This window comes from Phocoena sinus, chromosome 18 (assembly GCF_008692025.1).
Source record: "Phocoena sinus isolate mPhoSin1 chromosome 18, mPhoSin1.pri, whole genome shotgun sequence".
Taxonomy (NCBI): Eukaryota; Metazoa; Chordata; class Mammalia; order Artiodactyla; family Phocoenidae; genus Phocoena; species Phocoena sinus.
This window is the reverse complement of record NC_045780.1, coordinates 21115914-21260092: the sequence shown is the minus strand read 5'-3', so window position 1 is coordinate 21260092 and position 144179 is coordinate 21115914. Positions and strand designations below refer to the sequence as shown.

The following is a 144179-nucleotide window of genomic DNA, read 5'->3' as shown; positions in this document are numbered from 1 at the left end:
CGGTTCCCCCATGGCTGGGTCCCTTTCAGAGTTGTGCACTCGGAGCCTCCAGCGATTCATCAGTTACAGTGCAGAGCTTCCTGCCTCAGCGCTCGTTCCCACGGAAGCTTCTGCTCTAGTAAGTTGTGATTCTGTTCCCGTCTTCCTGTCTCTCCAATTTGGGGGGCAGTGATTTTCCCTGCGACCTCAGTTCTCTGACAGGTCTAAGAAGAGGTGTTGATTTTTAGGTTGTAAAAAGTTTTTCTTGTGAGGACGGACGGGAATGACAACTTCCAAGATCCTTGCGTGCTGACTGGAAAGCAGAGTGAGAGGCCCCCTTGATATGTCTTGAGCCGAGATTGGAATGAAGAGGAGGAGCTGCGGAGGGAGGAACGGGTGGGGGTGCTTTTCCGGGCAGGTGAGTGGCACGTTCAAAGGCCCTGAGGCAGCAGGAGCCTGCTGTGGAGGCCAGTGTGGCTGAATGAGCGTCAAGGCAGAAGGTGGCTATGGGTGACTCTGGAACTGCTTATCATGTAGAATCATCGTGGTCTGTGAGTTTACGATACTGCAGCCTGTGTTGTTTCATCTAATCCATTGTTTCATTAGTGTGTTGCTTTTCTCTGAATGATTATATTATGGTTAATATGTTAGCATGGCAATATTTCAGATAGCTTTGTTAGGAGCTTGGGGGGGGTTGGGGGGGACTGGGGATTTCTTTGAAGTTTTTGCATGAAATACCTTACTTTATGATGATAGAATTGCTTTTTCATTTGTCTTGTGATTGTTTTTAAAAAAAGATTTAACTTTTTGTGTGAGTAGTACTATTATGTCCATCTTGAGTGTCTTGTATCACATTCCATACCCTCATTTAATTCTTAATAAACTGATCACTTGTTTTAAAAAAAAAAAGGCAGGTGAGAGGAGGCAGGTTCAGGATGGAGGCAAGGGCTGGATCTCAGGGCATCTGTGGGGCCACGTGGGAAGACTGGAAGGTCTTAACATTTTATTTTTTAAAAAATATTCATTTATTTATTTGGCGGTGCCGGGTCTTAGTTGTGGCACGTGGGAGGTTCCTTGCGGCGTGTGGGAACTTTAGTTGCGGCACGCGGCATCTAGTTCCCTGACCAGGGATGGAACCCGGGCCCCCTGCACTGGGAGCATGGAGCCTTGGCCCTGGACCACCAGGGAAGTCCCAGGTTTTACCTTTTAAATGAAAACACTTATATTGGAGATATAAGCAAAAAAGATTAAATGGCACGCTCCTGATTACTTCTACACATACTATAGAGATAGAAAATTTACAGTAGAAATTGCCCACCTCACCTCCTTTTTGCATGCATCTCTTGGAACGCTAACACGCGACCCAAGCAAGCAGAATGGAAGAGGACACAGTGCTGATGGGAATCGCCCATTGCAGTAAAGGAGCTTGTGCAAAGCGTGGGTAAAAGCTGATTTTCGAGGAAGGCAGAGTACGTTCCTGGCTGAGCCTTATGGGGAAGGGTGACTGGGACTGAGTTCTGGGAGGACGGAGAGTGCCCCCTCCTGCCTCCGTCTACAGACGAGGTTGGTTAGGTGACCCCACAGGGATGGGGTCGTTCAAGCAGTGGCATCATGGCCCTCAGAGTAATCTGCCCTGTTGTGTGGATGAGGGGGATGGAGAAAGATGGTGGGGCTGCATGAGCCACAGGGCCTGCTCACAAACTCCCCCTGCATTTCACCTCTCAGAGCACCTAGGTGGAGACCTTTGGTTTCCAGAACTCTTGGAAGCTGTTGAAATTGTCTTTACGGTAATTTGATTGTCCTGCTGTCAGAGGATGTTTTCCTAACCTCAACTAGGTACTCCTAAGAAAGGTAAATGCATTTTAAAATCTGGGTGTATACAAAGAAGTAGACAAGCAATTGCCAGGTAAATTCAATCCCCATGAAGATAAAATGCAGATTTTTCAGACAAGAGAACTGTTTTAGTCCCAAAGAGCGTTTTTCTTTTTCTTCCTGAATCGTTTGAATAATAGCCTGAGTGATGCATCTCGCTTCTCCTGTGTGTATCCTGCAGACTGATTTAGCTTTAAATGTTCTGAGTGACAAGTCTTCCATCATCTACCTATAGAAATCATTTTGCACTCTAATTTTAGTTCTTTTTTTTTTTTTAATAGAGAAGAACAGTAGTCCTTGCTCTAACCTGGTTTTCCTCCTGTTTTCTTTCTTTCTTCCTTTCTTCCTGTCTTCCTTTCTCTCTCTCTCTCTTTCTCTCTCTCTCTCTCTCTCTTTTTCTTTTTCTCTCTCTCTCTCCCTCCCTTCCTTATTTTTGGCTGTGTTGGGTCTTTGTTGCTGCACATGGGCTTTCTCTAGTTGCAGCGAGCGGGGGCTACTCTTCGTTGCAGTGCGCGGGCTTCTCATTGCGGTGGCTTCTCTTGTTGTGGAGCACGGGCTCTAGGCGCACGGGCGTCAGTAGTTGTGGCCCGTGGGCTAGTAGTTGTGTCTCGTGGGCTCTAGAGCGCTGGCTCAGTAGTTGTGGCGCACGGGCTTAGTTGCTCTGCGGCATGTGGGATCTTCCCGGACCAGGGCTCGAACCCGTGTCCCCTGCATCGGCAGGCGGATTCTTAACCACTGCACCACCAGAGAAATGAACTTGTGAACTTGTCCAAGTATTTCTTTTCTCATTTTAATTCCATTATTTCTTTATCCCATCCATCCGCTTCGTTATATTAAACCTTTCTTCAATATCTTAGGAAATTGTGACTTTCTCTCTTAAGCATGTCCTGGTGCTACAGATTTTCCTCACGATCCACCCTCCTGATTTGGGGTCTTAAGACTGTTGACATTTGCTCCCCACCTTCTTCCCAGTGTAAGCATGTGGGTTGGTAGGGAAGAATGCCACGAAGAATACTGGGCTGCAACCTGGGAGACAGCTCTCCAAGAGCGTGTCTGAAGTCTGAAAGCTCAAGGGGGAGAATCCTTCCTTGCCTTTTCCAGCTTCTGGTAGCTCCAGGTGCTTCTTGGCTTGTGGCTGCATCACTCCAATCTCTGCCTCCATCTTTACATGGTGTTCTCCTCTGTGTCTGTGTCTCCTCTTCTGTTTCTTATAAGGACATGTTATTGGATGTAGGGTCCATCTGGGTAATCCAGGATGATTTCATCCTGAGATCCTAACTTAATTATATTTATAAAGACTCCTTTTCCAAATAAGGTCACCTTCACAATTTCCGGGGGTTAGAATATGGACATATATTTTGGGGGCCACCATCCAACCCACTACAGTGGTCATCTCTCCCCCCACCCCTTTCTCTCTCAACTTGTTGCCTTGGCCTGAAATTGCCACCATTTAGAAACACAACTGAAATTTAAGCGCTGTACCTCTAGAGAGCTCCTATTTAAAAGTAAAATATCTCTGCAAAAGGTCAACTGAACTTTTATTTTATTTTATTTTTTTTGCGGTACGCGGGCCTCCCACTGCTGTGGCCTCTCCCGTTGCGGAGCACAGGCTCCGGACGCGCAGGCTCAGCGGTCATGGCTCAGGGGCCCAGCCGCTCCGCGGCATGTGGGATCTTCCCGGACCGGGGCACGAACCCCTGTCCCGTGCATTGGCAGGCGGATTCCCAACCACTATGCCACCAGGGAAGTCCCCTGAGTTAGGCTTTCAGGAGTGAACAGGATGTCAATAGCCATTTATCCCATCATGGAACATAGGTCCACGAGCTGAGGGTTGCGTGCTTAGCGGGTGGAGGGATCAATAGACCCTCCTCCAGGTGTATGTTTCTCCTACCGCATTTGTTGTCGCTAATTAGCTCAGTGAATTTTAGGAATGTGTTTCATATATACGAACCTTTCTATTAGAGTTGAAGTTTATTTAGATAACCAGTTGACGTCACAAAACCCCAAATTTGTAGAGATTCCAGTGGTGTACGTTTCTTGCTCCCCATGGGGTATGATTTTGACCTCTCTGTTATATCTTAACTATAGCTTACAAGCCCTATTGTAATGAATAAATGAGTGAATGGATGAATAAGTAATTTACATCAACCTCTCCTTTAAGGATTTTTTTGTTTGCCCAACGTAAGAATCAAGGTTAGCAAATACAGCCCTGGGTTGTAGAAGTCTCATTTTAAGCCTCTTCTTATATTTCTATTAATATTTGGGAACCTCAGGTCTACTAGTAGAACTCTCCGTGTTGTTTGCTCTAGGAGACTGTGTAGAAACAGGGTGGGTAAGCACTTTGTATTATGGAGCCAGACAGACTGGGTTCAAACTCTGGTTACTCGATTTAATGCACTAGGGGGTTGGGGACTAATTACTTAACCCTTCTAGGACTCAGTTTTCTCATCTGTAAAGGGTGGTGGGCCAGTAATAATTGCTGTCTCCTAAGGCTGTCTGAAGGAATGAACAAAGCAAACTTAAAGAGCTTGAGTTTTGGGGCTTCCCTGGTGGCGCAGTGGTTGAGAGTCCGCCTGCCGATGCAGGGGACACGGGTTCGTGCCCCGGTCCGGGAGGGTCCCACATGCCGCGGAGCGGCTGGGCCCGTGAGCCATGGCCGCTGAGCCTGCGCGTCCGGAGCCTGTGCTCTGCAACGGGAGAGGCCGCGGCAGTGAGAGGCCCGCGTAAAGAGCTTGAGTTCTCAGGAAGAGTTCATTTGCTGTGACTTCTTACAGGAGCAATGCTGTTCACCAGGTTAAGATCAGATGCGTTGGAAGGACAGGAAGTATTTGGTCAACGCACTGCCCTCTGGGCGGGGGGTCGGGATAAGGAGATAACAGTTCCTTATTGAGGGTCCAGTTCTGTCAACCGGGCTCTCCCCTTGAGCATTTACTCCCTGTACCCCTGCAGGCTCTGAATGTGCCTTGCCTTTGATCAGCTCTCCCTGGAAACCAGCTTTATGTGCACAGGTATTAAAATGAAATTAATCATTAGGAAGATTTCCTCCAGGCTCCCCAAGCACATGGTGTGGTACGCTGGTAATTATGTGTGTTGTTTGGAATGTGAGGCATTAAAAAATTGAAATGCCATAAACTTTATAGAAGTGAGGGTGAGATTATCCATGACTGTAATGGTTTCCAAATGCAAATTGAACGTCTTTCTTTTGATCCCGAATGATGGCAGGAAGCGAACATGGATCTTTGATCCTTTGCCAGTGTCTAGAGAAATTATGAGGTCTCTAGGATGGGGTAGTAGATCCTCATCAAGACTTCTGGCTTTAGGAAGCTGTTTAATCTCCATTCTCAGTGGCTGTGGCTTTGAGGCAGCTGTGACTGAAGGGTCCCAAGAGCTATTGAAAACAGCTCATCAGTTCAGAACAAAGCTGATTATGTAAATTGTACATTAAGATGCAGCTCCAGTTTAATTGTACTCTGTAAATAAATATCCCATTAATATCCATCTGTTGAAAGTCAGGTAAGACATTCTCTAAGACTATATGGCTAGGACCTCAGTGAATGCCCCATAAATACTGATGGGAGTGATTGCCACATCCAGATTCACTATGTAGAACTTTATTATTATTATTTTTCTTTAAATGGCAAGTCAGCTCTAAAATCAATTTAGAGCAAGAAGAAGCTCTGATTGGCTGAGAGATTGGCATCTATTCCTGGTCCTGCTCTTTTGAGGGTACACGAAAGCTTTCTCTGATTGCTGTCCCAGAGATCAATAATAATTATGGCTCACCAATTCTCTCCAAAAATAAAAACATTTCAGCTGATGAGAAGTGAATACTAAATTAGCCCCAGCTCTTTCTGCTGCAGGGCAATTTTCCCAGCCAGAAATGCCATTTGTGAGAGATTGTCTTTACGGAATGGGCGCAGCTTCCCTCTCAGAGTGGGGGTGGCAGAAAATCCCATCTGGCCTCTGGAACCGGAACCGGAACCGGAAGTGGGATTGCAGGAGTCAGACAGCCTGCCTCCAGAGAGCTGCCCTCTTCTCTCAGCCGCATAACTACCCTAGGGCCTCGAGCTCTAGGAAAAGCTTTGCTACTTCCGTGGTAGCCTCTTAGTATCAGGGGCTCCCAGGGGCATAATGCTTGGTCATTATCTGCTAAGATTTTGGTGGGGATGAACTGCCAATCAGCTGCCGTAAGGAGAGGTAAGAACCTGTTGTGTGTCTGGATCCTGCTGCTAGTGGTGGTGATGGTGTGGGAAAGAGGTGCGGATTGAGATTAGCACGGGGCTGGAGAGATTGCAGCGATGACCCATCGTGGGCTACACACTCTAACCCCAAGGCACTGTGTTCCAAAGTGTTGGTCACTTTTGTAGGAAAAGTGAGCATTACTGCCGGCTGAGGGCATCCTTGGAGGGTGAGAAGCAGAGGCTCTTCAACTCAGGGTACTAGGTCCAAGTCTACCAGCATAAATAGTGCTTTTGTGCATATTACAAAAAGGAGACCCCTCCAAGCAAAAAAATTTCAAAAAGGTGACCAGCTGATAAAACCCTGAGTCATGGCCTGTGGATTTAGGAGAAAAAGGTACATCTCCCCCACACCCACCTTTCTAAAGTATGCCCCTTCTTCCCCAAGTGTGAGGCCTGGGCATCTGCCCTACCTTTTGTACCACAGGGTTGGGACTGAAGCTAGTTCCTCCCCTTTTCTTCTTCCCATCATGAAGGTAGATGTGATGCTGGAGCTAAAGCAGCCATCTTACAACCATGAGGCAATGTACCAACCTGCTTAGGAAGGTGAAAGGAAAGATGCATGGAGTCTGGGTCCTTAATGCCATTGTTGAATTGCTGCACTTGCCCTGGACTGACTATCCCTGAACTTCTTGTTATGTGAAAAAGAAATTTCCTCTTTTGAACCACTGTTAATTAAATATTCCGTTACAGCCATAAACACCTGTAATGGAAGCAGGGAATGAGGGCGGTAGCAGATAGGTGAATGGTAGGGGAATCTAGATTTCTGATTCTTGGCAAGCCCATTGTTGGAAACACCACTCACACCTCCTTTACGACAGGACTTTATGATCCCCCTTCCTCAGTGTTCACTGAAGACCAAATGTCTAAGTCCACCTTTTGGTATAGTACCCTTTTCAGAATTCATCCCAGGATTATTTCAGAATTCATCCCAGGATTATTTTTCCCTACACTATCACCATGGGTCCCGACTGAATCAAGGATGCAGGTTGAATGAGGCATTATGGTGATTGTCAGCCCTAGAAGTAAATTATCAGAGGTGGTTCCATGGACAGGAATGAGGTAAAAACAGGCGGGTGCTACACAGCCAAGCCCAAAACCCCAGCGTCAACCATTCTTCCAAGACAAGTTTTTCATAAGACCCATGCAGCCTTGTCTGCTACTGGTGGATTTGAAATGTCACTGGACGAAAAGAGTGTTTCATGTCCTGGCTCCTCTTCCATAGGACATAAACAGGTTGTATGTGTGTGTGTGTGTGTGTGTGTGTGTGTGTGTGTTCGCACACGTGCAGGGATGATTATAGGCAAGACAAGACATGAGAAACATCTCCTCTGTGTCCCTATCTTACTGTATGTCTTACCCCACCTGTATCCAGACTGGCTCCAAGTGTCTTCATCCTTCTTGCATCAGTTAGAATAGACTGCTGTGGTAATGAACCAACCCAGTCATAGTTGCTTGGATTAATAAAAGGTTGACTTCTTGCTTGTGCTGCATGTCCTTTGAGGGTAGCTGGAGGGCTCTCTCCACATCATTGTCATTCCCACCTCAGGACCCTGGTCACCAGGAGTAATCTTATCTGGCACATTCCCAGTCATGTAGAAGAGGAGAGAAAAGCTCTAGGGCAACGCTGTCCAATAGGAATATAACGTGAGCTGCATGTATAAGTTCAGATTTTCTAGTAGCCACGTTAAAAAGGCAAAATGGAGGTGATTAAGGTGAAATTAATTTTGATAATGTATTTTATCTAGCCCAGTGTTATAATTTCCACAAGAGTATTTTATGCTTAGAGCACATCTCAGTTGGGACCAGCCACATTTCAAGTGCTCAGTAACCACACGTGGCTGGTGGCTACCATATCGGGCAGTGCAGCTCCAGGGTTTCTCTTCAACCATTACACGCTTGGTCTACAAGTGACTAACACACATTCTTCTGCTTACAATTCATTGGGTAAAACTTGTCACATGGCTCCATCCAACCACAGGGGAGCCAGCAAGGACAAGCCTTCCCTACGCCTTAATGCAGAGAAATGGGAATATTTGATATACAGCAGTTATGACCAGCAAGCCCTCCTCTGCCACCACTGCCCTTCGCTAGGACATCCCACCGGGTGGTGCCTGCTCTGGTATGAATGTTTTCTGGGCCAGCAGTCTGTTTTGACTTGACTTCATTTCTTGCTTGGCCAAAGAATGGAAGGCAGATATGCCAAATCTTGCAGGCTGTGACCCAGAAGACATCACTAGGGCCACACTTTTTTTTTGAACAAGAAATTCCTGGAAGTTTGAGGTAAATACTAAAAACTGAGGTAACTGGGCAGGTCAAAGGCCAGATTTTCAGGAAGCAAGGGAAGGTATTCATGCAGCAGAAGGATCTTATTCATCTTTTACACCTGCCAGTACTTTAGCTTCCTTTCTGGCAGCGTTGTTGCTGGTGCCCCCAAGCTTCCCTCCCCTACCCCTCATGACACCACAACTAGGAGGCCAGGAGCACGTTGACTACTATATTCTATAGAATATGAGGTGATGTATGGGTACCATTTTTTTATATTAGAAGCTCTTGGAGGTCTGGACCACAACTTGTTATTGAATCTCTAGTACCACCAGATACATTATAGATGCTCAATACATATTTGAATGAATGAATTTCATGTTAACTTTTACCAAACCATTTCCTGAGCTGTTTATATTTTTAATGGCACTGTGACTGGGAGTCAGAATTGGCCCGTGTGTCAGCTGTGCAGGGGGTGTTGAAGGTCATCCAGGTGGTCATCGGCATGCCTCTCAGCGAGAGCCTTTCACACAGTCAGTTGAACATGTACTTTGTGAAATGTCTATAATATGCAGATGTGTATTGTTTTAAATGTAGATTTTATTACTGTTCAGGTATGGTGAGGCCCAAGCTAGGGGACAGTTACAATTGAAAAGGTAGCTTTTTCCTCACAGTTCCCGGGAGGAGGGGGTCATGCCATTCAGGACCCATGGGAAAGCACCAGGGTAGGTCAGGAGCAGAGGGGGTGAGGGGAAAATGTGGGCCAGAGCCTTTACTTGGGTTTTCACAGAAAATGCAAGGCAGGTTAAGCAGGTTAGGGTCGACCGGGGTTCCGGGGTGCAAGTGCTGTCTTTATTTGTCTGGTACCTGGTCCTGGGGGGTTAGGCTCGTTGTGTGACAGCCCAGTAGAGGAGATGATGGGGGTGTGGGCTGTGGGCTCTGCACTGGTTTGTTTGCATATAAAAGGCACACTTGCAGGCAAGTGTTTTACTATCTCTAGGAACCGGCTAGCCCTGGGAGGGGCAGTCCCTCTAGGGTCAGCAAGACCCCAGATGTCAAAGCATCAGAAATACAGAAAATAAAAAGGCATGATTAATACATATATAAATGACTCTGCCGAATTGGAAGGTGTCATTTCAGTCTCTTGGGGCCTAATAGAAAACTAGAGCTTATATGCCCTTTACTTGTAAGTTTTCAAAAATGATTCTTATCACTTGTCTGGGGGATTGAAGGGTGAGGTTGTAAGACCGGAAGTGAGAGACCAGAGCTGTATTTGTGGATCTGAGCTACTGAAGTGGATCCCCAGGAGGACCCTAGAGAAGAAGTTTCTGGATCTTTGGATTAAAAGCAACAGAGCTGTGTACCCCTAAAAAGGGTAAATGTTATTGGATACACATTTCACCTCAATCCATCTGACTTAAAAAAAAAAAAAGTAAGCAGAGTTCTCCAAACCTTCCAGGGACAAAATAAGTGTTAATTTATTTTCTTCCTTTTTCAGTGTAACGCATAGAACAGACTCACATTTGGGCAAGAGACCAAAACTGGAGGAGTTGAGTGGGACTGAGGGCTCAGGCATGATTATCTGCCGAAACTTCCTTGCACAGATCGGGCTGCCACGGGCTTCCCATTCTGAGTGCCGTGCGATGGGTCCCGAGCACCCCGGAGAGCACCTGGAGGGCCAGCAAGGGAAGCTTGATGTTGTGTAAGCGCTTGTGTTTGTGAGCACGCTGAGCTCTTGGAGTTCCTCCAAGTGTATTAGGTGCTTTGGCGATAGCTACTCAGAAAGTCAAGTGGGACTGAACGTTCCCTGAAAAATGTCGACGCACCATTTGGTTGTCCCTTGAGCTTCCTTCCCTACAACTCTTAAACCCATGATTATTCAACAAAATGGAGCACTGACTTCAATCAGAAGTTAAAAATGAAGCCTGGGCTTCCCAGGTGGCGCAGTGGTTGAGAGTCCGCCTGCCGATGCAGGGGACACGGGTTCATGCCCCGGTCCGGGAAGATCCCACATGCCGCGGAGTGGCTGGGCCCGTGAGCCGTGGCCGCTGAGCCTGCGCGTCCGGAGCCTGTGCTCCGCAACGGGAGAGGCCGCAACAGTGAGAGGCCCGCGTATCAGAAAAAAAAAAAAAAATTAAGCCTCCGTCTCAAAAGGTCCCAATATTCATGGGGACCTGTGAATACTATGCAGCAAGGAGAACTCTTAAAATGATGGTGTCTGGAGCCAAAAATAATAGCCACTTATGGCCAATAGCCCAATAACGAACACTGGCCTTGTGAATCATAGAAACCCCCGGGCCGGTGCATGTGTACTGTTGATGGCTGCACAGTGTTTACAGTGACGCCTGCCAAGGCATTGCCGTCTGAATGATCGCAGCAGAATGGCTAGCAAATTCTTAGGGACTGAAAAAAACATGCTTAAAATCTGTATTTTCACTTAAAAAATATTCTTTACGGCCAGGAAAAAGCTTTATATGCTTCCTCAGATTTACCTGTCTAATAAAAAAAAATTCACAGATGTTGGAAAAAATGGGCTAATGATAATATTAACAATAAATTGATAATATTAATTGTATATTAATATACAATTGTAATTGATAATATTAATTATATATATATATATATATATATATATATATATATATATATATATATAGTGCTTACTGTGTGCCAGGCATTCTTGCAAGCCCTTAACTTATACCGATTCATGAATTCCTTACAACAGCGCTATGAGTAGACAGTAGTATGATTTTCTCCCTGCAGATGAAAACAACTGAGATTAAGCAGTTTGCCCACAGCTAGTAAATGCTGGTGTTGGGATTTAAACTATTCAGTCCAAAGCGGTTCAGCCCGAGTGCATTTTTGCGATCCCGACACTGTGTTAAAGTGGGGGGCACAGATGCAAGGGCTGGTCCCATCTTTGCCCCAGCTTTTCAGTCTGTACGATGTCTATTGAGTATCTCTACAGGGAGTCGTGGTATATATCACGTATTGAAAGTCATACCCTCTAGAATCATGAGAGGGTTTATAAACTCAAATCGGCTTCAACAGGGCTTTAAGATCATCATATTGCAGCACCCCAGAAACAGAGGTTTTCTTGGAACACCAAAAATTTTAGGGAAACATAATTCCTCAAAGGTGATGCCAGCAAAGCCTTCCTACAATCTCAAAGCTCCCGGTTTCCTTGCTTGTTCCTGGTTCAAAAGCTTGGTTGCTGAATTAATCAAGATAAGCTAGAGTATGCTGCAGTAACAAAACTCCCAAATCTCAGTGACTTAAAACAATACAGGTTTATTTATTTATTTACTGAAACTCTTTATTTTATATTGGAGTATAGTCGATGAACAATGTCATGTTAGTTTCAGGCGTACAGCAAGGTGATTCAGTTATACATATACATGTATCTATTCTTTTTCAAATTCTTTTTCCATTTAGGTTGTTACATAATATTGAGCAAAGTTCCCTGTTCTATACAGTAGGTCCTTGTTGGTTATCCACTTTAAATATAGCAGTGTGTACATGTCAATCCCAAACTCCCAGTCTATCCCTCCCCCTAATCCTTCCCCGCTGGTAACCATAAGTTCGTTCTCTCAGTCTGAGTCTGTTTCTGTTTTGCAGGTAAGTTCATTTGTATCCAATAAAGGTTTACTTTTCATGCATGATACATGCCGTAGGTCATGGACATGTAGGAAGATACTCAAATGTTCCATGCCTAACCCAGGTTGCCAAGGGGTCTCTGCTCCTAGCGATTATTCAAGAACCCAGGATGACAGAGCAGCCACCATCTGCAAGTTGGTAGTTGCCATGCCAGAGGAAAAGAATGCCTGGGAAGTTCTCGCACCTGCAATTAAAGTTTCTGCCTGGAAGAAACACAATTCATGGGCCCAAACTGGTCTCACGGCCTCACCCAACCACAGGAGACCAGGAAGTGCAATTCCTATATGTGCTGAAAGGGGGGAGAGCAAGCAGTCATTGGCAAACAGCATTAACAACTTCTGTGAAGCTCAGTCTGAACCACCATGAGAAAGAGGATTTCAGAAAGCGCCCAATACACTAGTGGGAATCTGCTGAGATCGTGGTAGCACAGCGAACAGGGATCGGTGCCAAGCCTGACTGAGTCTGACTTAAATACATCAGAGTAGAAAGCACTCAATTTAGCCTGTTGTTTTCTTGACTTCAGTGACAGCTCCATCCATTTTTCTCTGCTTCCCTCCTCCCCCATCCACCTGCCAGGTTCCAAAATTGTACTAGCGATGCTGTTCCGTTGATTTTATTGATAGTGATTTAGAGGGTTGCATGAAACCATGCTTGCAAAGGGTGAAGAATAAGAATGTACTGGTAAACATTTTATGTACTATCCACTGATGGAGTGTTCCCCAGAGGGGGCTCTGTGGGACTCCTTCCCTCCCCCTCACGTGGTAGAGTCCTTTCATTTCGTCTGCACTATTTTTGGTGTGTGTAAGATAAGAGCTCTGCAGCACACAGAAACTTGCCATCAAATTGGATTCTGGATTGACCTAAGCGGAGGAGGTGAGAGAACTGTCACTGCTTCTCAGTTTGACTGATTGTGGGAAAAGGCTGGTTGCAGATGTGGTCGATCTGGGTGTGTCCTCCACAAGGAAAAAGGGAAAGGGGATTGATTTTGGAGTCGTACAGGCCTGGATTCAAATTTTAGTGGTGCCACTTTTTAGTGGGTCATCTTGGGCAGATCTTCATCCTTAACCAACTCAGTGTCAGCTGATCTCTTTAAACAGACATAAAATAAGGAAAGCAGTAGGCTGCCATGACCTTGTCCTTGATTCTGACATCTCAGGAACTGTAGGGTTATTACAGCAGTGAGCCCATAGGGCTCTGCTTCGGTGCAGTATGTGGAACCCAGGAGACATAGGTTTACATGAACTTGTCACCCCCCCCCCCCACCCCTTCAAAGGACCATAGTTAAAATATTTCAACGTGTGGTTCGTATTTAGGGGGTCAAAAAATAGAGCTCACTACTAAAAAGACCTTTCAAGGAGAGAGACATGAAAATAGTCTGGGCTGGGGTAGGATGTTGTCGGGTTACTGACTGTGGCAGCCTGATTTTAAAACTTACAACACCCGAATGCATCAAAAGTAGGAAAAGTCCAACCAAAGCGGTTGCTTTTATTCCTTCGTTATTGATGCAGTGCTGGGTGAGTATACTCCACTGCGTTTTGCAGAAAATGGATGTAAACCATGTTTGCTGTTTTCTGTTTCTTTAGAGTGAGAAGTGTAACAATACGTGGTTGAAACAGAACTCATGAGTTCTGAGTAAATCGGTGAATCACTAGTATCATAGATGACTATCGAAGCAAAGGCTTTCCCTTGACTTCTAGTGACTGCTCCCTCCCCAGGTCTAATCCTGGGGGACCTGGTAGCTTTCCTGCTCATTCCGATCTGTGGCTGCAGTGGTGAGTTGTTAGAGCCTGGGACTACCTGACTAAAGGTAACTTTAATGAATCAAAATCCCTGGAGGTGTGGTCCAGGACTGAAGTTTTATAAGTTCCCAAAACTCTGATGTTTGAAAACCATGGACGTGGAGTCCACATATGAAATCATTCCTAAACTCCATTATCGGCGTAGAGAAGCATCACACTTTTGAAGGCTTACGCAAACCAGAGGTGGGTTGTTCTAGAGCTTGACCATGGGCAGAGAGCTTCCTGAAATGCAAGCAGGTGCCCACTTCCTCCAGATTTATGCTCAGAACTCCAATAAGCATCTAGAATAAGAAGTCATTTACTAGGGATTTTCTACCTTTATTTTACATTAGTTCATTGACTTTTTTGTGACTTTTCGTAGATTTCGCCTTAAATTTTCAGAGGCTTATGTCTTTCCCCTCCAACTATGGATGACTCTCTTGGCTGTGTCTTGCTACTCCTTCGTGTTTCCTCCAGTGCCCAGCACATAATCTGTGCTCTGTGGAGATCTATGAATTCGTTGATTTGAGTGCAACTCAAGTGTCAGTTCGGCTAAGGGGTTAAAGATACCCTGAAGGAAATATCCGTGTCTGAGTTTCCCGCTCCATCCTTCCTGTGCCTGGAACAGTGCTGCCACAGGGCAGGTGGCCAGAATATGCCTGCTGATTGGTTGACTGACCTTAGACTTGCTATCTTATCTGGACCATTACCTTCATATCTTTAGGAAAAGCTGCCCCTGCTGGCAGCCACCTGTGAACATGCAGGCATTCCTTTAGAAATGGCTCCTTCCTGGGTGGTTCCTCCAAGAGTCAGTGTTAACACCATCTGACTGCCTACCTGACATCTCCTCTTGGATGTGCAGTGGACATCTCTAACCGAACATGCCCCAAACAGGGCTCCTCGTCTTCTCTCCATTCTGCTCCATTCCCATTCTCCCCGTCTTGGGTAGTGAAAACCCAATGCTTCCAGATGTTCAGGTCCAAAACTTTGGAGTCCTCTTCTGTGCCACTCTTCTTCTCGTATCCCGTCTCCATCTGCAGTAAATTCTGTTCACTGAACAAATGCATGCAGAATCTGACCACATCTCCGCACCTGCACGGATACCTCTCTGGTCTTGGCCACCATCATGTCTCTCGTGCATTTCTGCAGTGCCCTCATAAGTGGTCTCCTTGATTCTACCCTCACTCGCCTCTAGTCCGTTCTCAGTACAGCGGCCGAGGTAAACCTCTGAAAACTTAGATTATGTGACTCTGCTAAAACCCTACAATTCCTTGTTTTCCTACTTCCCCCAGAATAAAAGCCAGAATCCATAAATTGGGCCCTTCTATACCTCTGTGACTTTATTTTCAATGACTCCTTGCTCCATCTGTCCCACAATCATGCCAGCCCCCCGCCCCCACCACCCCGGAGGTGACTGTTGTCTCTGCCTAGAATGCTTTTGTGCCCCGTGGATACCTCCTTGCTTCCTTCACATTCTTGCTCTGATACCATCTTCACGGTGATTCCCTCCCCTACCACTCAGTTTAACACTTTAGCATCCCACCAACACTTGTTTGCAATCTTCTTAATTTTCCCATAGCGTTTACCGCATTTTAGCATCACGTATAAACTGTTTAGTGTTCTCTTTTAACTGTTCAGTCTTATCTTTTCCCAACCAGAATGAAGGCTGGGCAGGGATTTTTGTCTGTTTTGGTCACTGATCTTTTCCTAGTGCCTAGATTGTCTAGTAAATTGTTAAGGGAGGAAGGAGTGAAGGGAGGAAGGAAGGAAGGACAGACTCCATTTTGTTAGAAGCCCTAAATATTAGATCGAGGTTGTTAAGCCGAAAGCAATATAGGTCCACGTTGTATGGGGGAAGAGCACCAAATTATCAGTGAAGGAGGTATTTCTCACTTGCCAGTTGTTTCTGATTGAGCTCTATATGAGTGGTCTGCAGTGCCTGTCAGATTGATTAAATGACTTCCCGTCTAATCAGCTCCCCATCAGTTACTTGCTGTGTTCTCACCTGTCCACCATATTGAATGGTGCACGGCTCCCTGTGGCTCCTTGTTGGGCTTTCAGAGCCATGGGTTTTGTGACGTAAAGTTCCAGGGAGGGTGGAAGGCGAACATATCCTATAGAGGTTGAGAGAAGCTCCTTACTGGTGGCAAGGGTCCCCACTGTAAGTGTCCCCTGGAAGCCAAGGCCTTCTCGGGGGTACTGGATGATGCCAACCCGATGTGGAAGCTTTTAAACCATGACACCTGATCTAGGAACCACTGCGGCCCATGGTGCGAAGGCGGATCCAAGGAAGATGTGGGTGGGAAACTGTTGCTGCCCATCAGCCGTATCCTCTGCATTAGCATTCAACAGCAGTGCTGGGCATTAATGGGGGAGAGTCTGTGGTCATTGCCAGGCCCATGATTCCCTGTGAATACAGTCCTTAAAGCTATCCTATAGGGCGGATTAATGGTGAGTTCATCCCATTGATGTCTTCCAGCCATCAGTAGCTCACTCTTCTGGGTACCCATGCTGCGCTGGTTGACATCCTCATGGGCTGAGTTATTAAAAGTCTTCGATGTGGTTCCAGAAGGCAAGGGCCACATGGGAGGGTGGTTCCTCTGGGTGAAAGTGATTGTAGTGGTTTTACCACACGGTCACAAGTTCTTTGACACACTCCCCATCAAGAGGTGGGGTCTGTGTCCCCTGCCTTGAATCTGGGGGCGCTCTGTGACCATGGTGTACCAACAGAGAAAGGTGAAGCGATGCTTAACCTTTCAGGGTTAGGTTATTAAATGTCAACGCTGCTTCCGCCTTGCTTGTGGAAACACTTACTCTTGGAGCCCCGGGCCACTGTGTAGAGTCTGGCTATCCTGAGATGGCTATGAGCGGTCACATGGAAGGCACTCCAGATGACGGTCCCAGCCGTACAAGCTCATCCTTCCTGACTCGGGCACCAGATGTGTGAGCCAGGAAGCCCCCTGGAAGTGAGTCCTCCAGACATTGTGGAGCAGAGAACCTTCCCCACTGTGCCCTTTCTGAATTCCTGTCCTGCAGAATCCTCGAGCATAATCACGTGGATGTTGTTTCATGCCACTGTGTTTTGGGGTAGTTTCACAGCAATACATACATAACAGGAAAAACGGCATATGGGAAAAACACCAGCTTTGGAGTCAGGTATAGACAAGTTCAAATGCCCTCTCCTACTCAGCTAGCTCTGTGACCTTGGACAGGGTCTAATACAGCGTTTTTTTGTTTTTTTTTTTTTTCTGTACGCGGGCCTCTCACTGCTGTGGCCTCTCCCGTTGCGGAGCACAGGCTCCGGACGCACGGGCTCAGTGGCCGTGGCTCACGGGCCCAGCCGCTCCACGGCATGTGGGATCTTCCCGGACCGGGGCACAACGTGTCCCCTGCATCGGCAGGCAGACTCTCAACCACTGCGCCACCAGGGAAGACCTCTGATACAGTTTTAAAGGGGAGAATATCACCTATATTTCAGGCTGACGTGTGGATTAAGTGAGGTAATACATGTACAAGTCTTATCATGTATTAGGCTTTTGAAAAATAAAATCTTAGTTTCCCTCTTCTTCCCTTCCCTTCCCTTCCACCCTGGGGAGAAGAAAACAGTGTAACCTATGTGAGTTTATCCAATGCATTTTGTGATCCCAGGGTGGGTCACTATGCATTAGAGCTGTCAGATCACTTGTCCCACTGCCCCGCCTGCCTCCCCCCCCACCCCCCCCCCACCCCGTTCCTCTAGGCAGGGCCGGCTCTCTACAAACTTGAGCTTAACCCAGGGCCTGGCTCAAAACACTCGCTCTGTAAATGTCGTCAAATTACCGTGTTGAAGAAATGTCCACAGGCAGAAAGCAGAACCTGTGTATATGACTTCACTGTGGGGTAGGGGTGTATGAGGAATTATATCTCTAAGAATTGAAACTGATTTTTAGAAGTCAGACTCTAGCACTTGATTGCCAGGAATCAAATCCTGGCTCTGTTCCTTACTGGCTGTGTGACCTTAGCCAAGTTGCAAAACCTCCCTGTGCTTAACATCTCTCCATCTACAAAATGGCACCTACCTAAGAGGTTGGTTGTGATGAGTACACACTATGCATGAAGCACCTGTAACAGTGCCTGCCTGGCTCACAGTAACAAAGTAACGTTGCTTCTCAAAGTGTGGTCCATGGACCAGGTGAATCCGTAACATCTATGAACTTGTTAGAAATGCAGGAATCTCGGACCTCAACACAGACCAATCAAATCCTAATCTGCATTTTAACAAAATCTCCAGGTGATTCATGTGCCTATAAAAACTTGAGAAAGACCACCTTGGCAAGCCTTAGCTCTTATTATGGTGTGGAAAAGAATTGTCATGCATGGGGAAAACCCCTTCCTAAAAATTGTGTGTTGCCCCACCATGCAGGGGTTTACAGAGTGAGGTGACTTTGGGGATTAGGCCAAGCGAAGGACAATGCCAAGGGCCGCCACACACTTGGCCAGCAGAATCTTCTTCCCTGGCCCCGCTACACTCCACCCTTCAGCCTTGCCTCTCTTCTCGATTTCAGGCTAATGCACGCCTTGCCACGTGGCTCCTGGTTTATTTCTGGGCCTCATTCCTCTCTGCAGTACAAGTGCGGCTCAGTGTTCAGTGCGTGTTCCAGATGAAGGGAAGTGGTATCGTCTGCCATATCCCATGCCATGGAAATTTACTTTACATTGTCAGAGGCACCCTCCTTTGTTATCACTGTAAGTGCACCTGTAATTTGATCTCAAACCAGCTGCCCATTTAAAAAAGTATTCCTTCGTGTAAAGCCGGAGACAGCCCCACAGTTAACACCTCTGCCACTCTTGTGCAGAAATAACGATCGTGGCCTATTTGTGGACTGGTTCTTTTTAAATTTTCATTAGAGTACAGTTGATTTACAATGTTGTGTTACCGTTAGGTGTACAGCAAAGTGAATCAGTTATACATATACTTGTATCCACTCGTTTTTAGATTATTTTCCCATAAGGTCGTTACAGATTATTGAGTAGAGTTCCCTCTGCTATACAGTGTTGGGAAAATAGGAAATCAATGGATTCTGCATTAGGAGTCCTTGGGCCCCTATGTTGTCGTTTGACTGATAAGGGCCACCCAGGGCTGGGAATGCAGTTTCTTTGAGGGCATGGTGGTGGCTGGGTCTTCGCCAGGAGCAGCAGGCGGGCTACAGCCACCGCACAGCTCTCTGGACCTTGTGATGGGGTTGGGAGCCGGCGGGGTTGGGGATGTATTGTCTACTCCCCCATGGAGCCGCTCCAGCCTCTCCCTGCCCCATGGACTCCCCCTCACCTCCTTTGCTCACAGCCGTAGCCTATTAAGTAAGACACCATGAGATGCCAGACGCGAAGTGGTTTGGAACAAAAAGGGAGGAAGAAGCGACAGCTTCGCTGAGGCCCCTGCGCTCATGCCGCCCCCTCCTCCCGCTGTGGTTTAAAGATTCCGTTGTGGGCACAGAAAGCTGCATGTCTTTATGTCCCCAGAGGGAGTCGTTCAAATTTGCAAAGCCTTCATCCCAGCACGCAGGAGTCCGAAGGTTTTCTGGACCAAATGATCTCCCCCAGTACAAATGTTATTGTTTTAATATAATGAAAAATGCAGTGACATCAAGGGCTCACAATAACCTCCATCATTCATCCTTTTAAGCCCTGCAAGTGTATTTAGTAAACGGATAGAGTAATCAGGGAGCACAAGGCAAGCTGCTCTATTATTGAGGTTATTATGGAATCGGCAATGTTTCCCTTCTTATTATAGTTTTCCAATTAGTGGGAAAGCAATGGCAATAGCCCAGCTTGGGGTCTCCAGGGAGATGCCTGAAATTTTGCATGGGACTTAAAGGGGTAGTAGGAGTTATCAGGGCTGCGGACTTGTGCTAATCTTTCCTTTCACCAAGGGATTAGGTGGAGAATTGTGGATTTTCAGTTTTAATCAGAGGAGCTGCTGGAACTTTCATCACGGCTCTGAATTGTGCCCGTGGCTCCTTCCCTCTCTGATGGAACAGGTTCACTGGATCCTTTGTGTGCAGGATCTAGGATTATCAGGGCTTTCTGGAATTGGCAGCCACGTGGGCAGCTGTTTCCTGCTCTGCGTCTGAGGAACCTTCACTCCACTCCAGGCTCTGTGCCCCCCTGTTCCTCCATGGGTGTGTCCGAGGACACCATACTTAGCTGGGCACCTCCCCTGCTCCAGCCATCCTGGCCAACCCCACTGCCTGTGCCCATCGTCTTCCCCGGAATGATGCGTCTCCTTCCTCTCGGGCCTCTACTAATCTGTAAATAGATCCTTGCTTCTTAAAAACTAGAGTATGCTGACATCCGATTATAAGAACAGTTCATTTTAGAAAATGTTGATAATACAGAATATAATATAAACCACCATATATCCCACTGCCCCCAAAGGTAGTCATTTTTAGCTCTTTAACGAGGGTTTTCATATATGAATATTCAGTTACTTTCCGCACTTGACAGTGTGCCATGAGCTTTTCCTCACGTCATCAACAGTTCTTCTACGGCAGTGTTCTAAAGGGCAGAATGGTATTGGCTTGGCCAAAAAGTTCATTCGGATTTTTCCATAAGATGTTATGGAAAAACCTGAACGAACTTTCTGGCCAACCCAATATTTTATTATATGGATATCTCGTTATTGTTTTAAAATCAGTTCCTTATTTTGGGCCATTTAAGAGGCTTCTAAGAGTTCTCTCATATAAACTATGCTGTGATGAATGTCTTTGCACATATCTGTTATTATCTCCTTAAGATAACATCTTAGAAGCAGAATTGCTCTGTTAAAGTGCATGTGGATCCTGAGGGGTTTTGAGCGATATTGGCATTTTAGGTTAAATAAATATTGCTCCAACTTCCGTTGGCCCAGCAAGCAGTTGTACTGTTAGGAGTGCACCCTAGTTTCACCAGGATAAACCTGTAAGTTTGTGAAGGGCGGGAACCACGCCTCCTCCTTTTGTCCCTGCACCAAATGTGGGGCACTAGGTCTCTTGCCCAGCTAATCAAGGCTGGACCAGGTGAGGAACTCACTCTCAGGGTTGTACAAAGTTCAGGGTCACATCTGGTCTTTATTTATAATACTGATCATTTTTATCTGCATGGAATTTTGGGGCATCAATTTTGATTTTTTAAATAATATTGCATTAAAATATTATTTATCTCGATTACTAATTTTGGGCACTCCCTTAAATTTTGCTCCCAAAGTGAATGCCTCGCTCCCCTCACCCTATTCCTGCCCTGTGCCAGCTTTCAAGGTCTTCCCCAACCTACTGTCACTTTCAATGCAGGGCCTTGACCGTGTTGTCCTGCCTGAGCTGACCATTGGCCGAGCAGTCAGCCGTGTCTCTCTGGTCCTCTTTTTGCAACTGTAAATGTGTCCCGTCCCTTGTAGATGTAGCTGATGAAAATGAGAGCTCTAAGGTTGAGGTCATCTTTGCCCCACTTCCCTACTGGGTGTCTGATGCTTCAGGAAGGGGAATCACTGATTCAGAGCAAGAGAATGAGAGCCACACTTCTTGGTTCTGGGCTTTCCATGCGCAGAGGTTTAATTCTGGCCAGGAGGTTCAGGAGCCTCCCAGCGATCCTCCCTTCCTTCCCCTGCTTTCTAAATCCACAGGCATCCTGCCCCATGGTCTCAATTAATGGTAATAATTATGACAGTAATAATAGACACTGTGATCAAGCACTTACTGTATGCTCAAGAGAACACAGCCAGGAGGAGATGGGAGTCCTCATTTAAATGCAAGTCACCTGGCCATGGCAAATTGATGGCAGATTATAGCGATTTCAGCTCTGGGCTTGGCCTACTGTGTTCAAAATCTAATTTGGCCATTTTCAAGGTGGGTGACTTGGGGCAAATAACTTAAGCCTTCTTAAGCAAGCCTCAGTTTCCTCAGCTATAAAATGGGAATAACAAGAGTGGCCATCTTTTTTTTTTTTTAATTTTTATTGGAGTATAGTTGATTTACAGTGTTGTGTTAGTTTCTGGTGTACAGCAAAGTGATTCGGTTTTGTATATATATACATATTCTTTTTCATCTTTTCCATTATACGTTGCTTATTACAAGATATTGAATATAGTTCCCTATGCTGTACTGTAGGGCCTTGTTGTTTATTTTGTAGAGTAGTTTGTATCTGCTAATCCTAAACTCCTTATTTATCTGTCCCCCCACTTTCTCCTTGGGTAACCATAAATCTGTTTTCTATGTCTATGAGTCTGTTTCTGTTCTGTGAATAAGTTCATTTGTATCATATTTTAGATTCCACATGTGATACAATATTTGTCTTTCTCTGTCTGACTTACTTCACTTAGTATGATAATCTCTAGGTCCATCGTTGTTGCAAATGGCATTATGTCATTCTTTTTTTATGGCTGACTAGTATTCCATTGATGTGTACCACATCTTCTTTATCCATTCATCTGTTGACAGGCGTTTAGGTTGTTTCCATATCTTGGCTATTGTAAATAGTGCTGCTATGAACATTGGGGTACACGTATCTTTTCAAGTTAGTTTCCTCTGGATACATGCCCAGGAGTGGGATTGCTGGATCATATGGTAGTTCTATTTTTAGTTTTTTAAGGAACCTCCATACTGTTTTCCATAGTGACTGTACCAATTTACATTGCCACCAACAGTGTAGGAGGGTGTCCTTTTCTCCACTCCCTCTCCAGTGTTTATTATTTGTAGACTTTTAATGATGGCCATTCTGACTGGTGTCAGGTGATACCTCATTGTAGTTTTGATCTGCATTTCTCTAATAATTAGCAACGTTGACCATCTTTTCATGTGCCTATTGGCCATCTCTATGTCTTGTTTGAAATGTCTGTTTAGGTCTTCTGCCCAGTTTTTGATTGGGTTGTTTTTTTGATTTTGAGTGGTATGAGCTATTTGTATATTTTGGAAATTAAGCCCTTGTCAGTTACATCGTTTGCAAATATTTTCTCCCAGTCTGTAGGTTGTCTTTTCATTTTGTTGATGGTTTCGTTTGCTGTGCAAAGGCTTATAAGCTCGATTAGGTCCCATTTGTTTATTTTTGCTTTTATGTTTTGCCTTGGGGGACTGATCTAAGAAAATACTGTTACGATTTATGTCAGAGAATGTTTTGCCTATGTTTTCTTCTAGGAGTTTTATGGTGTCATGTCTTATATTTAAGTCTTTAAGCCCTTTTGAGTTTATTTTTGTGTATGGTGTGAGGGAGTATTCTAACTTCATTGATTTACATGAACCTGTCCAGCTTTCCCAACACCACTTGCTGAATAGACTGTCTTTTCTCCATTGTATATTTTTGCCTCACTTGTTGAAGATTAATTGATCATAGGTGTGTGGGTTTACTTCTGGGCTCCAAGAATGTCTGTCTTACAGGTCATGCTTTGCCAATAGAGTACCAAGCCCAACGTTCAGCACACAACAAGTGGTGATTCAGTGTCAGTGTGGCAGAAGCAGTAGTGATCCTCCAAAATCTGTTCTCTCCTTCTTTTATAGTACCAGAATCTCCCATTTTTACTAGGCATATGGTCATACTGAATAAAGACACCTCTTCACAGCCCCCACCAGTCAGTGTGGTCACCCTACTTCTAAGCCTTTAGAGAATTATAGGCTCAATCCCTGCACAGAAGGGGCCTTAAGAAATCATCTTAGTCTTTTTTTTTTTTTAATATTTATTTATTTATTTGTCTGCACCGGGTCTTAGCTGTGGCACGCGGGATCTTCGTTGCAGCACGCGGGATCTTTGTTGCGGCACGTGGACTCCTAGTCGTGGCATGCGAACACTTAGTTGCGGCATGTGGAATCCAGTTCCCTGACCAGGGATCGAACCCGGGCCCCCTGCACTGGGAGCGCGGAGTCAGCCACCGGACCTCCAGGGAAGTCCCTCCGTCTTTATTACACAGTGTGTGTGGTCTGAGGCCCGGCAGTGCAGCCGTCACCCGTGGGCTTGTCAGAAAAGCAGTCTGAGATGCTGCGCAGCCCTGTGGAATCAGAACCTGCATTTTTACAAGATCCCCAAGTGATTCCGGGGCACCCTAAAGCTTGAGAAGACTAATCTAGTCTAATCCTTAGCTCTGCCTCTCCCTCCCCCATTCATCACCTCTGCCATCTCTCCATTGCACCCCTACCTGCTCTTTCTCCCTCTCCTTTCCCCCTGGTGGCCCTCCTCCCGTATGGGGCAGAGAAATAGGACAACTTGATGCGATGTTCTTGAGAAGTTGCTTGCTTGCTTACCTAGGCTCTCAAGGTGCTCCTGCCTTGCCTCACATTCTGGATGTCCCCATACCACCAGGCTTGGCCCTGACTTACAGAGGAATGGTGGTTGCTTATGTGGAAGCAGAGTCACCAGCTTCTGCAGGGACTGCAGCATCCTCAAACCTGCATGAGAAGAGAACATGTCCCTGGTGGGCCCTAGAGGACATACTGTCAACATAGGCGCTGGGCATGGGGATAGGCCTGGAGAGGGAGCTCAGTGAACCAAAGAGCTAGGATAGCTGAGTGACGACAGCACGGCACTGATGTCACAGCAGCCAATCCTCAAATCTGCAGACAGGGACCCAGTAGATCCTGTCAGAAAGGCCAACAGGTGTGGAATTATTTTTTCAGAGTTTGCAAAAGTCAGCTTGCTCCAGACTTAAACTTCTGCACACTAGCCTTCAAATTCAGCTTTTTCAAAGATGGCAAATGTTAATTGAGCTCCTACTGTAGGCTGGGCAGTGTGCAGGGTTGAGGAAGTGATGGTTCCTGTCTTCCTGTTCACAAATGGAGACAGAGACACTTGTGAATGCCTGGAATTGAAGAGAGCCTGAGCTGGAGCTGTGGTATAGACACGGAGAGGACAGGAGAGATGAGGCTGGCATGGGGGAAGGTGGCCCGTCCGCTGGCTGTCAACCCCTAGGCCGTCGGTCTTGCTTCTTCCCTACTGACGTTACCCTAATATTGTGCAGGTATTGGGTGATCATGGCCTTCAAGGGAGTGGGGATGTATGCAACTTCGGCAACTTGAACAAGTTAATAGAGAAAGGGAGGATTTTACTTTTTCAAAAACATCACTGTTGGAAGTAATCAGGTTCCTTTTTCATCTGTTTATGTCTTTTTAAAATCTATCTCCTCCCACTGCAGTGTAAGACCCTTGACAACAGAGATTCTGCCCGCCTTGCTCAGAGCTGTTCTCCAACACTGTTGGGAACAATATCTGGCCCGTGGTAGATATTCCCATGAAACCTGAAGACCCACGCAGTCATGCAGCTCATTTCAATTCAGCAAATAGTTATTGATCTGCTGTTGTGTGCCACACCCTGTGTTGGGCCCTGGGGATACTGTGGCAAACGGACACACACAAGAAGACAAACGCAAAGCACTACAAGTGCCGGGAAAGCCCTGCGATCCTTTCGTTAAATCAGAGGTGCTGGGAGAGCCCTCCCTGAGGCTCGAGGCAGAGTGAGAATTACCCAGATAACTGGAGGTGAGTGGGCAGGAGGGAGAGTGTTCCAGGCAGAAGCAACAGCATGAAGACTTTGAAGAGAGAGGGGACACCGTGCAGGTCCCAGAGCCTGAAAGAAGGTCAGAGCTGTAGGAGGATGGAGTGAGGAGAAGACGGGTGACGTGAGAAGGCAGAGGGGGCCAGGTGGACAGAGACGACAGAGACAGAAGGGAGAGCAGGTGGGGGGAAGGATCCAGACCAGGGCTGGGTGACCGTGGAGGTCCACGCGGGGGCACACGGCAGAGCTGCGTGCTAGGCACTGCAGGTGCGCGTGCCTCAGTGTTGCTGAGACCTGACTGCACGGAGTGCTTCCCCCATCGGCCCAAAGCCCACCGCTGAGTGAGGAGCGTGGATTCCATGCTTGGCTGGAAGAGCAGTGGCGGGAGAGTCACCCCAAATCCAACAGCACCACCGGGAGGGGCTTTGGGGCAGAAACGGTGATGGTGGTGGGTTGCTATGGAGCGGAGCTCTGGCAGTCGAGCTGGCCTGACAGTATGGGCTTTTTAAAAAAAAAATTTTTTTTTAATTAATTAATTTATTTTTGTCTGCGTTGGGTCTTCGTTGCTGCACGCGGGCTTTCTCTAGTTGCGGCGAGCGGGGGCTACTCTTCGTTGCGGTGCACAGGCTTCTCATTGCGGTGGCTTCTCTTGTGGAGCACAGGCTCTAGGCGTGACGTCTTCAGTAGTTGTGGCACGCGGGCTCAGTAGTTGTGGCTGGTGGGCTCTAGAGCACAGACTCAGTAGTTGTGGTGCATGGGCTTAGTTGCTCCGCGGCATGTGGGATCTTCCCAGACCAGAGCTCGAACCCGTGTCCCCTGCACTGGCAGCGGATTCTTAACTGCTGCGCCACCAGGGAAGTCCTGATAGTATGGGCTTTTAAGGAAATGCTGCATTTAAAAAAAAAAAAAAGAAAAAAAATATTTATTTATTTTATTATTTATTTTGGCTGTGCCAGGTCTTAGTTCCAGCAGGCAGGATCTTCATTGCAGCATGTGGGATCTTTAGTTGTGACATGCAGGTTCTTTAGTTTCGGCATGGGGACTCTTAGTTGCGGCATGCATGTGGGATCTAGTTCCCCGACCAGGGATTGAACCCAGGCCCCCTGCATTGGGAGCTCGGGGTCCTACCCAGTGGACCACCAGGGAAGTCCCAAGAAAATGCTGTGTGTATTCCTTATTATTTTATTGACATGTGCCTTTAATTTTAATTAAAATAACAGGAAGGAAGTATCTGAGGCTTTTCCTGGGGGCTCTAAGCCCTGCAGTTAGCCTTGTGAATAGAGCTGTGTACACTTTCTTTCCCTGGGTCTTGCTCAACTGATGATCTTTGTTGAAAAATGCTTCTCGCTCTGGCAGGACTTGCTATTTCAACTGAACTCAAGAAGTATTTCTCGAGCACACACTATATCAGAAGGGTTACAGAGGTAAATGAGACAGTCCTGGCTCGGGGGACCACACCGTAGGGAAGAGGTATGTAATCACCAGAACTGTGGTGCAGGGAGGAACTGTGTGCTCTAATGGGTTTAAGTAACATGCTTAGAGGAGTGGGGGACCTGGGGGCAGGGAAGGTTTTGCTGAGGGGTGACTCTCGTACTGATGCTTGGAGGACGGATAGGCAGTTGAAGCGGAGGGAACAGCATAAGTGAAGGACCAGAGGAGTAAACACACCCCAGTGTCAGAAGCATAGAATGTGTGCAGGGACACAGCATGAGATGTGGCAGTGACCCCCTTGTGATAGCTTTGCACTCTGTGTTCAGGAGTTAAAACTGCCTCTCGAGACAGTGGGGAGGCATTGAAGGAGGGTAGAGACACAGTCTGACGTGTGCTATATAATGATCACCTTTCTCATCAGAGGGAGGATTGGAGAGGCAAGAAGTTGGAGATACGATGGGGCAGGGGACGGATGAAAATTTTAGTATATGGCTAAGCAATTGGAAAGGACCAGTGGGTCTGGAAAGGAAAGATTAAATACTAGCTCTACAAGAGAGAGGTGTTTACCAACCTCACCTGAAATGAAGCTCACAAATAATCTAACCAACCTACTCTCGTAATTTCAGAAATTGTAATACACTAAGTGTAGTGTAAAGGAGAAACACCAAGAAAGTCATTTATAATCAAATAACATGCATTTCAGTATGAAGTAGTCAGATATTCTCACCCACACTAAAATCACTGTGGAGGTGACAGTCACAAATACAACATGATGTGAAGTGGAGCTCTTTACATGCGATTTGAATACCTTGAGGGGTTTTCTGAAGTGCAGGACAGTTCTTGGAGAGCCAGTGATGTAGGGGAAGAATCAGTGGATACCAAGGTGGACTGGAAAAGCCAGGGGAGGATAAGGGAAGGTGTTAAGATGCCTCTGGCTTTCTAGTCTAGGTGACCGGGAGGAGAGCGCTGCCTCGCCAGAGGCTGGGAACTCAAGAATGGAAGGTTGGCGGGGTGGCTCCCGTGCAGGTAGAGGAAGCAGGTCAGCATTGACTTTGGGAAAAAGCTGGGTGTGAGATGCGCAGTGGACCTCTCTGGGTAGGGCTCAGGAATTTCCCGGAAATCCATGAGCACTCCCTCTGAAACAAGAGGTCACTGAATTTGGCAATAAAGCAGTAGCTTGTGATGTGAGAGAGCCGAGGTAGTTACAGTAGTGAGGGATGAAGCTAGAGCACAGATAAAGGATGACATTAGCGGTTAAGGAAGTAAAGCAGCAGGTTTTGTTTTGTTTTGTTTTGTTTTTTGCGGTACGCAGGCCTCTCACTGTTGTGGCCTCTCCCGTTGCGGAGCACAGGCTCCGGATGTGCAGGCTCAGCGGCCATGGCTCACGGGCCCAGCTGCTCCGCGGCATGTGGGATCTTCCCGGACCGGGGCACGAACCCGTGTCCCCTGCATCGGCAGACAGACTCTCAACCACTGTGCCACCAGGGAAGCCCAAGCAGCAGGTTTTAAGCATTGTTGCAAGGAGTGGTGAGTGGGAAACTAGTTTGGATACAGAGTGTGTGTGTGTGTGTGTGTGTGTGTGTGTGTGCGCGCGCGCGTGTGTCTAGCGTTAGGGGTGGGTGGCATAGAGAAGGGGACTTACTATTCATTTGGCATGTGTTCTATTTAGCATTTGGAGAATTATACCCTAGCCAGCATTTTATAAAATTTGTTGAATTAATAAAAAACAATATCAAGGCTTTTTTTTTTTCCTTAAAAAAATTTCAAAGGCATCTGGCCCCGTGTTCCTGGTACACATCATTACCACTTGATCATTGTCAGTTGAATCTAGGCGTTGACTGGCCTTCCAGTGAAACGGAGGTAACGTAGTTAAAGGATGTGTTGGCAGTTTAATTATTGTTTTCTAATGACCAAGCCAAAGGATCTCCTGGGATTGGTAGGAGATTCTGTTGGGCTAAGGCTCCTTGGAGAGACAGTGGGCAGATCACAAGTATTTTTCCATTTGGACATGGACAAAGAAAAATGTGATTTTTTTTTTTAAAGGTCACCTGCCTGGTACCAGGACAGAAACTCACGTAGGTTTTAGTCCTGAGATTAGTAGAATAGGTAGAGGCTGACCTTTGAGCTCATTCAAAGGCAACATAGCCCCCTAGCCCCTCCCTCTGAGCCCTCGGTAGAAAAATTCTTCTAATCCCATTTTATAGCTCTGACCTGCTGGGCTTATTACCTTGGTCTTCTCCTATTCACCCAGTTGTTTACTACAACTGAATCAAGCTGGTGTTTCGATAATAAACTCCAGGACAGGGAGAGTTTTCAAATTTGGTGTCTTTTTCCCTAATGTGGTTTTCATTGATTCCGAGAGTTGTTGGAACAGCAGTGGCTGGTTTACAATTCCCAGGCAGGGACTGAGGTGGTCTTGTGGGCTGGTGTGCGAGAACACTGTCTCCCTTTGTACAAAGATGGCTTAGGTTTCTTCACAGCTTCCTCTCCTGCAACAGCTCAGGAAGCGTAAATGGATTGGGGGATGGGGCATGTGTCGAATGGAAAGGTTTTATAATTTCAAGGCAACCAAACAAAATAGATCCTGCAGAAAGGTTTTACCTCGTCACTAGCAGACAATAGGATTTCTCACCTACAGATGGTGAGGAGAGAAGAGCCTAGCGAGAACATTACGTAGAAATTACTTGTCAAGTTTGATCAATTCAGAGAAAATCCAAATCCCCTTTGAAAAGGCACAGTTGATATTCGAGGATTAGTGGGGGATGTCCTTATAGATCCATTGTTTGGCTAAACGGTCTGCATATGCAGCTTGTTTGCTAAATGAATGATACATTTGCATCTAAATGGTCCAGAAATAATTTGATTCTGCTCTAGACAGGGTAATAAACAAGCCCCCTCTCCACTGTTGCACTTGTGAGCGGGCTGGGAGTGTGGATTCCTCTCTTACTGCTTGGACTGTGCTATTATTTGACAAGGCACTGGGGAAGGAGTACATGAATCTATTAAGGAGAACCAATCTCCATTATGCGCTGGGATTTGAGGGAACTGGCAGAGGAAGCTTTCATAATGTACAGCTTTTGGTCTCCGGCTGTCTGGGCAAAAATTAAAAAAAAAAAAAAGAAAAAGAAATCAGAAATCAGAGTCGCTGCCACTGTAGCAAATCTGCCTTGTGCGTTTGGGGACAGTGTGAGGCGTTAATTACCATCTGCGTGCTGCTTTTTATGAGAGCGTTAAGTACCTGTGCCTCCCATCCAGCACCTGAGTGAGTATTTAGAGCACACATGTGAACGTGGGACCCAGGATCTGCGTTCAAGTTGATACTGAGGACTTTAGCTACTAAGTGGACACAGCCAGGTATTAGGATCACACAGATCGTTCCCTCCGTGTCCAAGCTGATGAGTTCCAGCTCTTAATTTGGAAGGCAGGGAGCTTAACGGCGGCACTGCCAACTGCTAGTTTCCATTTTGCAGTTATGTCGTGCCTGTTATGTCAAAACTGTGACTCTTTATGGCATCCTTTCATGAGATTTGTGACGTTCTGTTCTTTCAAAGGCTCCAGGGGGATAGCATACCTCGATTTAAGAAAGCTCAATCTATTAAATCCAGCTTCGCGTGAGAGAGATAGAGAAGTACAGTTACTTCGCAGAGGACGCACAATGGGGTTCTTTAAGTAGTAAATAGTATGTGTGGCACTTAGCATGTGATTTAGTCCATTGTTTCAGGAATAGGTCTATTGGCAAAATGCAGTCTACTTCAAGGATTTTGGTGCTTCTTACTTCGGGTTATTCACCCCTTGTTTCCCAGCCCACACCGGCACTGGGACAAGCCAGAACTCAGGCGATCGGCCCAGTGGTAGCTGCTTTGAATCCCCAGTTGTGTTCCTGGAACTCTAAGCCTCTCATTCTTTACTGTGACGGGTAGTGTAAGTTGACTTGTGTAGTACAGATTCCAGTCCCTTTCAGTTTGATTTCTGGAGCTTAGAGAGCGTGAAAGCTAAGACCTAGTTTCCCTGGCATTTAGAACTCCTCATATGATTTAGGGATTTGATCTCCCGGCAAGCACAGCGGCAGGGATAGCTGGCCTTTGTAGGGGAGGAAAACTACTTTCCCTCTACCCTTCTGAGTTCTTAGCTGAGATCCCTGTAATAAAACACAGATGGACAAGAGAAAAACAAACAGCAGTTTATTAACATGTACACCTCATGTATACATGGGAGACACCCAGGAAAAGTGAGTAACTCAAAGAGGTGGCTTAGAATTCAGGCTTAAAAACCATCTTCATAGGGACAGGGAGAGGCGGGTATAGGCCTTTGCGGTGGGAGGGGGAGAAATTGACTTTTAGGAACGATGAATGGACCCTTAGAAGCACAGATGGGAGGTGTGGTAGTTTGTGATGAAGTTGTCTGAGTGTGGTGCCGACTTCTAGTTCTCTCTCCTGTGATGAGCCCATCTTCCCTGGTTGATGAAACTCCTGGGGAGGGGATTTATGACAGTTGAGTTCCTTCTGAAGGATCTTCTTTAGGCAGATAAGGGGAGTTCAGAGAAAGCCTTTCCTTGTACAATGTTTGAGATTTTCCAAGTGCCTAGGGCTCAAAATAATCAATATACCAAAGTGGCATATTTTGGGGTGGCATGTCCTGAACTCCTATAGTCACATTTTGGGGTGCCGTATTCTGCTTTGGGGTGCCTTCACTCTTCTGAAGCAGCTGTGGCAGAGTTTCTGACCCTAGCATCCGGCCTCCTAGCATCAAGGTATCGAGAAGCAGAAGTCAACACAGTGGTATTTCTGCTGGAAGAATTCTGTGCAGTGGCTGGGTGTTTTCTCTGGCTGCTCTGTCCCTGACTTTGGGACTCTCTGGCCTGCCTGTGAACTACCTCATGTATTTTCTGCTTAAACTAGCTGCAGTAGATTTTATTGTCCACAACTAAAAATCTTGCCTGATATACTCCCCCATTCCTGTGTGTCCTGGGTGGTTCACACTCAGGCCTCTGGTGTACAGCTGTGCAGGTGGGGCACTGCACAACTCCAGAGGGCAGCATTCACCTAGGCTGAACACCTTCTCCTTATGAACTGTTCTCCTGCAAGGCTGTTGTCGGTCTCTAAGCTCTGCTGCTCCCACTGCCTTAGTTTGGGCCTCACTCCACAGCTGGTACTGTAGCCACCCAAGTGTGAAGGGAGAATTTTCTACAAAGATGACAATTCTTTCAGCCCACATGACCTTCTCCAAGGAATTAAAACTCTTTTAGTCTATAATTTCTTCTGTCCAGACATTTAGAACAAAATTTTCCTGGGCCTGGAAAATTGTATTAGTCATGTGTTTTATTTTTTATGATGTTTTGACATCTTGGGGCCTTGAGGACCTAGGAGAGGGACAGCCCCTCCTAAGGTTAGATAGATAATTCCTAGAGAGAGCAGACAACTTGCCTGAGAGCAGGCCCTTGATATGCAAACCAACCAATCCTGAATCCACACCCCTACCCTCCTCCTTTTATCAGGCCCCTGCCCTAAATCACCCCAGGGGCCAAGTGTCCAGCAAATAAGAGACAATCCTTGTAGCCCAGAGGCCACTGGGCTTCAAATACCTAACTCTAAACCTGCTCAGTGTTTCCTCTGCCTCACCCATTCCTTCTCAAAAAATGTACCAATAATATTAGGCTTTTGCCCATGACGCTTTCCCCTCACTCCTGCCTCCTGATCAGCCCTGGTGCTTCCTTGTGTGGCTCTGTGTGGCATGGTGGGTCCCCCCTCCTCTTGGGAATTATAAATAATAAGCTTTTCTTTCAAAGGTAGTTGTCTCTGTGTCTACCATCTTATCATATCTGATTAAAACAAATCCTGGGCATCTTAAAACACTGGGAAGGAAAATATTTGAGTGGCACTAGATAGTATTGTATTCCAAAGTCTTTATGTCTTATGACAACCTGGATTTCCCAAGACAGCACCCTTGTATTTTGATTGTCCTCTGCTTCCGGGAAGTTATTTAAAGAATTCCCCATCAATGCATTCCCCCTCATTGTTATAATGAAGCAGTAATCCTGGTGTTTTGGACAGGTCACTGACCATCAGACTCAAAGTCCCCTTTATCATTTACTTCAGAGAACCTAGGAGCTATCATGAGTAAGGCTCTCTGTGGCCTTCTAGAATCTCTAGCTCTTCTAGAATTTTGGAGGTGAATATATAGATTAAGATTCCAATAAGACTCTAACTTCATTCTTATATCTGGAAGAAAACTCAAAATGCCTTTAGAGTTTATAGTTACTCTACCAAGACCCTAAACAATTACGGAATCTCAGAGTGATAAAGGATCCTACAAATTACCTAATCTAGATATCTCCTCTATTACTCTCTTCATTATTCAGTGCTTCTTCATCCAACTCTCTTCCCATTGCATGAATCCTTTCTGTCATTTCCAACATTTGATCATCCCCTTGAATCTGTATTAAAGTTCATTGTTGTGTATTCCAGTGCCGGAGTTGACAAACTGTAGCCCATTGGACAAATCCAGTCTGCTCTTTGCTTTTGTAAATAATGTTTTATTGGAGCACAGCACACTCATTCATTCATGTATTGTCTGAGGCTGCTTCCACACCACAATGGCAGAATTAAATAGTTGCCATAGAGGGCATATAGTCTGCAAAACCTAAAATATTTATTATCTGGCCAGCCCCTGTCCTAGCAGATAGAATGGGCTGGAGTCCTGGACATTATTTGTAAGTTCTTCAGGGACAATGTCAAGTTCATCTTCCTCCATGAAGCATTTTTTAAAATCATATAAGCTTCCATCAAGCTCCTCCTCAAACCATGCCAGTTAAAGTCTTTTTTTTTTAAGTTTATCTATTATTTTATTTTAGTTTTGGCTGCATCGAGTCTTCGTTGCTGCACGCGGACTTTCTCTAGTTGCGGCGAGCGTGGGCTACTCTTTGTTGTGGTGCGTGGGCTTGTCACTGCGGTGGCTTCTCTTGTTGCAGAGCACGGGCTCTAGGCACGCGGGCTCAGTAGCTGTGGCTCACAGGCTCTGGAGCGCAGGCTCAGTAGTTGTGGCGCACGGGCTTAGTTGCTCCGCGGCATGTGGGATCTTCCCGGACCAGGGCTCGAACCCGTGTCCCCTGCATTGGCAGGCAGATTCTCAACCACTGCGCCACCAGGGAAGCCCCAGTTAAAGTCTTGATCATTTCATTAGCTCTTTATTATCTAAGGCTGTGTGTTTCTACTCGTCTAGGCGTGGAGAGCCTGTTTGCTCTAGAACTATCTTTTTAGGAATATCAGTGTAAGCATGGAGACAGTGGCTCCTTCTAGAACAAATTTATTTACATTCCTGGGTAGTAAAAAATAGAGGTATTCCCTCCTCAGAGAGATTTGCTTATATTCCAGAGTAATAAAAATAATCTCTCTCTCCAGAAAGGAGGAGGGGCAGGTTTGCTAGCAACCCCGTATAAGATCAGAGTCTCCTGATCTCAGGGTTCCTCTCCCTAATTCATCCCCACTCTGTGCACAGTCAACACCTGTTCATCGTTCTTTCGGAATTGGGGCTCAGGGAACCTGGACTAAAATGTTCTTCTCACTGTAAACTGTAAATCTTCTAAATCCATCTGGGCTCTTTGTCTCCTTCTGGCCAAATCTATGGATGCATGTAATCCAACCCAGCCACTGCTACTGGGCTGCTGCTTAGCAACTGCTGGACCATTTGAGAGTTGCTTTATGCACATTTAAATGCATTTATTTTGGCTCCTTGAGTCCACTAAGACGTTCCTGCGGGCAGGGACCAGACCCTCTTTTCCCTTTGTATCCTCCAGCAAACCCAAGGTACATAGGCATTCAGTAATATTCTTTTGCTTAGGCTGAAGGCACTCCTACATCCTGTCCTGAAGCATTCTTCTTAATGGCACATGAAGACTTGTGACTATTTCTAAATTGCCATGGCTTCCCTGTGCCCAGGTGCCCCTGAGACTCTGGGATCTCAAGCCGTCCTGGGCTTGTTAAGAAGCAGAGGCGAGTTCCAGCCCGCCAGAGCCCACCCAGAGAACAGCCCACCGTGGATGCGGCAGCGAGGCCTAGGGAATACCGCTCCACCAGCCCTGTGGCCGGAGAGAATTGGCCATACACTCGGCTCCCCAGATTACAGGCAGAATTAGTAAGATGGGGACACTCCCCCTGAGGGCCTACTGTGGCTAGTAACCTGCACCCACAATAAAACAAACGCACTTTATAGACTCTTTCCTCCTAGGTGTGCCAGATTTAGCAAATAAAAATACTTTTTACTTTATTTACTAAGCAGGCTTATTCTCTGCCCTCTCCCCTCTAGAGCCCATTCCCCAACTGAGCCTCACCCTCAGGATGTGGCCACATCACTAAACCAGACCCAGTGACAGTGGTTTTCCTGATTCTCTTTTTTTACAGAGCACCTTTCCCGGGTTGGTGAAGATGCAGATCTGAATGTTTAGGGGATGGACCCAGAGTTTCAGGAGACCTTCCTTGCGTTTTGCTGACTAACCTCGACCTCCTGTCATTGTTCGCAGGAAGCAGGACCACAGGGTAGGTGGTGGGCTCACCTTCTGAATGATCTGGAAGCTTTTCTGTTGCAGGAAGGGCGACCCCTTCCCGGGCCTGAGAGTGGGCTCTTGTCAAACACTTGGAAATGGATTGTCCGAGGAGACACACGTACTGATAAAGCAAATGATTTTATTGGGAAGGGGCACCCGGGTGGAGAGCGGCAGGGTAAGGCAGCCCAGGAGAACTGCTCTCCACGCGGCTTGCAGTCTCAGGTTTTATGGTAATGGCGTTAGTTTCCGGGTTGTCTCTGGCCAATCATCTTGCTTGGCCCGTAGCTGGTCTGACTCAGGGTCCTTCCCTGTGGCGCGTGCATCTCTCAGCCAAGATGGATCCAGCGTGACGGTTTCTGGGAGGTTGGCAGGGCATGTTGTTTTCTCCATCCACCTTTCGGCCCCTCCTGAATTCTCCTGGTTAGCTTTCCTCGGCAGCGCTGCATTCTTCATCGCGACCTTCTGGTGAGGTCCTTCAAGCGGTTAGCATCATGCCTGGCCAAGGCGGGCGGTTTCCGTCAACGATTCCCTAACATTTCGATGTATTGGGGTGCTTGATTTCCCGTTTGATTGTGTTTTGTTTTTTAACTCTGTAATTGCCAGAATTACGCGTCAAGTCAGATGTAAAAATCAAGAAATGTCTATCTCTGTGTATTAACAAAGTTGATTTGGAACCTAGGAAGAGGCAGAGAGAAGGGAAGATTGAATTACCTCATGGATGGGTGGTAATCCATGCCCCCAACTTTATCCTTAATAGATGCTTTTCCCAGTGGCCCCCTTACAGAGGGTGTACAGAGTTTATCTTGTCTACCTCTAGGCTAGTAAGAAACTAGTTCAGTGATTTCCTTTTCTCTCGCCCCACAGGCAAGGCTTACATGGGGCTGAGCTCTGAGCGGCTCCCGAAAGTGGCTTGATAATTCGCATTCCCCACAGAGGGCCCTGAAACGGTGACCCCTGTTCAGGCATCCTGGGGAGATTTGCAGGATAAATAAATGCCTCCCTGGGGATTTGCGAGGTATCTCCCTGTCAGGGCTGGGGGCAGAGATTTAAATATGAATTACCATCCCAACCTGGCAGGGGTTTACCAGATAAGCCCCTTCTGTGCTCCTGGGGAAGATTTACACAGAAGGCTGCCTGCCCAGCCTTCTCTCGCGCCTCTGTACATACCATCTCTGCCCCCAAATGACAGGAGAATAGAGTTCCCCCTGCCAACTTGGTTTACAGGGAACCCCTACACAATTGCCGTCTGCTCTCCTTTTTGGACTCCATTTAAGTGTTTCCTGCTTCTCCATCTGAAGGTAACTGATCGATTCCCATCACCTCCTTTCCTGCCTTCCTTCCTCCCGCAGAAAGACCGGCTTTCTTCTTCAGGTGGCTTTATCTGCTCCTTTATTATAGTCTCCCGTGGCCCCTGTTAACATCAGTGTGTTCAGTTCTGGATTTGAGAATCTAATCCTCAGCCACATACGTCCAGCAGAATCCTCTGGGGGAGAATGTTAAGTCAGAGCCCTGGGTTCCACTCTGGACCTCCTGAAGGAAAATCTCTAGTTTCTGGGGCCCAGAAATCAAGTTCTGTTGATCATTTTTAAGCACACTCAAGTCTGAGAACTAACCTTGCGTCCCAGAGTGGGTTCGGGGCTGGGCCTCCCTCCCCGGCTGACTTTCCGATGGGTGAGTTTCCCCCTTCTTTAAGTGGAGTGTCTCTCTGGCACTCAGCAACCTTACTGTGCGTCTTTGAGTGTATTTTTAGGGCAAGGGCAAGTGTTTGGGACACCATGGTGTGCAGAACTGTCCCAAGAAAGGCCGTGGCCTGGAAAGTAACCTGGCTCGTGAATATTCATGCTGGCCCTGTGGTCAGTTTTGATCACTCAAATTCGAGGCGCTTTCTATAAACCTTTGTGAGAGCAGAAAACAGGTTCTGGGACCAAGAACATAGGGAAGAAGATAGAGATTAAGATGACTTGACAGGCAATAGGATTAAAACTTGCGCAATCCTGATCTTGCCAGTAACTAACAGTGGCCTGAAACTAACGAATTAAACCATGAAGGCTCCCTTGACAACTGATCTGATAGGCCCAGAAGTAAATTTCAGGGACACTGTTGTCAGGCAGAGGTAGGGGAGAGCTGAGATAAGGGGCACTGGGAGGAAGGGGGTGGGCAGTGACGGCCAGCGAGGGAGGCTTTGGTCTCTCTTCTCAGGGTAGCACCAGATGCTGAAATAGTACTGAGGGCAAATTAGCTGCCACAGCATTTATTCACCTTCAGCCGTACTTTCTCCCCTACATCCAATTATGACTTTAAAATGGAGGCAAAAATGAAAAGGGGGAGGAAGATAATGAAACATAAGTCAAACGTGGCAGCTGGTGAATTTCTGATAATTGCACTGTCCGGTATCGCGTTTCATTTCTATTCCCTCACGTCGCACAGTAGCCTATGGAGAGAAAAAAAATCCCAACAACGACAAACAACTCCAAAGGTTCGAGGAAACAATATCAAATGCAATTTAATGACATTTTCCATGGGAGACAGAGTAGAGAGAAAGTAGAATTCTAAATCTGCTGCTGCTTCTTGTCTTTAACATCATAAGAAAGCCTAGAAAATTATATACACATCAATTCAGATCAAGTAAAGTGATTCTCAATTTCCTTTCTGTGTCTCATCTCAATACCCTAAAAAAAGGTTAAAAAGGGGAGGGGAGTGTTTATAGTACAGAACTCGAGGTTAAATATTTTCATACAATATTGGAAAACACAAACCCTAACCCATGTAGGTAACCCATGTGATAATCTGATTTGGGGGAAACAAATCAACGCTTATCTACGACAGATTTCTTGGATCTCTTTTTAGTGAAGTTTTTCTTGGCTGGCCATTGTCCAGGTTAATAGACTAGAGAGCTCACCAATCCTTAAAGGAAATCTTCAGAACAAATAATCTGAAGGTCTAACAGTCTACTAGGAGACTCTACTCTTGATGCTATTTGTAGCTGAACTTTAATCGAAGCATAATTCTTTGATGTCCAGTCCACAATCCCTTCCCCTTCCACCAGAAATTGCATCCAAGTGGAGGCTTCAACAAGCCTCACTTCTTTCACTTACGTTGAAGCCACTGGGATCAGAGTAACTGATTCACTATTGACCTCAGCCTGGAGTTCCTTGTGACTTTTATCCTAGTGGGAACCATACCCTTAATTTGGAAAGAGTATTGGTCTGGGTAGGCTATGGATTGTGAACAGGCTCCTTGTTGGGTTGCAGTGAAGTAGCCAGATTAGCGCTAGGCTCTGTTCTTCATGTAACATCCCCTGATCTGTTCCCTTTTTTGTCCTTCAGCTTTGAGGATGTGAGGGTCCTATTTCTGTGGTCATACATTTTATGTGATGTTTGCAACTACTGCCCACTGTGTCATTCTCAGATGTTGGATATTTCCAATCTCTAATAGCAAAGTAAAATATTTCTTTAGGTTTTGGTCTATGTACAGAGGTAAGAAAAATGACCTATAAGAACAAGCAATGGGAGATTCTAATTTTGTAGAGTTTGGTCTTACTTTTGGGATTGGGATTGCAATAGGTTGGTTTTGTGGAACCATAATTTTTCCATGAAAGTCATCAGATAGAACTTCCCACACTAACAGCAGTAGGGAAGGATCTGGAATAGGGCAGGGAGTGCCCTTGAAGTTGCTTAGAGGCCTCAGACCCCCTTCTCCGGAACAATTTGTGTTTTCCCGAAAATTTGCTATTTGGCTAGCTTGGCTGTTATCTCTGTCCCTGTCAGTGTGGCCACCAGGATCTTGTTTCTCCTTCCAAAGTCCCCTCTCCCCACCCTGCCATGTGCATCAGAACTGTCCAGGCAGTGGTGTGCTGGTAAAGGTTTTCACAGCTAGTTCTCCAAGTGGGAGACACCCTGGCTTATAGCATTGACAATTTCCATGGGGTAAACACTGCCACCGTGGCCAGTTTCAAGCTGTTACCATGATGTCACCAAACATGGGGTTGGTAGCGCATCATTATATAGTATGTTCACCACACACATATGATCAAGGTAAATAATCTTGAGAGCATAGAAAATAAGAGTAGTGAAATAATTAGGAAGTGATGAGCTTTGAGTATTTATTACCTTCTTTTTAATAGAACTTATTTAATTGTAAATTTATATAATTTAATTTTTAATAGTGGCTGTGCTTAACAGTTTGTAAAATTCCTAAAGAATTTAACAACTGTTACACAAGCCGGCTCTAGCACACCGTTCTATCTTGGTCTGGGAAAAGAGGGAGAAAGGGAAGAAATGAAAGGGCGCATTTAATACAACTCTACTAAAAGGCCTCTGTATGCCATTCAGTATTTATGACCGGTCCTTCTGAGCCTTGGGTCCATGAATTTCTAGAAATGACATAGTTGGTATTGGTCTGAAGCCTGGACTTTGGAGCAAGACACGCTAAATTCCAGACCCAGCTGTACCATTTGCTACTGTGTGACCTTAAAAGTGTCTAATCCCTCTTAGCTTAAGTTTCTTCATGGGTGAAATTATAGTACCTGCTTCATAAGGTTGTCATGGGGATTAAATGAGATAATATACTCAAAGTACTTAGCTCACTAGGTTACATAGTAAACCCTCAATAAGCGGTAGCCATGAGTACTATTATTATTATTAACCTGATCCGTTTCTTAAAGGTCCACGATAGCCACAGGTAGTGATGGGGTCTATCGCAGCTGCAGGTACATGGAGAGAAGGATAATTAAAGGCAATCTTCTTTGCCTGGCCTGACTTCCATTCTGCACTGACCATTTATGTAGGCTCAGCCTCAAGGGCTAGCTTGGCTGTTATCTCTGTCCCTGTCAGTGTGGCCACCAGGATCTTGTTTCTCCTTCCAAAGTCCCCTCTCCCCACCCTGCCGTGTGCATCAGAACTGCTGGAGCTGCGGGTTGGCAGCACGGGTGGCTGCAGGATGACCCAGTTGTTGGGGGGAAGGGTGTTGTGTTTCTGGATCAATTATTTTTGGCAGAGAAAAGATTGCTGATGGCCATTCAGGGCAAAAGCTGCCCGAAACTAAATCCTCACTGGGAGGCCTGCCAGGACCCAGCCAGGGGAGGGAACGGGACCGAGAGCAACGTCTGCTTGGCGAAAGGTCCACTGGTGAGCGTCGTGTGGGGTTTGGGGGCCCCGTGTAGCTGCTGCAACCAGGGATTGGCCGAGGGGAGAACAAAAATGACCAAAAGGAGGGGGAAGAGGGCCTACTGGGAAGGCTTACAGGTATTCAGCTTCCATCAGACGAGACGGGGTCGACTGAACATGCTTACTTTCTTCAAAAACACGAGAGACTTCCACAAGAAGAGCTTTGGCAAAGTGTTCTGACAGCCGAATAAGAGAAGGCCATCTACCTGGAGGTAGTATGGATTTTCGTGGCCTCTTCATTCATACTGCAACGGGGCGCTGGACGCATACTGACCAGTGATAGCGTGTGTGTGCTGAATGGGGCCCTCGGAGCATTTTAGAAGTAAGGGAAGGAAAGAGGACCCTCTCAGGTGTCTGAGTGATGGGGACAGCCCTTCAGGTCAGAGGACCTGGTCGCACCCTTCAAGTTCCTTGTGTTTGATGCCGAATTGTGGTTCTGCTTATAAACTGTCAAGGGCACAGAGGGCTCTTTGCCTGATACAAACGTGCTCCACCCCAGGGAAAGGATTGGTGGATTTTATAACTTGATAATAAAGCTCTCTCAGGAGAGAACGCCCTCCCAGAGGTGGGAGATTCATTTTATCCTTCGCTTTTTCAGCTGCTTCTCTTCCCCTGCATCTTGCCCATCCTTTTCTATGAATTGCTCAACAGACGGCAAAGAGATTTTGAAGAAAGCACCAAACCCTTGAGGCCTTTGATTTTGGAGCAGGAAAAGATGGTCCGGGCTGACAGCAAGCTCATAACAGCCTGGCAAAAGAGGGTTCAACCTCTGCCCGTTCCCCCCAGCCCCGGGATCAAGCCAGAGGACACATGGCGTGGTGGTGCCTCCAGCCCGGCGCCCTGGCCTTCGGGGGAGACGCCATCTCCTTGTGTCCAGGCAGCGTGGCCCCTGAGGTTCCTGGGAAGGTGGCAGACTTGCGTCTGGTTGGTCTGAAATACATACCTCTGAGCTGGCCAGGTCCCGTTCCCTAATCTGCTGTCGGCACGCATTTCAGAGTTAGCTCACTCTGAAATAGATTAAAAAGAGAAGGAAGAAATGATTTGGACACTGTCTCCTTTCAACCCCAAGAGTCTGCTTCGTGACCTTGGTGACTTTTGCTCAATTTAGAAGCAGCGGAGAAGGGAATTGCAAGGAGACGGTGGCGAGAAATCACCATTCTGACTGAATCCGATTAAAAGTGTTCTATAAAACTATACCAACAAATCAGGACAAACCTCACACCCAGATCTTGAATCACAAGATGTTTACGTAACATAATGCCCATGGCAGACGAATATCAAATACCACAAAGTACCTGAGACAAAAAAAAGAAAGGAAGGAAGGAGAGAAGGAGGGAGAAGGATAGAAAGGAGCCTGGAGTCCTGGCCTTCTGAGATCCAAGGGCCCAGGCAGAGTTCCTCGGGGAAGGGGGTGCTGCACGTGACCGTCCGGGGCCTCTGCTTCACATCTCAGCTTCCGAGGAGCAGACCTCCGTCGCCGCAGTGATGGCAATCCCGATGGCGAGGCTGCCGTTGTCGGAGAAGAGCTGGGCCAGCGAGGTGTTGAGGACGAGGCAGTCCCCGTCAGTGATCACCGAGTCCACGCACTCCAGCACAGACCTGGGGGTGGCCTCCCACTTGAGACGCCGGTGGTTTCTGTTGAGCTCCAGGCGGTAGGTGAAGCAGTCGGCCTGGGTGGGGGTCCCGATGAGCATCATGGTGGCGAAGAACTGGGGGTGCCCTGCGTGCCTCTCCCGTTTCCTAAGCACCAGCAAAAAGTGGTGGCCGAGGCAGGAGTGCATGCTGATCCAGTCGGCCGGTGCCGGGAGGTGCATGTCCGTGGCCAGGAAGACGATCTCGGCTCCCTGGAGGATGGCCACCCTATGCATCTGCCGCAGGTGGGGCACCACCACCTCCAGGTGGCCTTCCCACTGGCAGGAGAACAAGGGGCAGGTGCAGGGCGTCACCTGGGCAGCGTGGAGCCCCGCCTCCTGGTGCAGGGGGTGGTGGTGAGGGCGGGCGTGGTGGCGGAGGTGGGGCTGGCGGGCGTGGTGGCGGAGGAGTGGGGGGAGGAGGTGAGGGGGGAAGCTGCCGGGCTCCGGGGCGCTCTGGGTGACGGCGCATCGGCCGGACACATACTGTAGGCGAAAGAGAAGAACGTTAGTGGCGGTGAGATCAGTCTCTCAGCCTGGCTGAGACTCCCCCGGTGTTCAGAATGTGGAAAGCAGACTCTCCCTTACCGGTAGAGAAAGCTCTATTTCTTAAAAAAATGAGACCTGCCAGACTCTTTTCCAAAATGGCAGCACCATTCTACATCCCCATCAGGCATCTAAGAGAGTTCCAATTTCTCCACGTCTTTGTCAACACTTGTTATTATCTGTTTTGACAAATATTTTAATGAGACGGAATTCATTGTTTTGAATGTTTTGCCAGATTTAGATGCTGAAGTCTTCTCCAAGTCATTTCATTTCAGTATAGAATGTAAATTTACCCAATCGGAAATAGAAGCTTCTTCAAGAGATTCCTCCTGCAAGAAGAGATTTTCCAAATGTATTAGTATATTTAAAAAGGAAAACAGGGCTTCCCTGGTGGCGCAGTGGTTGAGAGTTTGCCTGCCGATGCAGGGGACGCGGGTTCGTGCCCCGGTCCGGGAGGATCCCACATGCCGCGGAGTGGCTGGGCCCGTGAGCCATAGCCGCTGAGCCTGCGCGTCCGGAGCCTGTGCTCCGCAACGGGAGAGGCCACAACAGTGAGAGGCCCGCGTACGGCAAAAAAAAAAAAAAAAGGAAACAAAACTTTAAAACAATGAGGGACACGGTGGATGCTTTGGGTGGTTGAGATTCTGAAAACTCATCCAAGAAAATGCAATATTTCTGCCTTTCTGATTCTTCAATTAGATACTCAGGCAATTTTCCCCTTCAAATAACTTGCATTGATGGTCATTAGTCATAAAGAACAAAGAAATCAATTTTTTTGGTGCTTTTTTGATACTGTTGATATTTTTGTGCGGGGACTGGAAGTCAATGGATTTTTCCCCCTCTATTTTATCATTACTATTATTTTTAGAACAAAATTTTGGTAAATACCTATTTGTCCTTCCAGTGCTGCCAGGGGTTGTGCTATCTGCGGTGCCCTTCTAGGTAGTAAGGCAACCATGGGACCCCGAGCTGATTGTGTGCAGCTGGACCACAGTCCCCAGGGAGGGAGCCTGAGCTATGACTCCTGGGACTTTGCCCCACCAGGCACACTTCTGTCCTGCTTTAGGCTGACTGTTCCAGAGCAACTTGCCAGGGGCTCACCACTAGGCAGCTTCCCCCCGAGACTCTCTTGACCTTTTGTTCTTCACGACAGCGTGCCCACCAGTGCCCTCAAAACGTCAGGAGCTGTGACAACACATTCTGATCAGGTATCAGTAAGCATTTACTGAGCACCTGCCATGACCAGACCCTAGAGATAGAGCTGTGAGCAAAATCAACACTGCGTTTCTCGGTGTAGGTGGTACAGACATTAGTGTGTATCTAATTAATTACGGTTTTGAAAAGGCTTCTCCCTGGCACAAGGACTGTGATTCCTGTTTTTCAGTTGAAGAAACAGGCTTCAGTGGTAACATGCCCAAGGTTACAAAGCTGGGAAGTGAAAGATGGGATTCATTTTCACGCCTCATGACTCTGAGCACAGCAACTGCCCTCCCCTCAATAATCCCACCTCCAGCTCCCTCCCCCATTCTTTGAGGTTTTTTTCTTTAATTAGTCTGTGGGATCTGGGCTGTGCAGGGGAGGTGGCTGGTCTGCAGGGTGCTCCAGGCATGAGGCGTTCAAGTGGCAGCCTTCTCTGGGCTGCCCTCGGGTTCGCTCTCCAAGCCCCTCTGGACTTCGGGTGCCTTTGGGCAATTGCCTCACTTCGGTTCCTTCCCAGCATGACCAGGGTGATGGGTGATGGTCTGTCTCTCATACTCATCACTGTTACGGCCAGTCTCCATCTCCCCGGGCTCAGAGAGTGGCTGAGAGTGGAGGCCTGGCGAGCTTCCCTTTCTTTAGAGCACCCAGGGACACATACACACACACTGGGGGCCCAACTAGCTCTGTTCTGGAGTTGTTCGCCCCCGCTCTCTCCTCCACCAGGAGCCCAGCTGACCTGGAGGGTGAGTTACAGGGCCCTTCCAGTAGCTCCTGCGTGGCAGCTACTGGGCAGCCTGTCATCACCCATCCTGCACACCCGCCAAGCCACCTGTCCCGAGGGGGACAGTGTCTTCCCCTTGATGGAAAGGCTGTGTTCCAGAATCCTGCTAGTGGTGAGTCTGACTCAGCCTTTAGTGTTAAATATGGGGAAGGGAATTAACTAGTATGTAGCATCTACTAAGTGTTAGGCGCTGTGGAAAGTAGATATTTTTTGTGTCATTATTTAATTTCTCACAGAAAAGATCAATTTTCTTACTTTTTAAAAAAGTTGAATCTGGCTTAGTTCCTACCTGCTTGCTGGTGGCTGATATCATTTAGTCAACAGGTGAAGGAGGGGGGCCAATTCCTAGGATCCCTTGGGATTGTACAAGTAGCCCAGGCTCATACACTCCACCAGCCAGATGCAAGAACCCCTCCCAGGTCCTCCCAACAGGCCCGGCAGAAGATCAGCCTCTTCTGTTTCGCTCAAGAGGACCTGGTGTTGCCTTCTCATGGAAAGCCCCAAACGCTGTCCCCTCTCCTAGCCTCTGAGAAGCCCCCCACCCTCATTTAGGTCACAGCAGTCACGAGAGAAACATGTTATGTGTGTCTTCTAGATGAAGAAACGGACACAGAGAGGTTGAGTCACTTGCCCAGGGTCACACAGCTTATAAGGGGTGCAGATGGGAATGGAGCCCAGATCAGTTAAAGGTGATATGGATCATAGCCTGGGAAGATCACCAGCTGGATGTTGGCCAACTTTGGTCTGTTCCACCGTTTACTTGTCCAGCAGCCTTGATTAAGTCAGTTGCCCCATCAGCAAAATATTTATTTCATAGGGTTGTCGGGGGATCGAATGAAACAGTGCCTGTCAAACGGCTTTAACAACCACATCAAGTATTACATCAGCAAGGCATTTCCGTTTGGACACGGTTTGGGATGAAGCGTTTCGGTGGCCTTCCCCCTCGGTCCATGGCTGCCTGCCTTGGTACTGGTCAGCTGACCCTCGCACCTGGGCAGCACTCTGGGCTGAACACAGGCCACCGGAAGGGTCTGGAGACCCCAACATAGCACTTGGCTGGGGCCTCCTGTCCGATGCCAATGCATGATGATGGAATATCCTGAAATTCCCATCTCAGAAATGGCCTCTGGGCTATTCTCTGCCCTTCTGCAGAGGCACCTTCCATCTTCTCCATCCTGTTCTGTGCAGCTAGTATCAGAGATGTGAAACCGAAGTAAGGAGGGCATGAGGAAGAAACACCTCGACCTCCCTTTCTTCCCCGACTCCAGTCACCTGCCGTACCTCCCATTGGTTAAACGCAGTCAGAGACATAGCAGAAGGAAACCCAGGCGGTGCACTCAGTGAGGGTCAGCCCCCGTTGGAAACGGCGCTTCACCAGTGAGGAGCACATGTGAAGAGGGAATGCCCACCTGTATGCAGATGGCTCAGTTCCCTCCTTTGTGATGTTAGCTGATCCCACCAGTCTGGGCCTCCTAGGCTGAGCTTCGATGAAGCTGACAGTGGGGGAGGCAGGGCGGGCTAATATATGCCCACGATCATTAAGCCGTTCGACAAGAATGGATGCACCAGCTGACACGTGCACCGCCTCGGCACAGGCTGAGAATACTGAGCAGAGTACAATCCCAGTTCCTGTCTCAGTAGCTCACTGTGATTAGTGTAATATAACACAATGCAAAAATGCAGGACCGGAGGGACTCTGAGTGTGCAAAGTGGGGGCCGTAGTTATTCTAGTCAGTGCCCAGTGCCATTTACCCTGGGCGAAGCAGGAAGGGTGATGCTCTAACAAAGTAGGCAAAAGGTTTGCTGATGGGGTGAATAACAGGTTCCAAGGAGCTTGATCTGAAAGACCATGGGATTTTTTTTTTTTTTTGCGGTACGCGGGCCTCTCACTGCCGCGGCCTCTCCCGTTGCAGAGCACAGGCTCCGGACGCGCAGGCTCAGCGGCCATGGCTCACGGGCCCAGCTGCTCCGCGGCATGTGGGATCTTCCCGGACCGGGGCACGAACCCGTGTCCCCTGCATCGGCAGGTGGACTCTCAACCACTGCGCTACCAGGGAAGCCCCAACTATGGGATTTTTAAGAAATGAAGAGTTCCAAGTGGGTGTCACTAGAGGATCTGCCAGAGATGGTGAGGAGGGGGGCTGGAGAGCCGTCGGACCATATTGCCAAAGTCTTGGCACGGAGATGACACCCAACACTCAGGGGCCATCCGTAGGAGGGCTCAAGGGACACAGCTTCACACTTTAGGGAGCCCCTGCGGGCAAGCATTATGGCCCAAGCCCACCAGCAGAGCCGGTTCCAGCTGTCACTCAGGATGGGGCAACAGTGAGTCCTGGCACTTGTCCAACCCCTGGACCCTAGGCTTGGCCATTCCACCCAGGCTCTCCCCTTGCTTCCTTTTGGCCTCGTCTTCCACCGGCCTTTCCGTTGTTTAATTGCTGCAGGGTAACAGAGCAGCCAGTGGTATAATCCAAAGTGACCGAAGTGAGTGACTATGCAAATAAAGCGGGACATTATTAACTCGCGGAGACCCCTGCGCTTGCTGTGCCCTGAGAAGGCACTAAGAAGAAACACAGCCTTAATTCTCCATCTCTTCCTGCTCTGTCTTCTGACACAAAATATGTTTCATCTAAATGAGCTTCGGCTGAGCGAGGTCACAGGGCTGCTGGCAGGGAGAAGGGATTCTTTTAATTGGCAAAATGCTAATCGTTTTGGAAAATGAATTCTAATCTTCCCATCTGATACAGCGGATGTGTGAGTAATTACTTTCCTTCACTAAACCGTTAATGCAACATTAGTGATTACATTAATTAAAACTCTTACAGGCTGATAAACCCCTCAGTCAGTCTGAGGATGTCTTCCTTCCATTGGCCATATTTAACTTCCCATTTGGAAGAGAGATCTTGAATCAACCTTTAGGATAATTCGCAAAATTGGGTTTAGAAACGTTAGGCTTTATGGACTGGGTATAATTCTCTCCCCAAGCATTAGTGAGACCATTTCCACTGAGGGTGTAATTGAATTTAAAAATGCCTTCCTTAATTTCATCAGCCACACTCCCATGGTTGGTAATGGCTATCCCTACAAATCCTGGCATCCAAAGAGGAAACCTGCCCCTGGAAAACCACGTGACCCTTTCTCCAGCATCTGTTCCCTCTGGTCAGTGAGCTCATTTGGAGGACTGCTCTCTCCTTCCACTGGATTCCAGGAACTGTGCCATGATAATTAATGCATTTCAGCTGAAGGCAGATGTTTTGCACCCAATTTCAAATGACAGGCATGTGCGGGACTTCCCTGGTGGTCCAGTGGTTAAGACTTCTCCTTCCAATGCAGGGGGTATGGGTTCGATCCCTGGTCGGGGAGCTAAGATCCCACATGCCTTGCAGCCAAAAAACCAAAACATAAAACAGAAGCAGTATTGTAACAAATTCAGTAAAGACTTAAAAATGGTCCACGTCAAAAAGAATAAATGCTCTGAAAAAATAACGACAGGCATGTGCTTTGAGTTTGCCCATGCCCTTATTTGTGAGAATTAATGAAGTGAAGCTTTCAGTACAGGGGGGAAGGGGAAAGGCAGCGATGCTATCGATGTATCTCACACACAGGAGAGAAGAGCGGGGAGGAGTAACACTTAAGGGCAGGTATCAGAACGTTGGGATAAAGTCAAGGATGGAACTTAGTTGGGAATCAGGTCTGCAAAGAAGGGAGGCTGATACGACCCAGCAATCCCACAACTGGGCATATACCCTGAGAAAACCATAATTCAAAAAGAGTCATGTACCACAATGTTCATTGCAGCTCTATTTACAATAGCCAGGACATGGAAGCAACCTAAGTGTCCATCGACAGATGAATGGATAAAGAAGATGTGGCCCATATATACAATGGAATATCACTCAGCCATAAGAAGAAACGAAATTGAGTTATCTGTAGTGAGGTGGATAGACCTAGAGACTGTCATACGGAGTGAAGTAAGTCAGAAAGAGAAAAACAAATACCATATGCCAACACATATATATGGCATCTAAAAAAAAAGGTTTTTGAAGAACCTAGGGGCAGGACAGGAATAAAGACACAGACCTACGAGAGAACGGACTTGAGGCCACGGGGAGGGGGAAGGGTAAGCTGGGACGAAGTGAGAGAGTGGCACTGACATATATACCCTACCAAATGTAAAATTGATAGCTAGTGGAAAGCAGCCGCAGAGCACAGGGAGATCAGCTCGGTGCTTTGTGACCACCTAGAGGGGTGGGATAGGGAGGGTGGGAGGGAGACGCAAGAGGGAGGAGATATGGGGATATATGTATACATATAGCTGATCCACTTAGCTATACAGCAGAAACTAACACACCATTGTAAAGCAATTATACTCCAATAAAGATGCTAAAAAAAAAAAGAAGGGAGGCTGGAACCTAGTTGGGAATCGGGTCTGCAGAGAAGGGTGAGTATCTGTACCCGCTCCAGGTCCCACTCTGTAGTCTTTAAAAATCCCCTCCGTTTCTCAGAAGGACGGTCAAGGCTGAAGGTATAGTGTTCCGCATTCCATTTTCCTGGGACACCCACCTCTCCACCCCTCTTCCGCAAAACCTAGCATGACTGTGTGCATATGAAACCCAGGAGGACTCTGGAAAGCTTCCAGCAAACAGTTGAGAAATAAGTTACACGGAGATAGGAAACAACGACGGGCCTTTTATTGCCTGGGATAGACTGTCTTCCTTAGAAAATGTGTCTCATGCTCCTTTCCCCCCAGACGGTTATACTGAGAACACAGAATGAATGAGAGCTTCGTGTGGGCAGCATAATGTCTGTAATTTTCTTTAAAAGGCTTTCATAGAGAGAATGTGATAGGAATGTGTACATTTTTAACCTGCACTCCAGGGGCTGTCAATTCCCTAATCAGGAATTCTCACTTCAAGGTGATCGCCTAACATTTTATCTGAAAGACCACACTCCAGAGATAACGACTACAATTGCTTCAATTAGCACTCGGATTTCTGATCCACACCAGATGCTGCTAATTAACATTTCCACAGAGGTTTCCATTGGTGAAATTAGTAGTTTGTTCCTCAGCATAGTAGATGCTAGAAATGGACTCTCCTTGATGAAATTCCTGATTTTCAAGCTACGAAGATTGTTTAAAACACTTCAGAGGAATTCCACACTTTAGGGACGAGCCCGGGAGCTTGTTCCCTGACTATTCCTGCCTCTGGCCACTGAGTCAAGGACTTACCGTGGTCTGGTACCATCTCTAAGAGTATCAGAATCTTGCTCCTGGTAGATCACTGCATACAAACTTTCCTCACTGGCAATTAAAATTTTATGTAAATTGAGCAAGGAGACACTTGTTAGCAAGCACACAGAAGCCTTGAGTCCTGAGCGTTATATGCCAGAAATAAAAAAGAGGAAAGTGAGTTATTACTGTGAAAAGAGGAAGATAAAAATGTGGGTGGATCAAATTTTTAGAACCCAAGGTCCATGGGTGAAAAACAATGAAAGGGGTTCATACAGATGTCTACACCGGCACTGGTCCTATGGTCTCAAAAGGCTCGTGACTCAGCTGGTCGTCTTATGAATTCAGACCCTGGCTGTGTGAGAGGCTGGGAAGAAATGTGTGGACGACATTGTGAAAACAAAAAATATGACTCAGTCCTCAAGCACCCCAGGCCTTTCTTTAGTTCCTAGATCCTGGCCCATTACCGCCCAGCATGCCTCCATCATGTCCCAACTGGTGTTGTCACTTTGAGACCATCAGCCCCTGTAAGATGGGGATGCTGCCTCCCTCCCTGACCTGAGAAGTCAAGCAGTGGTCAAGATCTGTCCGTACAATTCATTTTTTAATTTCAACTCGTTTTGAAAATCACTAGTGCATGGCTTTCTCTTCTTAGCTAGGTTGGAAGTCAGAGGGCAGAGTTAGGGTTTAGTTTGCTCAGTGCTTAGCCCCGTGATGGGCAATGCCAGCACCGTGCAGTGTCTGGCATCTACTAGACTCTCCCTGAGTATTTGTTGCTTGAGTGAATGAATGAACGATTCATAAGTGGAACCGTGTCCTGCACTATATCCATGGAAAGGCTGCTTGTCTTCAGTCAGAGGCTCTGTTCTCTACCCTTCCTTCCTGTAGACATATGTGTGGCGTGGTGTGTGTATGTGTATGTGTGCGTACGTGCACGGGAGTCCATAGCTGTTGGCTTATCAGGTAGGTCTCCTGGTGGCTCCTCACCCAGACCCCGACAGTGATGGGACAGTGGGACCTGACCAGGAGCAGGACACTGAAATGTACCCAGCTGCCATCATGGAAAGTCAAATAACAGCCTCGAAGAAGGAACTTCTCATGCCAGCGAGGTACTTTCTTTGCTTTTACTTTGTATAGAGATTATTCGGAGTCCTAGGCATTCCCTTTATCAATAGCAGATTGTTTCTTACAATTTGTTTGGGAAGGACAACCCTGGATCCAGCAGACTGTCTTAGATTGTCTTAATCTAACCCTCTTAGATTGGGCTAGACCCGCTTTCCCCTCTGGCACTTCGGCAGGACCAGTGACCTAACTAAGGGTTGGATGCCCCCATACTTCCAGTTTCTGTTAACAATCAACAGGAAGTAACTTCAATCCAACCAAAGATTATGGGCCCTCCCCCAGTTTTCCCCTTCCCCATAAGGTGGGGGGACTAATGGGTTGTGCCCACCCAGAGCCCTGAACTGGCCCTTCCAGACCATACTCCAGATAACTGGGATCCTGGAATTCCCTACCCAGTGGCTCTGAGTCAGCTTCTGGGAGCCTGTGCTATTTCTGGGATCCATTATCCCGAAGGCGGACCGTTAGACATGAGGTGTGGCCCATGGGGGACTATTTGGGGCTTGGATGTGTGGGCTAGGGTGTCCACTTGCCTTTGCCTGGGACTCATTTCAGTGCAGCATGAAGCCTCATTAGGAAGAAAGTGAGACGGGTTGCAGACGGGGGGGCTGTGGCCATCCAGATCGTTATGAAGGGTTCATTATTAAAGTAGGAGGGTACGCCGTAGTTTAAGTGTCTCTTACCTTGATCTTTTAAGTGTTTAGACATGCAGTGTGTGGGCTTCCGCCTTCACTTTTGCCTAGAGCCCCGCAAACGTTAGGGGCGGGCCTGTAGTCAAACCACACAGCAGAGGAATCCTGCTCATTTCCATTTATTCTTCGACTCTGCCTTTCATCTGCGAGGTTTTGAGATGCTACTGAGTTTTGTGAATCTCACCGATGAAAGACCTTTCCTGAAAAGCAACTTCTTGAGTAGTCAGACTTTTATATCTGCAGCTGGCAAGTGAAACCCAGGGTCTGTGTGAGCAATTTAAAGGTTAGGATTTGATTAGCTGAAGACCTGTTAACTGCAGGGATGTGGGTAGGATTCCTTAAGGACCCTGGGGGTGACTCAAGGGTGGTGTACGTAGCATGCTGGGAGCAGCCTCACCTGATCTGGATAACCTCGGGTTGTGGGCAACAGTTTTGCTCATGTACCTGGTGTCGCTATGGTAGGATCTGGGGCCGTAGAGTTAGGGAGGGGGTGGGTTGCTAAAATGATTACACATGCAAATGCAAACTTCAGAAGCAGATGTGTTGGCAGGCTACGAGTGGACAGCGGTATGTCCTGGGTGGTCTGAGACATTCTGATGGCCAGGCTGCCCCAAGGCCACATGCCACCCTTGTTTGTCTGGTTCTTTAAAGACATTGTGACCAGGAACTCCACAAATTCAGCTCTCTCCACCAGGGCTCTCAACCCTCCCCATCTCCCACCCCCGGGGTACCCTTTGGCCTGGCTAAGTTGTATTCCTCCTTCCAGTGTTCTGTACTGACTAGGGCTGCTCTGTCTGCTGCGTGTTCCTTTATGACACATAGCACACTTATGTGTTTTGCTGCTGGACCGTGATGTGAGCTCAGGTGGTTGAGTGTTGCATCTGTTTCTTCCGTGCTGTATCCTCAGTGCCGGCAGTGCTTGGAACATGGTAGGAACCCGAGAAATATTTGTGGAGATGATGAACGAGTGAATCCTCTCCATTGAGCTGTCACCCTAATACAATCCGACCACTTCTCACCATCTGCCTGCCACCACTCTAAGGCAAGTCACCCTTACCGCCTTTCTGGGCTACTGTGATAGCCTCCTGACTAGATGTAGTGGGTTGAAAGGTGGCCTCCAAAAGGTGTCCACATGGTAACCCCTGGAACTGAGAATGTGACTTTATTTGAGAAAACGGTCTCTGTAGATCTAGATAAATTAAGAATTTCAAGATGAGATCGCCCTGGATTATCCAGGTAGGCCCCAAATCCAATGACAAGTGTTCTTAGAAGAGACAGAAGAGGAGAAGACACAGACACAGACGAGAAGACCATGTGAAGGTAGAGGTGGAGGTTGGAACAATGCTGCCACAGCCAAAGAATGCCGGGAGCCACCAGAACCAGAGCAAGGAAGGATTCTCTCCTCGAGCCTTCAGAGGGAGCATGGCCCTGCCGACAACTTGATTTTTACCATTTTGGCCTCTAAAAGTGTGTGAAAATAAATTTCTGTTATTTTGAGCCACCAAGTTTGTGGTTTTGTATGGCAACCCTAAGAAATGAATACACAAGTCTTCCTGCATCCATTCTTGGCCTCATACAGACTGTAACTTTTCTCACAAAATCTTTTAGTAGTTTTCCATCAGTATCAGAGTGAAACACAAACTCCCTATCCATGCCATCAAGAACCAACATACTCTAAAAGACATACCGATGGCCAATAGGCACATGAAAAGATGCTCAACATCACTAATTATTGGAGAAATGCAAATCAAAACTACAATGAAGGGCTTCCCTGGTGGCGCAGTGGTTGGGAGTCCGCCTGCCGATGCAGGGGACACGGGTTCGTGCCCCGGTCCGGGAGGATCCCACATGCCGCGGAGCGGCTGGGCCTGTGAGCCATGGCCGCTGAGCCTGCGTGTCCGGAGCCTGTGCTCCGCAACGGGAGAGGCCACAACAGTGAGAGGCCCACGTACCGCAAAAAACAACAACAACAGAAACTACAATGAAGTATCACCTTACACCGGTCAGAATGGCCATCATCAAAAAGTCTACAAATAATAAATGCTGGAGAGGGTGTGGAGAAAAGGGCAGCCTCCTACACTGTTAGTGGGAATATAAATTGATGTAGCCACTATGGAGAACAGTACAGAGATTTCTTAAAAAACTAAAAATAGAGCTACCATATGATCCAGCAATCCCACTCCTGGGCATATATCCAGAAAAGACGAAAACTCTAATTCAAAAAGATATATGTACCCCAATGTTCATAGCATCATTGTCTACAATAGCCAAGACAAGGAAGCAGCCTAAATGTCTATCAACAGGTGATTGGATAAAGAAGCTTTGGTATATATACACAATGGAATATTAGTCATAAAAAAAGAATGAAATAATACCATTTGCAGCAACATAGATGGACCTAGAGATGATCATACTAAGTGAAGTGAGTCAGAGAACAGTATCATATCACATATATGTGGAATCCAAAAAAGTGATATAAATGAACTTATTTTCAAAACAGAAATAGATTCACAGACATAGAAAACAAACGTATTGTTACCAAAGGGGAAAGAGAAGAGGAGTGATAAGAGTTTGGGAATAACAGATACACACTGCTATATATAAAATAGATAAACAGTAAGGACCTATAGCACAGGGGACTATAGTCAATACTTGTAATAACCTGTAATGGAAAAGAATCTGAAAACGAATATATATTCTCATATGTATAACTGAATCACTTTGCTGAATCACTTTGCTGTACACCTGAAACAAGCACAACATTGTAAGTCAACTATACTTCAGTTAAAAAAAAAAGAAAAAGAACCAACGTCCTCTGACGCCCAGCTAACTCTCTGCCTTATCTTTTCCCCCCTGCATCCCTTTGCTACTCTGCCCTAAGCACATCGGCCTCTTGCTGTTCTTCGAACACGCTGTCTACACACTTGCCACAGGGCCTTTGCACTGTCTATTCCCTTTACTTGGAACAACACCAGCTACCCACATGGCTCACTCTCGCACTTCATTCACGTCTCTGCTCCTCTACTCTGAGGCTGTCCTTCACTTATCTGTTAAAGAAACCCTCTCAATCCCCTTAACTCTGCTTTATTTCACTTCCTAGTATTTTATCAGTTCTATACAATTATAACATTATATTATAGTATATATAGTGTAGGTCATATATTTATTTGTGTACCGTCTGTCTTCCCTACTGCAATGTATATTTCTTGGGACTAGGAATTTGGTTGTGTTCACCATTGTATCTCTAGAACATTATCTGATACCTAAAAGAGCTCAGTAGGTTTTTTTGGTTTTGAAAGAATGGATAAATTCCTTTGGGTCTTAAACTTTTCCATCTTAGAGAACCTGGGTAAAGTGCACTTGTCACTGGGATGTTGATATGACAGGGATTCTCCCCACTCCCCGCTTCCTCCACCCCCCGCCCCCAGGTCTCCCCATCAGGGTTTTGTCCAACTCTGACCTGGCAAATTTCTCATAGCTTGTGGCTGCCGAGACCATGAACTTCTGGTGTCTGTAGGGCACTAGGGCGGCACTGGAGAGCAGTGTTCACTCATGTGCGTCCCTGACTCTGGGTGTATCTTTGACCTGCTTATTTGCGGATTCAAAGTAAAATGCAGCAAAAACAAACCTGACCTCACTCTGACCAGACTTTGACCCTGAACCTGTGCTTGCGATCAGGCCTAGCTTACTGTGTAAATATGAGGCCTGGCCTCTAGGACTTTCAAGCCTGTCCCATCCTGGTTCCCAGTCTGTCTCCAAATCTCCCAGCACTGACAAACTCATGCCTACACACCTCTATTCCTCTAAATCTTCTAGGCCCAAGACGACAAGGCTGTGAAAGAAGCCGGGGGTCCCTCTCTGTCTGCTTAGGACCTCTGCTCAGAATTCTGGTTTCCTCCCTGAGGACTTGGCTGAGGACCGCCTCACTGTCAGGAAACACCGTGTCTGCCCCCGGGCGTGGAGGTAGCAGTCTTTCCCAGGATGATTGTCAACTTAGTATCCATGTACTAAAACCAGAGCTGCACAGATCTAGAGCAGAGAATCAGGTCATTTCACACACACACAAATCCATCTTCCAACGGCAGGCTTAATTCTCAATAATCATCCTTAGCAAATTAGGCCTTCCTATAAGCCCATCCCTAAAATAAGAAGCATGTCGTTTGACCAAGCGTAGATGGAAAGACAGTGCTGCAGAGTAGAAAGAAAACATTTTTGAAGTCAGACCCACTGGGGTATGAATCCTGGCTTTGCTACTAAAAGCTGTGAGACCATGGACTCATTAATTAACCTCTCCATACTTGTTTCCTCCTCTGTAAAATGGGAGTTGTAATATCTCATAGGGTTGAAGTAAGGACTGAATGAAATACAAAGTACATTGTATCATGCCTAGCCCAGAGTAAGAAGATGTTATTACTGTTATCATTATCACCGTCATCACGATTGTTATTATTGTTATTGAATAGCTAGCTAATTGAGATGTAAGCTAAGGTAATTCCCCCTACATAATTTCTAGACACGTAACTGAATTGGATGGAATCATAAAAACACCAGAGCCCTTCCAAATCTCTCTTAAAACCTCCCTGACAGCTCTCATCCAAGACCAGTGTTTTCAGTAGCAGAAAGCCTTTTACTAAATCTTTTCATCTCATCACTGGCCAGTGGGTGCTGGCTGCAATGTACAGAGTAATTTAATACACGTAAGGAGCCTAGCTTAGTGCCTGGAACATAGGACGTACTCAATAACTGATTGCTGTTATTTTCATCATCATCATTGTTTTCATCATCTACTAGCATTTTGGTCAGTGCAGCCCCGCTAGAAGGTTCAGGTGATCCTATGAGCAGGTCTGGTCATTGGCCCTCCCGTGTTCCCACCATCGCACCCCTTTCTCCTCCACTGAGCAAGCCTGTCTCCTCGGGCCCCTCATAGTGGCTGGGCCTGAACAGCAGTGCTTCCCCTAAGACCAGCTCCCCCTGCTTAGGAACCACATCCTACTTGCTGTCTTTAAAATGTGTTTCCCGAGAGAAGTTTGCCCTGTGTGTCTGCCTCCCAGAGCCTCCTATCTACATTGCCCACTGCTCACCTGGCATATGGCTGGTAATATGTAGTTGACAAATGAAAATTTGGTAAAGGCAATAGTATTCATGTTGATCTGAACCATCATTATAAATAACATCTAGGGGCTTCCCTGGTGGCGCAGTGGTTGAGAGTCCGCCTGCCGATGCAGGGGACACGGGTTCGTGCCCCGGTCCGGGAAGATCCCACAGGCCGCGGAGCGGCTGGGCCCGTGAGTCATGGCCGCTGAGCCTGCGCGTCCGGAGCCTGTGCTCCGCAACGGGAGAGGCCGCAGCGGTGAGAGAGAGGCCTGCGTACAGCAAAAAAAAAAAAAAAAAAAAAAAAAAGCATCTAAACATCTGCCATGTGGAAGAGTTCCTGAAAAAACAAAGGCATGGCCATAGTGAAACAGATCAGTACGGCTGTTTGGCTTAAATGAAACAGATCAACAGCACCAGGTGCTGACAAGGATGTGGAGCAGTTGAAACCTCAGACGCTGCTAGTGGGAGTATAAATGGGTACAATCACTTTGGGACCCCTTCTTTGGCAGCATCTGCTAAAACTAAATGTAGGCCAGCCCCTTTGACTCAGCAGTTCCACTCCTGGGCATTTACCTGTTGGGAAACAATTCTCTGTTGGGCTCTTGCATTTCTGTACACCTTGTAAGCAAGGCATTGAATGTCCTTTGTTCCAGACTATGTTTTCAAGGCTGTTTGTATACTGAACAGCCTTGAGATACAGAGCTAGTGTCTCCCTAGCAAAAGGCAGATTTGCTTACAGTCTTGGGACACAGATATTGTATCTCCCTCCAGAACTAAAGGCAGGCATGCTTACTGTCCATTATAAAAAAATGTGGGTTCCCCAAGCATTTGTAATACACCCTACTGTGTGTGTGGGCATCATTTGTCCCTTTCTGCATTAATTACCCTTCAGGGATTGGGTCTCAAAGAACTGGTGCAAAAATGCAGATACTCTGCCTGCTGCTCTTGCTGTGGGTGAGAAACGTCCCTTCACCTCTGACCCAGGAGTGTTGTGTCTTCTGCCAGCATCCATGAAATGGGCAGGCTACTTTGTGAGCCTGTAAATTGAGTAAAATCTCAGACGCATCTTGGTTACATTCAGACCCTGACAGAAGTGAGCATTGTGTGATCAAAAAACATACACATGGATATTTATAGAAGGATTAATTCATAGTAGCCAGAAGTCTATAAACCACCTAAACGTCCTTTCAATGGGTACACTGTAGTATATTCCCACAATGGAATGCTACCCAGCTATCACAAGACAATGAAAGACTGCTACACATATGGCTATATTTCAAAAACATGTTGATTAAGAAAAGCTAGACATAGAAGAGCACATACTTAATGATTCTATGTGTATGAAGTTCAAAACCATGCATAACTGACCTATGGTGACAGGTCTGAACAGTGGGACCTTTGTGTGGGAGCATATTGACTAGGAAGGGACATGAGGGAACCTCTTGGTGGGGGGAGATGGAAATATTTTAACTTTTGATCCAGATGGTGGTTAGTTGGATGCATATATATGTAAAAATCTGTCGGGATATATACTAGAGATTGTGTACTTCACTGCACGCTATACGTGAAAGAAGAAAAACCAAACAACAAACAAAAAAGAAAGAGAGCGGTAGAGTGGGTGTGCATGGCTGTTGTCTCCAGGTCACTGTTAAATGGGCCTATCGTACGGGGCTTAAGGCAGAACCCAGAAAACCTTTTCTTTTATGTCCCCCATGTGTTCATTTGATCCTCTAGTGATCTGGTTGCCTGGGATGCTAATAACTAGGGCAATCAGAGGACGGGGATGGGAGTCACAACAGGGACAGGCTCTGAGTATCCAGGGAGAGTTAAGAGTTCCTTGCTCTTGAAAGGTGGGGTCTGGCTGATACTCCCAGGGAGACTGGAAACCAGAGGAAAGGATTGAAGGTATTCACAGCTGTGCCTGGAGTCTGGCAAGCCTAGCCCTTTGGTCCTTGGGGCAGAAGGCTGTTTCCTGAGACCAGATTGGGGGCTAAGGACTGAAACTAATACCACAGCAGGACCAAGGATTAGAGGAGACTAACCCCTGGCTGCGGGCTGAGGCCTGGCTGAGTAAATGTCTCCTCCTGTCTCTGCAGGGAGGCTCTCCCCACCCCTGCTGATGGCTCCAAGTCAATCCCCTTAAGTGAGGTGGGGGCCGGTGTCTCATTGACTCTAAAGCTCTCCCAGTAGCTGCGTACATATTTAACGCAAATCTTAGTTAGGCTTAAAGGGGAAGACACGGGAAAGCAGAAAGGAGAATTGCTGCCCCCTGGGCTTGGGAGGTTAGCAGTCTGGCCAGTCCCTAATAACTCATTCATCCAATATTCATCTTTGAGTTATGACAGTCACCGTGCGTCTCTAAGGAACATGTTTATTAGTGTCCACAAAGATAATTAGCCCAACGTACTTCAAGGCAATTGAAATTGTCCCCAGAGGTGTATTTCTTTACAGAATTCACCGTGGCTACATTTCAACATTGGTCCTGTTTTGGTCCCGTTTCCCCCATTGGAGGGTGCTCTCTTTCTACAAGGGTCCCAAACTCTCCAGCTGGCCCAAGGGGAAGGAGATGGTCCCCGGGCTCTGGCTCCGCCCTCTGCAGGCTAGGATGGCAACAGCCTGAACAGCGCCTGCAGCGCGGGTCCCCTCTGGGGTCACCCCAGGAGGTTGGGATGGCTTCCTATTTCTCTGCCATTCCCAGTGCTCTCAGGGGATGTTGTAGAAGGGAAGGCACATGCCCTGCACTTGTATAAATCTCCTATAGTAGCGGTCCCCAACCTTTTTGGCACCAGGGACCGGTTTCGTGGAAGACGATTTTTCCACCGACGGTGGGTGTGCGGGGTAGTTCAGGCGGTAACGCGAGCCATGGGGAGTGGCAGGTGAACCTTCGCTCGCTGGCCCGCGCTCTCCTCCTGCTGACCAGTACCGGCCCGCGGCCCAGGAGCTGGGGACCCCTGTCCTATATCATCTCTTGCAGTTTCATAAGGCACAAAACTCTCCTTTCACTGTTCCGCTGAGAGTGGGCTAGACCCGTCGTCCTCAAACACTGCAGCGTGCATGTGAATTACCCGGGCGTCTTGTGAAAGAGCAGACGGCGATTCAGCAGGTGTGCGCCGGGGCTGAGATTCTGCGCTCCTACCTGGATGCCAAAGCTGCTGGGTCACAGACCACACTTTGAGGTGGAGCAAGGGGCTAGGCCCACTCTTCCCCGCCTGCTTAGATCCTACTGGGCATCTCTTTTGGAATCAAATAGATGGTCCTTAAGGACCTCAGACATTCCTCTTAAGTCTCTGCTTCTTTTTTTTTTGTGGGCCTCTCACTGTTGTGGCCCCTCCCGTTGTGGAGCACAGGCTCCGGGCGTGCAGGCCCAGCGGCCATGGCTCACGGGCCCAGCTACTCCACAGCATGTGGGATCTTCCCGGACCGGGGCACGAACCCGTGTCCCCTGCATCGGCAGGCGGACTGCGCCACCAGGGAAGCCCAAGTTTCTAATTCTTTAACGTACTTTGAGGGCACCTTCGTAATAGAGGTGATCTGGCTCCCCTATTCTGCAGGATAACGGCTTGATTTGTCAGTTGTATGGGGTGCCCAGTACCCAGACAGAGCCTGGTAACACGGGCCCACTTCACAGGAGGGGCAGGGGGGAGACATAGCTCTGAGGGAATTTTGTGTGTGTGTGTGTTATTATTTTTTTTAATTTTATTGGAGTATAGTTGATTTACAATGTTGCATTAATTTCAGGTGTACAGCATAGAGATTCAGTTATACATATACAAGTATTCATTCTTTTTCAGATTCTTTTCCCATAAAGGTCATTACAGGGTATTGACTAGAGTTCCCTGTGCTCTACAGTAGGTCCTCGTTGGTTATCTATTTCATATGTAGTAGTGTCTGTATGTTAATCCCAAGCTCCTAATTTATCCCTCCCCCCACTGACGTTTCCCCTTTGGTAACCATAAATTTGTTTTCGAAATCTGTGAGTCTGTTTCTGTTTTGTTAAATAAGTTCATTTATATCATTCTTAAAAAATTAGATTCCACATATGAGTGATATCATATTTGTCTTTCTCTGTCTGACTTAATTTCGCTTAGTATGATAATCTCTAGGTCCATCCACCTCACTGCAAATAACTCAATTTCGTTTCTTTTTATGGTTGAATAATATTTCATTGTATCTATGTGCCACATCTTCTTTATCCATTCATCTCTCGATGGACACTTAGGTTGCTTCCACGTCCTGGCTATTGTAAATAGTGCTGCTATGAACATTTTGGTACATGACTCTTTTTGAATTATGGTTTTCTCAGGGTATATGCCCAGTAGTGGGATTGCTGGGTCATATGGTAGTTCTATTTGTAGTTTTTTAAGGAACCTCCATACTGTTCTCCATAGTGGCTGTATCTATTCACATTCCCATCAACAGTGCAAGAGGGTTCTCTTTTCTCCACACCCTCTCCAGCATTTATTGTTTGTAGATTTTTTGATGGTGGCCATTCTGACTGGTATGAGGTGATACCTCATTGTAGTTTTCATTTGCATTTCTCTAATAATTAGTGATTTTGAGCATCCTTTCATGTGTTTGTTGGCACTCTGTATATCTTCTTTGGAGAAATGTCTGTTTAGGTCTTCTGCCCATTTTTGGATTGGGTTGTTTGTTTTTTTGATACTAAGCTACATGAGCTGCTTGTATATTTTGGAGATTAATCCTTTGTCAGCTGCTTCGTTTGCAACTATTTTCTCCCATTCTGAGGGTTGTCTTTTCGTCTTGTTTATGGTTTCCTTTGCTGTGCAAAACTTTTAAGTTTCATTAGGTCCCATTTGTTTATTTTTGTTTTTATTTCCATTTCTCTAGGAGGTGGGTCAAAAAGGATCTTGCTGTGATTTATGTCATGCTCTGAGGGAATTTTTAAGCACAGAATGGGAAGTTGGTTTATCGTCTTTCTTTTCACAGTATTTCAATTCATTTTTTAGGAGCGAGTTTAGCTTTAATTAATAAATTCTTCACTTTTTATGGCTGCCTGTAATTTCCTACTGTTTAGTTTAATTGGGTTTTCATGTTTGGAATTCAGAAACAGCTTCCTCCTCCGAGTTTTAAGTAGTAATACATAAACAAACAAGCATCACCCTCTCCGGCAGTGTCCGTTGATAGCCATGCCGTTCTGCTGTCACAGAGTGAACTCATTCATTCATTCACTCACTCATTCATTCAACAAATCTATATTGAGCTGTTACTGTGTGCCGTGGGACGTGCACAAGGCAAGGTGGTCCCAAACTTCACAGAGCAGACTTTCCTAGCAGGGAGAGCACGTGCTCACAGGGGTCAGCCAGGGATTTGTAGGAGAATGATCAGGGCAGTACCCTGTGCGGTGTCTTGCAGAGAGAAGCTGAGTGCAAACGGCCCTGTCTTTTCTGCTTTCTCCTTTCTTCATGTCGAACCCACGGGGAGGGGAGGGAATGTAAGGGGGAAAAGAAGGTGCCTTGGGTGGGAGGTGAGGAAGGAGCTAGAATCCGCTCTAGAATCTAAGGGTCTGGTCTCTGTATAAATTACTTGCAAAGGCAGGGGGGTTTGGAAGGACTTTGTCTTCCTCCCTGTACCTTCCCCCATTCCACCGTGGCCAAAAATTTCTTCCATGAATCTAACACTGGAGAATATGTCGGAAAGGAGATAAATTGATAATGGCACAAAGGCCTTCCTCCATAAAACACAGAAATGAGGAGTCCTCAATTCTAGCTCTGCTAACGTGCCAGCCTCCTGACAAAGAGTCAGAGTGAATGGAAGTCTCTTCAGTTCCCCCCTATTACTGGAACTCGGCATTTCCGCAGCATTTGATCTTGGCCGAGCACTTAACAGTAATTTCTTGGCTAATTTTCCCAAGTCTTAGTGGACAAGCCTTGGGATGAAACTTACATTTCCTTGTGTTGGCTAAGAAAGGAACTGAGGCGTAGAGTTGAACCCCCGACCATGTGTGATGGGGCGAGGACAGGGGCACCTGGCCATAAAGGCTCCTAAAGAAATGAGATGTGGTCCCAATTCTTCCACTCCTTCCAAAACCCAAAGCAACTCTTTTCACTTTTCCAGGTCTTCGTTTCCATAACTGTAAAATGAGAATGTTGGCACCTGCCCTCCAACTAGAGGAGAGAAAGGAGATGTGAAAATGTGTTTTAAATGGTGAAATCCATTTGCAAGAAAGTATAACATGGATGCAAATCGTGGGCTGCTTGCCCCAGTGTAATTGTCCTGGCTGACACGTGCTGAGGGCCTGGGCTAAGTGCGTTACACGCATCATCTCCTTTAATCCTCCTCTGGCTCCAGGAGGCGGGGACCGTTATCACTAGCAGTCTGCATCCCGGGAAACTAGAGCACAGAAAGGATGGGTCTCTCCCCAGCAATCCCACTCCTGGGCATCTACCCGGAGGAAACCATAATTCAAAGAGAGTCATGTACCACAGTGTTCACTGCAGCTCTATTTACAATAGCCAGGACATGGAAGCAACCTAGGTGTCCATCGACAGATGAATGGATAAAGAAGATGTGGCACATACATACAATGGAATATGACTCAGCCATAAAAAGTTAACGAAATTGAGTTATTTGTAGTGAGGTGGATGGACCTAGAGTCTGTCATACAGAGTGAAGTAAGTCAGAAAGAGAAAAACAAATACCATATGCCAACATATATGTATGGAATCTATAAAAAAAATGGTTATGATGAACATAGGGGTAGGACAGGAATAAAGGCACAGACATAGAGAATGGACTTGAGGACACGGGGAGGGGGAAGGGTAAGCTGGGATGAAGTGAGAGAGTGGCACGGACATATATACACTACCAAATGTAAAATTGATAGCTAGTGGGAAGCAGCCGCATAGCACAGGGGGATCAGCTCGGTGCTTTGTGACCACCTAGAGGGGTGGGATAGGGAGAGTGGGAGGGAGACGCAAGAGGGAGGAGATATGGGGATATATGTATACGTATAGCTGATTCACTTTGTTAAACTAACACACCATTGTAAAGCAATTTTACTCCAATAAAGATGTTAAAAAAAAAAAAAAGATAGGGTCTCTCCCTATAACTTTGGGGTTAGCAGTAGTGAAGCTGGGTTTTGACCCTTGGGAATCTGGCTTCTGAGCAGGGGAACAGAGGCCCCCAGGCCTCCTGCCCCCTCTCTGTGTGCAGCCAAAGCTCAAGTATCTGCCTGTGGATTATCTGCAGCTCGTATTTCATTTTACTCCAAGCTGACTTTTTCTTGCCATCCAGTTCAGCTCATTAGTCGGCAAGGGAGCTCAGGGACTTAGAACTAATCCTGATATTAAGTAAAGAGCAAAGCATAATTAGGAAGATAAATCTTCTGGGGGAAAAATGCATGTAACATATTCCAAAGTCAAGTGTGGATGATTTTTCCCATCTTCTAGATGATCTACACCACTGTTCTCTTTTTCTAGCCCAGATAACTATGGCTTGATGGTGGATTTTTTTTTCTTTTTTTTTTTTTCTCTGATCAGAAGGGAATGAATTCTGGTCAAAGAAATTTCAGAAAATTCTGCATAGTATAAAGAAGAAAATAGAAAACTCAGAAGGCCACTATCCTGTTGGTACCACTGTTAATGTTTTGGTGGGTATTCTTTTCAATGCCTTTTAAGCATAAATACCTAAATATTATATGTTTGGTCTTGTACACTCTTTCTTCCATTTGAGAGCTTATGGAACAATACAGTACATGTCAAACAATGTTGATTAGCACCAGCATTTTTATTGGCTCCATTGGCCTCAGAGAACTCATGGAAGACTCATATGGAGGGCGGCATAATTGGTTTTGTGCACATCTGGCTGAGAGATACAGTTGCATGCCTCCAATCATTTATTCATTCAATCAGCAGACCTGCCAGATATTGGGCATAAAAAGAAAACTAAGATTCAGTTCAGATCTTCAAAGAGTTCACTGTCTTGTTTCAGAGTCTCTGCATCAATTTCTTTTGTGGCCTAATCTCACTGTCCTCTGTTGTCCCCTCCGCCCTTGTCCACAGGGTCCAAGAAGTAGCTTTGTCCCTGGAAGCAGCCAGGCCTTGTTCACTGACCCTCCCCCCCCACCTCCAGTCCCTTCCCCTTTTTGCCTCTGGGTTTAACAGTAGCATAAAACTAATTTATAGCTCTTGCCAGGAAGAGGACAAGTTTTCATCTCAGCCCGTCATGCGAAAAGCTGTAGTACAAATGAATAATTGTTGACCCATGCTACCTATTAGAGATTGTGCTGGGGTCACCTCGTGTGTTGTTTTAACACAAGAAATTAAGAGCCCTGGCAAAGGTTTCCACGGGGACTGAATTGGTAATGAGGTAGAACATTGTCTTTGTGGGTGACCTCTCCCGGTGCCATGTTCACAGCGGGGAGGAGGGGATGGGACCTCGCTTCCGCGACCCTCCCACGAGAAGGGCCAATTCTGCCTGTGTCCACTTTTGATTGTAGGCTCAGAGCCATTTTCTCCCAGGGTCCTTATCAACCAGCTTGTGCCTGTGAAGCAACTAGAGTATGCTGGACACCACGTGATGTGTTGAAGGGGACACGCACAGAGACGTCGCTGTTTTGGCCATCAGGGGGCTTGCCAGCACAAGCCATATGTGAAGCCATATGTTTCTGTGATATAAGAGAGCGTGGAGTGATGCAGGCTGCGTTCCCTCTAGTATCAAATGGCTTGGGTCATAGGAAAAGGCTTGTGCAGGGGTTGGCCCTTGAAATGGACCAGAAATGATGGGTGAGAGCTGGATGGTGGAGGGTTGGGAAGAGAGTGCTTCCGGAGGCCAGGGAACAGCGTGAGCTTGGTGAGGAGCTAGTCTTTTCATGGACTGGTGAGGCCTTAGCAGAATAATGAGAAATAAGGCCGAATGAGAAAGGTGTGACCACATTACCGAGAACTTTGAGAGCAAGATGGGGTGGGGGGTAGCATGGGGATTCACTGTGGATTGGTTTCATATCCTGGATACATGATCATGATACACAGGGTGTACTGAATATGCCATGCTTTCTAATATTAGTGACTGAAAATTATAATGGAAATAGTGTGCATAGAGCTCTTCACACAGCAGGAGCTCAACAGATACTTAATAGCACGTTACATTATTCATTGTTTTGCCTTGTCTTCAGTCAAGAGCTACTGCCTTAAACCATCACTTTAGCATTTGAAAGTGTTTTCATGCCTAGTGTCTCAAGTACTCCTGAATATAGGGAAGGTCAAGTGCACTTGTCACCCAGTTGATAACATTTGCTGATATTCCCTACATTCTAGGCATTGGTCTAGGCCGGCAGCAAAAGACTCTGGCCTAGTGTCACAGTGGCAGGGAGGCTGAGTTTTGGTGCGGATTCTGCCCGTCCAGGCTGACTCTGGAAGATGCAGGTAGCAGGAGGGGAAAACGCTCTTCATGGAGATTGGGACATTATGTAAAAGAATCAACCAGAAAATTGGTTAAAAAAAAAAAAAAAAGGAGTTTAAGTTTCAATAAAGTGGCAGAATGACAGGAGTCTAGTTTTTTCCCAGCCACTAGGCCCTGACCTGATGATGAGGGTGGTGAGGTTACAGAGCAAAGTGGGGTGAGCCAGGGAAGGAACTATTGAGTTAATCTTTCTTTTGTATCTTGGAGTATGGTCCCTGAGCAGAAAGGAGAGTGGGAAAAGCTTCTGGATTATTAGGATAATTCTCAGGTAAGGTATTCATACGCTAGACTGGGGAGTCACATTGGCTGTCACTAGGAGCCACGGTTCATGTTTTGGGATAGGGGGTGGGCTTCTCTGGGATGATGCACTATTTTAAAACAGAGAGCAGAGACCTTGGAGAGCTTCATGAAAGTGCCCTGCTAGCTCCAGTTCTGCATTCAGCACATTGCTGTCCCCAATTAGTATTGCACTAGGCAAGTGAAAGATGGCAGAACCGGGAGTTCTGGGTTGAGCAGCCTTGGATTACAAAGCCTGTTCAGTAGAGTGTGGGCAGGGGCAACTTGCTCTTTGAAGTAGTTTGAAATGGGGACCGCACTTCATACAACTCTGACTTTCTCAAGTCACTGGTGGGTATGTAGAGGTGATCAAGAGTGTCTGTTGATTTGCCTAAAGCTGGAGCGTATGGATTTCATTTCATTTCATTCACTCACTCAGCACACTTTATCAACCATCTTCCATGTGCCAGGAACTGTGATACATCCTGATGATAAAATGATAAATAAGGCCTAGTGTCCGCCCTCTAAATAGAGGACAGTCTGATGGAAGGACAGGCTGGGAAACAGACAACTACAATACATGTGTGGTCAGTGCTATGGTAGAAATATGGCCAGGAAGTGATGGGAGCAGAGGAGAGACAAGGAGAGAAGTCCAGCCAGGGAAAGTTTCATAGAGGAGTTGATAGTTGAGCCCAGCCTTGAAGGACAAATAGGGGCTACCTTGGCAAAGGGCAGGTTGTGGGGAGAAGGAAAGGACGTTCAGGTAGACAAAAAGCAAGGACATGTCAACAGAGTTGAAGGCTACAAATAATTCAGCCAGCCTGGGAAGTCGAGGTGGTCAAGGTCAAGGTGGGTGGGAATGATGAGAAATGACACAGAAGAGGCCATGGAGCTGTGGATGTCCTGCTAAGGAGTTCGGGTCTTGTCATGAAGTCTTTGGTGGGTCCACTAAAGGATTTTAAGGGGGAAAGGGAAGAGGCTGACATCAGCAAATTTCTTACTAAAAATTTGACACATAGATGGGGTGGGATGTAAAGAGGGATATAAGGTTAGTAGCAGTTAAAGTGTATATTTTTATCTAATTATATACATCCCTTTTTAGAGATGCATATAGTTGTACACTGAAAACAGATCGATTCCTAGAAAGTAAATTGTGGTTGGAACTTTTACAAATAGAATGGTTTTACATATTACATTTTTAAAAATAAAATCACTTTATATGTAATTTAGGTGAGTTCATTATTACCATTCCTACTATTAATATATTAATATTCTATAAATACATATGAATTAAAGCAAATCTATTTGCAAAAAGCAAAGACTTTTTTATATTGCACATACTCCATCTTAGGCTGTAAAGTCATACATTCAAGTTTTGTGTACTCTATCAGGTATTTTCTTTAATTATATTTTTATTTTGAACTCATTTTAGACTTAGAGAAAAGTTGCAAAAAGATTTCAGAGATTTCCTATGTACCGTGAATCCAGCTTCACCTAATGCTAACAATTTGTATAACCATCTTGCAATTGTCAATATCAGGAAAATAAAATTGGTGCAATGCTCTTAACAAATTACAGACCTTATTCAAATTTAGCAATAAGCTACTCCCTAAGTCTTGATTAGCATATGTTTGTTCAGGGAATCACTCAAAGGGAATAAGGGGAAATGAGAAGAACATTCAAGAGAAGGAGAGGAAAATGGCTCTTGACTTGGTGGAACGTGTACCAAGTGTGCTGCGTGGAGAGCCTGGGTTGACCAAGCTGGATCTAACTTCTTGTCTCACGTTTAAATTGATCCACTGGGGTTAGTGGGCAAAGGTGAGACACACAGAGGGGTCTCCTTTCCCCCAGAGAACACCTTGAGTCATTACTAAAGGACAGTGTACAAATAAGAAATGAAAATAAGCAGAGAGGAAATTTGTAAAAATTATGAAACACTGTTTTACTTCAGCCTATGCAAATGTATGTATATTTTCCCTAGAAGAGATGAGTTCACAAAAGTAATCTCAGAAGAGATGGAAAATCTAAGAAGCAATAGAGGAAGCTGTCATTCCTCTCTCACACCCTCCCAAGATGCAACCACCAGGCCCAGGTGGTTCCACAGAGGAATTCCACCAAATCTTCACCAAACAGATGATCCTTATCGTATTTAAATTGTTAAGCAGACTAAAAGGAAATCTGATTTTTAGAAAACCATCAAAATATTAACAATAAAATTTAATGAAGATAGCGCAAAAAGAGAGCTTAGACTAATCTCACTTATGAATATTGGTGTAAATTTCTAAATAAAATGGTACAAATAGAGTATGGTAGCAGCATGTTGAAAGAATAATACCCCTTGGCTAAGAAGGATTCATATCAGGAATGCAAGAATGATTCAATATTAGCAGGCTGTTAATATGATTTACCATATAAATAGATAAAAAAGAATTACATAATTATCTTCCTTGATGTTGAAAAGATATTTGATAAAGCAAGAAATGAGAGAAACTATCTGCAAATCATATATCCAATAAGGGGCTTAAATCCAGAATATATAAAGAACTTTTACAACTCAACAACAAAAAGACAAATAACCCAATTAAGAAGTGGGTTAAGGATTTGAATATGCATTTCTCAAAAGAAGATGTATAGCCAATAAGCACATAAAAGGAGTTCAGTGTCATCAGCTTTCAGAGAAATTCAACTCAAAAGCACAATGAGATACCAATTCACACCCACTAGGATGGCTAAAATAAAAAAGATAGATAACAAGTGTTGGTGAGGAGGTAGAGAAATTGGAACACTCATACACTGTGTGTGGACATAGAATGGAGAAAATACAAGAAACGTTTAACAAGGACCTAGAAGAACTAAAGAGCAAACAAACAATGATGAACAACACAATAAATGAAATTGAAAATTCTCAAGAAGGAATCAATAGTAGAATAACTGAGGGAGAAGAACAGATAAGTGACCTGGAATATAAAATAGTGGAAATAACTACCACAGAGCAGAATAAAGAAAAAAGAATGAAAAGAATTGAGGATAATCTGAGACACCTCTGGGACAACATTAAACACAACAACATTTGAATTATACAGGTCCCAGAAGAAGAAGAGAAAAAGAAAGAGTCTGAGAAAATATTTGAAGAGATTATAGTTGAAAACTTCCCTAATATGGGAAAGGAGATAGTCAATCAAGTCCAGGAAGGGCAGAGAGTCCCATACTGGATAAATTCAAGGAGAAACACGTCAAGACACATATTAATCAAACTATCAAAAATTAAATTCAAAGAAAACATATTAAAAGCAGCAAGGGAAAATCAACAAATAACATACAAGGGAATCCCCATAAGGTTAACAGCTGATCTTTCAGCAGAAACTCTGCAAGCCAGAAGGGTGTGGCAGGACATATTTAAAGACATGAAAGGGAAAGACCTACAACCAAGATTACTCTACCCAGCAAGGATCTCATTCAGACTTGACAGAGAAATTAAAACCTTTACAGACAAGCAAAAGCTAAGAGAATTCAACACCAACAAACCAGCTCTACAACAAATGCTAAAGGAACTTCTCTAGGCAGGGAACACACACAAGGAAAAGACCTACAAAAACAAACCCAAAACAATTAAGAAAATGGTAATAGGAACATACATATCGATAATAACATATCGATAATTACCTTAAATGTAAATACATTAAATGCTCCAACCAAAAGACATAGACTGGCTGAATGGATACAGAAACAAGACCCGTGTATATGCTGTCTACAAGAGACCCACTTCAGACCTAGGGACACATATAGACTGAAAGTGAGGGGATGGAAAAAGATATTCTATGCAAATGGAAATCAAAAGAAAGCTGGAGTAGCAATTCTCATATCAGACAAAATATACTTTATAATAAGGACTATTACAAGAGACAAAGAAAGACACTACGTAATGATCAAGGGATCAATCCAAGAAGAAGATATAAAATTGTTAATATTTATGCACCCAACATAAGAGCACCTCAATACAAAAGGCAAATGCTAACAGCCATAAAAGGAGAAATTAACAGTAACACAATCATAGTAGGGGAATTTAACACCCCACTTTCACCAATGGACAGATCATCCAAAATGAAAATAAATGAGGAAACACAAGCTTTAAATGATACATTAAACAAGATGGACTTAATTGATATTTATAGGACATTCCATCCAAAAACAACAGAATACACTTTTTTCTCAAGTGCTTACGGAACATTCTCCAGGATAGATCATATCTTGGGTCACAAATCAAGCCTTGGTAAATTTAAGAAAATTGAAATCATATCAAGTACCTTTTCTGACCACAGCGCTGTAAGACTAGATATCAGTTACAGGAAAAAAACTGTAAAAAATACAGACATATGGAGGCTAAACAATACACTACTAAATAACCAAGAGATCACTGAAGAAATCAAAGAGGAAATAAAAAAATACCTAAAAACAAATGACAGTGAAAACATGATGATCCAAAACCTACGGGATGCAGCAAAAGCAGTTCTAAGAGGGAAGTTTATAGCAATACAGTCATACCTTAAGAAACAAGAAACATGTCAAATAAACAACCTAACCTTACCCCTAAAGCAATTAGAGAGAGAAGAAGAAAAAACCCCCAAAGTTAGCAGAAGGAAAGAAATCATAAAGATCAGATCAGAAATAAATGAAAAAGAAATGAAGGAAACGATAGCAAAGATCAATAAAACTAAGAGCTAGTTCTTTGAGAAGATAAACAAAATTGATAAACCATTAGTCAGACTCATCAAGAAAAAAGGTGAGAAGACTCAAATCAGTAGAATTAGAAATGAAAAAGGAGAAGTAACAACTGACACTACAGAAATACAAAGGATCATGAGAGATTACTACAAGCCACCATATGCAAGAAATGGACAACCTGGAAGAAATGGACAAATTCTTAGAAAAGCACAACCTTCTGAGACTGAACCAGGAAGAAATAGAAAGTATAAACAGACCAATCACAAGCACTGAAATTGAAATTGATTAAAAGTCTTCCAACAAACAAAAGCCTAGGACCAGATGGCTTCACAGGCAAATTATGTCAAACATTTAGAGAAGAGCCAACACCCATCCTTCTCAAACTCTTCCAAGATATAGCAGAGGGAGGAATACTCCCAAACTCATTCTATGAGGCCACCATCACCCTGATACCAAAACCAGACAAAGAGGTCACAGAAAAAGAAAACTACAGGCCAATATCACTGATGAACATAGATGCAAAAGTCCTCAACGAAATACTAGCAAACAGAATCCAACAGCACATTAAAAGGATCATACACCATGGTCAAGTGGGGTTTATCCAAGGAATGCAAGGATTCTTCAATATATGCAAATCAAACAGTGTGATAAACCATATTAACAAATTAAAGGATAGAAACCATATGATCATCTCAGTAGATGCAAAAAAGCTTTTGACAAAATTCAACACCCATTTATGATAAAAACCCTCCAGAAAGTAGGCATAGAGGGAACTTACCTCAATGTAATAAAGGCCATATATGACAAACCCACAGCCAACATCATTCTCAATGGTGAAAAACTGAAACCATTTCCACTAAGATCAGGAACAAGACAAGGTTGCCCACTCTCACCACTCTTATTCAACATGGTTTTGGAAGTTTTAGCCACAGCAGTCAGAGAAGAAAAAGAAATAAAAGGAATCCAAATCGGAAAAGAAGAAGTAAAGCTGTCACTGTTTGCAGATGACATGATACTATACATAGAGAATCCTAAAGATGCTACCAGAAAAATTCTAGAGCTAATCAATGAATTTGGTAAAGTAGCAGGATACAAAATTAATGTACAGAAATCTCTTGCATTCCTATACACTAATGTTGAAAAATCTGAAAGTGAAATTAAGAAGACCACTCCCATTTACCATTGCAACAAAAAGAATAAGATACCTAGGAATAAACCTACCTAAGGAGACAAAAGACCTGTATGCAGAAAATTATAAGACACTGATGAAAGAAATTAAAGATGATACAAATAGATGGAGAGATACACCATGTTCTTGGATTGGAAGAATCAACATTGTGAAAATGTCTATACTACCCAAAGCAATCTACAGATTCAATGCAATCTCTATCAAACTACCACTGGCAATTGTTACAGAACTAGAACAAAAAATCTTAAAATTTGTATGGAGACACAAAAGGCCCCAAATAGCCAAAGTAATCTTGAGGGAAAAAAAAAGAGCTGGAGGAATCAGACTCCCTGACTTCAAACTATACTACAAAGCTACAGTAATCAACACAATATGGTACTGCCACAAAAACAGAAATATAGATCAACAGGATAGAAAGCCCAGAGATAAACCCATGCACCTGTGGTCAACTAATCTATGACAAAGGAGGCAAGGATATACAATGGAGAAAAGACAGTCTCTTCAATAAGTGGTGCTGGGAAAACTGGACAGCTGAATGTAAAAGAATGAAATTAGAACACTCCCTAACATCATACACAAAAATAAACTCAAAATGGATTAAAGACCTAAATGTAAGGCCAGACACTATCAAACTCTTAGAGGAAACTATAGGCAGAACACTCTATGACATAAATCACAGCAAGATCCTTTTTGACCCATCTCCTAGAGAAATGGAAATAAAAACAAAAATAAACAAATGGGAACTAATGAAACTTAAAAGCTTTTGCATAGCAAAGGAAACCATAAAGAAGATGAAAAGACAACCCTCAGAATGGGAGAAGATATTTGCAAACGAAGCAACTGACAAAGGATTAATCTCCAAAATTTACAAGCAGCTCATGCAGCTCAGTATCAAAAAAACAAACAACCCAATCCAAAAATGGGCAGAAGACCTAAATACACATTTCTCCAAAGAAGATATACAGATTGCCAACAAACACATGAAAGGATGCTCAACATCACTGATCATTAGAGAAATGCAAATCAAAACTACAATGAGGTATAACCTCACACCAGTCAGAATGGCCACCATCAAAAAATCTACAAACAATAAATGCTGGAGATGGTGTGGAGAAAAGGGAACCCTCTTGCACTGTTGGTGGGAATGTAAATTGATACAGCCACTATGGACAAGAGTATAGAGTTTCCTTAAAAAACTGAAAATAAAACTACCATACGACCCAGAAATCCCACTCCTGGGCATATACCCTGAGAAAACCATAATTAAAAAAGAGTCATGTACCACAATGTTCATTGTAGCTCTATTTACAGTAGCCAGGACATGGAAGCAACCTAAGTGTCCATTGACAGATGAATGGATAAAGAAGATGTGGCACATATATACAATGGAATATGACTCAGCCGTATAAAGAAACGAAATGGAGTTATTTGTAGTGAGGTGGATGGACCTTGAGTCTGTCACACAGAGTGAAGTAAGTCAGAAAGAGCAAAACAAATACCGTGTGCTAGCACATATATATGGAATCTAAAAAAAAAAAAAAAAGGTTCTGAAGAACTTAGGGGCAGGACAGGAATAAAGACGCAGATGTAGAGAATGGACTTGAGGACACGGGGAGGGGGAAGGGTAAGCTGGGGCAAAGTGAGAGTGGCGTGGACTAGTATATACTACCAAGTCTTCTAATGTGTTTTAGAGTCTGCATCCCCAGTTCGTCCATAGAGGCACAGGAGTGAGCTGAGAGCTTATGGACCTGGAGAAAGACACTGTGTGTAGAGAAATCAGGACACAGAGGTGACCTGCTCGGACCCATGACCAGAGACCAGAGGTCAGCAAGACCTCTTAGTGGGTGTCAGTATGGATAGCTGACAGTGGCTAGAAAGAATGCCCACCAAACCCAATCATTGACAGCCCATAGGCAAGTGCCTATCAGCTCACAAGAGCTAATTGTTAAAGTTTCAGGAATTTTATGTGCTGATTGTTAAACCCAGCCATTACTAAAATTAAATTATGTAAACTGACAGGTAAATTACATTAAAACAAGAAAGGCAGTAAATACTCAAAAGTTATCACTTCCTAATCATTTTACTATTATATGTGTTCTTGAGGTTATTTACATATCTCTAAACCTTTGTATCTTTATCTGTATGATGGAAATGCTAAATAATGGTAAACATCTCTTCACAAGTTCAGGTATAATGTCACGTAAGTAGCTTGAAATTAGCCACGGTGAGTGTTTAGGAAATTGGCAAATGCTGGAAACCAGGGCGTGATTTCCTGTTTTTTTGACTGTCTAGAGTAGATTGAAGAAAGTAATGGAGAAAATATTAATAAGGCAAATTACATTTAAAAGTGTGTTGTGTATATAGCTGGTTTTTTGGTGAGTTAAATAGCGCAAAAAATTGAGGAAATATTCTTGTAGTATTCTAAAATTATTACCTGATTCAGACAAGAGGTCATTCAAATCACTGAGGAGTGAGTGATATTCTGTTATTTACCTTTGCTGGTTTACTTTTATCTTGTTCACATAAAAGAAACTATCAACCAACATTCACAGGGAAATCATACACGTTGATCAGTGCTGTGGTGACTTCTCATAGTAATCTGACCTTGTCAGAGGATGGCTGAATTGCAACCATAGGTTGGCTATGGGTACAAAAGTTCAGCAAAACCAAGGCATTCTGTGCGGCTATATGGAATTTAAAATTAAGAATATTGTATATTTTATTATTTTTTAGAATTGTCTCACATCCTCTGTATAAGTTTATAATAAACTTACGTACATATGTATACACGTACTTTTTCCCCAGAGAGCTGATTGTTAAACATAGATCAGAACATCACTCCAGGCACTTCCCTGGTGGTCCAGTGGTTAGGACTCCGAGCTTCCACTGCAGGGAGCCCGGGTTCCATCCCCGGTCGGGGAGCTAAGATCCTGCAAGCCGTGCAGTGACACAACTCTGGGCAAAAGTGGGGAATGTTCAACTTGGCTAAGATTGTTTCCACTCTTGACGGAATGGGAGCTCAATATATATATTAAATTCAGTTATAGAGAAAAGAGTCTTGCATTTATTGCACTTCACAAATTATGAATATGTTTAAGATTTGTACTTATTTCTCATCTGAAAGAGCTTAGTTGAATAAGAAGCTTCTGAGACCAGAGTGCCCTCGGTTTATGCTTTCCGCGGCACATCCCACACGGGGAATGAGCGGGCCTCCAACTCTGTTGTAACAATATTGATGGTCCCTTCTCAGTCCTGACACATAAGAGAAGTTGATGAGGGTCACTGAGTCTTGAAGTGGACATAAATCCTGAGGCTGCCCTGCATAACCTTTGACCTTTCAGTGGCTGCCGCCTTAAGGTAATTGGCTGAGTTGTTGGGAGTTAGGGTGGAGGGAATTGGGGATGTTGGGGGCTCTATAGAACCGAGACCTTTAAATGGACTCCATAATTTCCATTCCACATTTAAGGCTACCCTGGAAATTTATAGACTATGGTTTGGAAATCATTACAAGTACTAGACGTGTTTTTCGTGCCCACAGATCTGTGGAATGAGAATCTCTGGACGTCGTAACAAATGCCCTAAATAAATCAGATGTGCCCACTAGAGATGGAGAGCTGTGTCTCATGGGGATTTTGCCAGGCATGACTCCTGATCATGGGCAGATCAGTTGCTTCAAGACTGCAAGGAAAGTTTCAGCCAAGGGCATCAGTAATTTGGACCATCGTCCTCTAGCCTGGCTGAGACTCCAGTCAGGGAACACTGGGCTGAAAAGTACCCAAGGTGCTTACCCAAAAAGGTCCTACCTTCATACTGACCTTGTAAAATGTTTACAATATATTAATTTTTTAAAAAGAAAGATAAGACTGTATATGCATAATGCTATTTAATGCTCCTCTTATAAAAATACAATCAAAGGTATTGTGTTAAAAATTTACTGGAGGGGACTTCCCAGGTGGCGCAGTGGTTGAGAGTCCGCCTGCCGATGCAGGGGACATGGGTTCGTGCCCCGGTCCGGGAAGGTCCCACATGCCACAGAGCGGCTGGGCCCGTGAGCCATGGCCGCTGAGCCTGCATGTCCGGAGCCTGTGCTCCGCAACGGGAGAGGCCACAACAGTGAGAGGCCTGCGTACCGCAAAAAATAAAATAAATAAATAAAAGCCACAGAGATATTTAAAAAAAAAAAAAAAAAAAATTTACTGGAGGGCTTCCCTGGTGGCGCGGTGGTTGGGAGCCCGCCTGCTGATGCAGGGGACATGGGTTCGTGCCCCGGTCCGGGAAGATCCCACATGCCGCGGAGTGGCTGGGCCCGTGAGCCATGGCCGCTGGGCCTGCGCGTCCGGAGCCTGTGCTCCGCAACGGGGGAGGCCACAGCAGTGAGAGGCCCACGTACCGCAAAAAACAAAACAAAACAAAACAAAAATTTGCTGGAAGCACAGTCACCAGAATTGTGGTTATCTCTGGGTGGGATTGATTATAGGCAATTTTTTTCTTAGTGGTTTTCTATATTTTATAAGCATCCTTACAGAGCATGTGCTGATTTTGTCATTAAAAAAGTAAATGTTATTTTAAAAAGAATGTGTGTAGCAGGGAGAGAGGGAGAAAGAGAGAGAGAAAGGGACAGGAATGAAACAAAGCAAAAACAGAAGAAAAAAACCACTTCCATTCAGAACTCCTCCTATCAGTAGGCCCCCTATTTGAGCCAGTTCCGACCCACAGCACCCAAAGTTCCTAAACCGGTGCAAAGTCCTGGGGCAACAAGCTGAGGGCACAATTCAGCAAAGGTAGCTGAGGAGCTGTCGGCTTAGATCACAGCGGCCCACAGGCAACATTCTGGACCCTCCCAGGAAACCGAGCTCTGCATCCTCCCCCAGGAGATGCCAGGGCCCTCCGGTTGCTCAACCCAACCTCCACCTTTCAGTGAAGGTGAGAGACAAGCAGGTCCGGCCCTTATCCCGTGTGCGTCGGGGATGCTCCGCAATGGCTAGCTGGCTGAATGGATGGATGCACTTCTGCTTCGCATGGGAGTCAGCTTCCACACAGAGCCTGGGTGAAGGATGGTTTGTACCAGGAGCACACATATATCTTGGCTCGTGTTGTCGGGCTGATGTAGTGCTGCTGCAAACCACCCTGGATACTTAAAATCCAGGAGGTATTTTTCAGACTCTGCTACCAGTGGCTGATTTGGTGGCTTAGACATGGGTTATTGATGTGTCCTGGAATCAGAGCAAATCACGCTCAGGAAATAGAAAAATGCTGCCACAGGGAGTGATGTAGGACGGGAATTTTAGCCCAGTGTTTGCGTGGAGCTAGTCAATTTCTCCACTTCTAGTCTTGGAGTCAGAGACAAACCCTTAGAGAAACAATGTGCTGCTCTACTTGTGTGACTGATGGGAATCTAGAATGGTACTCTACCAAAATGATTACTCTGAACGGATTCTACTGTGAAAATTTGACTGTGAATTGTCACTACCGATTCAGTTACAGGCAGTTCTGGAGATACGAAGCAACAAACTTTACAAAGTTCCCCTGGGCCCTCTGGTTCATTTTCTTTAGTTAGAGTGAGGATCTGCATGTACATCACCTGCAAGGGCCTGGGACAGACAGAAACCAGGCCCAGAGTCAGAAAGAAAGAAAATGCACAGCTTGCATGCCCGTATCTCTCTGGTTGGTTTCCACGGGAATATGGTTGAGGAACTATTCTGTTACGCCCCGGAGCAGTAAAATAGAGAAGTTCAGAGCATGAATGTTGGAGTTCTGGTTCAGCTGTTTATTCGCTGTGCAACCTGGGGAAAGTTACTTAACCTCTCTGAGCTTCCTATGTAAAATTAGGACAATGAGAGAAGTTCTGTCATAGGGTGATTTTAAGAATTAAAAGAGAGAGTCATGTACCGTAGCACATTGTCTGGGACAGAGGAGTTGCTAATCAGTGTCAGTAGTGGTAGTGATGATGATGATGGTGGTGGTGGTGTTCGATTCTGGAACTTAGCGAGGCAGGACTAGTTGGAGGGGGTGAAGGGTGGTGGTAGTTCGTACTCTGGCTATGAGGGAGGCAATGAACATTTCCTTAGAGAAATGAATGTTTTCTGGGAATTCCCTGGTGGTCCAGTGGTTAGGACTCTGTGCTTTCACTGCCGACAGCACGAGTTCTATCCCTGGTCGGGGAACCAAGATCCCGCAAGCCGTGCAGCGTGGCCAAAAAAAAAAAAAAAAATGTTTTCAGCCTAACTAGATTTTGAAAACTCTGTAATTAGGCTTTGTTGATAGGACAAACAGATGTTCTGGAAAAGCATTTTTAGTGCCCTCTAAATGACACCTCTTATGGGTGACTTTTTTTTTTTTTTTTAATTTCAGGAAACCACTTCAGGGTCTTAGGCTATGAAACTGTGGTCCTGGTACAATTCCTGTCCTGAAGTTTCTTGCAGACAGGAGATAACTACTTTTGTTGTCACCTGCTCCAGTTTCTCCTTCCAAGGTTCGCAGGGCCACCCTATCCTGGAGTTTGCTGCTCTTGGTTTAACTTCCACTCCTTATGTGTACCAACCTCTACTGACCTAGGGCTCAGAGGTCATTTTAGGGAAAGAGTCTTCCAAAAGGAAGGTGATTCTGTCTCTGGGGAACCAGAGAGCTTTTAACCTGGTCTTGTTGTGAGAAGGGCTCAGGGCTTGAACTCTGCCCTGGAACCCTGTGGGAAGCCTCCATCTGAACTTTCAGAGATTCCTCAGCCGTTGATTGGGCAGGGATAGATGCCGAAGGACATATTCAGAGAACGGGAGCCTAACTCTCCCCATGTGCTCCTTTTAGCCTAGAGCCACTCATCCAAAGGACACCTCCCAGCACCAGTGGAGATAGAGAAGAAACCAGTGAGTCATGTCGAGCAGACCAGGGACTTCTGAGAAGGAGCTGCCAGTGGATTCCCAAGCTGTTTGATGCAGAAACATGGCCTGAGGTTGATAACGCAGGGTCAGGCTTGGGAATGTGTCCCAAGCTTGCTAGTTTTCACAAGGCATTCACTTACAGGATCTCCTTTTGTCCTCACCCAAATCCCAGGAGAGAGGACGGACAAGCCCTGTGAGCCCATTTTATGGATGAGGAAACAGAGTCAGAGGGGTGACACAACTGGCCTAAGGCCTTGCAGCTAGGACATGGCAGGGCGATGGCCAGAATGTGGTCCCGTTCCTAGTTTATCCTTTCTTCCCCCCCCCCACCCGAAAGAGGTTAAAGACAGTCCCTGCTAAAGAGCTTTCCCCAAGGACTTTGTGAACAGCATCCCATTAATCCTCACAGCCATTCTGGAGCAGCGGGTGGCTAATATTATAATGATTATAATGATCGTTATCACGACATAGAATCACTGGGAGCCTGGGGAACAGCTTCCTTACTGCCGCGCTTTTCTGTGACCCATATGGGCGTGCGCCTGTGTGTACATCTAGATATCTAGATATAGATAGATATCTAGATATAGATAGGTAGATAGAGAGATAGATAGACAGACAGACCGACCTCCCCGTCTGCAGGGCATCCAGGTGAGGCAGCTCGCGCTGGGTGCTGAGAACAAGGCCTAAGTTCCCAGCACTTGTGAGCAGGAATTCTGTATGTTTTTCTGATGATCTAGGGGCACAAAAGCCTTTGAGGATGACAGGCACAGGGAGTTAACACGATTAGAGAAATTTGGGGGCGTCTTCACGGGCTCGAGTGCAGGCAGCAAATAAAGGTGCTGAGCCCCTTCCTGACTGGAAATGTGAGGCCACAGCCTGTTCTCAGGAGTGGAAGGGAGCCAGTGTATGGAGGCCCGCCCAGGCCTTCTGGGCTCCCAGGGGGCTGCTGGGAAGTGAGAGGGTACCCAGCCCTTGCTGTCAGCACAGTCCACACTCAGAAGCAGATTGGCCAGACCAGCGAGAAGGTGGTGAGTCTGCCCCAGGACCGGGTCCTCGTTCACTGCCGGCCTCAGCTCTTTACCCTGTGATGCTCTCGTGCGGCTGAGAAGGGGAGAGGGCCAGGTGGGAAGGAGGCTGTTTGGCTTCCACGGCGTAAGGGGCAAGAGGAAAATCCCTGCCCTCGGTGCCGGTGCCGGGGACCCTGGATGCTCTGGTCTGAACGTTTGTGTCCTCCACCAATTCATATGTTGAAATCTTAATGCCCTACGTGATGGTATTAGTACAGTAGGTGGGGCCTTTGGGAGATGCTTACGTCACGAGGATGGAACCGACATGAATGGGCTTAGAGCTCTCAGAAAAGAGGCTCCAGAGATCTCCCTGCCTTTTCTGCCGTGTGAGGACATATGACTCTGAAGAGACCCCCACCTGGTCATGCTGGCGCCCTGATCTCAGGCTGCCAGCCTTCACAGCTGTGAGCAATACATCTCCATGATCTATAAGACGCTCAGTCTGTGGTACTTCGTTTTAGCAGCCCAAACGGACTAAGACACTGCAGGTTGTTGCTCCCGGTGTCCTGCGTCTGAGGCCCCTTTGGTCAGCTTTATGCTGACAAGCCCTTCTTCCTGGCCTTATAGAGTCATTCACTCTTTTTTTTTTTTTCTTTCTTGGCTGCACTGCATGCAGAATCTCAGTTCCCCTACCAGGGATTGAACCCAGGGCCACAGCAGTGAAAGCCCAGAATCCTAACCACTAGGCCACCAGGGAACTCCCCAGCGTCATTCATTCTTTCATTCACTCATCTGTCTTAGTTCAGGCTGCTGTAGCAGAATACTACAGACTGGGTGGCTTAAACAACAATTTATTTTTCACAGTTCTGGAGGCTGGGAAGTCCAAGGTCGAGTGTGGGTAGCTCCAGTGTCTGGTGAGAGCCCTTTTCCTGGTTTGCAGATGGCTGTCTTCTTGCTGTGTCCTCACATGCTGGAGGGAGCTCTAGTCTTTTCTTAGAAGGAGGACACTAATCCCATCACGGGGGCTCCAGCCTCATAACCTCACCTAAACCTAATTACCCCCCAGAGGCTCCACCTCCTCATATCATCCCCTTGGAGGCTAAGGTTTCAGTATATGAGTTTGGCGGGGGGACACAAACATGAAGTCCATAACACTCCTCCATCCATTCAAGAAGTGTTTGTGGAGCGTAGTCCCCGAGGCCCTGACAGTCCGGTGTGAGCAACTGACAAGTAACCAGCAGTGACGTTACATGGGAGAAGTGCCCTGGCACGGCGTGGTCACTGGGTGCCAGGGAATATTTAAGAGGAAAACGGGCACCATTTCAGAGTGTCGGGGGAGGCTTCCCAGAAGAAGTGACCTCTCAGGGAATGAACAAGAACTGGGCAAGCAAAGAGAAACAGGGGAGCAGGCTAGCTGGCACAGTCAGCAGCACCTGCAGAGATAATGCCGCAGCGTGTAGGCTTCATTCTCATCCCAGCTCCTCCCCACAATCCCATGCTGCTCGGGTCCTTCTGGGCTGCAAGTCGTGAGTTTATTTTCCTGCAGAGCTCTAGCAGAAATAAAAAAATCACTGTGGGTGCTTGTTGGGTAGGGCCTGTACTGCTGCCTGTTTTGGATGTGATGGTTAATTTTATGGGTCAGTTTGGCTAGGCCATGGTACACAGACATGTGATCAAAGACCAGTGCACATGTTGCTATGAAGGTAAATGTTTGGGAGACGAGATTAAAATTTAAATCAGTAGACTTTGAAGAGAGCAGATTACCCTCCACAACGTGGGTGGGCCTCATCCAATCAGTTGAAGGCCTTAAGAGAAAACAGAACGACATACCCTGAGGAAGAGGGAATTCTGCCTGCAGTCTGCCTTCAGACTCTAGTTGCAACATCAACCCTTCCCTGGGTCTCTAGCCTGCCGCCTGCCCTGCAGATTTTGTTCTTGCCAGCCTCCACAATCGTGTGAGCCAATTGCTTAAAATAAATCTCTCTCTTTCGATGCATTGATTGATCGATCGATAGATAGATACAGATCCTATTGGTTCTGTTCTCTGGAGAGCCTTGACTATTATACTGGATAAACCCTGGCGCCTTGAGGTTGCCTTGATTCATTTGAAAGTGTTAACGTTTTATCCACCAGGAAAGACCATGCTTTCTGGCTTTTTCTGCTGATCACAAAGGACTTGGTAGGAAAAAAACAGCCCTGAATTCCATGCCTACCCCGGGTCTCTAGAGTCCAGACAAGTCAATTAACTTCCTGGGAGTTGGTTTCTTCATCTGTCACACAGCTGACAGCGGCAGTTAAGGTGACATGGCAGCATGGGGAGCCTCATAATAAAAATGACAATAGGTACTACTTACGTAACATTTTTCCAGGAGCCAGCCCTCAAGGGAAGCACATTACATGCATGATCTCATTTCATTCTCACAGCAAAGCCACCAGTTAGGAATCATCCTCAACCCCGTGCTAGAGATGAGGAAACTGAGGCACAGAGAAACTTAGCTGCATCACCCAGATTCACCCAGGTGGATTGGAGGCAGGAGTGAAGAAGCCCAGGCAGCCGCCCTGCTAGGCCTGCATTGAGACAGAGGAGGGAGGCTGAAGCCCCCTCTAGTTTGTGTCTGTTTTGCGCCACTCCATTGCTCCGCTCCGGGGGAAAGGCCCCAGGCGACCTTCTGGCCCTGGTTCTGCCAGCCTCTTCACCTTAGGATCCTGGTGACCAGACTGGAATAAAGACAGTGAAGTGAGGCTTTATCTGGTGTTCACATCCCAGCAAAAGAAGAGAGGTGTTTACAGCCACTTATCTCCACTAACAAGTGGAGTGGAAAATTATGTGCATGTATCTGTTTTTTAAAGTGTTGTTATAAATTAGACCAGTTGAGTTATAAAACCCTTTAGGAATGGCATTCATCCGGATGGACACATCCACAGAAGCCCCAGGACGGCAGCCCTCTGGGGCGCACCCTCTGATGACGCTTGCTTGGCACGGGTAACGGAGCGCACCGTTCACCTTCGCCTGCTTCCCCTCCTCGAGATGCCGAAGGCTCGTGGGGCTGCTCTTTGCAAAGTGTTGACGTATGAGATGGGGGCTTCCACTTGCCCCAGGCCTCACAAGTGTCAGGGGCAGGTCTGCTCAGGGTGATGGTGCCTGGTGATTCCAGAGTCCTTCTGAGCAGCCGCTGCCCCTCTTCCCACCACCTTCCCATCCTTCTTCACATCCTGAATAACCTGGGGAGAAAGACTGTCCACCAGGGCCGCTTCTGTGGGAGTCTCTGGGTTCCCAGGGACTTCACTTTCTCCTCCTCCCCCAGATTCTGGGGTCCTTGGAGCGGCCTCACCGGGGAACAGCCAGCTGTGGGGCATCTCTCTGACATGCTGCTGCTGGTGTCTTCCTGGAAAGTCCTCTCCTTCCCACACTCTCCCAGCAGGCTCTGTTGCTTCTCTTCTGTGTTCCCCTCTGGGCTTTGTACATAGATACAGGTACCATTATGGGTCAGTTGTGTCCCCGAAAAAGATGCTGAGGTCCTAACCCCCAGTACCCGAGAACGTGGCCTTATTTGGAAATAGGGTCTTTGCAGATGATCAAATTAAAATGAGGCTGTTAGGGTGGGCCCTGATCCAAAATGATTGGTGCCTTTATCAAAAGATAATTTTGGACCCAAAGACAGACACATACAGAGGAAAGAGGATGTGGAGACACAGGGAGAACGCCATCTACAAGCCAAGGAACTCCCGAGGCCACCGGAATGAGGTGTGGGACAGATTCTCCCTCCCAGCGTCAACCCTGCCTGTGGCTTGATTTTGGACTTCCAGAATCATGCGACAATTAATCTCTTAGGCTCAAGCCCGCTAAGCTGTGGTACTTTGTTATAGCAGCCTTAGGAAACTAACACAGATACTGATAGCCCAATCACAGCCTGTTACATTTATTTGATTTCTTGTCTCCACAACTATAAGCCTTCAGCTCCTTGAAGGCCTGGACCGTATTGCCCCAGGATCTAGTACAGTGCCTGACACATAGTAGGCCATCAGAAAATGTCAGTGCCATAAGAATAATTAGACTTTGAGGTGGAAAACTGCTAGAGAGAATTTTGACCGTTGTCCTAATTAACTATACAAAGATGCAAATTACAAACATGTATTACTTAAACAGCTCTGTAGCCCTCTTAATTATATCATCAGCTAGATGGTGCCCCCAGGAAATACCTGTTCTGGATTATTGGGTTGATAATCAATGAAGTGGGGCAGAAAGGCAGTGAAGGGGGCGATTTGCAGCTCAGCAAGCTGCATAGGAAGAGAGAATAGAACAAGTGTGCCCTGCAAGATACCTGGAGGTGCTTCTTCACGTGCCAAATTGATTTCTGGTTCTATGCTTCGGCACCACCCTCCAGGAAGCAGGGCTGAGGGCCTGGGGAAGAGGCAGGAGGGATTTATGAGGGCCATCGTCAGGGAATGCATCATACCTGTGTGTTCCTACCTGGGATTACACGCTTTTGCTCCTGGGGCATGTGTGCCCCGCTGCGGGGGACACGTGGGACCCAGGGCGTCTCAGAGAAGTCTGGCTCCTGGAGCTACCAGCCCAGGCCCCCCAGAGTTAGTCCTGACACCTGCTCAGCTACTCACAGGGCACCTTCTGTTTTTTTTTTTTTTGTTTTTTTTTTTTGTTTTTTTTTGTTTTCTCGGTACGCGGGCCTCTCACTGTTGTGGCCTCTCCCATTGCGGAGCACAGGCTCCGGACGCGCAGGCTCAGCAGCCGTGGCTCACGGGCCCAGCCGCTCTGCGGCATGTGGGATCTTCCCGGACTGGGGCACGAACCCGTGTCTCCTGCATCGGCAGGCGGACTCTCAACCACTGCGCCACCAGGGAAGCCCTAGGGCACCTTCTAAAGACACTGAGGTCTCAACCCGCACCCGTCTGATATCCTGCTCCCATAACTGGGGAGCAATGAGCAGAAAAGTTGCAGTCTTTCTGGAACGTGACTTGGGAACTTGTTCTTCAACTCTAATGTCAATTTCTCAGAGGTGACTATATTTCCCCAGTAATCACTCAAAGTCCAGGCAGACCTCAGAGATCTCGCCGGTTCGATTCCAGACCACCGCAATAAAGAGAATATTGCAATAAAGCAATTCACACACATTTTTGAACTTCGCAGGGCATGTACAAGTTACAGTTCACTACACTGTAGCCTGTTAAGTGTCTAAAAAAACAATGTACATACCTTAATTTAAAAATAATTTATTGCTAAAAAATGCGAACCATCAACTGGCAATGCAGGGTGGTCACAAACCTTCAGTTTGTAAGCAAGGCAATATCTGTGTAGCACGATAAAACGAGGTGTGCCTGGTCATGTGAAAACACACTGAGCCAAAGGGGTTTTTCTTGTAACGTAACAAACTGCATTTGAATTTGAATCTTTTCTGATTTAAGCTTCCGCTCTGAATTATTACTCAGGAGTGATTAATGCCATGAAAAAGTGAGCTAAAGTTTTCATTATCAAGTGAGTATATAGAGAGAGAGAATGGGGAAGAAAAGGCATAAATAATGTTAATTAATATTAATAAGGATTGCCTCTGGGCTGTGAGATTATGGGCAATTTAAGTTTTTAATATTTTTATTGCCAAATTTTGATAATGAACGTGTATTTTTCATACAATCAGAAAAACGTTGTTTTTTAAAAAGTCGGTAGCCTAAGTACAGTTGACACATATCTGTTGTGTGAGAGCTGGGTGTACGCAGACCTGGGAGATAGAAATTCATCCTCATTCTGAAACAGGAGAAGCTGTTCCGAAAGCTGAAGTGCTCTCCAACTCCACCTCCTGCCGCCACGGCCTCCAGCCCAGCCTTAAATATTAGCTCCGTGCGGTTCTACTTATTTCCTTTATTCAAGAGCAAATGAAGGCTGGAGGTCACATGGTCGTGGAGTCTATGCTCGGGTTGCCCTAGAGAGGCAACCACAAGGGAGTCTCTTAATCCCCCCCTCAGGACGGACAGCTCCTCCTTTGGTTTAACTGGTCCCTTCTGCTGTAGATAACGCCGTTAGCTCTTATTTGGACCTCAGTAGAAGGTGGGCAGTGTATTCCATAATGGTCTTGGGGGTACTTGCACAGTAACATAATCACAGCTCAGATTTGCACGATGCTTCAGAGGGGTGGTTTCTCAGGTCTCACTGCGCAACTGATTCGCCTGGGGAGCTTATACTGCCCGGGTCACCCCCAGCCTGCTGACTTAATCCGCTTCTGGAGTCTTGTGAAAGCTCCCCAGGTGATTCTGATATGCAGCCAGCGCTGAGAAGCGCTCGTCCGCTCTTTCAGCTGATTCTCAGAACCGCTACAGGCAAGGCAAGTCTGCCCCAGTTTCCAAGGCAAATCTTTTTATAGCTACTACTTTAGAAACCCTAAGTCTCGTTCTACCTCTGGAGTTTTTCCCATTTCCTTCGTGAAACCTACAGTTGATATGACTTCCAGCTTTAAAATTTTCCAATTATCTGAATGTAAACTCTCGGCCCTAGAGAGTTTGGTCTATTCCGTGATCCCCCAAGCACTGGCAGTATTTTGGCCTCAGATTTAACACCATCCAAAGACACTAGGAAGCTTTTCCTACTCCTCTCCGCCCACATTATCCTACCCTTCCTTTAAGACAGAGGTCTAAAGACGCAGATGCCTTCAGGGCAACCAGGTACCATGAAAATGTTCATCTGGTGGTTTAATCCTATAGGTCCACAGTAGAGGAGGTGATACGGATTTGTATCTGGAGTGTGTCCGTCCTGCCTGTGACCTTGGGCAACTTGCTTCCTGCTCTGATCCTCAGTGTTTTTCCCCTGTAGTATCATCAGGACATTGTGGGGTTTTTTTGTTTGTTTTTTGTTTTTTGCTGTATGCGGGCCTCTCACTGTTGTGGCCTCTCCCGTTGCAGAGCACAGGCTCCAGACGCGCAGGCTCAGCGGCCATGGCTCACGGGCCCAGCCGCTCCGCGGCCCGTGGGATCCTACCGGACCAGGGCACGAACCCGTGTCCCCTGCATCGGCAGGCAGACTCTCAACCACTGCTGCGCCACCAGGAAAGCCCCAGGACGTTGTTTTGATGGCCTACATAGTAGACTCTACAAAGTTCAAAGACACGCTTTCTTCCGTTTGATCTCCACACACTATAACTTAGGCAATTTTTACATCCCATTTTACAAACCAGGCAAATTTGACTTAAAGAGGTTTAAGTGACTTGTTCAAAATCACACAAATAGAAACCGACAGAACTTGGTTTTGAAGTCAGTTCCTATTAGTTCTAAGCCCTTAATTCGTCTCACTGTGCCATATTAAGTTGCCTAAAAGTGTCAATTATGTTCTCTGCCCCCGAGGGTAGTTAGTGGGATTGAGTGTGATAAGGCCCAGAAGCAGGCAGGGCACTTGGCGGTTCTTGCAGTCACTAAAGCATTGATAGTAATGAAAGTAGTAACAGAGTAACCACGGCCCCCCTACGATTCAGCGTCTTTCCCATATTCTTCCTTCTCTCTCATCTCTGTAAGCTCAAAAGGGTCTGGGCCTGACCTCATCTAATTAAAGCAGAATCTCTGGGGGTGGGGACCAGGTTTTGACATTATTTTCTTCTTTTAAAGCTTCCTAGCTGAGTCTAACATGCAGGCAGGGTTGGAAACCACTTGCTAAAATCTCTCCAGACCCCCAGACTGCATCACACAGAGCCTGGCATGTAAAGAAAGGGGTGTGATGGATTTATAAAAACAGTGCACCGGGAATAGAAAACCCAGCTTTAAATCCTGCTCTACCACTTATTAGAGAAAGGGACTTATTCTTTCTGAGCCTCAGATTCCTCATTCTAAAAAAACGAAAATGGAAAACAGGGCATCCTCTCCTGTCTGCAGGGCTGGGCTGAGAAATGGACGCGAGACCTAGCGTGTGCTGATGTGCTCACATCTAGGAGTGCCAGAACGTGGTACCTGGGCAAGGCACTGGGACAGCATCACTAAGTATTTAGTGATTTTCACTAGATCTTTTCTACCCATCTTTTCTTCACCCTTAAATATGAGGCCGGAGGAAATAAATAAGAAATATAATTGCACCTCACACTTCAGGACTCCCCAGGCAGCTCGCATTAATAGGTCTCTTCAGCCATCCTCTAAGTGCTAATAATTCCTGGGTGTTTTGATGGTAGCACTTTCTCCCAGAGATGAATTGACCCCAGCTAAGAGCTCAGCTCCTTCCCAAATCTCATTACAATCAGCCTTGATGGCAGACAGGCTTCAGAATGTAACAAAATTAGAGCTTTTAAATCATTATCTCGACTCTGGGAACATCACATTAATAAATGGGAAGGAAGATGATGGAGAAAAGGCAGGGAAGGGATTGCAGCCTCCACGCCAGAGCTTCCCACCATGCTGTTCACCATAAAACACAGGAGGGGAAACCGATTTCACCGAAGCCGGGAGCCCTGCCCCCAGCCAAGTCGGGGTGATGTGCTCAGTGGTAAATCTGAAGTGACCTTTTCGCACCTCTGTAAATTAGTTTAGTGCTCCAGATGACCACTTCTCCCAGCTTGCTTTCCTGCCGAAGGTAACGGTAGGGAAAACTAAAAAAGTCAGTGTCTTTTATGAAACATCTTGGTAAACAGAAAGTGACTTAGGAGGCAGCCCTTTCTGTTGCTGCAACTCATTTCCCTCTCGCTGCTCTCTGGAGCTGCTGAGCCTCGCGTCATCTGTTCATTCATTCCACTGCCGTCAGAGCACGCTTGTAACAGGTAGAGTACCAGGTGGGCCCAGCGGAGCTTCCAAAGATGAAAGCCCGGTCATGTTTTCTACTTGCTACTCATCTCCCAGATCGACGATGTTTCCCACCACCCAGCCCCCTCCAAGGTGTGTGTCCTCGTCGTTTCTTTTCTGGATATTTCGACGCCTCTAGAGGGTCTCCCACTGGCATTCTCTGCCCTGAGTTTAAGACTCCTCTCCGCACTCACTCTCCCCCAGGCAGTTCTCAAGGGTCTAGGACAGGGACACTTGTCAGCGGCCCCTTGTGTCTCGGAGGACTTTCCCTTTCCCCCGCGTCACACTTGCCCAGCCACACACAGCCTCTGGGCTTTGCCATTATCCTGCTTTGTCCATAGGATGACCCTTCCCCTTGCTCCCTCCTCACTACCTGGACTCATCCTCTAAGACCCAGCTCTCATCCGGAGGCTCCACCCACTCGCCGACAAAGCCCAGGACCCTCAGCACTCAGAGGTCCCTGCCTGCCTCCCTCAGGCTCCCAACGCCCCAGCTCTGAAGCTTTCTTTCTTGTTTTCTCCTCTGTTTAGCCTCTGCCCGAAAGGTGTTTTCCCCCAAGCCCTGCAGGGCCGGTTCTGGAAACGCTCTCTTCATTCAGATTTGAAGTCAAGTGCAATTTGTTTAGAGAAGGCTTTCCTGGATGACCCAATTCCTAGAAGCTTGTAATTCTCTGTAAAGCGTGTAACGTTACCCTATGTATTTGTTTATTTACTTGAGCTTTATTTTTCTTTTTCCCTGGACTAGATTGAGATCAGCCCCGTGAGATTAGGGACCTGTTTATCTTATTCATTAATATATCCCCAGAGCCTAGGACAGTGCTTGGCACATAATGTTAAATAAACATTTAAACGGATGGATGGATGGATAAGTCAACAGCCTTCTCTGCCAGCCCTCCTTCTCTCTCCAAGTTGTGTTATTACAGGCACTCTGTGCTTTCTCTTATCACTCTCCTCGTGTCTGTGCTGCAGCCTTTATTATGCATTAATGGATTGCAGCAAAATCTCAGTTCCTAACAACTGACATCCTTAAATACATTTCTTCAAATTGAACATGGATATTCCCTCTCGGAGTTTATAGTCCCACAGGAGAGAAAGGGCATCCTTGGAAAGACCTCAGTCCTCTGTGTGAGTTGTAAGTGCCCTAAAGGGAAGAGGTGAGGCGCCACGGGAACGCAGGTCATCGCTTCGAAGACCGCCTAGCTGCCCACAGTCCTGGGATAACAGGCACCCCCAGATTAATACCCAGGCCAACCATGTCCCGAAGATTCCCTAGGACTGTTTCTGGGAGACATACAGGTGGACTGGAATGAACACCGGGCACTAGATTCACCCATAGAGTGACGAACAGGCTGAAGACCTACTCAACACCAGTTCTCTTTTTTTCATGGCAGCTTAGTGGCCAGTTCCAGTGCTGAGCCAGTCACTGTTCTTTGATTCTCCGCCCTTCTTGGCAGTTCTGGGTGGCTGTGACCCAGCTCTAGTCAATGAAATTTAAGGGCCACCATTTGGAGGTGGGGATCCTGAGAAAGCTTTTGCTTTCCCTATTGTGTGTAGTGTCACCCTTTCCTCTTCTACTTATCTTGAATGCAGTCAAGATGGCTGGAGCTACAGTAAGCATATTGCAACCATGAGGTGATACCCTGACAAAAAGGGCAGGAGAATCACAGAGAGGCCAATACTGACATTTTGAGAACTGAACGAATGCTAGAAACTATCTACTCTTAGACTTTGTTTTGTGAGAAAAATAGGCCTATATTTGTTCAAGCCACTGATGCTGAATTATTCTGTTATTTTCGACGTATTCTTAACTGATAGGGAACTAGGCAGACATGTCCAGTCTAGGCCTGGAGCTGGTCCGGAAGGTCACAGAGTTCTCAGAGGGATTGGGAAAGCTGCAGACAGCAAAGAATTAGACCAAGCACTTGACAGCTTGCTCCCGGGACAGACTCTTTCGTCTCATAGGCTTCAGGAGCTACCTAAGCTCCTGGCTACATCTTGCTCAGGTTAAAAAGCACCACCAGGGTGGTCTTGGGTCTGACTATATGAAACCAAAGTGACAGTCCCCTTCCAGCTCATTGCCACCCCTATCAATAAAGCTTTTCATTTTATCAACCTTTCCAACCAAGATTAATCTGTCTTTCCTTCCACAATTCTTTGTAGCTCCTCCATTCAAGGCTGGCTTCGTGGGCATCAAAACTGTGCAGGTACACAGGGCCCTGCACTTGGAATGGTCCCATGCTTGATTTTAACGCACTACTGTCACTGCTGTGAAATTCTTAATTTTTTAACATACGGTCCTAGATTTTCACTTTGTGTTGTGCCTCTCAAATGTCGCCAGTCCCGCCTCTGTTACAAACTTTGACTTTGGGCTATGTCTTAGCTTCTCTGAGCCTCAGTTTCCTCATCTATGAGATGAGAATAATCCTAGCTGCTTTGCCCGGTTGTTGGGGAGACTAAATGAGACATAAGCAAAGCGCCGCACTGCGCCTTGCCTCTGTGAGTGCCCTGTTCTGGTTCCTTCTCCCGCCCTTCTCTTGACTGTTGGTCCTGGCCTGACTCACACTGCAGTTAGTTGCACCCACGCCCATTTCCATAGTTGAAGTTCACATTCCTGATACGTCATTTAGGGGGTTGATTGCCAGTTAAGCTCTTTGAGAGCCGAGATCCTCTTTATTTCTTCCCATGGTACCTGTGATGGTCCTTTGTCCTTGGCGGGCACCAGGTAAAGGTTTGATGATGTACAGATGCTGCTCTCGAAGCTTCTAGGACTCTAGGAGAAGCCCACTTCTCCTTCGGAAGTGGGATTTGGAGAACAGCAGAATTTAACATCAGTATGACAAAGAAGGCATAGTCAATATTTTGTGAGACTCCAAACTTGCTATCCTGGCTTGGCTTACCTAACATAAAACAGTCAGAAAAATCGCTCCACATCCTCTGAGCTTACATGTGGAATTAGATTAGAGCTGAGACATCACCATAAGGAATCAATGCAACCAGGACCAGGCCTCTTTTGGGGGCCCAAGGTGAAGTCCACTGCAAGGGTAATAAAGGTCTTTTTCAATAAGCCAGTTTCCACAGTGGGCTCTAGTTTCCCTTAGGATTGAATTCCAGTCACATCATAATGCCCGATAGCCAAGGGGAAACCTGCTTACCACGCAGAAAAGTTGACACCTAGACCCAAGTGTGGTTTCCGTGAAATCCGTCAGTGAAAATGAGTGGTATTGACAGACTTGTTAGGCGGAGGAGAGTTTTGGACAGCACTAACTCATTCTGTTGCATTTAGAAAACCTCTACCTTAAACAAATCCATACCTTTCAAAGTTTCAAGCATTTTAAGCACCAGCTTACATAGCTAACGCACAAGTAGTTAATGTCGCTGATATAATATAATAACCACCAGTGATGCACGTCCTTCCTCTCCTGCAATACCCTGAGGTAGGGAGTTGACCTTACCTACTCCTCGTGAGTAAATTGAGGTTTAAGAGGATAAGTGACTTGCTTGAGGGCATGGAGCTGGCCAGCCCCAGCTGACTGACTCCCAAAACTGCTCGTGTGTAAAGTGCATTAATCTCAAGTGTGCAGCTTGGTGAATTTTAACATGTGCATGACCCAGTAACCGCCACTCTGATCAAGATGTGGAACACTTGCAGCGTTCTGGAAGCTTCTCTCCGTCTCCCCCCCACCCCCCAGTAATTCCTCTTCTGACATCAATTAGTTTGAGACAGAACAATCTTGCTTGTTTCCCTTCCTGCGTTTTTTCCTCAGAGAAGACGGAGAGGTTCTTCTGTCTCTCAGCCCTGCTAATAAATCCTATCTATATCATGTGTTCAGTTATATGTAAAATCTCTATTTAGAGTAAAAAAAAATACCTTGTATTTCTAGAGGCTTCTGTGTTCGAGACACGAGCCCCACACTCCGTGATGCCCCTCTCCTGGTGGTGAGGTCAGGCCTGCCCTTAACATTAGGGAGACCCCAGGCAAGGGTAACACAGAGGCCCACAGACCACTTGTCGAGATGTTTCAGAGTTACAGCTAAGCCACTAGATTGATAAAGTACTTTTTTTTTTTCCGTCTTGATAAGTAAACATCTTCATAACATGTTAGAAGACCAGGCTTGAATTTAGAGTGCTCAAACTCCTCAGAATTCTGAAACATGGTGGTAGAGAGTCAGCTGTGGTTCTAGGCTGGGCAGCCTGCCCTGCCTCTCTTCCTATTTCTGGCTCCATCCCATACCCGATGTATGTACATGGCCACCCCAGCTTGTACATCTAAGTTCTGTCCACGGTCTCCACAAAAACGGAAGCCTTAACGTTCCTTCATCAGCCGCCCAGCACGGTGGTGGCATGGGACACCTTTGGAAGGACAGATCTGCAAAAGATAAGCTCTGGATACCCAGAGAGAGGCCTGGAAGGGAAGGTGCGAGCTCCAGGTAGGAACGTTCACTTGTGGCTGCAGGTTCCTTACCCCTCACAGCATGAGGAGGGCCAGGTGGGACGTGCAGAGCTCGGGGCTTAAAATGCCCTTTTGTCTGGTCCAAGGGTGGTTCTACAGAATTGCAATCATTGGTCTCAAACAAGAGACCATTCTTGTCCTTCTCAAGTTCACTCTGAACAGTTGGGTTTGGTGAAGCCCTTCTTCACTGAGGGCTTGCCATATGCCGGGCAGTGAGCCCTGTCCCGACATGAACGGAGCTTGCTCCCAGCTCTCCTGCCTCGAGTCTAGTGGGGGAGCCCAGTGGTTAACAATTCTGGATCATGATAGAGGTTTGGGGAAGGCATCCTGCAAAGAGATGGCATCTCAGAAGTCTTGATGGGTGGGAAAGTACTAACCAGATGAAGAAGCAGGGAATGGTATTCTGGGGAGAGAGAACAGCATGGGTTAAGAACGGTCTGTGTAGTGAGCTTAGAGCCCTCCAACTTGGGAAGGTTTGAGCGGTGACATGGGGTGTGTCAGGAGAGGTCAGTGTATGCTCTGACAGGAACAGGGACCATACCTCTGGACCCTCGCTTAAAGCAGAAGTGGGACACAGGCAAATCAACATCTGTAGCCATATGACTCTGGCGTTGATATGGAGACCATGAAATCGAGAAGAAGATAATCCAGGCAGGAGCTAATGAAGGTCTGCTTATTCATTGATCGAATGGATATCCATTGAGCCCTACAATATGGCAGGCACTGTTCTATATTGGGGGTAGTACAGTGGACAAGGCAGAAAAGGGCCCTACTCTGAAGGGGTTCGAATGAGAAGGCAGGGACACCACAGATACATAAAGAAATAAATACTTCAGATTATTTCAGACAGACCTAAGTCCTGTGGATAATAAATCATGGGATAGAGATGATGGAGGAGGTGGGAAGAAGACAGACTAGCTCAGTCTTTCATGTGTTTCTACAGCCAGCACGTATTTATTTACTGAGGGCCTGCTATGGGCAATGGCACTAAAATGGAGAGATTTAAACAGACACTGTCCCTGGGAGAGCCAGGGGGAGTCAGGCATCATTGGATTATCCCATCACTGGAGGCTGTACTTTGAAGAGAAAGAGTATAGGCTTTGAGAGCGTATAACCAAGGAACCTGACCTAGCCTGGGTGGTCTGAAAAGGCTTGCTTTGGGCGGGTGGAGAAACATTCCAAAGGCCCAGTGATGGGAGAGAGCACAATGGACAGGAAGGCTGAGCCAGGCCCAAGAGACCGGAGCATGAGGGGGAGAGCGGCGTGGCGTGAAGCTACCCATGGTAAGCCAGGGCCCCGCTATGACCAGCAAGTTCAAGGACTTGACCTTTTTTTTTTTTTTTTTTGAACAAAGTATACTTTTGGTATGGTAAAAAAATATATAACACAAAATTCGGCACATTTAGTAGTTTTAAGTGTGCGATTCAGTGACATTTACATTCACAGTGTTGTACCACCACCACCATTATCTCTTTCCAGAACTCTAAAAAATCACCCCAGACAGAAACTCTGACCATTAAGCAAAAACTCCCTAGTTCCCCTTTCCCTCAGCCCCTGGTACCCTCGAATCTACTTTTTGTCTCTATGAACTTGCCTATTTGAAATAATTCATGTAAGTGCAGTCACGCAGTTTTTGTCTTTTTGGGACTGGTTTATTCACTTAGCATCGTAGTTTCAAGGTTCATCCATGTTGTAGCGTATGTCAGAATTTCATTTCTTTTTCTGGCTGAACAATATTCCACTATATGGATATACCATATGGATTTTGCTTATCCATTCATCTGTGGATGGACACGGGTTGTTTCCACCCTTTGGCTGTTGTGACTAATGTGTCTGTGAACATGGGTGTACAAATGCCTGTTTGAGCCCATTTCCAGTTTTTGTGGTGTGTACCCAGGAGTGGAATTGCTGGGTCAGATGGTAATTCTATGCTAAACTTTTTGAGGAACTGCATACTGTTACTTACAGCAGCTGCTCCGTTTCACAGGCTCACCAGTAGTGCACAAGGCTTCCAATTTCACCACATCCTCTGACAACACTTGTGATCTTCCATTGACTAGGATCACCAAGTCTGCACCCTCTCTCAGTACCTGCTCTGACCACTCAAGTCTGGCAGGCAATCCTGGGATTCCTCATTTGTGATGAGCATGCCTTCCAGTTAGTTGAAAGAACTCAGCACCTCTATTACCAATGTCAGCTAGGAAGAGGGATGGAGATGGGAGGGAAATGGATAAGAACTGGGAAACTGGTGAAGAATTGGGGACCTCTCCCATGGGTATTTGTTAAGTAGGTATCTTTTTTTTTTTTCTTTGCTGTACGCGGGCCTCTCACTGTTGTGGGCTCTCCCGTTGCAGAGCACAGGCTCCGGACGCGCAGGCTCAGCGGCCATGGCTCACGGGCCCAGCTGCTCCGCGGCACGTGGGATCTTCCCGGACCGGGCACGAACCCGTGTCCCCTGCATCGGCAGGCAGACTCTCAACCACTGCGCCACGGGGGAAGCCCAAGTAGGTATCTTTTGAGGGTCCTTTTACTCTGTCCATGATAGAGCCAATCCTCATAGCAGGTCCTCAATAAATATATGCTCATAGCAGGAGCTCAGTAAGTAGACACATGAACAAATGGGCTACCCCATCTTCGTTTCCCCATCACGTTCAATGCTCTGAAGACCTGCTAAGTGTTCTGCTCCTACCGGGACCCTCAGACTCCTGTCCAGTGGACCCAGCAAACCATCCTGGGTCTTTTCTGGTGCTGAACACTGCTCGCCATGACAGTTTTTCTACAGAGTACTTATTACTCTGCAAGAAATGAGGAAAAAATAGGCAGGTTGCCTTGAGTCCTTTTTAGAACAACAAGGGCTAAGCAAACAAAAGGATGTGGAAGGGGGTAATTTTTCCATATAATACACTTCACCCACATTGTGATTTAAAGATCACAAAGCACTTTGCCAGGTATTTTCTTGTTTGATCCTTACAGTAAGCCATTGAGGTTGGCAGGGTAAGTACTGCAGTCCATCCCAGATTTGCAGGAGAGGGCAGATTGAGAAAGCAGGGGTGATCTGCTGAAGGTCAAGCTGAAGTGTCAGGGGCGGGTCTGTCTCCATGCTTGGCACCCGTTCCCTCTCCCTCAGCGCGGTGATGATTCACCCCTGCCTTGCTGCCCCCAAACCTGCTCAGGGATTCTAGGACGAGCTCAGCCAGGCTTTCACTAATCAATCAAGAGTTTTCCTGGGGCTTCCTTGGTGGCGCAGTGGTTGAGAGTCCGCCTGCCGATGCAGGGGACGTGGGTTCGTGCCCCGGTCTGGGAAGATCCCACATGCCGCGGAGCGGCTGCCCCCGTGAGCCATGGCCGCTGAGCCTGTGCGTCCGGAGCCTGTTGCTCCGCAACGGGGAGGCCACAACAGTGAGAGGCCCGCATACCGCAAAAAAAAAAAAAAAAAAAAAAAAGAGTTTTCCTGAGGCGTCCTCACAGATTTCGGGCTAGTCTTCTCAGAAGGTGTTCTTGCAAAATGCTTTCTGATTTTTTCGCCCAGTCGGTAGTGAGGTTAAAAAAAAAAAAGTCCTCCATTCTCTTTTTCTGTATCAGCCAGCCTGGCAAGGTCTGTTTCATTCCTGAGACTCAAATTGGAAACTGTCTTCTGTTCTCATTCATTTGGGTTGTAGCGGTCATTACATTCTAAACAATTAATCCCTGGGTGCCAATTTCTTACTAGAATTATCCTGGACTCAACCACTGGTTTTCTTACCAGCAAGGCCGCAGCAATTATTTCCTGGCTTTTGTAAGTAAACATGCTGTGCTTAGCACTTTACAATTTTTATCATCATCACTGAGTTATCAACATTTACCTCTGTCAGGGGAAAGGAAAGGCTGTCCAATTGTGAAGGCCTGGCGATCACGTACACCTGTTTACCAGCATCCGTGGGGCTCCCTGGGGCTCCCTCCACTTGCTGAGAAGAGGGAGGAAGTCCCCCAGGCCCCCAGTCCTCTGTCTGAGTCAGGGACCATCTGAGAGGTAATAGTAAACCAAGGGGAAGAAGCGATCTGCCTCTAAGGTCTCAGGTTACAGGGCTGTGCTCCCTGGGTGCTCAGGCCCCATAGCTGGCAGGCAGTGTCCTTGACCTCATGGGGGTTGCCTGCCTGGGTTCTCAGCTCCTTTTCTGGGGGGGCCACAGAACTTCCCTTCCAAAGCTGGGCCACTTGGAGTCAACCCAGGGAGTCTGATGTGGTCTGTGGGATACTCCTTTCCTTCCAGCAGGAAAGACTGAGCTACCCTAGCACCATCAGGCAGCTCAACCCACCCTGGGCTGGGAGAGGCCCGCTTACCTTCCTGTGAATTTACCTAAACTTAGATCTTCTGGCATAACAGGTGTAACAGGAGACACCGGAGCAGCTCTGGGGCCAGGCTTCTGAGTTCATGCTCCTGGCTCCACCTCTCAGTGCTGTGTGGCTGCGGACACAGTGCTTACCCTCTCTCTGCCTCTTTCTTCATCTGTATACTAGTGAGAGTTATCGCCCCATTTCACAGGGTTATTTTAAGGATTCAGTGAGTTAATATTTGTAATTAGAACAGCGTGCCTGGCTCATAGTAAATGTGCCTTTAAAAACAGAAAGGAGGGCTTCCCTGGTGGCGCAGCGGTTGAGAGTCCGCCTGCTGATGCAGGGGACACGGGTTCGTGCCCTGGTCCGGGAGGATCCCACGTGCCGCGGAGCGGCTGTGCCCGTGGGCCGTGGCCGCTGAGCCTGCGCGTCCGGAGCCTGTTGCTCCGCAGCGGGAGAGGCCGCAACGGTGAGAGGCCCACGTACCGCAAAAAAAAAAAAAAAAAAAAAAAAAAAAAAACAGAAAGGAACTTTAACATCTAAAGGAGCTTTCTAATGTTCTTTTGTCTCTTTTAGGTAGAATATAAAGACAGAAAGCCTAAACCACAAAACCCACTGGTTCATTTGAATACACCAGCAAACCAAGCCCAAACCCATGTTCTTTTAAAAGTACCTGTGGCACCATCATGGTAGTGACTCCCAGACTCTCCCAAAGTGGACCTTAAAACATTTTTCAGCAGCATGTAGAGAGAGAACTGACCTGCAGGTGATCAACTACCCAGTTTAAGGTAGAGCAGCTGTAATAGAGTGGATAGAAGTCAGAACCCACTAGATTCCTCTTTCCTCTTACACTGCATCACTGTCAGGACCTGTGGACTAAGTGTGCCCTCCTTGCATCCGGTAATGACAACAACAGCCCTTACAACAATCCCAGGATACAAGTACTACTGTTACGATTCCCATTTTACAGATGGGAAAACTGAGGCCGAAAAAAGCTAGGTTGCAAGTCCAACGTTGCACAGCTTATAGCTGCAGAGGCAGTGGTTGAACCCAGGCAGCGTGGCTCCAGAGTCCCTCCCTCAGCATCACACTACACTTGATTGAATCACTGACCCCAACTGTGAGCCCAGACCCAGTCCAGGCTCAGAAACCCAACACTGTCCTCAAGCAGGAGGGACTTGCGGGGGCTTGGGCCAAATTTCACTGCTCGTCTAGCTCTGGCCTTGTAACCCGACTGTCCTCCTCATAAGTTTCCAGCTTAGCGTAGGCTTCAGGAGACGGGCTTTGTCTCTTTCCTACCCTTGAACCTCTGTCTTGCTAACCCGCTCAGTTCTTCCGCTTCCTTACCATGTTCTTACAGTCCTGAGCCTTCCATTCATTAATTAGACCCGCATTCACCAAGCACCTAGTGTGCAATGGTCGTTTACGTGAAGCCTGGGGATACAGGGCCTTGGGGGGGTGTGTCTCACCGTGTGTGACAGGGACACAAATGTGCAAATGGTTGCATAGAATGGAAGAGTCTGAGGGCTGTGAGGAACATCAATTCAGTTGAGGTGGACAAGGCAGGTTTGATTCTCCCTGGGGAGAGAGGTTATCAGGACAGGCTACACAGAGGAGGCGGCACGGGCTGCTTCCTGCTGCTGCACATCCCTGATACCAGCCAGTTGCCTGGTATTTTGCCGGTTGTCTCTTTGCCTGCCTGGACACACCCACGTGACCTCAGAGTGCAAGAAGGAGCTGCACTTATCATCTTTACTTTCTAATTGGTTAGTAGAAAATGTGCAGACGTCTGCCGTCCAGTGCCAGCTCCAGGAACAGGGGACTGGCAGGTGCTAGCGCCCCCTAGACCGCCCAGGCGTCCTGATGTTGCAAAGTTTCACGTCTGTCTGGAGTTGTACCCCTTGCCCTCCCTGACAGTGACCCTGCCCCTGGTCTTCCCAGCTTCACGTGGAAAAAACATCCTCCCAGGGTTCCCTGTCCTACTCCCAGATACCCTTGGGAGAGCTCAGTTGTAGAGAGAACTTACTGTATTAATTCTACACCCAGATAACAAAAATACGATGTAGAGAATGTAAAAGACTCATCTGGTGACTGGATAAGTTAACCGAGTCATTTCTCATCTTGAAGATTTCTCCCTTTCCTGCATGACAAGCTCTCTTCCTTTCATAATTTCAAACTTTCTCATTCTCAGAGAGTTTCCTGTAACCCACGATTCAAACAATGCCAGAAGTGTTTCCTGGAGACTTCCTTATTTACCATGGGAAAAAAAAATGAAAAGAGGAAGGAAGGAAGGCAAAAAGAAATCAACGTCTACGAGGGTACTACTGCGTGCTTGGCACTGATCTAGGGGCTTTCGCATGTATTTGTCCCGTTTAATCCTCCACCAGCTTCTCAGCATTTGTCTTATTATAGACAAGAAAAATGAAGCTCAGAGGGGTTGTCACTTGCCAAGGGTCACACAGCTATGAATATTGGAACTAAATTTGAAGCCACATCTGAGTCCAAAGGCCATGATCTTTCCAGTACACTGAGAGGTGTTTAAAATACATCTGTAGAATTTCACTTCTCTACTAAATTTCTGTCACGATAAATGGGTTAAGCTTTCCAATTAACTACTCGCGTCCTCCATTTTTCTTCCATTTTATTCACCTGTTCACGCTACCATTTGGCTTCAATTGTCTCAAACCCCTTTGAAAAGAGACCACGTGTGGATGAGGTCAGCAGTGAAGAGCGGTCCTCCGCACACCAAGGTCACCCAGGAGGGAGGCACAGAGCAAGTGTCACCTCTCACCTGACAGATGGAGAAGCCAAGGTTAAATGACTTGCCTAAGACCCCATGGGAACGGAGCCAGACCGCAGATAAGGGCTCCAGCCTCTCGGTTCTGAGGAAGCCTCCTCGGCCGAGCATTTTCATGGAGCCGTGGTGAGTGCCTGGGAGCCCGCCTTTCCGCTCTCATTTCTCTTGGGTTCTTGGAGAGCCTCAGGTGTCTGGCACCGACTTCAGCAAGCATGCTGAGAAGGGTCCAACTGGCTTTATTTAATTACCATAAACAGATGCATCACTGGGGCTTCATGAGGCAGCTTCTATTTTTTTGTCTTTTGTTATTTATTTGTTTTAATTGAACTATAGTTGATTTACAATATTGTGTTAGCTTCAGGTGCAGACGAAATGATTCAGTTCACACACACACACACACACACACACACACACACATATATGTATATTCTTTTTCAGATTCTTTTCCATTACAGCTTATTACAAGACACTGAATATAGTTCCCTGTGCTATGCAATAGGACCTTGTTGTTTATCTATTTTATATATAGTAGTGTGTATCTGTTAATTCCATACTCCTAATTCATCCCTCCCTTTCCCCTTTAGTAACCATAAGATTGTTTTCTATGTCTGTGAGTCTGTTTCTGTTTTGTAAATAAGTTCATTTGTATTATTTTGTAGATTCCACATATAAGGAATATTATATAATATTTGTCTTTCTCTGTCTGACTTCATTCAGTATGATAATTTCTAGGTCCATCCATGTTGCCATAAATGACAATATCTCATTCTTTTTTATGGCCGAGTAATATTCCATTGTGTATCTGTACCGCATCTTCTTTATCTATTCATCTGTTGATGGACACTTGGGTTGCTTCCATGCCATGGCTATTGTAAATAGCACTGCTATGAACATTAGGGTGCATGTATCTTTTTGAATTAGAGGTTTTGTCTTTTTCAGATATATACCCAGGAGTGGGATTGCTGGATCATATGGTAGTTCTATTTTTTAGTTTTTTTAAGGACCCTCCATACTGTTTTCCATAGTGGCTGCACCAATTTACATTCCCACCAGCAGTGTAGGAGGCTACCCTTTTCTCCACACCCTCTCCAGCATTTATTATTTGTAGACTTTTTGATGATGGCCATTCTGACCCATGTAAGGTGATACTTCATTGTCGTTTTGATTTGCATTTCTCTAATAACTAGCGATGTGGACCATCTTTTCATGTGCCTGTTGGCCATCTGTATGTCTTCATTGGAGAAATTTCTATTTAGGTCTTCTTTTTTTTTTTTTTTTTTTTTTTGCGGTACGTGGCCCTCTCACTGCTGTGGCCTCTCCCGTTGCGGAGCACAGGCTCCGGATGTGCAGGCTCAGTGGCCGTGGCTCACGGGCCCAGCCTCTCTGCGGCACGTGGGATCTTCCCGGACCGGGGCACGAACTCGTGTCCCCTGCATAGGCAGGCGGACTCTCAACCACTGCGCCACCAGGGAAGCCCTTCTGAGTATTTTTTGATTGGGTTGTTTGTTTTTTTGATATTGAGTTCTATGAGCTGTTTGTATATTTTGGAAATTAAGCCGTTGTCAGTCACATTGTTTGCAAATATTTTCTCCCAAACTGTAGGTTGTCTTTTCATTTTGTTGATGGTTTCCTTTGCTGTGCAAAGGTTTATAAGCTTGATTAGGTCCCATTTGTTTATTTTTGTTTTTATTTCTTTTGCCTTGGGAGACTCATGTAAGAAAATATTGCTACGATTTATGTCAGAGAAAGTTTTTTGGTCTATGTTCTCTTCTAGGAGTTTTATGGTGTTGTGTCTTATATTTAAGTCTTTAAGCCCCTTTGAGTTTATTTGTGTGTATGGTGTGAGGGTGTCTTCTAACTTCATTGATGTACATGAGGCTGTCCAGCTTTCCCAGCACCACTTGCTGAAGAGACTGTCTTTTCAATGAGGCGGCTTCTTCACGTGCTCATCAGCTCTCCTGCTTACGGGGAGGCCGGGCAGGGCTGGGGTCGGCAGAGGTGCCTGCAGTGCCAGCCCCCTGCCCCCGCTGTGGTCCTTCAGGCTGTCACCCCGAGGGCCGTGGGGATGAGCAGGGGTCATGCGGGGCTGGGAATGGTGGTGATGGCACATCGCTCAAGTCTGAGGCACTTTCCTCACAGAATTCCTTTAGTTCCTTCGTGTCAGTGTCCCCCGTGAGCCCTCTGCAGCCTCTGTGACTTTCCCCAGATGTCGGAGCTGCTGGATGAGGTGACCCCTGGGGGATTACCTTGGTGGCCTCCCCTCCACAGCGCCTGGCTGAGCGTTTTCCTCACGCCCCCTGAAGTCAGTATAGACGCTGCCCCTCGCGGCTCCAGCTTGTACCCTGGAAACAGGGCTCACAAACGTCATTCCGCCGTCCTCCCAGAAGCTCACCTCTCACCGGGACACCTCCCTCAACTCGGTTCTTCCCACGGCAGTTTTGGAAAAAGGAAATGTTCGAAGAGCGTTAGGGGGAACGGTCGACCCTTCCCCTAATCAAGGTAGAGGCTCAGTTAAGTGAGGTAGAAAATGGTCCTTAAAATCGCGTTCCTCTTCGATTTTCGTTTAAGAAAATAAATTTAGTAATAAAGTATGGCTGCTAGTGGGAAAGGAAACTCCGAAGGCCTGTGGATCTCAGAGAACTGGTGTGGCAGGGTAAGAGCCACATTCCAGCTAAACTCTACCACTGATTGGCTGCATCCTTGGACAAGTTACTTAATCTCTCTGTGCTTCAGCTTCCTTGTGTGTAATTTGGGGATAGATTGTCGGCGTAGTTCTGAGGATTTTTTAAAAGGCAATTCAGGTAAATCGCTTAGCATCACACTTAGCACTTAGTGAGTGCTCAATAAACGTGAGCTAATTCAAAAACATATACACAGGGCTTCCCTGGTGGCGCAGTGGTTGAGAGTCCGCCTGCCGACGCAGAGGACACGGGTTCGTGCCCCGGTCCGGGAAGATCCCACGTGCCGCGGAGCAGCTGGGCCCGTGAGCCATGGCCGCCAAGCCTGCGCGTCCGGAGCCTGTGCTCCGCAACGGAAGAGGCCACAACGGTGAGAGGCCCGTGTACCGCAAAAAAAACAAAAAACAAAAAACATATACACATATGTAGTTTTAACTTGGGTTCCCCCAAAGTAGAGCCTGAGATAAAAACTTGGATGCAGTGGTTTATTTGGGAAGTGATTCCAGGAAGCAGGAGGAAGGGACAGAGTCACTGCCATTGGCCACAGGGCTCCATTCCACCAGGCAGCCCTGGGGAGCCTAGAGCATGCCTCCCAGGATCGGCCCCCAAGAGCTGGGGCATCTGTGTGTGTTTGACGTATGCAGACAGAGGGTGAATGAGACAGGATCTTAGCTCAGTATTTTTAAATGAAATATAATATACTCAATATTAGTCCTATGGCCAGTTGTTTGTTGTGAAAAGAGAACACTGAGGGATGACATACCAAGAAGTGCTCAAAAGCGCAGAATTTTAATTTTAAACGGCTCCGCCACAAACAGTTGTGTAAGAGTGAGTAAGCGCTTTACCTTTCCTTTGCTTTGATAGAATGATAATATACTATTTCCAAGGGAGAATCAAATGCATAGCATTTAACACAGTTCCTGGACATAGCACGCCTTCCATAAATGGGAGCTATTTTGTGGTGGTTCTGATCATTGCTGTTATTATTGTGTGCGTAACTGTGACAGCAGAAAACGACAGTCTGTGGATTTCAGGATATGTAGCCAGCTTAGCCTAAGTCACAATATACCTCTAATTTATAGAAGGGGAACGCGAGGTTCTGAGTGACTACTTGCCTGGGACTTCCCAGCACATCCTTGGTGAAGTCGTAGGAATTAGATCTGAGGGACCATGGCATTGGCTGCAAAGCTGGGCAGATCGCTAGATGGGCTGGCCAGTCTTTTGTAAAATCTGGTATTGATCTGATTTGGTTCTGTTTCTGTGGAGCCTTCCTAATGCCATGCTAACACCGTCTTCCGTCCCCAAATGTGGTCTGCGATGGCCTTTCCCTTCCATAGAGGACACTCTCCAGTTTCGTCCTGTGGGGCCCTGTCCCTTCCACAGGCCAGTGTCTCCTGGCTGGAGTTCTCGGTGCCACCTGGAGATAGCTCTGCGGCTCACAGCTCCCTCCTAATCACCGGTTCGTGATTAAACATCCATTAAAGGACCAAGGAATTATTGAGATACAGCATGTTGCAAGTAAAACTGCTATTTCCTGTTACACCACAATTCTAAATTATCCACAAGACCTTTGTTCTTCTGCTAAGAACATTAGGCTGGTTTCAGATGGTGCTTTCATCCTGGCGCCAAGGTCAAGATGAAAATGCAGGCTTTTGTAGCAGAACTTGATCCACCCTGCTATGTGAAAGCCTGGGGTCATGGCTTCCTGGCTTAGGTGATTTCACGTAGAGCCTCATCTCAGTCACTAGCTATGTATTTGTGCCAGCACTAGAGACATGAGGAACATTGCCTTTTTAACGCCCCACTCTCACCCGGCTGGTTTATACCTTGGCAAGGTCCTGAGGACAGGGACCCCTTGGGAAGATGCCCAGTGTGTATGGGTCATAGTAGACAGGCAGCATCCTTATCCAACGCCCCTACCCCCCAGCAGTGTGGTGGCACAGGTAGAGCAGCGGACCCTGACCCTTATCAGCTGTGACCTTGGGCATCACCCCTTTGGGCCTCATCTGTTAGACCAGGACTTGGAACTGGAGCGTGGCTCTGGTTCTCTGAGCTTGGACCTGCCATGCTCAAAATCTTGGTCACTCAACAGACAGGTCCTGTTACTGCTGACCCATCCCTCTCTTTCCCCCAACATCCAGTTTGAGTAGAAGTTTGATCACTCATACAAGTTGGGCAAAAGAATCTTGGTCACATCTTGTGCATCAGGTAAGGGACTCCACTTACTAGCAGTGATGGTTACCATTTATGGAGTGTGTATTAGGTGCTGGGTGCTATGCTAAGCACTTGATGTATATCACGATGTTTCACCTTCAGAACAGTCATTTTATAGTTGAGGAAATGCGGGCTTAGGGAAGTCAAAGAGATTACTCCAGGCAAGTGACAGCATTGGATTCAAACCCAGATCAGTCTGACTCCAAAGCCCATATTCCAGGACCTCAGCTAGAATGTTGTTCTTTTCTCACCCATCACTGACTTCCCCCTTTTACCTCTTTCCTGAGGCTGGAGTGGTCAGTTACAGGTTGGGCTGGGGAGAGGGACCTTGTTCATCTCCGTGCTTTCCTCCACAGTGCTGGGGACCAGGTTTCCCCATCCAGTGGGCTTCGTACCCTGTGATCTTTATATATATATATATATATATATATATATATATATATATATATATATATATACACATATACACACACATATATATATATATTTTTTTTTTCTTTTTTTGGCTGCATTGGGTCTTCGTTGCTGCACGTGGGCTTTAGTTGGGGCAAGTGGGGTCTACTCTTTCTTGCTGTGTGCAGGCTTTTTATTGTGGTGGCTTCTCTTGTTGTGGAGCACGGGCTCTAGGTGAGTGGGCTTCAGTAGTGTGGCACGTGGGCTCAGTAGTTGTGGCTTACAGGCTCTAGAGCTCAGACTCAGTAGTTGTGGCACACAGACTTAGTTGCTCTGCGGCATGTGGGATCTTCCCGGACCAGGGGTCGAACCCGTGTCCCCTGTGTTGGCAGATGGATTCTTAACCACTGTGCCACCAGGGGAGCCCTGTACCCTGTGATCTTGTGCTATTCAGAGACCACTCAGGGTACAAACAGGTTGGCATCTCAGAACCTTCACTGACTCTGTGTGTGTGTGTGTGTATGTGTGTGTGTGTGTGTAGAAACTCAGGTTGGAGTAAGGGAACTCAGCCCTGTGGCCTACCTCCGTGCTTTTTAAAAAGTGTCCAATGACAGTGGGATCCAGGAATTCTTTCTTGGCTTAGAAAGGTCAGAGCACCCCTCACCTGCCCTTGATGCCAGGGGCTGCATCCTCCATTAAGCATCAACCCCCTTCATCCTGCCCAGCTCAGAGGGAAGCTACTTCCTCAAGGCAGAATGAACTGAAGGGCAGAGAGAAAATGTCCAGTCTCCCAGGGGGCTTGCAGGTTTTGCCCACCTACCTCTCCCCACCCCTCTGCATCTCTCAGCGGTGTCACTCAGCCTCAGACCCACGCCCTCCGGATCAGGTGCCCCTCACAGGGCCGCTTGCCCCTGTGCTAGTCAGCTGCCTCTAATGAAAAGAAAGCATGCATAAGTCACGAGGGCCCGTTCCCGGGGTGGGAGGAAAAGGGGCCTCATCCGCATGGCTCCTGGCTCCGATGACGGGCACCAGGTCCTCAGCCCCTGTTCCACCGCAGGCACACGTGTCCTCGCAGCCCCAGCCCCTCCTCTCCCATTGCACTTCAGGGCTCAGAACCCAAGCAGGGTTCAGGGCTTTCTTTGAAGTTAGGCAGTAAGGACAAATCTGACTTCTACGTAAGGCAAGAAATGGTTCCGTTCAAAATCTCTTCAAGGCCAAGGGCAATTCACGGATACCAAGGAACAGCAAGCACTGAGGCCTGCCGGGAGGGAGGAGAGGCGGAGAAAGACGGAAGGTGGGGTTTCGGGGAGTTGACTCTAACTTCCCAGGAGTGGCTTTAGTTTTTATCGTAATGACCCGTGTTGACAATAACTGCTACTATTTATCTACTCTCTCCTCTGTGGTAGACATTTTCCTTCTGTGAACTCATTTACGCCTGCAGCGGCCATAGAAGGTGGGCGTTTTTTTTTTTTTTTTAACATCTTTATTGGAGTATAATTGCTTTACAGTGGTGTGTCAGTTTCTGCTGTATAACAAAGTGAATCAGCTATATGTATACATATACCCCCATATCCCCTCCTGCTTGTGTCTCCCTCCCACCCTCCCTATCCCACCCCTCTAGGTGGTCACAAGGTGGGCATTCTTTTGTCCTTCTTATAGAGGAGGAAATGGAGCCTCTGAGAGGCAGTCATTTGTTCAAAATCACACATCGGCCAATGGCACAGCCTGGATTTGAGTTCAGACCTGTCTGCCCCAAAGCCCATGTTTTTTTCCTACACCCACTGCTTCTCCCCATATTGACCTGGTGGATTTATAAAATATGTACTAAGGGCAAAATATAATGCTCTATGCTTTTTTTTTTTTTGGCCTCGTGGCTTGCAGGACCTTAGTTCCCCGACCAGGGATTAAACCCAGGCCCTCAGCAGTAAAACCATGGAGTCCTAACCACTAGACCGCCAGGGAATTCCCTATGCTCTATGCTTTTGACAGTGTATCTCTTTCCATGTGATTTTTAAATATGATGTGCATGCATCCATGTTAATTATATTGTTTTTAAAATAATTCAGAAAAGAAAAGGGAAGAAGATTTATGGAGGGGGAAGGAGAATAAGGGAGGAGGATGGAGAGGCTCCAAATTGAAATGTGGATCTGACAAAGGGGAGATGGTGGGTGTGTGGTGCAGCCCATGGGGTCACACTGCTGGCCTGGGCCTGATGGGGTGCAGGAAGGGGGGTTCCCGCAATTTTCTGCTTCCACAGCATGCGAGGGATATTTAGTTAGGGCTAATTGGAAGGCAGCCTGGGGCAGTGCAGGGGATCTAGGTCTGACATCAGGAGAGCCGACTTCTGGTTCCTAAATTCTGCCGCTAAATAGGTTGACTCTGCAAAAGTCGAGTAGTGGGTTGAAAAGATAGATTCACATCCTAATGCCTGGAACCTGTGAATGTTACCTTAACTAGCAAGACAGTGAATATTACATGACCGAAGGTGAGATTAAATTAAGGATCTTGCAATGAGAAGCTTACCCTGGATCACCCAAGGAGGCCCTAAATGCAATAACCTGTATCCTTATAAGATGTACACACAAAGGAGAGAAGGAGGCCATGTGACCCCAGAGGCAGAGATTGGAGGGATGTGACCACAAGCCTAAAAGCACGTGGAGTTCTCAGAAGCCAGATGAGGCAAGGGACAGACTCTTCCTTGGAGCCTTGGAGAGGCCTGGCCCTGCTGACACCTTGATTTTGGACTTCCAGCCTCCTGATTTCTCTGAGAAATAGATCACTCTGATTTTCAGCTGCCCCATTTGTGGTAATTTGTTACAGCAGCCGTAGGAACCGAATACAAGTCATTCCCCTCTCTGGCCTCCGTTTCCTCAATTGTAAACTAAGACGGTTCAGGCTCCCAGTTCTGACATTCTCCCCGTCACTCTCTGAGCCATAGAGAACGGAGCTCCGTTCTCCAGGTAACCCCTTCCACGTGGCACTTTGTGTCTAAACAGGCCACCTTTCCCCTTTGGGGAACAGAGTTGGTTGAGTCCAGATGACTTTGTTAAGAGTAAAATACCACCCCAGACAGTTAATTTTATTTTTCTTATTGTTAATTGCTAGAGAAACGTTCTGCCTTGCCCCAGGGAAGCCATCCAAATAACTCTGACCTCTCTGTGGATTTCAAAAAAAGTGTTCAGTCTCAGTTTTCTCATTTCTTCTAAACAGTCCCTGCAGCTTGAGGGACCATGGTGAAGGGAGAGCCACAAAATTTGCTCTGGGGCTGCCGGATAAATGCAGTACGGAGGCAAGGGGCTCACATCACCTCTGCGCCAGCTTCAGCCTCCCCTGTTCCCCGTCACCAGCACGCTGCTAACCGAATGGCTGCTCGGGGCTCGCGCCTCCAGTTATATGACTCAGGAGCCTCATTTGCAGTCACCATTAACCAGAAAAGCCGCATGACTGCTCTGTGCCTACAGTGTCTAGTGTCTTATAATATTCACAGAAACCAAAGGGCTGGAGGAGGCAGCAAGGGAAAGCCTTTATAATAACACTCACAGAGTGAGGACAGCCAGCTCAGCTCCTCCCTCATCCTTCCCCCGCCCCCGTCTAAGGTGCTGTTGGAGCTGTGAAGAGCCTCCAGCCTGGGCAGCAAAGGAAGATGGTGAAATGTCCAGAAGACTGGGGATGCGACCCTCAGACATGGCTGTGTCAGGAAGAGCTGAGCAACCCACACCCTGCCTATGAAACAATCTTATCGGAAGCCTTTAACTGCCTTAAGCTAGTTATTCAGGCTGAATACTCCAGGACCACCTCTAAACCTCTAAAAACGATGTTCATGTCTTTAGCGTTCCTTCAGCTGCCTGCCATGCTATGTCAAGCAGAGTTAGTGAAAGCCCCAGGGCAGGCGCGGGATCTCCAAAGATCAGCCCATGAACGGTAGAGGTGAGGGTTGCCCTTGCCCCCCCGCCTCTCCTCAGCTTCCTCCTTTAATGATCCCCAGTCCACCAGCTCCACCATCACTCAGAACACGTTCATCCATAAGGGTTGGTCTCAGAATGAAAGGCACATGGATGCTTTAAGTGATCGTACTAAAATGCCCTAATTTTAGATTTAGTATCTGTCAGGCACAAATTAAAGCCGTCATTGTCCCATATGCCCTTCCCACTGTGTGTGTGACTGTGAGTGTGTGTGTGTGTGTCTGTCTGTTTGTCTGTCAACTCAAGGTTAACGGGTAATAATCGAAAAGAGCTCCAGGGACTGGACCGGCTGGATGGAGGTATGAATAGCCTTCCAGGAGAGGTGGGAGAGGTTCCGCCCTCGGGTCTGGGTGCCGGGGAGGGCACTGGGGGTCTCAGCAATGACATTGGCCCTGGTGGGGGCCTTTTGGAAGTCTGCCAGAAAGTGTTTTGCTGGACTTCTTTCAGAACCTCGTTTACCAAGCACTGTGGCTACAGGGAGGAAGTCGCCCAGCCAGCCTCAGCTCAGCGCCTGTCCGCTTGGGAAGCGCTGAGCACTGACCCCAGAGGGGTCTGGCTGCCACTACAGACCCTTCCCTGGAGAGGCCTGGGTGCAGAGACTGGCCAGGTCACCCCTCAAAGGGCACCTAGGGATGGGACAGAAGCAGGGAGGGCTGCCCGGGGCAGGGCATTGTACAAGCAGCGAGTGTCGATGGGAGAGGAGCCGGGAGAGGATCCAGGAGAGAAAGGCTTTCTTGGTTTGGAAACAAGCAAAGGACACGAGGGAGAAAGCAGTGCTGAATCAGGACCAGGAGTCCGCACCCTCCCCGGTGCCAGCCTGCAGCCCGTGGGCCACATTTCAGTGACCTCCATGAATGGGGAAGCAGATGGCAGCCAGCCAAGGTCACCGGCTCCTTGGTGGTCCCTTTTCATGGGGTGGGAAGGAGAAGTGGGGGCCCGGGTCCCTTTAAGGAGCCATCCCTGTAGGCAGAGACAGACAGACAGACACAGGGCAACACGGAGTGCCATTTGCAGTCCACAGAGCCAGCTCTGCTATGGATTCTTCTTGAAGCAGAAGACCCTCCTATTCCAGGCCAGCGACTCTAAACACCCCTTTAAAGCAGGGTGGGCTTAAGGAGTGTAATGGCTTTAACTGGGTTGTCTGCATTCCCCAGGAAGGCTTCTGCCTTCCACTTAGAAGGAAAGGCATCAGCTTGCTTGAAGGAATCCCAGGTTACCGAGTAATCGCCATAATAAAATTGAGAATGAAGGTGACCCATAGAAGCATGGTAAATACACAATTTTGTCTGCTCAGTAAGTGAATTTTGATTATAACTCAGCACTTGCCTCAGGTCGTAAAGTACTGCTAGCATTCTCAGGAAAGGACAAAGTGCAAAAAATGCTTCCACAAAGAAAAACACAGGCTTCCCAGCCCTCTTTGTAGCAATATGCAACCTAGAAAATTGAAAGCAAGGTTGCAGTCTCTCTGTCCTTCGTCACCATTTTATGTACCAGCCTGTCATTACAAAATGCGGGGAGGCACCGCAGATCAATAGCTATTCTGGGTTAACATTGCCACAGCTTTTTTTTTTTTTTTCTTTAAAAGAAGAATTTTTCTTCCTATGTGGATCACAGCTTATTACATCTAAGGCATACTTCTGTGGTCTGCCTATGGAAAGGAATGCTGAGAAGGGGCAATTTCTTTCGAGGTTTTATGCATTTTTTAATATCAGTGATGGGGCAGCAATGCTCCTAGAAAACTGTTCCTTTATAAGCTCCAAAGGGTTGTTAGCCCTCAGGTTTGAGAAGCAGGTAAAACTTACCTGATGGGCCACCTGGAGCCTGGATGAGACCTCCCCAGGGGCAACCTGGGATGCGGAAGTCTGTCTCCGCCTGGTACAGCCTCTGTAAATCCTGTGTGTCCTGCTGCAACCCCTGGTAACATTAGCGGCCGTCGATTTGATTTGTTTATCTGCAGTGACACTCATCTGAGCAAACTCTCTAAGTGGCTTTTTATAGGAAATGAAAAGCCAAATGAGAATGTATGTGAAAAAGTGAGCCATGGGAAATAGCCTCTCAAAGCATATGTCACCTATTTTTATGTTACTAAGTTGGCTGAAGGCTTTAAGTGATAACTTTTGAAGTTCCTAATGGAACCGTACAAATTATGTATGATAATGTAATCTTTTTTCGGAGGAGACCGTTATAAAGCACAACTACCTTGAGTATCATCTCTTTTTCAGCCTCACAGAGTCGTGGAGGAGGCAGGCTAAAGATACATAGGTTCATTTTGCAGGTGAGGGAGGGAAGGCTCAGAGACATCGAGTCCTTCAAGGTCACACAGCTAGTCAGCACTGACCCAAGGACTCCGACACTGACTCTGGACTCCTGAGTCCGGGCAGCAGGACTACCTGTCAATATCCAGGCTGACATCACTGAAGCATACACACAGATGCTTTTCACTCCACCCCACACCAGGATCTTAGCACCCTTCTTCCCCTCCGTCACCTGCTGCAGCCAACGAACCATCCAAATTCAAACTTTGGAAATGCTAAGTCTCATAAAAAATTTGTAAAGGTCTTAAAATGCGAAACAGGAATAAACAAAATTTCTTGCCACAGGGAAAACTAACTAATGTAAAGCGACAAAACAATGGGAGTTTGAATGCGGTCTCAAAAGTGGCCATAAAATGGAATTCAGCATCATATTTTAATAGGTACATCATACACTCGCTTTGCCAAGGATGACTGGGGGTGAATTCTCATTTATAAAAGTAAGCCGTGAAGGGAAAAAGAAAATAGGAGAATGAGGGGAAGAGAGAGGAGGGGAGGGGGGGAGGGAGAAAGGGAGAGAGAGAGTGAGAGAAGGAGGGATTGCAGTTGGGGAGGCTGAGTGGTTGAGGGAGATGGTATTAGTCACAGCTTGGGGACCGCGGAAAGCCGGTTCCTAGGTCAGGAGCACCATAGCTGTCCCAGAGTAGCGCATCACCCCTCCATCCAGGAGTGGCCTTGGCATATGGCCCCAGGGGCTCCAGGCAGCTGTCCCTCCTGAGGACTTCCAGGAATTGTGGGGAAGCGGGGGTGGGGGTGTTGCAGGGAGGCATCCTTCAGCACTGGCCTGCAGGGCTCCAGCCGAAGAGAGTTTATAAAGTGATGAGCAACAAGCAACATCTGCCCAGCAGCAGTGGTCAGAATGACAGTTCTATTCTGGTAGAGACTATTCCGTGGCTCCGCTGCACACGTGCCCTTCCCCCGTCACTCCGCCTTGGGTATAATGAGGACAGGAAAGCAACTCCCAAACGAGTCCATCGTTTATTTGGGGACAGAGCCCATTGGGCTCAGACTTTCACACCGGGGGGAGTTCAGCTGCGCCCTCGCACCGCCGCTCCCGCCCTACCTTCCCGTCTCCCCTGCCTCCCCTAGCCAGGGCCTCTGCATTCATTTCCCCCAGTCTTGGCGGTGATGTGAAGCGGTCCCTCCAGCCCTTATTTTGGCTGTTCTCTTAAAGGGCATTGACCTAAAGGCACAAACGCAGCGGCAGCGGCGTCGGAAGCGCAGCCGGGCGGGCGGCCACAGCAAAGAGGCACCCGCAGCGCCTGCGGTGATTCGGGCAGTAGCAGCTCGGGGCCGGTTTCATTTCGATACTCTTGAAGCAAATCTGCCCCTCCTGTCCTCTGCGCACCGGGCGCATCTAGCTCGAAGGAAGGAAAGAAGACAAACTCCTCCCGACATCCCCGCCCCCCCGATCCCCACTCACGCCGAGTCTGAGCACAAGGGGAAAACACTCTGAAGAAGGAGCCCTCTCCCCAACTCCCAGATCCCTGCCTCGGGGTTCCTGTCCCCCCACTCCGACCCCAGTTACTTCAGTGGCAGCCAGAGGAGCTTCCTAAATCCGTGTGCTCGCCTGCCTTTCCAGCACGTGGGACAGACTGCGATTTGAATAACTTTTCAAATCCTGTCTCCTAAACACTTGCCCACAAATACTTGGGAGAGAGCGGGGCAAGCCCCCTGCTCTGTCCACCGCCCCACTCCTAGGCTGATAGCGTGGAAAAAAAAAAAAAAAAAAAAGACTCTCACTCCAGTTGCTCTTGCCAGTCGGGGAAACAACACACTGTCGCCGAGAGCATCCAACCACCAAGAGAGGGAGAATGAGCCCCGAGGCCCCGGCCCCGGGTACCCAACACCGTCCTGGCGCCAGTGGACCAGCCTTTGCCGCGAGTTCCCCGCGCTCGCGGGAGGGTCACAGACGCCCCCGGAGGATGGACTTGAACCCAAGCCGCGGGAACATCAAGCGAGAGAGAGCCACTCACCTTTAGGTTGTGCGTGGGGTTTACAACGCAGACAAGTTGCCCAGCGGCGGAGAACACCCGTTTAGCCTTGTAGTGTTGAAAGCGGAGGTGAATGAGATCTAACACAGCCCCAAAGCACTGGGTGAAGAAAAGCATCACAACTTTTTGGGGGGGTTGTTGGCACAGGAAGGCAGCGGAGGAAGCTGTAAGTCCTTGGGCTCTGGAAGGAGCGCAGCCCCTGAGACACTACGCTCCAGCCCGGCTTACTGTGCTTTCGTATTCATCATCAAAATAAGACGGTTAGAATCTTGCCGCAGTGAGGCGGCCAATCAAAAGGACAGAAATGTTATCCTTGAGGTGCAGAGACAGCCAATAACAAATGCCTCCCCTACCGAAACTCCCTGATGAATTGAGCCTGGCGGAGAATGTATTATTGAACATTACCATAGATCAGCACATTGCATTTATCTTGTGATTACAGCCAACCATACATAATGCTGGGGAGATAGGCTGACAAAATTGATTGCCTAATGTGTCTCCATTTATTAATTGACTTAATTTAACATGAGAGGCTTTCTTAACGCGCTGGCAAAAACGTAAAGCATTTAAACCGCCAAATAGTAAAACACCCTGCTCCAAAGTAAGCAGATGGATAACGCAGATCGCGGCTTGATTCACCAGAGCTGCTTGGGAGAAAATCAAATATTACAAGACTCCTCTGATTCCAGATAAGGGTTTGGCAACAGCAGAAACGTGCATCTTTCAATCTTGTGCTCCGACTCTCTCTGCAGTTTGGATTTCAGCCCCTTGATAAACCTGACTCTCCACTCTTTATCAGAGAAAAAGCATTCCCGACAAATAAATGCTTTTGGAGTTGAGGGGGAAAAAATGTATGTATATCTATAATACTGGAATTACTGAAGCCTGAAAATATTAAAGCATAAAAGTGTACGGAGTATGCTTCTAAAAATAATGAAATCCCTGATGCATGAATGCATACACACAGAAAAACCTACACACAGAGGAGAGTGGCTTGTAAATCAGCAAAATAATTGCAGATGCGGAGGGCTTTTGCTTGTCATTCATTTGCATGTTGGTGGGCAGCAAATTGCTAATTAACCACTAGATTGTTGGAGACGTTAAAATAGAGGTTAAGAGCACACATACAACATCATTTGCTTGTCTCTGCAAATGCCAGTAGCACATTTCTGTGCTAGAGGAGGCAGAGGGCATTCCAGCCCTCAGACTGCACTCCCTCTCTCTCCAGAACTGGGCTGGTAGAGGTGCTAAGCCTATCCACTGGTTCTGGAAGAAAGACTCCTGTGCAGTACACGAGGAGTCTTAGGGTTTGGGGGGAGCAAGCTCTGATGGCTTAGTCAGTCTTTGGGACTAAATCAGGAGAATTGCATGTGTTGTGTTTCTCATTCTCTTTGGTTGTTTCTCGGCTGGGAAGCCAGCCCAGACGCAGTGAGCCTGTGTGAGCATCAGTCTTGGGTGTGAATTACACTCAGAGTGTGAGCCCATTACTTCTTCCTAAATGGCTCTCGCTCCACTCCGGCTACAGTACTTGGGTTGTAACGTAGGCAAAGCGTACACACACCTGGGACACCTACATCTGTGACCTGGTCAGGCAATTAAACCAACTACTGATTAAAGTATAGGGGGGAAAAGTGCACAGTTTTCCTGAAACCAGGACAAAGCCTAGGTGTTGGTTTTCACTTGAGTTTAAAACCAAACCAATGTGTTCAGAAACAAATAAGCCAAGCACCATTTAAAATGGAAACTTTGTACTTTCTGGAATAATTGCACTGGCACAAAATTAGAAGATGACAACATTTGAACTGATTAGAATCATCTGTATGATGCTTTTATAGGATATGAGTCCCCAGACCCATTCATAATATGGTTCATAGATAAGAGTTGCTGACCTACAATACCAGAATTCTCTTTGTAAAGTTTTCATTTTCCAGAACAAGCTTTCAGCAGTTCAGCAGGAAAACATTCAGTATTCTTTTATTGCCTTCCTTAAAAGAAATAAATAAAAGTGACCATACTCCACCAGTTCATAATTCAGAAGGTCCGAACTTCCTCTTTCCACATCCTTTGTTAGAGTGGAACTATTATGCTGTTTGTTTCTACCTCTGGGTATGCTCAGACAGGTTTCTTAAAACCTCACTTAGGCTCAGTTCCCACGCCTGTAACATGGGGATAATAGCAAATTATTTCCCCCTCAAGGTTATTGTGAAGGCTAAGATGATGTACCTGGAAGAGCCCAGCACAGTGCCTGATTCAAAGCAGCCTTTCAATACTTGAGTCTATTGAGTGTCTCGTGGAAGAGTGATTATGTTCAGAATGTCTTTCCTTCCTGTTCCGCAAAATATTTTTCCCCATGAATATTCACCCTACCATCCAGGGTCACAAAAGCAGAGGACATAAGAGCAGACTTGACTCTTGCTATGTTCTTAAGGGTGGATGTTCCTGGTATTACCTGGACACTGGGTCTGGGAGTGAGGGCTGAAGGGCTAAGGAGTGCATATTGACATCAGTGGTGAGAACAGAGCCACAGACCCGCTATTATGGATGGTTTTCCTTAATCCCAGACCTGACCTTTTGTCCTACTCTCTAGCCCCAAACTGGCTTACGTCACTCTGCTTTCGAATATTAAGCATACCCATCTGTTCTCGGAATCAGTCCTCAAAATAATCATCCGTCGGGAAATGTCTGAAGCTAACCCTGATAACAAACGCTCATGGTTAATGTCCCCCAAAACAGGGTGGCACAAACTAGCCTTCGTGTAGAGATTTAGAGCTGTGTTCACCTTTTGCCACTAAGTTGGCCCCTCTGCGGTAGCCACACCAATCCTCTCATGCTGCACTACGATGCCCAAGGCTTCCCGTTCGCCTCCAGAGCAACCGGCTTTACCTTTTATCTGGACCAGCAAGCCTCAGAGATTGGTAATTAGACAAATTTGGATTGAAAGCCTACTTACTGTTACTTTGGGTAAATTATGTAATCTTACTGACACTTAGTTTTGTTTGTCTGTAAAAATGAAGCTAATGACTCCCTTGTAAAGTAGTTTAAAGGTGAAGTGAGATGATATAAGTAAAGTAACCAGCCCAATGACTGGTTTTCATAATAACTTTAATGAGAAGCTAGTATCATCATTATCATCATCTTCTCATCAAAAACATTTTTGTCCAAGGCAACCCAAAGTTCTGCTGAGCATATAGAACAACCAAAATTCTCATGCACTGCTGGAAACCACTTTGGAAAGCTGCTTGGAAGCATCTAGTAAAGCCAAACATATGGGTACCCTATGACCCAGAAAGCCCACTCCATATACCCAACAGAGATGTGAGCATGTGCTTAGCAAAAGACTGGTACTAGGATTTTCATTGCAATGTATTCATAATATAGTTTCATAGCAACTGTAGTCACGATAGATAGAAACTGGAAACAACCTCAGTATCTATCAAAAATAAGATGGATAAATTACATTATTTTTTTTCCTTCCCTTGTTAAGTACTACATAAAAAATAGAATAAACTGTCGCTACGTGCAACAAGGCAATAACATGGATGGATCTCACAGATACAATTTTGAGGTAGAGAAGCCACACGCAAAAGAATACATGTTGTGTGATTCCATTTATATGAAGTTCGGGAACATAGAATAGGTTATCCATGGGGCAGGAGATCGGGAGATTGGTAACCTTGGCAAGGGGTTACGACTGAAGGGGACATGGGGTAGGTTTTAGAAAGCTAGGTAGATTCTGTTTCTTGATCTGTGTTCTAGTTTCATGAATATTGTGGATTGACTTGTTTTCCTGAAAACAGATATGCTGAAGCCCTAATCCCCAGTGCCTCAGAATGTGACCTTATTTGGAAATAGGGTCATTACAGAGGTCATCAAGTTAACATGAGGTCATTCGTGTGGGCTTTAATCCAATATGACTAGTGCTCATCTAAAAAGGGAGAATTTTGATGTAGAGATATACACACAGGGAGGATGCCACATGAACGTGAAGACAGAGATCGGGACAGTACATCTATAAGCTGAGGAACACCAGAGATGACCAGCAAACCACCAGAAGCCAAGGGAGAGGCATGGAAAAGATTCTCCCTCATAGCCTCCAGGAGGAACCAACCCTGCTGACACGTTGACATCAGACTTCTAAGATGTCTCCAGCACTGTCAAGACAATAGATTTATGCTGTTTAAGCCACCCAGTTTGTGGTACTTTGTTATGGCAGCCCTAGAAAACAATACAATGGATATATCTGTTGGGTGGAGATTCTTTAGGCTGTGAACTTATGATCAATGCCCTTTTCTGTATGTAAGGTATATGCCCCAATTATACTGAAATAACATGTGGATGAGCATATAATTGAACTTTGAAGTAGTGAAGTATTCATAAAGATTTTAAAAGTTTATTGAAGTAATCACAAAGGAAAATACTCGCTTACATAAAATGTTAAACTCTATGTCAAAATAATGTCTGACAACTGACATTGAAAAAACCCAAAATACTGAGGGATGTATTTGCAGCAATTATGACAGCAAAAGATTTGTATTCCTAATAAAGAACTCTTGTATATCATTTTAAAGAGCTAAAATTATATAAAACAAGATAGACAGAGGATATACACAGAAGAAATTTAAAAATTCATAAATGAATGGTAGATGTTCAATAGAACCAGAAATCAAAGAAATGCATTAAAACAGGATGGCATCTTTGGGCTTCCCTGGTGGCGCAGTGGCAGAGAGTCCGCCTGCCGATGCAGGGGACGCGGGTTTGTGCCCCGGTCCGGGAAGATCCCACGTGCCGCGGAGCGGCTGGGCCCGTGAGCCATGGCCGCTGGGCCTGCGCGTCTGGAGCCTGTGCTCTGCAACGGGAGAGGCCACAACAGTGAGAGGCCCGCGTACCGCAAAAAAAAAAAAAAAAAAACCAAAAAATCAAGATGGCATCTTTTATGTGTCAAATTGGCACTTTTTATTTTTAAACAATAATAACCAGGGCTGATGAATCTTCATTGAGAAGGACATTGTCCTCTGCTGCTGATGTGAATAGTAATAACAAACATTTAAATGCTTTGTAGATATCAGGCACCATGCTAAATAGTTGGTCTTTGTAGTCAAGTATATCTACAGTCAAATATCTTATTTTCCTTTTCACAGTAACCCCATCAGATGTTCTTCTCGTTTCCAGACAAGAAAGCTGTGGCTCAAGAATATTAACTTGTCCACGGTTACCTAACTAGTAAACGGTAAAGGTAGGATTTGACCCCAGACTTCTGCAGTGCCAGATACTGAGATTTACTGCCTCTGAGAGTGTATACTTGTTGTACCCTTTTCTTGAAAACAATTTGACAATATGCATTAGCTGCCTAAGAAGGTCCATAAACTTTGACCTTCTAACGAAATATCTAGAAATCTGTTCTTATGGTATAAACAGAAATGTCAACAAATATTTAAGTATGAGGATGTTCATTGTTGTAGCACTTATACTACTGGAAATAATAGAAAGAACCTGTGTGTCCAGCATTATTTAAGTGGACTTAAGTAATTTAAGATACATCTAGCCACAGCATGGAATAAATTATAGCTGTAAAAATAGGTTTCTGGAAAAAGTATAGAAAGACGTATGCATAAAGCTATTCACTGTGGCACTGTTTGTAATAGTTCAAGACTAGAAGCCTCCACATTATCCCTCCATAGGGGACTGGCTGAATAAACTGTATACATTTATCAAATGGTGACAATTAATCATAGAAAGAAATGACAGTTATCTCCAAATACTGCTAAGCAATGAATTCAGGTTATCCTGGTAGATTAAAAAAAAGTAATGTGAAGAATTTTGTGCATAACATGAAAATATTTATCTTAGAATGGGGGATATCTATTTATTTGTTATTTATGTTTTAAAAATGGAAGAATGAATTAAAAACTAACAACAGGGCTTCCCTGGTGGCGCAGTGGTTGAGAGTCCGCCTGCCGATGCAGGGGACACGGGTTCGTGCCCCAGTCCGGGAAGATCCCACATGCTGCAGAGCGGCTAGGCCCATGAGCCATGGCTGCTGAGCCTGTGCGTCTGGAGCCTGTGCTCTGCAACGGGAGAGGCCACAACAGTGAGAGGCCCGCGTACCGCAAAAAAACCCCAACAAAACAAAAATAAAAACTAACAACGAAGTTACTTATAGGGGCGAGAAGGGAAGAGGGTAGAGGAGGCAAAAATAAAGGTAGACTTCTCTGAATATATCTTGTTCTGTAGTTGGACTTCAAAACCTTGAAATTATTTTATAAAATTATAAAACAAAAATAAAAAAGAAATCTTCAAAAGTCAAAACCAAAATAAAACAAATCAACTATTTGACAAGTTGGTGGCATATGCACACAGAAAAGACAATTTTAAGTTACTTTGGAACACAGTAAGATGACTAGAAATCCTTAGTAAAATGTACTCCAAAGACAGAAAGAAGTTCAAAAAATTTAACTACCTTTAGCACACGTATTGCTGGTGGTAGTGTCTGTAGTGGTTTAAAAATATATCACCACCTTCAGAAAGTGGAGCCTAATCTCTCTCCCCTTGAACGTGAACCAGACTTGATGACTTACTTCTGAAGAAGTGTGGAAATGATGATGTGTGATTTTTGAAGCTAGATCATCAAAGGAATTGCAGTTTCCCCATTGTTCTCTTGGATCACTTGCTCTGGGGCCGGATTTCATGCCATGAAGACATTCAACTAGCCCTCTGGAGAGGCCTATATGGAAAGGAACTAATGTCTCATGCTAACAGCCAGTACCAACTTGCCAACCGTGCAGATGAGATTCTTTGGAAGCAGATCCTTCACCCTTGGTCAAGCCTTCAGATAACTGCAACTCTGGTCAAATTCTTTACTGCAACCTATAAGAAAGTCCCCACCAGAACTACCTAACTGAGCTGCTCTCAAATTCCTAACTCACAGAAACTGTGACATAATAGTTGTTTAGTGTTACTTTAAGCCACTAAGTTTTGGGATAATTTGTCATGTAGAAATAGATAGCGAATACAGAATTTGTTCCAGGACTGGGGTGCTGCCATGACAAAACCGTAAAATTTGTGAGTGGCTTTGGAATTGGGCAGTGGACAGAAGCTGAGAGTACTAATGAAAGCCTAAAGGGCCTCGAGAAGACTGTGAATAGACGCCCAAGGTCAGGAAGGGCTTATTTTGGAAGGGTTTGTGAATGTGGTTTTGTCTGAGTGGGCTACACCCAGAATCATAGGAGATCCATAAAGTTTTTAAGAGAAGTAAACTAGCAGAAGTACCACATGGATTGGATTGAAAGGGGCAGAATTAGTATAAAATGATAAGAGGCCTTTGGACCCTGAAGCTTCTACTGGTAGGAAGGAAGCTGAGAATACTCTTCAGTAGAAAACATGGGCTACCTTTTATGAAAAAGAGAGGATGACCTACAGGGTGGAAACAAGAGCTCAGTGGCTGGAGCTTAAAGCTGCGGAGACTCATTTTCAGACCTGGAGTCCTAAACAAGAAACTTTCAACATTTGCCCTGATGCATTTTCCTATCTTTTGCTTCTGTGTGTCTCCTATTTTCCTTTATTTTGAATGATGGTAGTGGTGGTGGGGTGATGGTCCATGGTAGTTATCCTGTGCTTACCCTACCATTGGATGTTGTGTGTGTGTGTGTGTGTGTGTGTAGGTGGCAACTTTTCTTTTTAGATCATAGGTCTTCAGATTGTGAGGGACAGTACTCGAGGAGCTGTTCTCTAGGACACCTGAGGAGTCTTCTCCACACTTGTACATGATTTAGTACCAAGATCATGGACTTCAAGCTGATGCTCTAAGAGAATAAGACATTGGGGAAGTCTTTGGTAGGGGTGAGTATATTTTACATTTATAATGTAAATTAAGTTGCAGCCAGAGAGTGAAAAGAAATATGCCTGCAAATTCTTTGACATTCCCCTTTCAGTGGGTAGAGACTAATTCTTCTCCCTTTGAATATGAGCCATACACAGTGATTCACTTATAACAACAGAATGTGGTAGACGTGACACTGTGTGATTTTTGAGGCTAGATTACCAAAGGCCTTGCCATTCACACCTTGCATTCTTGAATAGCTCACTTTGGGGGAAGCCAGAAATCATACCATCTGGACCCTCCAGCAGCCCTCTGAGACCCACTGAAGTCTTCTTTCAACACCCAGCGTCAACTTGGTAGCCATGTCAGTAGGTCCCCTTGGAAGCAGATGTCCCAGCCCCTTTCGTACCTTCATATGACTGTGGCCCTGGCTAACATCTTGTCTGCAATCTCATGAGAGACTCAGACCCAGACCGTGCAGCTAAGCTGCTTCTGATTTGTTGATCCATAGGAACTGTGACATAATTAGTGTTTATTGTTGCTTTGAACCATTAGTTTTGCGGTAATTTGATGTGTGTGTATTGTTAATGAAGCAAATAAGTAATTATGTTGGTGTCATTGATGTAAGGGAAAGGAGCCACAGGTGTAAGACTGATGAGGTTAGAGAAAAATACTGTAATCTTGAATTCAAATGGCGATCATTGCAACGGCATATTTTATGTTAAAGGGCAGTAAGAGCAGAAGGAGAGGAGGAGGGACAAGGGAAAGTGAAAGCAGAGTTCCTTAATTCTGTCCACAGAAAAGACCTCGAAAATGAATACCTGAGGGCTTCCCTGGTGGCGCAGTGGTTGAGAGTCCGCCTGCCGATGCCGGGGACACGGGTTCGCGCCCCGGTCCGGGAAGGTCCCAAGTGCCGCGGAGCGGCTGGGCCCGTGAGCCATGGCCGCTGAGCCTGCGCGTCCGGAGCCTGTGCTCCGCGACGGGAGAGGCCCGTGTACCGCAAAAAAAAAAAAAAAAAAAAAAAAGAAAGAAAATGAATACCTGAAAACCCAGATTCTATATAAAATTTCCCACTTAAAAGCAAACAAACTAGATCTCTTTAAAGAAATGGCTCGTTCTAGATCTGGAGCAGAAATGTTTAAGATGAGCCTGGAACATCCCATAACAACAGAAAGTAAGGATGCAATGTTTTTTAAAAGTACTAGAGGGCTTCCCTTGTGGCGCAGTGGTTGAGAGTCCGCCTGCCGATGCCGGGGACACGGGTTCGTGCCCCAGTCCGGGAGGATCCCACATGCCGCGGAGCGGCTGGGCCCGTGAGCCATGGCCGCTGCGCCTGCGTGTCCGGAGCCTGTGCTCCGCAACGGGAGAGGCCACAACAGTGAGAGGCCCGCGTACCGCAAAAAAAAAAAAAAAGTACTAGAAAAAAAATGCGAGGATCTTTTTCAGGATGTAGAAAGCAACGTGAAGAGGCTCCCACGGCCTGAAGATGGGACGGTTGGAGCACGATTAAGAATAATAACCGCAAGGGACTGAAACACATCAAATATGTTTCAATCCACACGTACATAATGATACCAGCAAAATGAATTAGTTCCCTTCGCATGGTGCCTGGCACTTAATTCATTATTTTGATAACTGGCAAATAAAGGGAATAAATAAGGTATTTATCCTGCCTTTCTTCGACGAACTGTACCTCAGTGTAATTAAATAGTCAGTGAGGAGAAGTTTCTCTTTATAGCAGTTAACGAATGAAGAAATAATGGTAAAATGAGAATATTCACCTTTTTGAAATTCCTAATGAAGTAAGGGATCTGGGCGGTGATCATCATTGGCTGCTGACTTCACAGAAAGACAACCAGGTATTGGGTGCCTCCTGGGAAGTCACAACAGAGCATTCTTACCAAAGTAACAACATGAATCTGATCAGTCTTTGAGATGTAGCTACTGATTTTCGGGAGATACAGGGGACAGAGGAACATGATAAATGACAACATGGAGATCCAATTAGCAAAATCCAGGGCGTAGGAAACTCTACAGGAAAAATGACCAGGTTCTTGAATAAATAAATAAAACAGTGCTTAGAGAGAGAGGGATGGGGAAAAGGAGAGAGAGAGAAAGACATCATGTTTCAAACGGTTTTTACAATGTGCAAAAATGCCCAATGTATATTAAGTTAGGAAAATCAGAATATAAAATTGTATTTATAAAACAAATCCATCTTACTTTTTGAAGAAACATATAGCACAAGAGAAAAAAATGTTCAAAAATAGTAACAATGTGTGTGGGTAGCAGGATTATTGGTAATTTTGGAATATTGTATTTTTCAAATCTGTTTTAAGATGGAAATATTTTTATAATCACTGTCTCTCTTGGAATAAGGACAAATAGATAAATTACTAAAAATATGTCTATAGTGAGGGGAGAAAAAGCATATTACTTTAATACTTGTTTTACATGTGGTGGCCCTGTGCTGTCCATTGAGATTCTGTTTTCTGCAAGAACACTGACTAATGCCATTGTAGTGTGTTGATGGGTCCCATCTCCCTAGTATCAAGCATATATTTTATTAAGGGTCCTTTGGGAAAGACCTGAATTCAAAGGAATAAGCCAGCCCTTCTAACTCTGAGATGGGCGTGAGAAGTTAGCCCTCACATAACTGTTGAGGAAGGTCAGCATCTGAATTATGAAGTCTGGCTTTTGGTAGGTGATGAACAGGAAGAGGAAACAGACCACCTCGACATAGCCCAGGTTGGGTACAGATGGTCTAAAAGCAACAAGTTTATTCTGTAATGTTGCCAAGGCAACAGCAGCTGCTTCTGGCATTGCGGAGGGTGAGGGAGGGAGAAAACAGGAGAAATAAAGAGGCAGAATGATTCTGTACATCTTTCCTAGGAAAATAGGAAAGAATACTGACTATTTTCTGGGTGAACATGCTTCCATAACGCTTGAAGTGTCATCAGTGAAAGGCAAATGGTGTTTTTCACGTTGTAATCTGCCTCGAACTAAATAGGAACGCGGTCCCTCTTGTCATATTGTCATTTTCCCATCTATGACTCCAAACAGCGGTGGATGGGGCTTTCTTACAGCTCTATAGCTCTACCCCCTTGAGTGTTAAAACACCTTGATGTTTTCTTGTGACAGTTACTGCAGCATCTATTCACGTGGCTGAAAGATGCTTATGTTTTGACTGTGTCTGGATTTGCAAGGGAAGAAGAGAGGAAAGGAATAGCCTTGGCCCTTTTCTTCCTCTTCTCCTCCCCTTAGCTCCTGCCTCCAGATCTTTCTACCTGCAAAAGAAGAGGATGAAGGAAGTAGAATGTGGCAGTGAGGAGGGAAAGAGAGCAGCAGGTCTGGGGAGTGTGCTAGAGATATTTTCAGCCAAGGGCTACCTGGCCGCAAGGCAGCCCGCCTGGGGACACTGGGAGCCTGGGAAGAGTTGAGTCAGGGTGACGTAAGCAGGGCTGGAGCCCAGCTCTGCATGTGATGGCCTCAGAGAGAGAGATCAGAGTTGGAGATGAAGACAGAGCTACAGAGACGGTCGGTGGCAGATGTTGAGCATCAAAATCATTCTCGAACTGGAGAAACTCACAGCTCTGATGCCCTGGCTCAGGGGAAGACTCTCTTTCCTGCCTGAACCTCATTTTGCGTGTTCAGAACCTGAAACAGTCTCTGGGCAGTTTTCACTTGCTCAGAAGGGAAGAGAATTTAGAGCCCTGCTCGTGCCCAGTTGAGGCTGAATATTTTTTCAAATGCCAAACCACTTTTAACACAGCAGAATGGCCTAGAGATCAAAAGTCTGAACTTGAGAGTCAGGCAAGTCAGGGGAGCCTGGATCTCCTGACTGGAGCTGCCACTCCAGCTGCTTATTCGTTACTTGTTATATATTATTTCACTGGCGTCACATTTACAAGGATGGAAGCAGGTGGCTCAGCTGTGCCAGGCCTTAGCTTCCTCTCTGTCGGTGGGGATGCCAGGGCCAGCCTCCTAGTGTTGGGTTGTGACTAGGACTGCACAGTGGACTGCAGTTCAAGTCCACTGTGCCTAGTGTTGGCACAGCTTCTGTGACATTACTGTTATTATCATCTTATTCGTCTTTGAACATGTCTTTGAAAAGTGGGAAGGAATAGAGTTCACCTGTGCTTGCTTCTTGGATTTGAAAGTGACACTAGAGTAGGTAGAAACCCTGACCAGAAAGTTAGGTCACAAGTTGGCCATGGACCTGTATTAGGGTTCTCTAGAAAAACAAAATCAGCAGGAGATTTTATATATATATATAAAATATATAAAATGTAATATTATATATATAATGTAATATTATATATATAATGTAATATTATATATATAATATGTTATATATTATCTCTATTACATATAGCTATAATTATATATAATATATATCTATAATCTCTATGTATTAAAGAGAGAGAGAGCAGGGGCTGGGGGGTTGGAATTTATTTAAGGAATTGGTGCACACATCATGGATGCTGGCAAGTTCAAAATCTGCAGAGCAGGCCAGCAGCCTAGAGGCCCAGGGAAGAGCCGACGCTGCAGTTCAAGTCCGCAGGCAGTCTGGAGGCAGAACTTCCTCTTCTTAAGAGGAAATGAGTTTTTTCTATTAAGGCCTTCAACTAATTGGATGAAGCCTGCCCACATTATGGAGGGTAATTTGCTCTACTCAAAGTTTGCTGATTTAAATGTTACGCTCATCAAAAAATACTTTCACAGAATTATGTAGAGTTATGTTTGACCAAATATCTGAGTACCATGACCTAGCCAAGTTGACAGATAAAAATTGACCATGACAGGGCCCCTTAGAGCACCGTCCAAACATTGGTACCTCCTCACGAGTCAGTAACCATGACCCCAGAGAATCACTCACACAATAGATAAGTTCCATTAATGCAGCTTATTTCATGGCATCTGCAGAATAGCTGGGACCAGATTTCAGTTTTTCCTTATTTGTGCTGCCCCCTTCTTTAGGAGAAAATCAAAGCACAGCAAAAGTTGATAGCAGGAATTATGTCAAAAAAGGAATTTCTACCACAGGTCCTGGGGTTAATATGTATTTATTCCAATCTCTTAAATATTAAGCAAAAGAGGGAAATATTTAAAGGGAGCTCTAGACTGGGGACCAGAGGTTCAACACTCCACCCTGCCACTTAGGCAAGTGTCCTGATCCATAGTGAGGTGGATAATCACACCTGCACCAAATCAGGTAGCGGGGAGGACTTGCCACGATCATCTGTGTCAAAGTGCACAGATATCGGGCTTCCCTGGTGGCGCAGTGGTTGAGAGTCCGCCTGCCGATGCAGGGGACGCGGGTTCGTGCCCCGGTCCGGGAAGATCCCACGTGCCACGGAGCGGCTAGGCCCGTGATCCATGGCCGCTGAGTCTGCGCGTCTGGAGCCTATGCTCCGCAACGGGAGAGGCCACAACAGTGAGAGGCCCACGTACCACACACACACACACACACACACACACACAAAAGTTCACAGATATCAATTATACTTGAATCTGGAAAAGGGTTGAAAGCTGAAACCTTGCTGTGTAAACAGAAAGTATTGCTGCTTTTAACACTAGAAGGAAGGGAAGAGGGAACCAAGCCACATATCTCTGAGACTGACACCTCACTCTTTTCTCTCTTTCTCTTGAGCAAAATTTCTCCATGTCCTGACAGCCCATCTCAGCTCTTCCTCCAGTTTATGGCTGCCTGCCCATCTTTCTATGTCTGGTGCACACGAGTGATACAGAGCTCTTTCTGTAAGCTGCAGTCAGGAAAGGAGTGTGTCCTGGTTGGGAGTTCAAGGGCAAAGATGATACACAGGATTTTTTTTTTTTTTTTTTGGCGGTACGCAGGCCTCTCACTGTTGTGGCCTCTCCCATAGCGGAGCACAGGCTCCGGACGCGCAGGCTCAGCGGCCACGGCTCACGGGCCCAGCCGCTCGGCGGCATGTGGGATCTTCCCGGACCGGGGCACAAACCCGTGTCCCCTGCATCAGCAGGCGGACTCTCAACCACTGCGCCACCAGGGAAGCCCAATACACAGGATTTTAAAAGGTGCCTCTAGTGCATCTAGGGAAAAAGACTCAGACACTGTTGCTAAAAGTGTAAATCGGTACAAATCCTGGCGTACAGTTTGGAAATATTGAGCAAATGCTTATAAAAGGGAAAGATACCTAGTAATTCTATTCTAAGGACTTTATCCTTAAGTAAGTAACAGACAAGTATGCAAATATATGTACAGGGATACTCATTAGGGTCTTCTTTTAAAAGTGAAAAAACTGCAAGCAGCCTAAGTGTCCAGTGATATCCAGGATTGAATAGATGAATTACAGTCCATCTTGAGAGCAGAATATTATTTAACCATTAAAAATAAGCTGATGTGTACACATGTGTGTGTGTGTATAAAGAGATTCATGATACATTAAGGGGGAAAAGTAGGTCACAAAATATTAAATTTAATTCCATTAAAAATAACCACACACAGATATGTGAAAAAGTTTTGATGATGTTTTAGTTCGTTTGGGCTGCTATAATAGAATACCACAGACAAGGTGGCTTATAAACAACAGAATTTTTTTTCTCATAGTTCTGGAGGCTGGGAAGCCCAAGATCAAGGCATGGGCACATTTGGTGTCTGCTAAGGACCCACTTCCTGATTCGTAGATGGCGGTCTTTTACATACTGTCTCCTTACATGGTGGAAGGGAAGAGGGAGCTCTCTGAGGTTTCTTTTGTAAGGGCACTCATCTCATTCATGAGGGCTTTGCCCTCGTGACCTAATCACCTGCCAAAGGCCCTGCCTCCAAATACCGTGACGTTGGAGGTTAGGATTTCAACAGAGGAATTTATGTCTGAGACATAAACATTCAATCTATAGCAGTGGATATACACCAAAATATTTACAGTCATCTTCTCTGGGTAATAGAATGTTGGGTGGTTAACTCTTTTTAATATTTGTATCTTCTGTTTTTCTACATTGAGTGTATGATTATTTGTATCAATATAACTGAGAAAATCAAGGGGGAAAATGCCTTTCTTGGATATTATTTACTACCCTATGATCTGCTCATCCTTGGTTAGAAGGGTGAGCGCTGTGTATCCTTGAGGCCTATCAGGACATCTGAGGAGGAAAACTGTACTCAGCGTTATTTATTTTTCACCCTCCATGGCGTTTTAACATCAATGTTGACAGTAACCTCTCAGATTGATTTTCTCTGTCTTGTAAAAAAGGAAAATCCTAGCAGACACCAAACCAGAGAGCTCTCTTTCTAACAAGTCTACATTGTGAACCATTGCAAGGCAAAGCAGCCGTTTAATCCCATAAGAGGCCCTAGCACCCATATTGTCATAAAGACTGCAATCTTTGAGGTTTGTTAACAAAAGTTCATCAAGAAGTTTCTGGGGTTAATGGCAAAAACCAGAAATCAGGGATATAAACAAAGGTGGCACTGAGAAACCTTGATAGGTGTGTGTGTGTGTGTTTCTGTAAGCAGAGTTGATAATTTTTCTTCCTCTCGGCCAACCATGAGACCTGATATTTTTAGCGTATGTAATAGCAGGGCTTGAAACGCTGCTGTTTCTTGATAATACTGGGACATTTCACCCTGAGTGCTCAGAGTGTAGATAACCCAGAGAACAGCTAGCACTTTTCAGATTGGACACTGCAGAAATGCCAGTGTATAATCACGTTACCCTATTCTCCTTTTGCACCGTTGACCTGTAATCAGGGGTTTAGTCTCCTGACTGCACATACGTTAGGACCGCTTGAAGTAGTTTCAGGCTTCTAGATCCTGAAACACCAAGCAGAAGGCCCAAATCACTCTGTATCTTAAAGAGGCAGCAAATAATGAGTCAAGATGGAGGGAGAAAGGGATCGCAGGCAGGAAGCTGACACATGCCCCTATATCTGCAATCTCAGATGGGCTTCAGAGGGCCGGGCAGTCAGCGTTTTGATGGGCCACTTGCCTCTATGCATTCTCATTAATCATGGAGATGATAGATTCTTCTCTGGCCATGTCTCTACCGCCTTAGAACTCCTACTAGCCTTTATTTGCATTTCTCTCAGGGCATTTAACTTATTCTGCCCTGCCTTGTAGTAAAATATGAAGACTTCTTAGACTCTTACTAGATTGCAAGCTCCCTGAGGGCACTGACAATTTCTGCATTGGCTTGGCGTTGATGATGTACAGTACCTAGCAGATATTCAGTAAAAAAAAAAAAAAAAAAAAAAGCATTGAATGAATAATAGACAGTAGCGCTCAAAATTTCCTCCCTTCCACTGACAGAGAGAACAAGAAGTTGAAGCTCTTTAGGAAAAACAAAAGCTGATTTTTCAGTCTCCTAATGGTTCAGTGGTTGTGTGTGATTCTTCCTTTTCAAGAGAGGAGATGGCTCTGATATCCCTAACGTCACCACTGTGATGCTTCCTTACGCTTCCCCTCTCAGCAGAAAAGGTGAATTTAGCGATGCAATCCAAAGGGCTCATTATTCAAGGGCCTGTTCTGTATCTGGGACCCAGCCCGGTCCATTTCTGTTTGCGCGCCCCTGTTGACAAGCTGTCTGATGGTGCAACAGGTACTTCCACTTAACAGTTTATGAAATGGATTCGTAAAATCAGTCCATAGGTATTTATTATTCAACTGTTATGTGCACAATCCTGAAAGGTCCAATACTCACATTCATAGAATTTTTGGACTGAATAGGAAAGCAAAGTGGTTTCTCGTAGATTACAAGTAGCCTAGATCACTTAATCCATCCTCGTTACAGAAAAGATTGCACCAAACGATTCCAAGACATCCTTAGCAACAGCACCTCCTCTTCCTCTCCCTCACCCCACCTCCTCTGTCCTCCAGTCATCACACAACCTTCAACAAAGGACCTGTGCTCAGAGTACTATGCTAAATGCGTACAATGAACACAGAGGACTGTTGGATCAATATATGTGTGCTCATAGAACTGTTTTTCATGGTGTGGTTTTACACCGTGGGCTGAAAGAGACCATATCTTCCATTTCTAACGATATCCTAGCACTCTGTCACTTCTTTGAAGGACGTGCCAATAACGTTAATAGAATGTACAGCGACTTGCTGGCCCCATGCCCCTCCCCATCTCCCAGGGTCCAAAGGAGCATGGCCAGTGGCAACCTCCGGGTGTTTCTGTTAAAGGTGGCCATGGCTTCCCCAATGAGAGCTCCCGGGAGAGGGAGGCTGCCCCTGTAATTCGGCGGTGGCCCCAACTTGAGTTCCCCCAAGAAGTGTGAGCTACGAATTTCATTACCCGCACCAGCCCTTCCTTCCTTACTCCTCTGGTACCTGTAGGTCTTTCTTCAGTGAAGGAGCTTCACTCTTCCCTTACCTGAGGTTTAAATTGCGCCTCACAAGTGCCCCCAAATCACTGGGTCAAATCCTCCAGGGATCATAAAGAAAAAAAACCAACGTTTCCAGGAGTGAGTTATATATGGCAGTGAATTCATACATTTTCTGTAGCTCCTCATTTCCTTCCATTATGTTAATTCTTCCAACTCAATAACCTAATTCCCTGCCCCCCACTGCACACATTTTTTTTTCCCCCTCAGGGAAGAAGCTGATTGATGCTGAAGTAAGAATCCATCCAATTTTGTGATGGTCTGAGTACTCCAGGCAATCGCCCTGCAGCTGCCAGTGGCTATCTTAAGCCCACACCAGAGCAACCACGGTTTCAGCAGGCTCATTCAGAGCTGCAGGGAGGTCGGAGGTGTGTGCTAGGTGTGCATTTCGGAGGTTGTTTGCACCACGTGTCTTGGACAAACGCCAAGGTCAAGAAATCTCCAGAAGGCTGTCCTAACACTTCCTCTGTGATCTGTCTCGACCTGCCTTTGTGCCACTTGGGGAGGTGCTCCTCCTGTCTGCTGCCATCGCCCCCTCCTACCATCTGTCTTGACTCAATGCTTATTTATTATTCAATTATTAGAGTTATTGGACGTGTTCATGGCTTATTACCCTCTGGGCGCATTTACAAGTAGGATAGGAAAAACCCACCGCAGCTTCATTTCTGTTGTTACCACAAAGTGTGCACTTACTGTGAAACATAGTCTTTGTTCCACAAAGCTTTTATGGAATATTCAGCCTCTCAAACCTTGATTTTCCTTTTAGGGGCTACCTAAAATGTATATAGGCGTCTTCTATACAAAGTAGGTTAGAAGCAGGCGCTACCGATCGACAGGCTGGGCTAACAGCCACAGTTACTGGGAGGAGGACCCCATGAAATAAAACCTGCTTCCTGAAGGTGATACCTGGTCTTGATCATGTCAACATTTGCTTCATAGACTGTGTTTCCATGCCTTTCTGGTCTTTCTCAGAAGCTTGTTCTCTCTCTTCCCTGTGTTGTGTGAACAAACACGTGGGCATGCAAACACACACACACACACACACACACACACACACACACACACACACACAGCGGCAATATCACAGGCTCTTATTCACAACAAAAAGAAGTATTAACAGTTTTCTGGGGACAAAGTGGACACATTTCATGTCATCATAGCCAGCCTCCCTTGTGGATTCTTTCAAAGAAGAGAGGTTCCTAATTTTCTGCCTTGCTGTAAACCCTGATGCAGAAGGAAGGCCGAGAATATATGGGCTGACAGTACCTGGGGCTGGTCTGCTTCTCTGCGTGTAAGATGATAACGGATTTGTAAAGCGCCAAGAATGCAGACCATTTCTCCTTCCTGCTTCAGAAGAGGAATGCTGGAATGAAAGGGACAGGGGAACCCAAGTTTTATTATGCTGGCTGTAAATATTCAGTGATTGTCAAGAACGCAGGGGAATGTGAGAGTTCCGTCATTTCTCCTTCCTCATTTTCTCTCATTCCTGCCGTTGTCTTAGTGCAACCCATCCCAGTGATTAGGTGGACACCCCTATGACCGGGTGCCCTGGCATCACTGCAGGACCACCTGGAGCCCAAATGATGTCCTTGCCTCCTGGCAGCTCATGTCACAGGTCCTGACCCTGTCTACCCACCGGGTATTCACCAGAATCTCTGCTCTGTCTTCTTGTAGTTCCCTGCAGGAACAGGGCAGCATGTAGCTCTGACCTCTCCTGGCAATAACACCTGGATGCTTTATCCACTTATCTTTTCAAGGCTTGAAGGGAATGTGTCCCAAACGAAAGGCATTTGGCTTGTTCTGCCCAGGGTCCCGCTCAACCAGTGAAAGCAATGCTGACTCTGAAGCACTGGAAAGGACCATTTGGAGTAATTTAAACACTAAAGGAGTGTTTGCTGGTTGTCCAGCAAACACTGCTCTGTTATCTGCTGCTCTGTTATCGGGCGGGCCAGCAGCGCTTTCACCCCCAAGTCACTCCCTCCGCGTAATTTGCCGACCACAACAGGACAGCACCTGAACGAAACGCTCTTCCGTGGGAGGCTGTGTTACAATGCCATTTTCATCTCAGCATCCTTCTTCCTTGAGAGATGCCTGCAGCAGTTCTCACTCCCTGCTGCATCTGTAGAGTTTCCACTGCCCGTTCCGTCATGATACACTTTAGTTTGTCTCTCGGAAACATTGTCATTCCAGTCCAGAAACACAGCCCCCAGACTGTTGCATCCAGCCTTTTATTTTTTCCCCTCGGCTGTTTGAATCAGGGGATGAGGGTGACTGGCGCTGCAGTACAGTAACCCGCAATCACTTATTGTACCGGCTCCCGGGAGGAAAAGCTTTGCCATTGGATTGCAAATGGCTGATCAAAAGCAGTAAACCTCTTCCAAGAACAGGGTCTGGCTTTGCCGCGTTGGGCTTTGCCAAATATTTCAAATAGCCTTTCTGATCTAAGGTGGGATGTTGGAATTTATCATTCGTCTAAGGCAGGGTTCTTAAACTATAGGTCGTGATCCACTAGGGGTGTCTAAAATCAGTTGTGTAGTTTACAAGTAGCATTAAAAAATAGAATTGAGGGAATTCCCTGGTGGTCCAGTGGTTATGACTCCACCCTTCCACCACAGGGGGCATGGGTTTGATCCCTGTTATGGGAACTAAGATCCCTCAAGCCGGGTAGAGCGGCCAAAAAAGAAAAAAAAAAAAAAAAAAAAAACCAAACTGAATAAAATAAACACATGAATACACCTCGTAATAAAGGTAGATGTCTTTGGATTTTTTTTTTTTTTTTTTTGGCGGTACGCGGGCCTCTCTCTGTTGTGGCCTCTCCCGTTGCGGAGCACAGGCTCCGGACGCACAGGCTCAGCGGCCATGGCTCACGGGCCCAGCCGCTCCGCAGTACATGGGATCCTCCCAGACCGGGGCACAAACCCACGTCCCCTGAATCGGCAGGCGGACTCTCAACAACTGCGCCACCAGGGAAGCCCTGTTTTTTTTTTTTTTTTTTCTTTATTTTTCTTGTGAAATATATTAAACTCCCAGCAGCATATATACAATTTATATATTTTAGAGACTAGTAAAGCAAAACCCTGAACTCCCATCACTACGGTTAAGAATTAGGACAGAGCCGTGCCTTCTAGAAGCCATCTAAATGACCCTCCTCCCCCACAGAGGCAGCCACTATCCTCTCCTGACTTTTATGATGATCATCCCCTTGCTTTCTTCATAATTTTTCCACCCATGTATACATCAGGAAAGATAGAGTTTAGTTCGGCCTGTCTCTGATTTCTTCGTAACAGTTCTTCTGGGCTCTGCTTCTTCCACTCAGTGTTTGCTGGATTGTTCCCATTGGTGGAATTCATTCATTTTCAGCACTGCATGCTTTTCCTCCTATGAGTGCATCGTGGTCCACGTTCCGCCCCAGGGCTGGTAGGCATGGGGGTGGCTCCAGATTGGGTGTTTGCAAACAGGGCTGCTACGAACCTTCTCCTTCATTTCCTTGGCACACCTGCAAAGGAGTTTCTCTGGATACACAGGAGAGGGGTGCTGGGTTTGTGATTCCTGCACGTTCTCCCGGGTGAGGTGCAGTTCAGTGCTTGCACCCATTTCCCCCCCCACCAGCCCACACATTGTTTTATTCAGATGTTTTTCTGACTGGGGGCTGTGATCAAAAAAGTTGGAAAACACCAGTCTAAAGGCTCCTAAGGTAAGAATGGTATTTTTATAAAACTCAGGATTTTCTCATTGCCCGGTGGTGCTGGTGGTGTGTCTCTGTGTGTGTGGAGGTGGCCTCAGAGGAAATCGGAGCCGCAGAAAGGATAAAAGGACGCTCACATTGACTGAGCACTTGTTCCCTGCCAAGCATGGAGCTCAATGCTTTTCCGCTTTCCAAGTGTCATCTCCTAAATCTTCACATCAGCCTTAGGAGATGTGGTTAATCCCACTGGATAGAAGAACTGAGGTTCAGAGAAAATAAAGAACATGTCCATTTCTCCAAAGAATATATACAGCTTGCCAACAAACACATGAAAGGACGCTCAACATCACTAATCATTAGAGAAATGCAAATCAAAACTACAATGAGGTATCACCTCACATGGGTCAGAATGGTCATCATCATAAAATCTACAAACAATAAATGCTGGAGAGGGTGTGGAGAAAAGGGAACCCTCTTGCACTGTTGGTGGGAATGTAAATTGATACAGCCACTATAGAGAATAGCATGGAGGTTCCTTAAAAAACTAAAAATAGAACTACCATACGACCCAGCAATCCCACTACTGGGCATATACCCTGAGAAAACCATAATTCAAAAGGACACATGCACCCCAATGTTCATTGCAGCACTATTTACAATAGTCAGGACATGGAAGCAACCTAAGTGTCCATCGACAGATGAATGGGTAAAGAAGATGTGGCACATATATACAATGGAATATTACTCAGCCATAAAAAGAAATGAAACTGAGTTACTTGTAGTGAGGTGGATGGACCTAGAGTCTGTCATATAGAGTGAAGTAAGTCAGAAAGAGTAAAACAAATACCATATGCTAACACATATATATGGAATCTAAAAAAAAAAAAAAAAAAAGTGGTTCTGAAGAACCTAGTGGCAGGACAGGAATAAAGACGCAGTTGTAGAGAATGGACTTGAGGACACGAGGAGGGGGCAGGGGAAGGTGGGACGAAGTGAGAGAGTGGCACAGACATATATACACAACCAAATGTAAATTAGATAGCTAGTGGGAAGCAGCCACATAGCACAGGGAAATCAGCTCGGTGCTCTGTGACCACCTAGAGGGGTGGGATAGCGAGGGTGGGAGGGAGACAAGAGGGGGAAGATATGGGGATATATGCATATGTATAGCTGGTTCACTTTGTTATAAAGCAGAAACTAACACACCATTGTAAAGCAATTATACTCCAATAAAGATGTTAAAAAAAGATTTGAAAAGACGAAAGAAAGAAAAGAAAGAAAGAAGGAAAGAAAGGAAAGAAAAAGAAGAAAAGAAAAATGAGATATGTGAATGGCTAGTCACTACATAAGAAGATGGAAGGTATTCAGTCTCATTAGGAAAATAGAAAATAAAGTCACAATGAAATATACAAAAATCACTAATAAACTCTCATCTATTAGCATGGCTACAATTAAAAAGACTAACGTGTTGGCAAAGATGTGGAGAGCTGGAACCCTCTTGCGTTATTGAGAGGAATTGAAATGGCAAAGCCACTTTGTGAAGCATTTTAGCAGCTTCTTATAAAGTTAACATAAATTACCCTCTGACCCAGCAATTCCAATCCTAAGATTCTCTCCAAGAGAAATGAAAACATACATTCACAAAAAGACATGTGCACTAATGTTCATAGAAGCATTATTCATAACATCCCCAAAGTGGAAATCATCCAAATGTCCATCAGCTGGTGCATGGATAAACAAAATATATCATCCATGAAACGAAGCAATGCAGCGACAAAAAGAAGAGAGGCACCAATGTATGTCCCAGTGTGGATGAACCCCCCAAACTGTATGCGAAGTGAAAGAAGCCAGGTGCAGTAGTTTATATACCGTATAAGCATATTTATAGGAAAAGTCTAGAAAAGGCAAATTTATAGAGACAAGATAAATTGGTGGTTGCCAAGGGCTGGTGGTAGGAACTGAGGTTAACTGCAAAAGGGCACGAGTGGACTTTTTGGGGTGGTGCAAATGTTTTAAAACTAGATCGTGGCGATGATCATACAGCTATAAATGTACTGCAATCATTAATCTATACAGTACAGTTAACATTAGGTGACTTTTAAGGCATGTAAATTATACCTCAATAAATCTGTTTTTTAAAACATTAAAAAGAAAAGAACACGTCCAAGGTGGCACGCAAGGGACGTGCCGGAGCTGGAACTTGAACCCAAGCCTGTCTGTCCCCAAAGATGCTCTTTTCTGGTGCCCTAGCACCTCCCGGCTGCACTCCTCTGCCTCATTGGCACGTGACTTTGACCCACAGCTGCCCTGATGTCACTGTGAAAGATGGCCTAGTTCATTGCGGCGAACTCCTGCCAATGTGAGGATGACCCAGAACAGAGCCCCTAGGGATAAGTAGCACGAACAAGAGTGAAACTTGTTTTTTAAGCTGCTGAGTTTGGGGAGCTGTTTGACTGCAGTATAACCTGGCCGGTCCTCACAGATACAAATATGCAAACACATTCACACGGTCTCTGTTTCTGAGTGCTTCTTTTCAGTGCGTATTGGAGCGCCTTACACAGATGGAGGCTTTCTTTGGGTGTGACGTATTCTCCCGACCACGAAGAGGTGAATCATGGCGGGGGCGGCAGGGAGATGTTTTATTATCAAGGTATTCTTAGAGTGTTCTTAGGATGTTCTCAAAGCTCTAACAGGTCGTGCAGTAATTAATATATGCAGACAGATTAGTCACTTACCAGCAAAACCCTCGATTTCCATAGCATCGCTGGAGGCAGAAGACTCACGGTGTTTAACTGACTCAATTAGTAGCTCAGGGTCACGAGTGAGATCATTTATAAGGAAAATGGACAAGATGAGGTGGCAGGAAGGACTGATCACTGAAGACAGAAAACATGTGATCTAGGGAGATGAAAGGAAAGCGTTTCCATGTCATCGAATGGGGCTCACGTTCAAAGGGCCAGTTCCTACAGAATAAGGACTTACATTCAGCGAGGTACTCTGGAGAACCTACATTACCCCCATCTTCTCTTCAGTCCTACTCCACTCCAGGAGTGTGCCCTGAGGCCTCAGGTCCTGGACCTTCAGCTGCTGGACGGCATGGCACGGAGAGCCCTGACGGAGAAGCTAGGAGTCAGGCGTGCACAGCGCTCATCCTTTATATACCACATGTGATATATGTATCCTATTATAGATCATAGTTTTTTAAACCAAAGTATAGTTAATTTACAATGTTGTGTTAGTTTCAGGTGTACAGCAAAGTCAGTTATACATGTATATATATTCTTTTTCATATTCTTTTCCATGATGGGTTATTACAAGATACTGAATACAGTTCCCTGGGCTATATCGTAGGGCCTTGTTGTTTATCTGTTTTATATATAGTGGTTTGTATCTGCTAATCCCAGACTCCTCATTTATCGCTCCCTCCCTTTCCCCTTTGGTAAGCATAAATTTGTTTTCTATGTCTGTGAATCTGTTTCTGTTCTGTAAATAAGTCCATGTGTATCATATTTTAGATTCCACATATTTACCTTTCTCTGATTTACTTCACCTAGTATGATAACCTCTGGGTCCATCCATGTTGCTGCAAATGGCATTATTTCATACTTTTTTATGGCTGAGTAGTATTCCATCTTGTATATGTATGTGTGTGTGTGTGTGTGTGTGTGTGTATCACACGTTCTTTAGCCATTCTAGATCATATATTATATACCATATACTTATGCTGTATATAAAGAGATTTGATACAAGGAATTGGCTTACGTGATTGTGGGAGCTGGCAAGTCCAAAACCTGTAGGGCAGGACAGAAGGCTGGGAACTCAGGCAGGATTTCTGTGTTACAGTCTGGAAGCAAAATTTCTTCTTCTCCAGGAAATCCCAGTTTTTGCTCTTAAGACCTTCAGCTCATTGGATGAGACGGTTACAGACAGAATTTTGTCCTCCCAGAATACACATGTTAGAATCCTAACCTCCGATGTGATTATATTTGGAGATAGGGTCTCTAAAGAGATAATTAAGGTTAAATGAAGTCATAGAGTGGGGTCCTAATCCAACATGACTGGTCCTTATAAGAAGAGGAAGTGACACCAGGGAGGGGCACGCAGAGAAAAAGCCTTGTGAGGACACAGAGAGAAGGTTTTCAAGCCAAGCAGAGAGACCTCAGAAAAAAACCAAACCTGATAACACCTTGATCTTGGACTTCCAGCCTCCAGAATTGTGAGAAATAAATATCTGTTGTTTCAGCTCCCCAGTCTATGGTATTTTGGTATGGCAGCCGGAGCAAACTAATACAGAGGCCCATCTACATTTGAGGCCAATCTTCTTTATTGAAAGTCAGTTAAGAGCAGGTGTTAACTGCATCTTTAAAATACCTTCACAGCAACTGCTGGACTATTGTGTGACTAAACAGGTGGGCACCGCAGCCAAGCCTCGTATCATCAAGCACACGGGCACTTCAGCAGTAAAATGGTGCGTCCCGCACTAAGTGAGATACGGTCTGTTACTAGGTTCCCTCGACGCCAGGGCAGGTTTTGCCACCAAGTGAGTTTTTGCACCTTGGGAATTGTGGATACAGATAAAAGGAGACCAAAGGCCAATTGCCCTTTCTCCACAGTCTTGATTCTGGTCAGACCTGCTTGCACTGAAGAAGCAGGGCACTTTGACGTGTCCTAATAGTGATAATAGTGAGTGTCATTCACAGACGTGTAACACTCTGCCATGTGATGCGCAACCTTTTTCTCCTGTGTGTTTCACAGCAACCCTCTGGGGTGAATAGTATTATGCTTATTTTACAGAAGAGGAAACTCAGCTCAGAGAGGGAAAGTAATTTGCCCCAGACACACAGCTGCAGAGCTCTGCCGCCTCCTCCCACGAGGAGATGTGCACAGAAAGGGAGAAAGTGTACCTGCTCAGAAAACGGGGAGAGTCTAACCCTGAGACCGACATCACCATCGAATACAGTAAGTCCCCTACGTATGAACCTCCGAGTTGTGAACTTTCAAAGATGCGAACGTGTGTTCGCATGTCCAGTCACGTAAGTTAGTTCACGTGTCTGGCGTACGTTGTCACGTATGTGCATCCTCTACAAGTGGCTGTGCTTTTGTGTACTTTACTCTACAGCACTGTATAGAGTACGGGAGTGCAGTATCTTTATTTCAAGCCCAGGATGTCCAGAAGCAAGCTTAGAAACAGCAGTGAGGGACTTCCCTGGTGGCGCAGTGGTTAAGAATCCACCTGCCAATGCTGGGGACACGGGTTCGAGCCCTGGTCCGGGAAGATCCCACATGCCACAGAGCCACGAAGCCACGAAGCCCATGCGCCACAACTACTGAGACTCTGCTCTACAGCCCGTGAGCCACAACTACTGAGCCTGCGTGCCACAACTACTGAAGCCTGCGTGCCTAGAGCCCGCGCTCCGCAACAAGAGAAGCCACCGCAACGAGAAGCCCACGCACCGCAACGAAGACCCAATGCAGCCAAAAATAAATAAATAAATAAAATAAATTTATTTAAAAAAAAACAGCAGTGATGTAGCCGGTACTACTGTACTTTTCAAGGTACTGTACTGTAAGATTAACACTATTTTTTGTGTTTGTTTTTTATGTATTATTTGTGGGAAAAGTATTATAAACCTATTACAGCACAGTACTGTATAGCCGATTGTGTTAGTTGAGTACCTAGGCTAACTTTGTTGGACTTACAAACAAATTGGACTTATGAACGTGCTCTCAGAACAGAACTCGTTCGTATGCAGGGGGTCGTTCCATTTGGGTGTGACCCCCAGATCGAGGCTGGAGGAACCTTCCTAAAGATCTGGTATGGGCACACCCTTCCTCACGGTCCTCAGTGGCTCCCCATTAATGACTCAACATGGGCAGTGAGCCTCCCTCCAGCACTCAGAGTCCCCCAGGACTTGGCCATGACTGGGTTTTTCCTGCTATTTTTTTTTTTGGCAGCACTGCATTTCATTGCTTCTTTCCAGCCCCTCTTTGCTCCACCCCAGCTGCAAACCTCCTCTCTCCCAAGCTGCAAACCTCCTCTCTCCCAAGCTGCTGTGGTCCCTCCTCCGAGGGTGCTGAATGGAGCTTGTGGCTTTTTTTTTTTTTTTTTTTTTTTGGCCGTATGCGGGCCTCTCACTGTTGTGGCCCTCTCCCGTTGCAGAGCACAGGCTCTGGACGCGCAGGCTCAGCGGCCGTGGCTCACGGGCCCAGCCGCTCTGCGGCATGTGGGATCTTCCCGGATCGGGGCACGAACCCTTGTCCCCTGTATCGGCAGGCGGACTCTCAACCACTGTGCCACCAGGGAAGCCCACTAGTGACACTTTTTAAAAAAAAATTGTGATAGGACACATAACGTGAAATTTACCATCGTGACTATTTTTTAAGTGTATAGTTCAGTGACATTAACTACATTCATAGTGCGCTATTGGACACACTTTTGCATCTCCCTCGTACCCCTACCCCCAGCAGTCTGGACTTACTAGAAGTGGCATAGCAAGATTTTGTTGATTAATTGATACTTCTGCTGGTCCTGTTCCAGCTCTCTTGGGATATCGTGCCTTTGTCCTGTGAGGGTCTCTCCATTTGAACAGTAGGTACGATCAGATGCTTTTGCTTTAGCCAAACACGCACTGAACTGAAGGATGGCATCTCTCTCTCTAATTCGTGGTCACTCTGCTTTGCACAAAGAATACAAAGAAAAAGAAACGTTATAAGAGGGGAAGGAACCAATGTTTATTGGGTAGCTCTGTGCTGCTTTTGTGTTAACCCAGGTACAGATGTCATCCCATTCAGTGTTTACAAGTATCTTCCACCGTACTAGCTCCATTTAACAAATGAGGAAACTGTGGCCCAGAGAGGCTAAGGAACAAGGTCACACAGCTGGGATTGAGCTCCAGGTTCAAATGAATTCAAAATCCAATATGGTATGTGGCCTAAGAGAAATGGAACCCGGAAAGGCAGGAAGATTCTAGGAGGGAGATGGGGAAAGTGAATAAGTAAGTAAGAGTGTAAAAGAAAAGAGCGCCCGTCTCCCTTTCCAGGAGGAATCAACACCATTGACTTCTGCTCTTAACAGCACTCACAGGATATCTCACTAGCCAGGCCTCTTTCTTATGGAGAGACCTCCCCAAAAGGGCTTCCGGGCCCTGCTCTCCCCAGTTGGGAGTCTGATTACAGACATTTCAGATTACCTTGATCACTTGCATTCTTCTGCTCAAAGGGTCACTCGGAGCCGTAGGCAGAGTTTCTGACTCTGCCTCAAATTAAAACGCCAACTATTTGTCAAGATAGATTTTCCTAACCAACCATCTTCACATGTTGGAATGTCTCTGTCTGGTTGAAAATGCCCCCCGGAGGGTTACCATGGCAACGCTTGTCTGCAGAATAGCGGGAGGGAATCCTTAAAAGAGATTCCAAATTGCTACGGCCACTTCCAGCCACAGGTCCGCACTGGGTTTTGCTTTGGGAACCTGATGTCTCTGGCCTAGGGGATAAAAGACCAGGAGGAAAACTCCAAGGTTCCAAAGACACGCATGAAGCGTCTCCCCAGCCTCAGGAGAGGGCTTGCAGCGTCTTTATCAGGCTGTGCTGATTTTCCTCTATCCTTCCTCTGTCTTCAGGGCTCAAGGGCAAACACTTCAAAGCAGATTTATTTCTTACAGAAAAGGACTGAATGCAAGTTAAGGAAGAGGCAGCTGGCTCAATAAAGGTAGATAAAAGAAGATAGAAACAGTTGAAGGTTTGAAAACTGGAATTGGGTTTTGATAAAGGATTAAGATAATTTCCAAAAGAGGTCAATGATTTTTTCTTTCTTTCTTTCTTTCTTTCTTTCTTTTCTTTTCTTTTCTTTTCTTCCTTCCTTCCTTTCTTGGAAATGGAATAGAAATTTAAGCAGTCGAGAGATTTGGAATGTATAGTTTGACATAAACAAGTTTTCCTTTCCATGCCCCTCTCCTGGCTTCTGGAGGTTTCTGGCGATCCCTGATGTTCCTTGGCTTGTAGACACATCCCTCCAATCCCTGCCTCCACCTTCACGTGGCCTTCTCCCTGCGTCTGCCTATGACTCTTCTTATAGGGATGCCAGTCATAATGGATTAGGGCCCACTCTAATCCAGGAGGACCTCATCCTAACTTGATTTCAATTACAAAGATCCTATTTCCAAATGAGGTCACGTGCACGGGTTGGGGAGGGAAGGTTAAAGCTTCCGCACGTCTTTTGGGAAACACAGTTCAACCTGCAACAGCTGGGTTCCTCCTGAAACAGACCCTGAGACAAAGTTTGTGTTTCTTTTTTTTTTTTTTCTTTTTTTTTCCAGTACACAGGCCTCTCACTGCTGTGGCCTCTTCCGTTGCGGAGCACAGGCTCCGGACGCGCAGGCTCAGCGGCCATGGCTCACGGGCCCAGCCGCTCCGCGGCATGTGGGATCTTCCCGGACCGGGGCACGAACCCGTGTCCCCTGCATCGGCAGGCGGACTCTCAACCGCTGCGCCACCAGGGAAGCCCTGAGACAAAGTTTTGAATGCAAATTCAGGAGGTGATCCCAGGAAGCGCTGTAAGTAGGCGGAGAAATGAGGAAGGGAAGGGAAGGAAGGCAATACAGAGGGCATGAGGTTGGGATTCAGTCCTGCCAGGGAAAGGGGGCCTCCAATGACCATGGAGAATGTCCCACCTGAGGAGGTTGGAGTATTTGTCCTCTTCTGTCATTGGCCTGGGGCTGCTGGGGCATTGCCTCCTAGCATTTCCATTTCCTGGGAAAGCCCTCGGGCAGAGCCGGAGCCGGGGCAAGTGGAGGTGGCTGCCTGCAGGAACCCCGAGGGCCGCAGCGTCTGCTAAAACCGCAGATAGCGGGGCTTTCTCTCACACTGAGAATAAGAAATTTTTATTGTAAGTCACTTCAGTTCCTTTTGAACGTTGGCAGGTAACCACTGTCTAATAAATGATGAGTAAGAAAGATATTTTACTCCAAAATCACTTTCTTCAGCTATTGCCCGATGATAGATCATCCCAAAGATTTTCAAAGTGATAACTGCATTATCTGGACTTGAAAAAACCTTGTCTCTGGGACATATTTTTTCATCTTCCTCAAGGTTAGATTTTCAGGCCTGTGCCTTCCCCTCCCCAGCCCACGCCCGTCCTGGTAAATTTCTGTTCAGCCTTTAAGACCGCATTGCCCCCGCTCATTGACGAATGAGCGGCTGACGGTAATCCTGGGGTACCGAGCACAGTGCCCTGCACGTGGACGTTATGCC

The 144179-nt window shown here is 46.2% G+C and overlaps 1 protein-coding gene across 1 annotated transcript; it reads right to left on the bottom strand.

Annotated features, from left to right (window-relative positions):
• Positions 1–41850: 41850 nt before the first annotated feature.
• On the bottom strand, positions 41851–114254 carry SIAH3 (siah E3 ubiquitin protein ligase family member 3). The gene is made up of 2 exons (XM_032611207.1): positions 114046–114254; positions 41851–42525 (listed from the first exon to the last, which is right to left on the bottom strand). Exons 1-2 carry the CDS (start codon positions 114178–114180, stop codon positions 41851–41853), a joined length of 810 nt encoding a protein of 269 aa, XP_032467098.1. The 5' UTR covers positions 114181–114254.
• Positions 114255–144179: the final 29925 nt, after the last annotated feature.

Excerpts from the sequence above, each read along its gene's own strand:
- SIAH3 (XM_032611207.1), bottom strand. The coding sequence starts at position 114,180 with ATGCTTTTCTTCACCCAGTGCTTTGGGGCTGTGTTAGATCTCATTCAC. Across the intron at positions 42,526-114,045 it reads ACCCCACGCACAACCTAAAG|TATGTGTCCGGCCGATGCGC; the intron begins GTGAGTGGCTCT and ends TTTCGCCTACAG.